Source organism: Phocoena sinus, chromosome 2 (genome assembly GCF_008692025.1).
Source record: "Phocoena sinus isolate mPhoSin1 chromosome 2, mPhoSin1.pri, whole genome shotgun sequence".
NCBI lineage: Eukaryota > Metazoa > Chordata > Mammalia > Artiodactyla > Phocoenidae > Phocoena > Phocoena sinus.
Genome location: NC_045764.1, coordinates 89,915,135 through 90,028,496, shown reverse-complemented (window position 1 = coordinate 90,028,496; position 113,362 = coordinate 89,915,135). Strand labels below are relative to the sequence as shown.

The 113,362-nt window shown below is 40.0% G+C and overlaps 2 protein-coding genes and 1 non-coding gene across 7 annotated transcripts; 1 reads left to right on the top strand and 2 right to left on the bottom strand.

Moving 5' to 3' along the window:
• The first annotated feature begins 12,455 nt into the window (after positions 1 to 12,455).
• EIF3J (eukaryotic translation initiation factor 3 subunit J) lies at positions 12,456 to 34,816 on the top strand. The gene is made up of 8 exons (XM_032622402.1): positions 12,456 to 12,602; positions 12,689 to 12,792; positions 23,503 to 23,560; positions 24,065 to 24,156; positions 27,552 to 27,666; positions 30,370 to 30,531; positions 32,639 to 32,712; positions 33,062 to 34,816. The coding sequence occupies exons 1-8, from the start codon at positions 12,566 to 12,568 to the stop codon at positions 33,191 to 33,193; spliced, it is 774 nt and encodes a 257-aa protein (XP_032478293.1). The 5' UTR covers positions 12,456 to 12,565; the 3' UTR covers positions 33,194 to 34,816.
• SPG11 (SPG11 vesicle trafficking associated, spatacsin) lies at positions 34,748 to 111,724 on the bottom strand. 5 transcript variants are annotated; one of them, XM_032622391.1, is made up of 40 exons: positions 111,225 to 111,724; positions 108,734 to 108,918; positions 107,419 to 107,643; positions 105,771 to 105,972; positions 101,168 to 101,305; positions 100,532 to 100,980; positions 98,876 to 99,021; positions 94,102 to 94,234; positions 92,106 to 92,261; positions 91,521 to 91,696; positions 89,680 to 89,856; positions 88,735 to 88,806; positions 88,044 to 88,171; positions 87,544 to 87,725; positions 86,694 to 86,907; positions 82,851 to 83,054; positions 81,410 to 81,516; positions 79,454 to 79,599; positions 78,114 to 78,275; positions 75,725 to 75,791; positions 71,697 to 71,862; positions 70,311 to 70,516; positions 69,945 to 70,053; positions 68,869 to 69,028; positions 68,221 to 68,493; positions 67,385 to 67,585; positions 66,519 to 66,626; positions 53,439 to 53,619; positions 51,068 to 51,282; positions 49,642 to 50,395; positions 44,024 to 44,163; positions 43,071 to 43,269; positions 42,512 to 42,649; positions 40,195 to 40,328; positions 39,306 to 39,413; positions 37,546 to 37,714; positions 36,991 to 37,079; positions 36,686 to 36,841; positions 35,822 to 35,973; positions 34,748 to 35,355 (listed from the first exon to the last, which is right to left on the bottom strand). In XM_032622391.1, exons 1-40 carry the CDS (start codon positions 111,452 to 111,454, stop codon positions 35,175 to 35,177), a joined length of 7,338 nt encoding a protein of 2,445 aa, XP_032478282.1. In that variant the 5' UTR covers positions 111,455 to 111,724; the 3' UTR covers positions 34,748 to 35,174. The 5 variants fall into 5 exon arrangements, 4 of the variants coding, with proteins under 4 accessions (XP_032478282.1, XP_032478283.1, XP_032478284.1 ...); XM_032622392.1 differs by having other exon boundaries at positions 53,457 to 53,619; XM_032622393.1 differs by having other exon boundaries at positions 53,457 to 53,619; positions 66,519 to 66,623.
• Positions 38,355 to 38,462, bottom strand: LOC116750036. Its single transcript, XR_004348782.1, has one exon. It is a non-coding gene; the product is annotated as a U6 spliceosomal RNA (small nuclear RNA).
• Positions 111,725 to 113,362: the final 1,638 nt, after the last annotated feature.

The window sequence follows — 113,362 nt, the reverse complement described above, 5'->3', positions numbered from 1 at the left end:
GGATACCTGATAAGACACAGCAAAAGTGACCTATATACACATTACGACTCTGAAGTACATATTATAATTGTGATATTTCCAGTGGTAAATGTCTGACTTTTAAAGACATTCTTTTAAATATTTGTATTATTGTTAGGATGTTTTAATCAGTTGTGTTTTTTAATTCCATGTAATATATGTAGCCCTAATCAGATTTATAGCACCATATTTCTCCTTGGTCTTAAAAGAGAGTTGACAACAATTTAAAAGCATAAATTGTTTTAGATTAGCTAGTATGTATATTTATTTTACCTGATGGCTTTATTGTTTCCCAAATTTTGGGGGCATTTGTTGAAAGCATTGTTAACTTCTATAAATGGCTATTTTCTTGTAACTGTCAGTTGAAAATGGATGTGTACATTGTGTTTTTATATTACTTTGGTTTTCCTGGTTTGTTTGTTTTTTGGGTTTTGGGGGGGAGATGGTTAAACATAGAATCATTTTTTTAAAAAAAGTTATCTTTGGCCAATGACTTTTTCAACTAGATATTACTTGCATTCAACCATCTAAAGAAGTTTGTTTTTTACTGTTTTGTTTAGTCAACTTGCTGAAAAACAGAGACTTCATCTCATCGGTGAAGAAAGCATTTCATTATCCCTACAAATCTTTGCAGCGAGCACAGACTTCTTCATAAGGACCAGATCTTTTCCACGTCTTGTGTCAATCACATAAAGCTGAAATGTAAAGGACACTGAAGCCTTCGTTTAATTGTCCTAACATGATGGTGTTATATACTACATCATTAGCTAGTTAAGGTTTTCTGACCTGACTTCTCTTTGTCTTCCTAGGTATTTATTTGTTATCTCTTTTAAACTTGTGTATCTAAATTAACTTAGTGTTAATAGTCACCCACCAAATAACTATGCCAAGTAACTAGGAAAGAATGTTTATTTTATTTCCCCTTATAGGGGAAGAGTGGACTGGGAACAAAAATGTATGGGCCAAAAGGCCTTAGGTTGTCATTCATTCACTTTCTTATTCCTCTCATGAGCTGTTTTTGAGTATAGTATGTTTTCAGTGCTTATGTGCTTGATTATGTCATTACTTTTCATGTCGTCCCCTGAGTTAAAAGCCTGCTAAGAACCTGTATAAAATACATTTTAAAAATTTCAGAATAAGAACCACAGAACTCAGTATCTTATATTTAAATGCTATTTAAATTATTATTGGAATCCAAGTCTCATTCACTAGGATACATTTTTATAAAATGTTTCTCTGTATCTTGAATTGAAATTACTTGCCCAGAGGCAAGAGTTCCAGGGTTATGTGTTTTGAGAAATTTTTAAAAGGGGAGATGAGAGCAACAAGTTTATACTTACTTTATGGTTTTTATATTAGTTATTAGTATTTTAAAATATATCACTGGTTCCCAAACCTGACTCTTCATTAGAATTACTCTGTGGAGCTTTTGAAATACAGATTCTTGAGGCCTGACCTCTGCCAAATTGTCTCACTGGGTCTAGAGTGGGGCCTGAGAGTTTCGTATTTTTTGAAAGCTCTCCAAGTGATTCTCATAGATTTGGGAAATCACTACTTTACTTAATGTGACAGTGGTTTGGGAGTTGAGAATAGGCAACAAAATTAAGTTTACCAGACATCTCTTTGTGGTAGAGTTTTCTTTTTTCTTGTTTTAACTGGGACCAGATTTCACAGAACTTATTCAAGATGCATGGAGGAATAATAAAGAAGATTGAGGTTACTGCTTATTATCATTCATGTCTTTCATACTTTTTAAGAGTTTGCATTTTCTAGCACTTGGAATAGTTGATCATATACACAGCTGAAGGACATATCCCTGAATGAGACCATTATATATATTAACTGTAAAATATTTCACTATTTTTTTATTTTATAAATCTTTGTAGAAATAAGCAATGAAATACTACTTTCATCTTTTGAAATGGGATTTTTCAAGGCAGTGTCCTTTTGGCATTAAGGTAGGGGGGAGTTAATATTCTCTCTGCCTTTTTCCACATGAATCAATATAAAGTCATGGACATTTAAAATATTCAATTTAATTTCTACATATTTACTATGCAGTATAGCCGTGAACAAGTAATGTAGATTTAGTTTTCTCATCTTCAAATGCCCTGATCACCCTACCTCACAGGGTTGTTGTGGGGATAAATAAAACTTTTATGGAAGCACTTTTCTTTGGTGATATTTTATCAGCCATTAGAAACAATATAATATCTAACAACTTATATTTGTATAGTGCTTTGTTTACAAGTACACAGTTTTTTCACATTGCTTTCTCTTTCGATGATCTGTAAGGAACATAGAGCATGTTACAGATACAGAAAAAACAGATAAGGAAACAAGCTCAGAGAGGGCTGTGACCCAAGACCTCACAGCTGTTCTAGGAGACTTGAATTCAAGTATCATTACCACAGGCTATTTCCCAAGGCATTGGCATTTTGTATAATCATGTTTGTACATAAATACAAAGCTTTCCCTAGTTTATAAAATGAATGTAGCCAACAAAGTGTTCTTATAAAAGAATATATTAACTCAGTGCAAAAGCTTGTGGTACAAACTAGGCCCTAGAGTTTTAACAATCCAATATTTAAACTAGAAGGAAATTCCATCTTCTAAGGGTACATCTTTATTTTACAGATGTAAAATGTGTCTAGAAAAGTGTCCTCCCAAGATCACAAAGCTGGGATTAGAATCTAGCTCTCTTAATTACCATTACTCAAAGTAATGACTTTAGGAGGAATAACATTCTTAATTTCTGGAACTACCAGAAGTGCAGAAGTTGCATAAAACCTGAATAATGAAGTGGTTAGCTTTAAAAAGTAGAGAGAAAATGGCAAGAAAGAACCAGATTATGGTGAGCTAAAATGAAATTATACTTGATGTAATGGGCTAAATAACTTGAACCAGTATAACAACAAAATAGCAAGCTGGTCCCACCCCAATCTGTGTGATGAGACTTAAATACAGTATTGTTAACTCTAGTCACCATACTATACGTTAGATCCTTGGAACATTAGATCCTCAAACCACTAGAAGTCTGTACCCTTTGACCAACATCTCTTCATTTTTCTCACCACCCCCCCCCCCAGTTCCTGGCTGGGATGAGACTTGATAACTATTTTCCCTGAGCTTGAAAGGAGTGTAATGCACACAGACTGGTTTGAGTGTCACTGCAGTAGGCCTTTAGAAATAAATGACTGGACTTGGGAATAGCTGACTTAGGAGTATGGGTAATAAAAAGGAAAGTTCAGAGTCAAAAGACCTGAAGTTCAAAAGAACTTAAGAACTCATCCACTTACTAGACAAAGGAGTTCTCTGATCCTTAATTTGTTCATCTGTAAAATGGGTGGTGAAACATGTACACAAATAACTACCAGAACTGAAATGTTAAAGCAGCTAATTTTCTTGAGGGTGTGTGAGATCTATACAGGGTGTTGGGAGATGTCTGAAGCTAGAGGGGGCAGAAATGAGCAGTAGAATCAGGTTATTGTAATACCACAGATGTCAGGGAGGTTTTTTTAAGAAAGACATGAGCAGCAAGCAGTCTGGAAAGAAAGACTGGAGAAGTGGTAATGGAGAGGTCACCTATGATTGTTAAGAACAGCGGTCCCCAACCTGTTTGGCACCAGAGACCAGTTTTGTGGAAGACGGTTTTAACACGGCCTGGTGGCGGCGGGAGGGATGGTTTCGGGATGATTCAAGCGCATTACATTTATTGTGCACTTTATTTCTATTATTATTACGTTGTAATATATAATGAAATAGTTACACAACTCACCATAATGCTGACAGGAGGCGGAGCCTAGGCGGTAATACGAGGGACGACGGGAAGTAGCTTGTAAATACAGATGAAGCTTCGCTTGCTCACCGGCTGCTCACCTCCTGCTGTGCGGCTCGGTTCCTAACAGGCCACCGACCGGTACCTGTCCGCAGCCCGGGGGTTGGGGACCCCTGGTTAAGAACATTTTGGATGAAAATAATGCTAACTGCGAAGGAAGAAATGGAGGATGAGGAAATTAAAGAGTGAGTATTAAATGGCTTGAGAAGTAAGTAGTTGGGGTAGCAGGCTCATGTAAATGACTTGCCGAGTTAGAAGTCTCTTAGTAATCAGTGAACCAAATGAACTAGAGCTTTTAGTGGCTCCCATATACTGAGCTTTAATGTTATATTTGGTGTATGACAATTGTTGAAGGTAGCTGTAAGTAGCCTTTCTGATGACAGTAAAAGTCGTTTAAAAAGTCGTTTAAAAACACTGCCTTAACTGTGCTAGGCTCTGTGGATGGCAGAAGAAAGCAAACCTGACACTGCCCTCAAGCTAACAGGCTAGCAGTGGAGACTGACATTTGCTGGGAAAAGGAACACGAACGAAAAGACTGGCTTTGAGGGCTAATAACACAATCTAATCTGAAGTCAGGCTTGGATTGGCTGAAGAAGTATAAAGTTGAGATCTGTAGAACATTTATTGAAAGAATATTAAGCCAGGCTTGGTTGGGGGAGGGGGTGAAGTTAAGCAAGGGGGTAAATAATCAGATTTGTTTTAAAAAGATCACTTTGACTGCTGAATAGGGAATAGATTGAGTGGGAGACCAGTTTGAAGAAATACAGACGTTGACTTAATTCGTTCCACACAAAGAATTTCCTTTCTCCACGATAATATGGTTAATGTATTGGGTTAATGTATTAACCCAATGTAATGTAATGTATTAATGTATTGGGTAGCATCGTAATGGACAATATGAGGTCGGAGATTGGTAAAGTTCTAGGGAAAGTATGGCTTGCCCAGCTTAATGATAGAAATGGGAAGGTACTCTAGGATTTTATGGCACCATATAAAAGTTAAGTATGGAAAAATGTATAGGAGTTGAAAGGAGACAGATGCTGTCATTTCACGTCTTGGGTAGGCTCTTTAGGGGAGGAGGGTTAAAATTGAAAAAGTCATTAGTTGTTTCTACATCAAATCATGTAAATCAAATCAGTGATTTTGGTATTTTATAAATGAGTGGTTTTTTTTGGGGGGGGGGGGTTGGCCAAGCGGGCCAGCATGTGAAATCCTAGTTCCCCAACCACGGATGGAACCTGTGCCCCCTGCACTGGAAGTGCGGAGTCTTAACCACTGGACCGCCAGGGAAGTCCCTATAAATGAGTTTTAATCTGGTTCTATTTGCAATTAAAACCGCCTCCTCAGCCTGGCCTTATTTCATCTTTAGGAGATTTTGAGTCTGGTGCTTAAGGCACTTCACTTAAAAATAAGCCATAAGCAGCCCTGCTTCTTTTCTGCTGGCATTTACTCTCCTATGGCTTTAATGATGAAGCTTCTTAAAGGCAGAGGTTTTGATGTTAATTTGTTCAACAAACACTGATCAGTCACTCTGCTCATCTGTAAGATGGGAATAGTGTTATGTGTGATTATAGGGTTTCCCTAGAGATTAGCGTGTGGATCACAGATTAGTTTTAAGGAATAATCGAAGTCTCCAGCACAGAGTTCTTGACAATTGTCTCCCAGCTTCTTTATTTCAAAAAGCAGCATGCACAATTCTGTGAATAAATTCTATTCTCAATTTCTGTTTCAAAACTTTATCAATGAAGCATACATATAGCCCACATATTTTTTGCATAGCACCTCCAACTCTCACACCCTATTTTCAATTGCATGTGGTTTAATACCGTGAAGTTAACACCCCAGAACCTAGAATAGTACTTGGTACAGGGTAGGCCGTCAATAATTATTTGTTGAATACATGATATAATGAATGAGCTCATATTTCAAAGTTTGAACTTCAATTTATAAGTCCAGAAAATTGATTCTGAATGTGCAACTCAGAATTGATGAAATTCAGAGGAATTGGTTCACACTAACTAAACTCACAAAACACTAATTTTTAGACCAAATATCAATTCCATTCATTTACCTCCTTATGAAACTAAATCACAGTCCGATGCCAGCTTGGTAAGGGTAGAACCAGAGAGAAGGTCTACTGAAAGAGAATCATAACGGCTAATATCAAGTCAACAGGATGCCCTCATCTTCATCTCTGCTAGGTATCTGCCAGAAGTCTGCAGGTCAGCTTAGCCTTTTCTCTGGGGACTGTCCAAATCTTGTTCTTTGGCCTCACCTCCCCTATATTTCACCTTCTTTCTGTTAACACTTTTTGTTTGTTTGAAGGTACATTGTCTTAGAACATCTTCAGGCAAGTAAATACAGATGACTGTACTACCACTTCAGAAATATACAAGCTTGCTTTCCTAAGTCTTCACCTTGGGATATTCGATTGAATCTGGCACCTTCTTAGCCAATTATTTACTATTTCCTAGTTCAGGTCATTGCTAAAATGCTGTGGGCTTACTAGTAATATATTAAAAAAGCAGCTTTCCTTGGGGTGCAGCTGTATTAATTTTCTTTTGAGACTACCTTTCATGAGGAGAAACAATGGCCTCATGGGCGAGTTTTTCTTTGAGGAAAAAACCAGTTTTGCCTAGAAATTTATTCATGCAGTCATTCAACAGTTAAGTGCCCACTATGTGCCAAACAGACTGAAGTATACCAGAGCTTAGCCTCTCAAGATTTCTTATCTGCAGATAAGACTACTATGATGTATTTGTTAAAAATTTTAGCTGAGGCCAATAATGGAATTTACTAGAAAGATACTGGCGTACCTCATGGCATTTAAGGAAGAGCTAGACAACTGGACCTCAAGGGAAGGCAAGAGGAAGTAAGGTCGCTTGGGAAATCATCACTTCATCAGGAGGTCTTTCCTTCAGGCTGCTGTCATCTGCCACCAACTCCCAGGCCCTGAGAGTCTTGAGTTCCAAATTCTAAAGTCCTGGGAAAGAGAATCTTTCCGTTATCACTGTATAACAATTCACCTCAAGACTTAAGAGGCTTAAGATAAGTTATCTCTCACAGATCTGTGGGCTGGCTGGGCTCAACTGGACAGCTCTTGCTTGGGGTCTTCTGTGGTTGCGATCGTAGTTGTGGATTGCAAATTCCCTGGTGGTCCAGTGGTTAGGACTCCAAGCTTCTACTGTAGGGGGCCCGGGTTTGATCCCTGGCCAGAGAACTAGGATGCCACAAGCTGCACAGCAAAAAAAAAAAAAAAAAAAGGGTAGCTGTGGATGGAATCATCTGACAGTTCAACTAGATTGAATGTCCAAGATGACTTCTTTGCTCCCATGTCTGGCATCTCTGCTGGGATAATCTGGAACAGCCAGGGGCTTGCTGAATACTTCTCTCTCCCTAAACAGGCTCTCTGTAAAGTTATCTTGAAACAGCATGGCAATCTTAGGGTAATAAGACTTCTTAAATGGTGGCTGGCTTCTACCAGAGTGAGCATTCCAAAAGGCACAGGTGGAAGCTGCAAGGCTTGTTATAGCCTACCTTGGGTGTCACTTCTGTCCTATTCTACTGGTTAAATATGAATCATAGGGCTACCCCAGACTCAAAAATTATATAAGGTCTTGGATACTATTCATTAAAGAGCCACCTTTGGAGACTAGCTACCAGATAATTTGATGGTTCCACTGGGTTATTTATATCCCACTTAGGGGCAGATTCAGATTTTATACAGCTTGAAGCATATACAGTTTGGAGGGCTTTCTTGAAGAATGGAAGGGGCCTATGCAATGAGGGGCCCTGAAGCTACAGCTTCATTAGATTCATAGATAATCTGCTTCTGACCCCCCTTCTCAAATCAGCTATGGTAAGGGAGTAGAATGGCTTGGGGAGCCCACCTACTCTTGTATACTAGGACGATTTCCAGAAAAGGAGAAATCATTGTGAGCTTTCCCCACTCCTCACCATAAGTGTCCAGTGTTCAGTTCAATATAATCTGATCATTTGAATGTTTAGAACTCAGGTCTCCTGACTTACAACAGTGAATTTTCAAAGATACTATATTGCATAGCATTTTAAAATTTGTATTAAAAAATGTAGTAGAATTGGAAGGATACAAAAATTTTTTTTAACTTACTATCCTTTATATACCTTTTTCTCCTGGCTACTTTTAAATGTTGATGTCCTTCAAGGTTTCTCATTCTATCCTATCTTCAGATGGCCTCTACTTCACTTGATTCCATCCACCCCCATCATCAGATAACTCCTAATCCTCTATCTGTGGCTCAGACCTCTCTAGTTCCAAATATATACTAGACATTTCTATTTGGATGCCTCAGAGGAATGTCAAGATCTGTGTGGCCAAAACTTAACCTATCCTCATTCCTTATTATGATGAGAAACACCATTCAGGCATCTTCAGAAACATTTACGGAGCATTTACTACATGCCAGGCACTGGGAATACAGTAGCAAAGAACACAGACAAAATACCTGTGCTCCAAACAGATATTAAATAAGGAAACAAGGTCATGAGAAATTGTGATAAATGCTATGATAAAACCAGAGCGACAAGATGAGTAACTGGGAGAGGCCCCTTGCTGGAGGGAGAACAGGGAAGAACTTTCTACAAAGGTAACACCTGAATTTTGGAGGAAGAAAAGCCAACCATGTAAAGGTGTGGAAAGAGCACTGTGGACAGAAAGAATAGCAAGCACAAAGTCCAAAAATAGGAAAAGGCTTAGTAGCCTCAGAGGGCCAGTAACAATGATGTTAATGAGACGGAATGGCATCATAAGGGGGTTGGTGGGAGGTAGGAGTCAGATGGTGCAGAGCCTTGTAGGCCATCATAAGGAGTTTCAGAATCTAAATCCAAAACAAACAAACAAACAAACAAACAAACACCAAGAAGCCACTAAAGGGATTTCAACTAGGAGGAAGGGGTGTGATGATCTAATTTACATTTTTTAAATAAACTGCCTGGTGTATAGTGAATGGACTGTGGAGAGGGAAGAGTAGAAGAAGGAAAACCAATTGAAAGCATATTATAGTAGAACAGCCTAGAGAAAGCTTGGATTAAGGTGGTAGCAAGAGACATGGATTCGAGATTAACATTGGAAGTAATTCACAGACCTTGGTGATGGACTAAATTTAAGGGGTAAGTGAGAGGAAGAAAGCAAGGATAGCTCCCAGGTTTTTGACTTGAGCACCTATAGCTGGATGTTACTTCCACTCAATCTCCAAAGGCATCATCCTCTACAGCTCCCCTCCCCTCCTCCTCCATATCCAGTCAGTCACTGTGTTAGTCAGGGTTATTCAGAGAAACAGAACCAGTAGCATGTGTATATATAGAGAGAAAGATTTATTTTAAGAAATGGCTCACAGGGAATTCCCTGGCTGTCCAGTGGTTAGGACATGGCACTTTCACTGCTGAGGGCCCGGGTTCAATCCTTGGTTGAGGAACTAAGATCCCACAAGCTGTGCAGCGCAGAGAAAGAAAGAAAGAAAGAAGGGAAGGAAGGAAGGAAGAAAGAAAAAAAAAAAGAAAGGAAAAGAAAGAAAAATTGGCTCACGTAATTGTGGGAGCTGGCAAGTCTCAAATCTGCAGGGCAGGTCAGCAGGCTGGAGACCCATGGAAGAGCTGATGCTGCAGAGTCCAAAGGCAGTCTGTAGGCAGGATCCCTTTTTCCTCAGTGTGTTTTCTTTTCTTTTCTTTTTTTAAAAAATTAATTAATTAATTATTTTTTTGGTTTTCGTTGCTGGGCGTGGGCTTCCTCTAGTTGTGGAGAGCGGGGGCTACTCTTCATTGTGGTGCACCGGCTTCTCATTGCGGTGGCTTCTCTTGTTGCGGAGCTTGGGCTCTAGGCACAGGGGCTTCAGCAGTTGTGGCACACGGCTCAGCAGCTGTGGCTCACAGGCTCAGCAGCTGTGGCTCACAGGCTCTAGAGCACAGGCTCAGTAGTTGTGGTGCATTGGGCTTAGTTGCTCTGAGGCATGTGGGATCTTCACGGCTCGAACCCGTGTCCCCTGCATTGGCAGACGGATTCCCAACCACGGTGCCACCAGGGAAGTCCCTCAGTGTGTTTTCTTTTTCTTTTTTTTTTTTTTGCGGTATGTGGGCCTCTCACTGTTGTGGCCTCTTTCGTTGCGGAGCACAGGCTCCGGACGCGCAGGCTCAGCGGCCATGGCTCACGGGCCCAGCCGCTCCTCGGCATGTGGGATCCTCCCGGACCGGGGCACGAACCTGCGTCCCCTGCATCGGCAGGCGGACTCTCAACCACTGCGCCACCAGGGAAGCCCCCCTTTTTAAAAAAAATAAAAATAATTAATTTTTAAAAATTTATTTATTTTTGGCGGTGTTGGGTCTTCGTTGCTGCGTGAGGGCTTTCTCTGGTTGCGGCGAGCGGGGGCTACTCTTCATTGCGGTGTGCGGGCTTCTCATTACGGTGGCTTCTCTTGTTGCAGAGCACGGGCTCTAGGCACGCAGGCTTCAGTAGTTGTGGCTCGGGGGCTCTAGAGCACAAGCTTAGTAGTTGTGGCACACGGGCTTAGTTGTTCCACGGCATGTGGGATCTTCCCAGACCAGGGCTCGAACCCGTGTCCCCTGCACTGGCAGGCAGATTCTTAACCACTGCGCCACCAGGGAAGCCCTCGGTGTGTTTTCTTAATGCCTTCAATTCATTGGATAAGACCCATCCACATTATGGAGGGTAATCTGTTTTACTAAAAATCTGTGTCTTAAAGGTTAATCATAAACAAAAAATACATTCACAGCAACAACTAGACTAGTGATTAACCAAAAACTGGGTACCATGGCCTAGCCAAGATGACACATAAAATTAATCATCAGAGTCACTAAATTCTGTTGATTCTGACCCTTAACTATTTATCTGATTGGTTCCTTCCTCTTTGGCCACCGCCTTGCTTTAGGATGGTGTTCTTCTCTATTAATTCATAAAATATTTACTTATGTATTAGATACTGTGCCAAATGCTGGAGATATAACTTAATAAAAGACAGATTGTGCCCTAGGGACCTTACATTCTAGTCTTTCCTTGCCTTCTGTCTTACCTCCTTCCAATCCCTCTTTATCAACGGATGGCTGTATAGCATTGCCTCTCACTCTTTAACGTACAATCATCTGAGGATCTCGTTAAAAGGCAGATTATGATTCTGGGATGGAGTCTGAGATTCTGCATTTCTGACGAGCTCCCGGGTGTTGCTGATCAGGAACAAACTTTGAGTAAGTGGGCTGTAGGATATCTTTTGGAAGACCATCTTTTATAAAATGTGTACTATTTGTAGACTCTGAAAAGGTACACAAGAAATGGGAAACATAGTTGCCACCAGAAAAAACAGAATGGCTGATCACTGTGTATACCCTTTTATAACTTGAACATTGTACCAAGTACGTGTGTTACATATTCAAAAATAAATTAAGAAAACAACAAAAACAAAATAAAAATATCTGAAACTGCACGCCTCTGAAAATCCTGCAGTGGAGCCCAATGGCCCGAAGGACAGAGTGCAGGCTAACCCATCTTAAACCCTTTATTACGATCAGTTTACCTGTTCAGGTTATCTCCAATTGCGCCATTCAGTCAGACCAGGGACCACATGCAATCTTTCTACGGGAAATGCACTGGAGCAAATTTCACTTCGTCTTTAAAACTCGTTACTGCAGTGCTTACCCTCCCGAAGCCTTTCAAGTGGCCTACCGCTCCCCGCCCGCCCCCCGCGGTTAATGTTACCCATTTACATTTAACCTCGCAATGCTTCTTTTTGTTGCAGTCATCGCACTGTGTCGAAATTTGTTTACATGTCTATTTTTGCTACTTGATTGTGCGCTCCTTTAGGGCAAGGCTAGAGTTTATGCTTAGCGCAGACCGAGTTCCGAAATTATTCTGCGAAAGAATGAATCATGTATTGGCTTCAAGGAGCTCAAAGGAAGGGAAAATCCTTGAGCACTGGGGCTGCCTTCGATTCCTTCGTGACGAACTGGAGGCAAGTGTGCCAGGAGCTGACTCTGAGCACCCTGGCTGGGAAGGCTGCCAGGAGCTCGGCCCTCTCCGCTCGCTTCTTCCCGGGAGCCCTGCGTACCCCGGCTTCCAGAGGGACCCCACCTCGCCCAGCGCAACCGCGCCCTCCAGTGATCGGGGAGGCCAATCCACCGCCCCCACAGGTGGGCGTGGAGTTCAGAGCCCGCTTCTGAGTGCGGCGTGGAGAGGTTGTGGGTTTCCTAGGTGTCAGCCAGCGGCAGCCAGAGGCGATCCGCGTGACCAGAGGAAGGGCGCATCCGACTGGTTGGGGCGCGGATGGGGTTGGCAGGGGAGGGGTGGAGAGGGCAGGCGAGAGCCCAGCGCCAGGCAAGGTACCGCCCTGCTAACTTTCCCGCACTTACATTTCCTTCCCAGGGCCCAGGATTGGGTGCCTTCCCTCAGCCCCTTCCTCTCTCCCCACCCAACTAGCCCACAGGACCTCCCCGGGGCGTGGAGTACAGGACGCTCCGCCTTGCCCGCCGCATTCCGCGCCCCCTTCCGGCCCGCGCGCACGTCGCCCCAGCCGCCGCCAGAAGGGGCGGGGCCTGGGCCCTGGCGTTCAGTCAGCCAAGGTCCCAGCGTGCCCTGCGCCGGTCAACGAGAGCAGATCCAGTGACTCACATCCGCCGCGCTAACTCTTTGCTCGCTCTCTACTTGCACACGCTTACACCCGGCTCGAGATGGCGGCGGCAGCGGCGGGGGACTCCGACTCCTGGGGTGAGGAGAAGTTCCGGGAGCAGGACCTGGGCCGGCGCTGGCCCCACACCCAGGGAGGCATTAACGTGGCTCGCTCTTTTCCGTAGACGCGGACACGTTCTCCGTGGAAGACCCGGTGCGGAAGGTGGGGGGCGGCGGCACCGCCGGCGGGGACCGCTGGGAAGGCGAGGACGAGGACGAGGACGTCAAGGTGGGTGCGGGCCGGGGCTCCGAGCAGTGTTGGAGCGGGCTGGCGGTGTCGCGGGCAGAGTTGCCCGCCGACGGGCGGGCGGACGGAGTGTGGGCCCGGGGGCGCCGCCCGGGCCTGCGGGCCGTGGGTCTAGGCTCGAGCGTAGGGCCTGGCGGTGCCCTGTTCCCCTCTTTTCGCCGGCCATATGGGCCGGAGGCGGGCAGCGTGGTCTGTTGAACTTCCCTAACGAGTCGCTGGCCCCAGCCCTAGCCTTAGCCCTAGCCCCGGCCCTTCTTTGAAGGTCTGCGCTCCGGCCTGGATCCCACCCGCCAACTGGCGACGGGAGGTGACAGCAGCTGCTGGACCGGCCCACGTGCAAACTTCGCGGTCTGGAGTTGCTCGCGGGGATGAGACTGGGAAGCTGAGAATGGAGCCCCTGGCTTATCCCATATGGAAAGTCTTGCAACCCACCTGCCCTTTCAAGCTCAGGTCTCCCCAGGGCCAATAACTCATTTATATCCCCGAAGGCCCATTTGTAGAGTTTGTTCGAGGTGTTGGATGAGTGAAATATTGTGGTTTAATTTTAGCCACCTTTTTTTTTCCCCCCACACAAACGCAACAATTTTTAGCCTCCCTTCTCCCATCCTGTGGTAAAAGGATGAACTGAGTACTGAGATAGCTAGCAGTTAGTGATGAGAAACCTGGGTAGTCCACACAGCGACCTATTATTCATTTACACACGAACGCGTAAGGAAATAGTGAAGATTTGGTGGTTGGAGAAGACGAGGGAGTCAGTGTTTTGTGTTTTTTTGGTGGTTGTTTTTCCTATGCCTTGTAGATTTGAACCTGATTTACCGTCTTCGTTTGTTTTTGAGAACTCCTGGGGGCTTCAGATGACATTATGACTACTGCATTCGTTTTTGTTTTTCAGGTAGCTACAGAAGTCTCAAGCACAGAATGTTAAGACTCTTACTAACAAACTTCTCAAAATCTTTTTATTTTTGTGAAGATAAGGTTTAGTATGAGTTGGAAAATGGTTGTTTATGGTTTCGATTCATTTGGTGAATGTTTTACTCTTCTAACTTCTACCCTTCAGCTCATGCTAACAACCCTACAAATCCTTCTGCTTGGGTTGAAAAAAAATTTAAGCTAGGTAATCACTCTGAATTTTGTGTTAATACTGCTTTTGTTACATTTTACCTGAGTCTGATGAGGTGGATGTCCAATTCATTGAACAGCCTGAGGTTCAGGGATGACGCGAGCTTTGCAAATCTTGGGTTTAATAAATGAGCAATACTATTGTGAAGATACTTAAATGTTTCATTTAAATGTTGTATAGACATGGGAATGGATTGTGTTATCAGCCTCATTGCAAGATATTAGTTACCTCCCTACATTGTAGCAGATTTTCTGTTTTGAGTCTTTAGTTCAGATTTGTCCTTTCACTTTTTCTGTGCAGAGTGGATGTAGGAGTTAAGACATCTGTTATGAAAATTGGGAATAAGTGAGAAGAAACGACTAGAGAAATCAGAAAAGAATTATCAGAAAATGAAGTTTGAATGAAGTAGTCTAGACTGATATCATGAAGAAGACTGACTGAAATTATTGTATTTAATGGTGTCAATCCTGATAAATATAATTCTGACCACTTGGAACTAATTTTGGAGATTTATAAGTTGTAAATCTTATTTACAAAAAGGTAAATCTTATGTACCCTAAAGGTCATCTCGCCTCTTTGCACTCTTTTAGTGCAGAATTTCTTTCTTTTATACAAGTAGCTTATTTCTTTTACATAAACTTTGAAGTTGATATTGGAGTAGAAAGCTGAACTTGTCCATTTTATTTCCATGTTGAAATGCTGGTTTATTTCTGTTGAGTTTCTCCAAGACTTCCAAATTAAGGTGTTCATGGAGTAGTTTGATTCCTAGTAGTTTGGAATAGACAGACCTGGATCTATATTTTTGCCTTGACATTTTCTGTTTGTGGTCATGAACCAGTTTTTTAATCCTTTTTTCTTTCTCTTCCATTTCCCAATCTTGTCATTACAGAAGCTACCTCAGAGGATTATTTTGCACTTTAAATGAGATAATATGTCAAGCATTAAGCAGAGTTGCCTGGCACTTGGTAGGCACTCAGTAAATGTTAATTCTCTCTCTCTGCAAGAGAGTATTTTTCTGGCTAATGGAAAATATCTTTAGGCTGTTTAGATCGAGTAGCTGGGGTTATTTTTGTGCCACATTTTCTTGTGCTTAAGCTCAGTAGGAGTAAGTTCTCTCCACGGTGGCTGTTTACTGTGAATTTTTTGTTTTGAACTGAATGACCATGGTTATCAAGCAAGTTTTTGCTTGCTCAGAGGTTACCAATCTAGAGTTGAAATTTGTCACCTTGAATGGTAGTGAGTACAGGTTTTCCCTGCTATCCGAAAGTAGAGCATTCCTATGAAACCTTGCCTGAGCTGAAAGAAGCAATTGCCTTAGGACACATCTTGCTAACAAATGCACAGGATGAATCCAGGTAAAGCACAGTTGCTTGCAGACACAGTTCAAAGCTATGGCAGCTTGATGCTGAGATGCTGAGTAGCTTGGTGGAGAAGGAGCTTGGCCTTGGCAGTGCCACTCTTGCTGCTTGGGTGCACGCTGCCTCTATAATGGCTCAGTGCAAAAACGAATGCTATTTTCACTTGTAATAAAAGTGAAAATCCTCTTTGGATTTCTTTCACTTAGCGAGTACAGTTATTAATGAGGGTCATTCGAAAAAGCGAAGTGGCATAAAGTGAACTTTAAAAAGTGAGGGATACCTATAATACCAAATTTCTGAATTCTAATGTTTTAGCATTTAATCCTTTTGTAAGGAGATGCTAACAAGGTTTAGTTACCATGAGATCGAATAATCATAGTCCTTAAATAATACAGTATGTGAATTTTTGAAAAGTCCTTCAAAAGTAAGGTATGTAGAAACAGTAAGTTCTTCAGTTTATGTCAGCATCTAGTGTTTAACCTTTAAGAGTATAGGTTTAATGTCATTTGTAGTGTCCTGAGAAATGAAAGGAAAACTGAGGTCCTCGTTACAGTAACTTGCTTCAGTAGTTTACTGTTTTTCAGTAGATATAGCATTTTGCTGCCCTTGACTTTTCAGATAGCTGTCTGAAAGTGGCAGTGCGTATAGGTGAAACTGTAGAATTTTTAATATTCATGGTAGGGGGGAGTCTATGCTTCTTCCCAGTGAAAAGGTAAGAACTAGGGAGTGTACTTTCCTGTCACATTAGCTTTATATTCCCTTTCTGTACTATCCTGATGTTATGTAGAGGCAGTGGGAGGAATTATTTTCTTGGCATATATCTCTGGATTCCTTCCCCATTGCTGGAATGATGTGTAGGCTATGTTGATTAAGAAGGCACAGACTTCCCTGCTGGTGCAGTGGTTAAGAGTCTGCCTGCCAGTGCAGGGGACACAGGTTCGATCCTGGTCCGGGAAGATCCCACGTGCCTTGGAGCATCTAAGCTCGTGTGCCACAACTACTGAGCCTGCGCTCTAGAGCCCACGTGCCACAACTACTGAAGCCTGTGCGCTTGGAGCCCGTGCACTGCAACAAAGAGTAGCCCCCGCTCGCCACAACTAGAGAAAAGCCCACGTGCAGCAGCGAAGACCCAACGCAGCCAAATAGATAGATAGAAAAAAAGAGAGAAAGAAGGCAGTGAGTACCTACCCACTGCACGCAGGAACAATACAACTTTTACTCCATTTTACTAGTATCCCATCATTTCAGTGAAACAGATTAGAAGCTAGATTTATTCAAAGGGTGTGGAGTTTGTTTTGAGAAAACTTCTGGCTGTGATCAATCATCTCAGACATTTGCTTCTGTAATGTTATTACAGAATTTCTTTAAAAGATCCTAGAGAGGGCTTCCTTGGTGGCGCAGTAGTTGAGAGTCCGCCTGCCGATGCAGGGGACACGGGTTCGTGCCCCGGTCCGGGAAGATCCCACATGCCGCGGAGCGGCTAGGCCCGTGAGCCATGGCCGCTGAGCCTGCGCATCCGGAGCCTGTGCTCTGCAACGGGAGAGGCCACAACAGTGAGAGGCCAGCGTACTGCAAAAACAAACAAACAAACAAAGATCCTAGAGAGCTGACTTAGTTGAAAACTGCCTGCCTCATGCCCATTCAACTGTCTGTTAGGATCCTATCCTGGTTAATAGTTTATATCTACCAGAGTAAGGACATTTTTAAGCGTTGGAAACAGTACTTCTGAAGTAGGGCATCTGTACTTCAAAGAAATTGGAGATTGCTGGGGAATTCTCAGAAGGTGGCATTTTGCTAGGAAATGGGTATCTGGAAGTGTGTGTGTGTAACTTATGAGAAGTTCTAAACATATAAAGAAGTGGAAAGAAAAGTTTAATAAACCCATGACCAGGGACTTCCCTGGTGGTCCAGTGGTAGAAAATCTGCCTTCCAATGCAGGGGATGCAGGTTCAATCCCTGGTCAGGGAACTAAGATCCTACATGCCACGGAGCAACTAAGCCTGCGTGCCGCAACTACTGAGCCCACACACCTCAACTAGAGAGCCCATGTGCTGCAAATTACAGAGCCCACCCACTCTGGAGCCTGCACGCCACAACTAGAGAGAGAACCTGCACACCACAGCTAGAGAGAAGCCTGCGTGCCACAACTAAGACCCGACACAGCCAAAAAATAAAAAATAAAGAAAAAAAATTTTTTAAAAACCATGACCAATCTTATATCTTCTGTATCCGCACTTACTGCTCTCCTCCCCCAACCAGATTATTTTGAAGAAAATACCAATTATATCATTTCAATACCCTGACAGTTTTTTTTATAAACTAGTAAGTTTTTAGTTAGGATGGTTATTTTTACAATAAGGCATCCATTACCCCTTCCCGGCCCCCCACCCAGTTCGCCATAATTAGACTCGGCTACCTTGTTTCTATCGAGTAAACTCCTCCACTTGTGCCTCTGTATTCTCCTTTGTTTTGCAATTTGAATCTCATTTTACATTTTTTGTTTTGTTTTTTCCTTTTTTAAAGAAAAACACAATAAATGACATCTTAAGAATTTAAAAGGCAAGAAAAAATACTGAAAAATATTTACCTAATATATTTGTCATGCTGGACCATTGAAAATAAATAAGCCACTTGTTTAGAGTTCAGTGTCTTGTTCTTGATCTAGCTTAGCCAGGAATTTAAAGTAGAATTGATAACAGTTCCAAATATGAGACAGGTCAGCAATAAGATGGAATTCAGCAGAGTGCTGAGCCATAGTAGGGTGTTAAAAACTTAATGAATTGACTTAAGTGAAGTAGAATTTATTGAGGCAGGTACCTTGGCTTCCAGAGACCATCATAGTTCTGAGGTGATGGAAGAATATTTGGGCTTCTTTTAAGAACTAAAGTTTCCTGGCAGGTCTAGCCATGGCAGGAGCTCACTACAGAGTTCTGAGGCTTCTCAGAGCAGGTTGGTACAGCTTACAGAACACCAGTAAATGACTCTTACTGCAAGAGATTATGCTTTATCTAAACCAAACTAAAGAAGAAAGGGGGAGGAGTATATGTTAGTTAATGGGCTATTGCTATGGGACAGAAGAAATTTACTGCTCATTTGAAGCTACTTCTATTTGATGATCTATAAATATATCTTGCTTAAGTTGGAAAACATTTTCAGCCCTAAATGTGTTCTCTCATTGCATGTGACATTCTGTAGTTGTACATTATAAAAATGACAGACTGGCCAACTACTGACTGCATTATTAGGAATAAAGAAAGCAGGGTTTAAATTTTTTATGTTATGTTTTCAGTTCTTAGTCATATTTGATTGGGAAGCAGATTTTAAACTTGAAAAGCAGCCATCTCTTTCAGAGAAATGGCTCAAATGATGCTGGGTGTGTGTCTGTAGAACATGAGTATAGATAAGTGAGTAGTTTATCAACAGCCTCTCTTCTGAGGAAGCTGGCCATTTTAGGAGAGCAGCCTGGTTAATACTTTTGGAGATAGATCGGATATTATAGTTGGAAGAGTTATTGGCTACCAATGATAATTGGGTAAAGAATTTAACTCAGTATTTATAGGTAATCTCTTGAACCAAAAACAACCATTTAGGGCTTACAAAATTATAGACTTAACTCTCTATTTTAAGTATTCATTTTAGGTGTTTCTCTTGGAACCCTTCTTACATTTTATCTGAATTTATTGTCAGTATTTACAAAGTCCTGATGTTTATGGAAAATTAGGCAGATATAGACATTCTACTTTTATACATTTACTTTTACAACTAAGGATGCAAAAACTCTTTAAGTTCTGGGGGAAAGCTACCTGGCCTTCTGCTTTTGGGATTGCATCTATTTGGAAGTATGGCCAGGCTCTTCTTGCTGATATCACTATGCTCCCTTCTTTAGGAACTTGTCCCCAGTATAGGAATAACTTCAGGGCAGTTATTACTGTTTCAAGCAGTCTGGGGTGAGGGTGCCTTTCATGGTCCTTTTATGAACTGAGGAGCAGATGTCATGGTTGTTTCCAGGACTTACTAGGAACCACTGTTTTTGCTACTGAAATCCATTCTGTGGTGGAATTCTCTGTAGCCTAGTTATGCTTGCACTGATGGGACAATGTAATGACTGTCTAGAATAAGGTTTATTCTTTGATAGGGAAACCAGGGCGGGGTAGAGGTGGAGCATAGAGTTAGTGCGAATGAGATACTGAAGGAGCAGTGATATGGGTGGGGTGATGTTTTACTGGTAAAGGGAACTGAGGCACATCAGCATTGAACAGAAATGTTACTCTGTTGTGCTGTTTCTCTATGTTGGAGTTACTGGGATGGAGCTGCTCATTTTCAGCTATACCTCTCCCTTCTTGGCCTCCTAGTACCAGAGGCTGCTAGACTCATTTGTTAAAATTAGTGGAAATCTAGCACAGGCAATTTGAGATGAATAATTGACATATTTGTAGCTGGGCATATCTTAGTATGTACTGTAACCCTTCTCTTTGATATGGGGTTCCTTGAAATTCCAGGGGACCTCATTCCAGAACTAATTGAAAGAACAAATTTTGGTGTGGAGGGACCTAGTTCCCAGACATATATTTTATACTTCAGCACTCAGGTAAGAAGTCATGTTTAATATGACGCTTTAAAGGAACTTTGGCCTGTTCAAAACAGGTTCCTTCATTATTTTTCCATTCGGATTGTAGGATAGCTATCTCTGGGCCTTAGTGTACTTATATGTAAAGTAGGGATAACACCACCTTACTTACAGAACTTTTGTGAGGGTTAACTGTTACTATATGTAAAGTCCTTTGGGGAATTCCCTGGCTGTCCAATGGTTAGGACTCCGTGCTCTTACTGCCAAGGGTCCAGGTTCAATCCCTGGCTGGGGAACTAAAATCCCACAAGCCTCTCTGTGCAGCCAAAATTTAAAAAGTAAAAATAAAACGTAAAGTACGTTGCACAGTGCTTGGTGCAAAGTAAGCCCTCAGTAAATGTTATCTATCATTATTATCATCATCACTGTTATTAGTAGGGAGTTATAAATAAACATCCCCTGGAAGTAAGCAGTTGGTCCTTTTATCTGAAGCACCATCTAAGCAGCATATCACTCACAGACCCAGCTTTCCTGTGTTCTGTGAAGATTAAAATGACAAAAAACTCCTGGTAGTAGTTAACTTCTATATTTAGTTCTCTGGTTCCTTTTGTACTATGGTGTATTGATACAAGCACTTAAGCAAACCAGCAGGGTAATATAAACATTTGCTGTCTAATTTCTAATCTAGTATCTTAGATGTTCAAACAATGACTGGCTGGTTTGCTTTCATTCTGTTTGTTAACTATGAACTAAGGGTTAAATTGCGAAGGTAAAGTTATTATAAAAATGCTTTTGTACAAAGTTCTTCCCACTGCTTGCAGACCCCATGGCAGCCTTAATCAGGACTTTTTATTTCTTTGGATTTACAAATTTTTATTAAGAATCAAGGATTGGTTAGTTTATATACCTAGGATGCTGATTCAGATTTATGACCTGTCCTGTTAAAAACCAGAAGCTTGGTGTCATAGTTATGGCACATTAGTCAGCTTCTGCCTCTTCCAGTAGCGTCAGGGCCTCCTGCTTTGCACCTGCCATGCTGTGGCTCAGCTTCCAGTGGGCGTGTCCTGGTGTGCCTGGCGGTTGTTGAGACAGTGGTCAGGCTACCTATAGATTAAAGCCTATTTAAACACAGGGCTGTGTCTTTGTCTATTAAACCTTCTAAATTCTGTGGAGCCTTTAGAAGATTGTTTGATAATTGGTTTATATTTTGCCCAGTGACTGTGACTGTAAAGACAGTATAGATCCACCTTAAAGTGCCCTGCCCAAGTTAGGGAGCGGGTTCCATGAAGCTGTTGATCAGCTCTTGACTTTTCTAATACTGGGATTAACTTTTTTTTAATTTAATTTTTAAAAATTGAAGTATAGGGCTTCCCTGGTGGCGCAGTGGTTGAGAGTCTGCCTGCCGATGCAGGGGACACGGATTCGTGCCCCGGTCCGGGAAGATCCCATATGCCGCGCAGCGGCTGGGCCCATGAGCCATGGCCGCTGAGCCTGCGCGTCCGGAGACTGTGCTCCGCAACGGGAGAGGCCACAACAGTGAGAGGCCCGCGTACCGCAAAAAAAAAAAAAAAAAAAAAAAAAAAATTGAAGTATAGTTGATTTATAGTGTTGGGCTTAAATTTTTATAAAGATTTAATTCATTAACCAGGGTTGTGTTGTATGGAATATTGCTTGAAATAATCAAGCCATTAGCTAGAATGTTGGATGCTTTTACATTTGGGGAAGTAAGAAGTATAAAGACTGCTCAGTTTTTCATTTAAAACAACTGAATTATTTAAGAGAGGCTGTTAGTTTTGGCTTGGTTGTCTTGTGTTTTAATTGTTAATGGAGAAGCTTTTTTGTGGAGTTAGACAAGTTGATATAAAAATTCATATGGAAAAACAAATGTGCAAGAATGGCCAGGAAAACAGTAAAAAACCCTGAAAACCTGCAAGGGGTGACTAGCCCCAGCTTACATACGATAAAGCCTCTAATCAAAACAGTCGGTACTGGTACGTGAAGAGACAACAGACCGGTGCGATAGAATAGAAAACAGAAATAGACTAGGTACCGAAGAAAATTTAGTATATGGTAAATCACAGGGCAAAGATGGACTTTTTTAAAAATTGAGATATAGCTGATTTACAATATTATAAATTTCAGGTGTACAACCTAGTGGTTCACAACTTTTAGAGATTATACTCCATTTATCGTTAGAAAATATTGGCAAGGTGGACTTTTCAATAGATGGTGCTGTGACAGTGGGTAACCATTTGGAAAAAGATAAAATTAGATCCATACTTCACACCATACAAAAGAAAAACCTCCAGTGGATCAGAGATCTAAATGAAAAAACAATGAAAGCATACATGTTCTAGAAGAAAATTCCTTGCTTTAAGAAAAGACTTTCTGGGCTTCCCTGGTGGTGTAGTGGTTAAGAATCCACCTGCCAATGCAGGGGACATGGGTTCGACCCCTGGTCCGGGAAGATCCCACATGCCGCAGAGCAACTAAGGCTGTGCACCACAACTACTGAGCCTGCGCTCTAGAGCCCGCGCTCTAGAGCCCGCGAGCCACAACTACTGAAGCCCGCGCGGCTAGAGCCCGTGCTCCACAACAAGACAAGCCACTGCAGTGAGGAGCCTGCATACCTCAATGTAGAGTAGCCCCCACTCGCTGCAACTAGAGAAAGCCCGTGTGCAGCAACGAAGACCTAACACAGCCAAAAATAAATTAAAAAAAAAAAGACTTTCTAATTGACTTGGAATCCAGAGGGAATAAAAGAAAAGATTAAATTTTACTGCATAAATGTGGTGGGGTACATAGCACTTAATGGGGAAAACACTAGAGGCATTTCCATTAAGAGAAGAACAAAGCAATGATGCCCATTTTCTCTGCCACTGTTCATTCACACTGTACTAGAGGTTTTGCCAGTGCAGTTAGATAAGAAAAATCAATTGTGGAGGCACACGAATTGATAAAGAAGGAATAAAGCTATCTCTTGTTTGCAGATGATATGGTAGTATACCTGGGAAAACCCTAGAAAATCAATGATGGAACTAACTTAAATGAATTTAGTAAGGTAGCAAGGTATAAAATTAACATACAAAAACCAATAGCTTGGGGCTTCCCTGGTGGCGCAGTGGTTGAGAGTCCGCCTGCTGATGCAGGGGACACGGGTTCGTGCCCCGGTCCAGGAAGATCCCACATGCCGCGGAGCGGCTGGGCCCGTGAGCCATGGACGCTGAGCCTGCGCGTCCGGAGCCGCAAAAAAAAAAAAAAAAACCAATAGCTTTTCTATACTAAAATAGTAACTGGTTAGAGGACATAAAAGGAAAAAAAAAACATATTTACAGTGGCAACAGAGATGATGAAATACTTTGGAATAAACCTAAAGAGAAATGTGCAAAACCTGTAAGAGAAACTTTAAAACACTCCTTGAAAGATACAGAGGGAGCCTTGAACAGATGGAAAGATAGCCCTTTTTCTTGGCTAGGGCAGTTCAACATTATAAGATGTCAGTTCTCCCAAAATTAATTTATAAATTTAATGCAACACCAAAAAAAAACCACAACAAACTTGTTTCTGTGGGGTTAGACAAGCTAATAATAAAGATCACGTGGAAAAGTAAACATGCAAGAATTATTAACGGAGGTCGTTTTCTTTAGGATAACTGGGATGATGATGATGATGATGAAAAAAAAGAAGAAGCAGAAGTAAAACCAGGTAAGCCATTGGGGTTCTTCCATTTTTGGTTTTATATCTTAGTAAACATCTGATGCTTATGTTAAGACAAATGAGAAAATGCCTACAAAATCAGAAATTTTGGTTATTTTTAGAAACCAAACATCCTTCCGTTACCACTTCATTCTCTTCTCCCTGTATCTCTTCTCTCTCCTCAAAACATAATCAGATTAGATACCTGCCAAATTTCTGTTTGAGTGCTTTTGTTAAAGGAGAGAGTAAAAAATAAGGCATCATAGTTGAATGATCTAAGTCCTGCCTAAAGGACTGTAGGGAAATAAGAAGGGAGATGTTTGGATCTTAGGGGTCAGATTAGAGAGGAGAAAGGAAGAGTCCCAGAACTTTCCTATTCTTATTTGCCAGGAAATCCCCATATGAAATTGGAGCTATGTGAGGTTTGGTCTCTTGAAGTATATAAGTATCATGTCTGTCTCATTCATAAACTGGAAAGTATTCAAGATAACTGATTAAAAACATTACTTTCAGAAGTAAAAATTTCAGAAAAGAAAAAAACAGCAGAGAAGATAAAAGAGAAAGAACGGCAGCAGAAGAAAAGGCAAGAAGAAATTAAAAAGAGGGTAAGTACTATTTATTTTCTAAAATACAGAATTCTCACATCAGTAGTGGTGCAGCATCTTAACAGGCAGTATTACCTAATAAATAGTACTATTTATTTTCTAAAATATAGAATTCTCACATCAGTAGTGGTGCAGTATCTTAATAGACAATATTACCTAATCATTTGAAGGGCTTTGTAAGGACTATAAATGGATACCATCAGATAAGATGATCCCAAACAAACTGAATTTGTGGTTTTTGCAAAAACCAAACCCAGAAGCTGTATGTCTTAGAATGCCTTTTTAAGTTTTCACAGACATTTTGGAACATGACTGTGTTGTGACCATAGTCAGTGATTTTTGTCATTGCCTGCAGTTCTCTCTAGCTGTGATTAGTCTTTTGTTTTTTTTGCAGTGTACATTTTGAGTGAATACAGAAAGTGTCCATTTCTCTGCCATGTGCTGTATAAATGTTTTTGTTCTTGATTATTTGGAGCAATATCAGGAATTTTGTGTTAATTTACTTGCTTTTTGAATAGAAAACACATTTACATGATTCAAAAATCAGAACGGTATTAAGAAGCACTCCCAACTCTTCACTCATTTGTCCTGTTTCTCTCCCTCTATCCCATAAGTAAATATTCGTTTATGATGTCTCCAAGGTGATTTTGTACATTTGTATACAACTGTATAGTCATATTCCTCCCAATTTTTATAGTTTTCATCTTGCTTTATTTAATATATCATGGAAATCTTGCCATAGATCATGGCAAGCTTTCTTATTTTATTTTATTTTTTTTGCTGTACGTGGGCCTCTCACTGTTGTGGCCTCTCCCGTTGTGGAGCACAGGCTCCGGATGCGTAGGCTCAGCGGCCATGGCTCACGGGCCCAGCCGCTCCGCGGCATGTGGGATCTTCCCAGACTGGGGCACGAACCCGTGTCCCCTGCATCGGCAGGCGGACTCTCAACCACTGCGCCACCAGGGAAGCCCACAGTGATTATTTTTTTTGATGCTTAAATTGTCCCAACATTGGACAGTAGGGGTCCCTCAAAGCTGTTCCTATCTTCATCCTTTTGACAGAACTCCATTAGTCTTTGAAAGGTCCCTTGTTTTTTGGCACAATAAGTAATGCCCGGGGGTTCCCTGGTGGCACAGTGGTTGAGAATCTGCCTGCCAATAATGCAGGGACACAGGTTCAAGCCCTGGTCTGGGAAGATCCCACATGCTGCAGAGCAGCTAAGCCCATGCACCACAACTACTGAGCCTGTGCTCTAGAGCCCATGAGCCACAACTACTGAAGCCCGCACACATAGAGCCCATGCTCCGCAACAAGAGAAGCCACCGCAGTGAGAGCCCGCGCACTGCAATGAAGAGTAGCTCCCGCTCACCGCAACTAGAGAAAGCCCGCGTGCAGCAACAAAGACCCAATGCAGCCAAAAATAAATAAAAATTAAAAAATAATTAAAAAAAAGTAATGCCTGGCTTATCTGGTAGACTCCCCTAGGCCTGGAATCAGCTACTAAAATTCCTTTTTAGTAGCAAATTATCATGGCCAACAATGTGTGAGAATGTCTGTTTTCCCCAAGTCAGGAACATTTTAGATGCTTTTTAATAATTTGTATATCTAAAAATACCTACATGTATGCTTTTTAATTAATTAATTTTTGGCTGCGCTGGGTCTTTGTTGCCGCACGAGGGCTTTCTCTAGTTGTGGCAAGCAGGGGCTACTCTTCATTGCAGTGTGCAAGCTTCTCATTGTGGTGGCTTCTCTTGTTGCAGAGCATGGTCTCTAGGCACGCAGGCTTCAGTAGTTGTGGCACGTGGGCTCAGTAGTTGTGGCTTGCAGGCTCTAGAGCACAGGCTCAGTAGTTGTGGCACACGGGCTTAGTTGCTCTGCAGCATGTGGGATCTTGCCGGGCCAGGGATTGAACCCATGTCTCCTGCATTGGCAGGCGGATTCTTAACCACTGCGCCACCAGGGAAGTCCCTACATGTGTGTTTATATGATCAGAACAAGCAGTGGATTCTTATAGCTCAGTCTAAGAAGTTGTATTGATTTGATCTTTCTTGGTCATTGAAGTTAGAATTATACTTATTTTGTTGTATCTTGATATTAGTCTCCAACTTAAAGAAACCTTAGTTTGCGTAAATTAATTTTATCTTAGGTCAAGTATTGAGTTAAGATATATTCAATTTTGATGCAGGAAATGATGTTCAGGTCTACTAAGGCAATTGAGATATTTCCCTTTTTCTTTCGAGAAAGTGTTCTGAGATTTCCTAACTTGGCATCATGACCTTTCTTTTTTTTTTTTTTGGCGGTATGCGGGCCTCTCCCGTTGCGGAGCACAGGCTCCAGACGCACAGGCTCAGCGGCCATGGCTCATGGGCCCAGCTGCTCTGCGGCATGTGGGATCTTCCCGGACTGGGGCACGAACCCGTGTCCACTGCGTCGGCAGGCAGACTCTCAACCACTGTGCCACCAGGGAAGCCCATGACCTTTCTTATTTCATCTTCTCCATGAGAAATAAAATGTGACCTATTTCACAAGTGGACTTCTGAATCAAACTCGTCGAACTGCACAGGCACGGATAACCATGAATGGCACAAATTCCCTTCATCTTTTTCCCACTTTGATAAATATTATCAAAGATAGCCCCTTGTAACAAATTGTAGAAAATTATATTACAGTATATAGAAAGGATATAAACTAAACTGTTAACTGTCATCTCAGAGAAGTGGAACAAAAAGATAAATAGGGGGGAAATGTTTTTCTAATTCTTTGAAAAAAATTTTTTTTCTGTCTACATTGTATTGTCATATGGATGTGCCATATACTTTATTTAACCATTCTGTTGTGGAACATTTAGGTCATCTCTAAATTTATTTGATATTATGAATAATACCCCATTTGACCTCCTTTTGGCTGAATATTTGTATGCAGCTTTGGTTTCTTAAGATGAATACCTACAAGTGGAATTATTTGATTAAAGCATATAAGAATATTTTTAAGACTTGATAAATATTACCAAGTTACCCTAGAAAGGTTGTTTCAATATACAGTCTTAGCTAAAGTATGTGAGAGTGCCATTTTCAAGTTGTCTGCAATCTCAATTCCTTAATTAAAAAAAATTACCACAAAATAAACCCAGTCTTCAAATCTGAACTCTGTCACATGACCACCTGAGTTAACCTTCTGTTACCATGGGCAGGTTGCTTACCCTCTCTGTGCCTCAGGTGTTTTTCCTGTAAAATTGGGATAAGAATATCTAAAAGAATGCCTGAAATACAGTAAACACTTTATAAGTGTTTGCTGTTATTTATATGTGTCTAGAAAAAAAATTCATACAATACAGAAATGTTCTGGGTCCATTATAATCCCAGCCCTTTTAAAACTTCATTGCTGTCTCATTTTAGTTAGAAGAACCTGAAGAACCTAAAGTGGTAACACCAGACGAACAATTAGCAGATAAACTGCGGCTAAAGAAATTACAGGAAGAGGCAGACCTCGAATTAGCGAAAGAAACTTTTGGTAAGTGGGGGTTTGATAACAGTGCAGTATTGAAGTTCCAAGTGATGAATACTATGGAAGTCTTACTAGTTAAGAAAATTCAGAAAACACCTTTTTTGAAGAAACATGATACTGGCTAATTTAGATAGTAGAAAACAGTTTTTAATCTCTTTTGTTTATATTTGAGATTTCATTACTTAAGGTAGAGTGAGATACATGTTCAGATTTTTGAATAATTTGAGTATTGTATAAAAGGTGATTAAGATAGAAAGTAATTGTGGAAGCAATCTAAGTGTCCATTGACAGATGAATGGATAAAGAAGATGTGGCACATACATACAATGGAATATTACTCAACCATAAAAAGAAACGAAATTGAATTATTTGTAGTGAGGTGGATGGACCTAGAGCCTGTCATACAGAGTGAAGTAAGTCAGAAAGAGAAAAACAAATACCATATGCTAACACATATATATGGAATCTAAAAAAAAAAAAAGGTTCTGAAGAACCTAGGGGCAGGACAGGAATAAAGACGCAGACGTAGAGAATGGACTTGAGGACACGGGAAGGGGGAAGGGTAAGATGGGATGAAGTGAGAGAGTGGCATGGACACGTATACACTACCGACTGTAAAACAGATAGCTAGTGGGAAGCAGCCGCATTGCACAGGGAGATCAGCTCGGTGCTTTGTGACCACCTAGAGGGGTGGGATAGGGAGGGTGGGAGGGAGACGCAAGAGGGAGGAGATATGGGGGTATATGTGTATGTATAGCTGATTCACTTTGTTACAGAGCAAAAACTAGCACACCATTGTGAAGCAATTATACTCCAATAAAGATTTAAAAAAAAAAAAAAAGTCATTGGACCCAAATAAAGTATACTGCTGCTTTAAATGTATGTATCAGTTGGATGAAATTTGGGTGAAATGTGAAGTCTGTAGCTTTGAGATTTAAATATTGAACTGACTGTAGGACTGTCCTGTTGTCTTAAGTCTGGATAAGATTTAGACAATAGTATGCTGGTCCTGGTGGGGCATTCAGCTTTGGTTGTGCCTTCTTGTGCTCAAGGTCCTTTCTTTCTGTACCCCTTCTTGGCCTTCACCATGCCCTATCTTTAGAGGACTTCCATTTCTGTGTGCCATGCCTGCAGCTGTGGTTTTTGTGTAAGATAAAAGATATGTTCAGGATTCTGTAAATAGATAATAAGTTCAGAGTGTTCCAGGAGGATAGTTACATGGCACAGAGGGTAATGTAAGAAACACGGTCAGAGAAATAATTAAAAGTTCTCACTTCATTTAACCAAGTTTGTTGTTGTCTCTATTGAGTGCTTTTCAGAGTAGAATGTTGTGTTGAAACAGTTAAATAACTTTTTTTTTAAAATATTTGCTTGTGCTGGGTCATAGTTGCGCCACACGGGCTCCTTAGTTGCGGCATGCAAACTCTTAGTTGCGGCATGCATGTGGGATATAGTTCCCTGACCAGGGATTGAACCCGGGCCCCCTGCATTGGGAGTGCAGAGTCTCAACCACTGTGCCACCAGGGAAGTCCTGAAACAGTTAAATAACTTTTAAATGAAACCTAGAGCCAAGAAGGATCTAGTTATTTTGATTTTTTCCTCCCCTCTCCTTCCTCCTCTTTAAAGTGGATCAAGCAGGCTGACTGTAGTGATCATTCTCCTTTTCACTGGAAGTATGACCTTATCTTTCAGTGGGTCTTTAGCAATCTCAAGAGTTGCTATGGATGCTCCACTGGTGAGTGCTTGGCATGTCTTAACCACACTCATCTCATTACAGAGAGCACTTGGCCACTATCCTGTCTTTGTAGAATGGTAAAAGCCACCCATGTGTTTATTTAAGAGGAGGGTTTATGTGGTAATCTATTTAATCTATAGATTAAAAGGCAAAAACATGTATTCATATGGTGATCATTTGGTTAATAGGATTTTAATGTTGTGTTTCTCATACTAAAATACTGGATCAATGTTATTGTTAACAACTAATTTACTTGATAATTGAGGAGTATACGGAAGCATAGTGTCTAATCGCCTAGAATCCTTTTAGGCCAGATTAATTTTTCTATTGGGATTTAACACATGGTTTGCTCTTTTTTAGCTTCTGTAGTTAGCTGGATACTTTCACAGGAACCATCTTAGTTTGCTTTGCTTTTTTCTTTCTCTCCCAACTATTCTGTGGGCTGTTCTTGGACAGATGCTTTAAGAGCATCACTTTTGTGCCAGGGACTCCTTTGGCAGTGTGGTGAAGCCTTTGGGCCCCTTCTTAATATACTGTCTTTAAATGCATAAAATACACAGGATTTTACTTACAAAGGAAACCTGTTATAATGAAATAGGTATCAAAATATTGAAATAACCTGTGATTCAGTAATTACGTACAGACCATTTGAATTCTGTCCAAGGATTTCAGTAGACTGAGGTTAAGAACCTCTGTTTTAGAATGAAATAACAGGGTTATTCAGGTATCTAATTAGTTTCTAAACTTTAAAAAAATCTTTGATATTTTGTCCCCTTTCTCCTACAGGTGTTAATAATACAGTTTATGGAATAGATGATATGAACCCATCTTCAAGGGATGACTTCACAGAGTTTGGAAAGTTACTAAAAGAAAATTACACAATGTGAAAAATCACTATATTATGCCAGTTTTTTTTAAGCCTTAGTTCGAGTAAAAAAATCTTTGATATTTTCTGTGTCCCCTTTCTCCTACAGGTGTTAATAATACAGTTTATGGAATAGATGCTATGAACCCATCTTCAAGGGATGACTTCACAGAGTTTGGAAAGTTACTAAAAGATAAAATTACACAATATGAAAAATCACTATATTATGCCAGTTTTTTGGAAGCCTTAGTTCGAGATGTGTGTATTTCATGTAAGTAATTCTAATCTCTGGCCTCTGTGAATGGATGTGTAGGGGCACATCATACTTAGGAGGATGGAGATTGACTTTTGAGGGGAGGGGTTGCTCTAATACATTTAAGATTTGCTTTTTAGCAGTTAGCTTGGGAGCGTTGTTCTGCAGATATACATTGAGTTTGAGTGCTTTTGTTTTTGTTTTTTGAGGGTGCTTTCTGAGTGTTACAGTGGCTTCCCAAAGAGACATCTGTGCTTGTTGGCACAACAGCTAATAAAACACTAGTTTCTTATTTTATCTAATTATATATTGGAGGCGGCAGCTAGCAAAGTGTCTTTTGGGGAAAATCATACAGAATTTTAGAGCTGAGTGAGATCACAGTGAGTGTCTGTTGATTTTATAAATGAGGACGCCCATGGCCAGGTGCAAGTTGCTCAGCAGAGCTGGCACCCATTCTCTGGGTCCATGGATTTGGTTTCATGCTGAGTCATATATTTCAGGGGCAGGGGATATGGGAGTGACAACCTGGGGTGGTATAGCACTAAGGTGGGAAGGACTGCTTTTGCTAGTGTCTGCTGTTATTTTTATTTTTTGCTGTACGCGGGCCTCTCACTGTTGTGGCCTCTCCCGTTGTGGAGCACAGGCTCTGGATGCGCAGGCTCAGCGGCCACGGCTCACGGGCCCAGCCGCTCCGCGGCATGTGGGATCTTCCCAGACCGGGGCACGAACCCCTGTCCCCTGCATCAGCAGGCGGACTCTTCAACCACTGCGCCACCAGGGAAGCCCTGTCTGCTGTTTTTAAGATTGAGAAAAATAAATTCTACACAATGAGTTTTTTTTTTTTTTAAATTAATTAATCTGGTTGCGTTGGGTCTTTGTTGCTGCACGCAACTAGAGCTTTCTCTAGTTGCCTCACGCGGGGGCTACTCTTCCTGCGGTGCACGGGCTTCTCATTGTGGTGGTTTCTCTTGTTGCGGAGCTCGGGCTTTAGGCGCACGGCTTCAGTCGTTGTGGCACGTGGGCTCAGTAGTTGTGGTGTACGGGCTCAGTTGCTCCACGGCATGTGGGATCTTCCCAAACCAGGGCTTGAACCTGTGTCCCCTGCATTGGCAGGCAGATTCTTAAACACTGTGCCACCAGGGAAGTCCCTACCCAATGAATTTTAAGTTAGGTTTTCTTTGGGAAATTATTACTAAGTTGAAGGTTCTGAATTTGATCAGTGATGTACCCATAGTTGGTATTTTATTTTCTGTATACTATTTTTACTGTTTTTGAAGGTGCTCTCTAACCAGACTGAACACTTTTTTGGGTAGCTAAAAACTCATGTCTGTTTCCAGCTTTATATTTTTATAAGGATGGAAGGATGTGTTGTCCACTAAATGGGCTTATTTCCTGGTGGGGCACTTAGATTTCTGAGATAACTACCACTTTCATTCTCATTCGTATGCTATAAAATGGAGACCCCAAGGGGTGGGGAGTTATCATCTGTAGTTTAAGAATTGTTACATGGGCTTCCCTGGTGGCGCAGTGGTTGAGAGTCTGCCTGCTGATGCAGGGGACACGGGTTCGTGCCCTGGTCCGGGAAGATCCCACATGCCGCGGAGTGGCTGGGCCCGTGAGCCGTGGCCGCTGAGCCTGCGTGTCTGGAGCCTGTGCTCTGCGACGGGAGAGGCCACAACAGTGAGAGGCCTGTGAACCGCAAAAAAAAAAAAAAGAATTGTCGTTACATAGTCATTCAGATACTCCTCACTGAGCATCAAGGATGTTTATTTCCATAAGTCATGGTTATTCTCTGCGTATTTAGACCGGATAAGGAAAAATGGTAGGGAGTATTGTGAGCTATAAAGACATTTCTAGTTTCTCGCTGGTGAGCAGTGTCATTATAATTAGAGTTCATTATAAATTTTTGTTGCTGAGTTTGCCATTTAACTTTAAACGGTTCTGATCTGTGAGCCTAGCCATAGGCTGAATGATTCTCCATCGTGTTATGTTAAACAGGAGAAATTAATAGCCTTTCCAAGTTACCGAAGTTAATGATGGACAAATTAGATGGAAGAATGTATATTTTGCTTTTACTTATTCTCCAAAATGCTTAAAAATTACTGGTATGCTTTTTTTTTTTTAGTGGAAATTGATGACTTGAAAAAGATTACCAATTCATTGACTGTACTTTGCAGTGAAAAACAAAAGCAAGAAAAGGTAAGAGCTAGCTACGTGGGAAATGTGTATTACACAAGGATGGGGTATAGGCATAATATTCTCAACAAGTGTAGTAGGAGCCTGAGAAGTCAAGCACTGCACTTCACCAATACCATTTATATTGGAATAGAACAGGAGTATGAGTGCCATTACCATCCTTTTGTTTACAGACATGGTCATGTTCTCCTGAATTAATAATAGAAATTTCTCTGGGTCAGGTGTGGGATCTCCCTTAGAGAACTAAGTTTTTTCTAGAAGCAGAGCTTTGTTGACTCTATGAGGGTTGCTGTACCATATAAGGTGCCCACAGTAGATAAAATCTCATGAATTATTCTCTTTTTATCTTCAGCAAAGCAAAGCCAAAAAGAAGAAGAAAGGTGTGGTTCCCGGAGGGGGATTAAAGGCTACCATGAAAGATGATCTGGCAGATTATGGTGGTTATGATGGAGGATATGTACAAGATTTTGAAGACTTCATGTGACGTTTTATCTTCTCCTGGTGTCTTCTTTCTGTTGCCCACAATCCCTTCAACATGTAGCACAACTTCCTTTCCTTTCAGTTCTGCCAAATGCTACAATCAGAAGTGCAGTATCTTTTGTGCTGGTTATTAACCCCTTGACACTTAGGTGCTAATGTGCAAATGCGGGAACTTGGATCTTGCTGCCAAGGGGTTAAAATTGGGAACCTCCATTGCTACTAAATCATAGTTTTAAAAAACAGACCTAATGTTGCTATCTGATTCCATAGCAGCAGTCACTAAATTGGAAACAAAGGTTGCAACATGACAAAAAATTGTGTAGTATTTACCAGCACCATTCAGTAATACAGCCTTAACCATACCTCCTTGAACTACTTCATAACTTGTCAAGAAAAGCAGTCTGCTGCAAGGGCATGTGGTGTGCACCTAGTATTAAAGTTGCTTTGTCTTAAAATTGAGCGTGAGGATATTAAAAATACATTGTGAAGAAGACTGCTTATCTCAGAGTGAAGATACGGCGGCTGAAAAGCACTAGTTTGATACTTAAAAATTAAATGACCAAAACCCTCCAACTTGGAAGCTGAAGAAGGTAAACCTCTCCCATTATTGCATTACCAAGTTGTGGAATCTCTTGAATGCTAGACTGTCTAGTTTCTATTTATCAGACTATTCTACTGATGGAGTGTTTCAGATGGGGGAGGGAAACTCCTTACCTATTTTATTTGTCTGATTTAAGTGTCTGAGAAACAAATCTCCTTTGTTCTCTGAGGCTGCAGTGGATCAGCTTTAACAGGGTTTTGGCATTTCCTTTCCTTTATAAAACGTGTTTAGCAAACTGCGCCACTTAACTAGTTTGGTAAATTGTTATGTTAACAATTATGACATCTGCAATGTTTTATAAAGCAACTAATTTAATAAAGTCACTATTGTGAGGACTTAAATTTTGTGTTACCTCCCAAGAGATATTTTTGGAGAGTAAAGAACAAAGCTCTTGGGACTAGAGTTCTCTGTATACTTATAAAGCTTAATAAGTGCTTGATAAGTAGATGTAGTTTTAAAACAAAAATGATGTGTGAGGTCCTTAATAGTGTCACCCTAGAGCAACAAAGGCATAGAGCTGCCTTCCTCTTCTTATTTATTTGGGGAAATTGGTTGGTTGTTTAGATACTAAGGCCTAATTAAGTACCTAGAAGAACTATTTATTTGGAGTAATTGAACTTTTAACTCAGGTTGTGGCTGTAAGCAGAGATAGGGTGCTTGTCTCTATTATGTATTTTCTTTTAAGCAATTTAACCAAATCTGTGGTTGGAGTCTGTTTTTGAAACTGCCACAGAACCAAAAGTAGGGACAGAGCAAAAAATATTTTAAATTTCTCTTACACAGGAAGTAGGATCCTCAATCAAAGCTCTGTAGACCAGTAAGTGGAAGACAGGACCATCTAAATGATTTGAGGAATTAACAGAAAGCAGTGACTACACAGCAATAATTACAGCCAATAAAGATTGTTTTAAGGCAGACAAGGGCTAAGATTTCCTTAGCAGTAATAATGACATACACTGAATTTAAAATCTATTTTATTATAGAGATCAGTTTCTAATAAATGGAAATGTATCATCTGTTCCTTAACTGTGTAAATAATATTAAATTCCTTTGAAACTGGAATCTGCAGGCACAGGCATTCTTTACTAAATATTGTATCATCTCCTAAAGTAGAAGCTATCCTGAGGAAGATGGACTTTTGATCTTAATACCAGTATCTATATAAAATGGTATAGATGAATAATTATCTTCAAATAGGAGTTTCCTTGTGAAAATTCTCCTCCTTCACCCACTATTCACAAAGGACTGGTATGGTCAGTCCTGGGGTTTTACATGGCATTTCTATAGTCTGACCACAAACATCTGTCAGTACCTCATTTCAGTGTAAGAAAACAGGCATGTCTGAATTTTTGGCAGTAACCATCCTCATGTCATCTGAATCCAGCTAACCTGCTAGCATGTCCTTTAGACAGCAACCTGTCTGAGGGTCCTTCAGAAGCACATTTACAACGTCATAAAATTTGTGTTCGTATGCCAGCTTGTAATACAAGTAGACGTCTTCACAATATGTGAGTAACTTCTTCAGATTTTTCACAACTAAGTCAGTAGGCTGATGATGTTTACATCTAGACAAAGAAACAAGAACGTACAGGTTAGGATAACTGCATCTTGAACGAGGGCTATCAGCTCTGATACTTATCACTGTCTATAGAGGAGAAGGTGCTTGAATCTGAGGAATCAATCAGACTATTAGGGACTGCTTGATAGACAATGAAATTATTTCATTAAAAATGAGCATCTTAATGCTGGCCTTAATTAGAATAATTTCAGTACTCCAAAGGGGACCTCTGATGTTTAGTGTTTTTGGCACGTCAGACAAGCTGAGTAGTTCTCCCATTTTAAGTACAGAGTACCATAAGCAAACTATTCTCATTCATCTGTTTGCATGAATTTGTTAAAAGATCGTCTTTCTGGGTATTCTTGACATCTCTTTGCCATCTCAAGCAGAAGGGTAGCCTATAGGCATGTTATATGTAGTCATAAAATTCTTACCCGTGCCTGATCTCAAAGCAGAGGCATTTTAATACTTACTTTATTGAAATTTCTTCAAATATACTGGATCTTAATAACCTTTGCTGCTTAAATTCTTCCAGGTAATTAAAGTCTCCTTTAAGAATCACTTGTTGGTATAGAATTTCAGCCCAATCAGGAACAAAGTCATAGGCCTCAGCCACAATAGAAGCCTTAAAAGGATGGAGGGGAAGGAGGACACCATTAGAGCCTACTTGATGTAAAACTGAAGACAAACTGCTCTAGAAAATGACTTCATATTCACTCTATGAGTGTACAGTATTATCATCACCAATAATGTTAGAAGACTCTACGTATCAGGGTTGGTGAAAAGTTTGCTATTTCCCCTTCCCTGACACCCCGAACACCTTCCTTCAGTGTTTTTAATCTTCCTCACAGTGGGTTAAAAGAACTGCTGATGAATATTTTTCTCACTAACTCAACTAAGGAACAGTGAAAGGGCTGATTCCCTGATAACCATCCCTCCTTGTTAAAGGGCTAGAACCAGCCTCTCAGAAGCCCTGACTTTTTATGCTAACCCAAGTGCACTGGTCTGGAAATGCTGGGGCTAAGAGATGCTCACAGGACCACTAGCAGGGATGTTCCCCTGAACCTCAACTATCTTAAGTGCAAAGATGTCTGCCTCTCTGCTGGCTTAATAGCGTGGGGAAAGGAGACAGTATGTCTCACTGTTCTCCAACCTCTGCCCAGACAATATGCTGGTAAGAAATACTACTATGGAAAGGCAGTTGGAGAGCTGGACTGTCCTGGTTCTGTCACTTGCCCTGAGGCCTTAGGTAAACCACTCAGCTTCTGGGTCCTATGACAGGGACAGCAGGAGAGAGGATGCTGGAAGCATGGGCTAGGTTTTTCTTCTTTGCTCACCTGGTAGAACCGAGGTAGGGCCACGATACAGTCCATCAGCCTGTGGCGCCCCAGGTTGATGAGCATTGTGTTCTGGCCGGTGTTCAGAAAGTGAATCTGCAGTGTTATCAACTTGGTGAGCCGGTGACAGTGCAGGGCTTGTCGCACGCAGGAGTCCTGAGGGATAAGGGTGGCAGTAGGCACAGATAAAGACTTTGTTGCCGTCATCTCCCCCGTGAACCCTCCAGCAATGGAACAAAATAAAATTATTCCTACTGCAGACACCAAGCCCCAAGTCCAGTCTGGAGTAAGACTCTCATGGTTACCTTGGCATAACTCTCTGCTGCATCCAGCATCAGAGTCAGGGCCTTCAGCAGCAGCTGCTTCAGTTGCTGCCCGTCCTTGAGGCTGTCCTCTGTAGGGGAGTAAAGGAAACTTGGGTGTGTCTGACTCCCAAGGCTGGGTACTCTCATCCCACTCAGTAGTAGGGTGGACTATAGAAACAACCCAGCTCATGTTCACAGGGAGGCAGGTATGTCTCACTCAGGTAAAGGCTATTGGGCCAAAAGTACACACACACACTGGAGTAGGATTCACTGCCCCATCTAGTTCAATTTCTCTCTGAAACAGCAAGGCAGGCTTACACGGCATCAACATACATTGGTTCTTGACAGGTGACACCCCTGGATGCACTGGCTACAAGAGGGGTAAAATGCCTTCCAATCCCCCTTCTGTCTCCTTTCTGCCCCCTGGGGCCCCACTAAATAAATGTTAGAAGCTGAGGTGGGTATTAGTCCCATGGGCTCTTGCCCGGCTTAGCCCTGAGAACCTTCCCTGGCCAGCAGCACTGCCCTGGAGGTGCTGCTGTGACCTCTGCTCACCCCAGGGCTGAGACTCAATCAATTTCAGTTGGATGCAGGCAGCTGCCTCATGGTTCTCCCCAATCTCCCGACACATGCTGAAACACAGGGCAATCATGTTGTGCTTCTCACTGTCCCCAGGGCGGCAGCCTTTGATGTAGTCCAGTAGGGCCGTCTTCAGGGTACCACTCTGCCCAGAAAAAAGCGGGGGATACCAAGGTCTCAGCCATGTATTGCAAGGTAAGCAGGACTGGCCTAGTCCTTTGATTCTGAAAGTTCCTCAGAAACTCCCAAGGAAAAGGAAAAGATAAGCAAAAATGAATACAAAAGTTTATACTATCCTGAGTATAAGGAAAAAGGCACATCTTCTCTGCTGGTGGGAGTGTAAATGGTAAGACCTGTCAGAGGCGAGAGCCCTTAAAAATGTACACACGTGCATTAGTCTAACGATTCCACTTCTAGGACTCTATCCCTAAAGAAGCAAGCAGAGGAGAGTGCTAAGATGGATGTAACAAGGATATTTAATAGCAAACAATTAGAAATATTCCAAATGTCCAGAATAAGATCTAAGAGAACACCATGTAGCCATTAAAACCGATGTTGACTTGGAAATTATTCATGCTTATTATTAACTGAGAAAAGCAGGCTATTTCCTGTCTGCACAGCATGACAGAAGTTTGATAAAAATACGTGAACATGCACGTATATGTTTGTGGGTATATGTGCAAAGAAAGGGCCTATACCAAATTGTTAGCAGTGGCTGTCTGCAGACAGTAGCTAGACACACAGGGCTTTTTTTCGTGTTCTGTTTTCCAGGTGGCTTTTTAAAAAAAAATATGGAATGCTTCACGAATTTGCGTGTCATCCTTGCACAGGGGCCATGCTAGTCTTCTTTGTATCGTTCCAATTTTTAGTATATGTGCTGCCAAAGTGAGCACCCGTTAAGCGTCTTAATGTTGAATATTCATTACTTTTGTAATCAGAAACAAAGTTATTAAAAGAATATTTAAATGCAGGAAGAAAAATGCCTCAAAAACAATTTTTAAAATCCTGAAAGTGTCCCTATGTCCAGGACTTGCTCCTTTCCTTACAACTGGACTGGTCTGTCCTGAAACTAGCCCAGCATTGAGGAGAGTTTTTCTGTTTTGTCTCTTAATCCTGCTTGGCTGGGCCCAAGTTCCCAGATGTCAAAAGTGCACCTGGGTTTTTATTTATTTGTTTGTTTATTGGCCGTGCCACGCAGCATGTGGGATCTTAATCTTAGTTCCCCGAAGCGCAGAGTCTTACACTGGACCGCCAGGGAAGTCCCATAGGTTTTTAAATCTTTAGAGGTGAAATGGGTGAAAACAATGAATCAGTCAATGAATAACTTGAAAACAGAGGCTCTGTGAGTGCATGCCTGGTGTCACATAGTATGCTGAGGACAGACAATCGCCCAGAGACCAAAGGCCTGGCAAGTCAGGCTTTTGCTTCCCAGCCTCCTTCCTGGTCGTCATCATAAATAGCTCCACAGCTTTCTAGACCCAGACCTTGGCATTCACTTCTGAATAGCTCTCGACAACACACTTTTTCATGGTCCCCTGAAAACTCTCCACTCTAAACTGGTCTGAGCTCTGTAACCTTAAGCTACTGGTTACAGTATATGTCTTAAGGAGGTCCTTAATTCCCTCCCTCTATATCCCGGGAGTCCATCCTGATTGGAATTAATCCTGAGAAAACCTGAGACTCTCAAGTGTCAGTAGTACATGTCATACTGCAGCTCAAAAATACGGTACACCTACCGGGTCCAATTTCTTCCTCATCAGCACTTCAAAGTAGTGTTTTTTATGCAGCAAATCAAATATGTATGTCATCTCATTGTACCTTCCAATGCCAGTGAGGAGACGCACCTACAAAGGGAGAGGGAAGCTTGCATCAGCATTGCTTGGAGTTCTCTGGGCCAGACCACTACCCCAACAGTTTGGTTGCTTTCAAATACCGAACTCTGGCGGGAAGAAGGGTTAGTGGCCAGGCTGCCAGGAACTCCTTTCCTCCTTGCCTGTCTCCCCTCCTTCCCATCCCATGTGCCCAACAGGGGCCTTCTCTGGAGGATTCAGAAATGCTAGTCATTGGGAAACCACTGGCTGGCTGTCCCCTCCTCTGTTGTCTCTAAACATGACTGTCAAGTGCCGAAGTGCCATCCTCCTGGGCAGGCACTCTTCCTCTTCCCACCACTCCTCATCCTCATTACAGCACCCAATGGCTTGCTCACACACTTGGGTCAGTTTCAAGCCTCGAGAATTTGGGGGGAGGTACAGGAAGCTTGAGTTGTCAGCCCATTTCAATTTTCAATTCAGATATGAGAGGCAGGTCTGAACCTTGTTTTGTGGGGGAAGTAACTGCCGTCTTAGCCCTCTAGAAAAGCTAACTGCTTGGTAAGGGGGTATGACAGTCCTGGAGCATGGCAGGGATCTTCTTTGCTTTCTGTTCCTTTGGAGCAGTCTCTGATTTGGACAGAAATCATAACCTGGAGCAGAGGGCTGAACTGCCCAGCCAGCTACCAAGTAGGTAGTGGTATCCAGATAGGTAAATCCCCTAAGACCACATCAGCTCTGAGCTGATAGTCTCCAGCCTATCTGTTCTATCAAAGGTTTCCTCAGGATGGAGGGTGAAGGTGAGGGGGTGACTTACCACCAGTCCATACTCTTCACTGGGGGCCAAGTGGTTGTCTGTGAGCAGCCGGGCGGCCTGCAGGACTCGGATGATGCCCTCCATGTGGCACGTCAGTGTGAAGCAGTGATGAGCCAGGATCAGCAGCTCTGTGGCTGGGTGGGTTGGGCACTGGTAAGACAGGACTTTCAACCCTGGCTAACCCCTGTCTAGCTTGTACCTGGCAGGAAGATCAAGGGGCCTAGTACAGCTGGGCCTGTCTGGAGAAGGCTCTCTCACCAGTCCTTTGAGATCCCTGACCTCACCAGTTCTAGCTCTGGGATGGCCCCCTGATGAAGTCAGTTCTCTCAGTGACAGCACAGGGATTAACTCTCTCCTCAGACAGTCTGCATGTAGTGACACCATTTCCCAAAGGCTCAAAAAACGAGAACAAAGAACGCTAGCTTTCTAAAGATGGAGAAACTTTCTGCAGACAAACTGACGGAGTACCTGCCAATACAAGTCCGAGGGCATTCTCTGTAGCTGAGTGGAGAGTCTTAGGCCTAGTCAAGTGCTATTTGATGCTCTGCACTTCTATAGGCTTTCTAGATTGAGATGTGACGCACACAGATTTAAAACTACTATACACAATCACTATGAGCACAATTAAAAGGCAAACTGGGAAAAATATTTGCAATGCTGGAAGGCAGAAGAGGGGTTCTCAGCCTTAATATATGCTGTGCCCTCTGGGCCTTTGCACCTGTGGGGCCCTCCCCAAACCTACTGGCTACTAATGCTTCTGGTCTTGGTTTGCACATTTCCTCCAAAAACCTTTGGGAGGAAAAAAAGGAAAGGAAGAAAAAACCTTTGGCCCCATCAGTATGCTTACTGTGAATGACACCCCTAGTCTGTGAGCTCCAGGACTGCTGCTTAACTTGTTCACCATACCCCTGTTTTTAGAGTGCCTGGCGCACAGTCAGTACTCAGTAGATGTTGCTGAACTGGACTGAGAAGAGATACAGAAGGCTATTTTATTTATTTATGTTTTGGCCATGCTGCACGGCTTGTGGGATCTTAGTGGGATCCCTGACCAGGGATCGAACCCAGGCACACAGCAGTGAAATTGCCGAGTCCTAACCACTGGACCGCCAGGGAACTCCCAAAAGGCTGTTTTAAAAATAAACCTATTCAGGGATTCCCTGGTGGCGCAGTGGTTGAGAGTCCGCCTGCTGATGCAGGGGACACGGGTTCGTGCCCCGGTCTGGGAAGATCCCACATGCCGCGGAGCGGCTGGGCCCGTGAGCCACGGCCGCTGAGCCTGCGCGTCCGGAGCCTGTGCTCCGCAAAGGGAGAGGCCAGAGCAGTGAGAGGCCCGCGTACCACAAAAAATAAAATAAAATAAACCTATTCAACCTCTTAAAATCTCACATGTTCACAAAACATCAGTAAAATGCCTTTTACGCGTCAGTCAAATTTGCAGAGTATAATGGGCTCCAGGAAATGATACTCTCACACACTGCTTAAGAGGGAGTGAAAGTGAATTTTTTTTCCTTAAGTAAATTTGGCAATATATATATAAAGCCTTAAAAATGGGCATACTACTCCTGAATCAGGAATTTGTCTTAGGGAAATAACCATGGATGTGCACACAGATTTGCCTATAAGCATGTCTATCACAGTGTTTAAAACAGCAGAAAACTGGAAGCAATCTATAGGTCCTACAATAGGGTATATACATTTTTTAATTACATATAAGAGAAATAATATGTAACGACTAAAAATTATAAAAAATTATATAGAATAGTGTCATGGAAAGATATTAATGACAGCATATTGATAATTATAAACAGTATACAAAGTATAATGCTATTTTTGAAAAATAAAAACCTATGGACTTGCATAGAAAAAAGATGAGAGGGACACATACTACTGAATGCATACAACAACACTGAAAAGCGAGCAGGCTTTGAAATCACACAGACGGTTCATATGCCAGCTCTGCCACTTAATAGTTATAAATTAATCAACTTTTCTAAAGCTTCAGTTTCCTTCTAAAATGGGGACAATAATAGCCATTTTTCAGGGTAATGTAAGAATAAAATAAGCTAAATATGCCAAATGTTAAAAGGTTACCTTTTTGTGTGATTTTAAATTTGGGGCTGTTTTGTCATATATATTTTCTCACTTTTCTTCAATGAACTTATGGCTTTCTACTAAGAACTTATAAACAATCCTGGAGGAGTAGGGATCCGGAGAAGGAACAAGGATCCAAATTGAGTTTTGAAAAGACTTAACCTCAGAAGACTTCTTAGAGACCTGCTTGGGCCCAAAACATGTAAGAAAGTGGCCAAGAACTTACTGCAAGACAAGTCCCCATGGGGAACGGAGGAAATCTTATCCAACAACTTCATGCCTACCAAGGTGCGGTCTTGACACAGAGCAGTCAGCTGAAGAAACGTCTGGCTTTCCTCTGTTGGGGTGAACGTCTGCTTATGTCCTATACAGAAAGATGTGGAGATAGGTGCTAGTTTTACCTTGAAAGAGATGAAAGGAAGACAAGAGCCCCAGGGCAGGAGGCCCACTCTGCCCAGGCCTGGGCACCAGGAGGTAATGATGAAGGTGCTCCCGGGCAGCTCTCCTTTTGCTGGGGTCAAATATCTCAGGTGAGATGCCATCTTACAGGACAGCAGGAGCTCATTAGCTCAGAGAAAGGCACAGTTACTCTAAATATAATCATAAAACAATAAACAAAAAGCAATAATAACAAAATAAATGCAATGTGTTCTCCTCTTACAAGTGCAACCTGGCAACTTGAAAGGACAGCATACAAGATATATATGAGCATAACATCAAATCCTTAATGCTGGGAACTTGAGAATGTGATCTGAAAGGCTGGGGAGGCCTGAAAGGTAGGGCACCTGTTCCCTCTGATGGGGTCAGCAGCTCCCGGGTCACCTCTTCAGCCACAAGTTCAGCCACTGTGTCTGGCTCGAGGCCCTGGGTGCTGATGAAGGCTTGAGCTCGCTTGCATCGGTCAGGCTGCTGAGAGGCCAAGATTACCCGGAGAATGGCCTCACCATCCTGGGCAGCGACATCTGTGTAGGAACAGCCCAACTCCTGAGAGGAAGGCAGAGCCAATCCCAGCCATCGTTAGGAACCAGGAGAAAGCCAGCAGAAGACAGCCTTCCCTGAAATCTGATGTGGACAGACGCCATGGTTTTCTGAGCTTAAAGATCCCTCATCCTGAGCAGAAACCTTAGAAGAAGCAAACACTGTTTTCTAGCCCTTTCTAAATTGCTTTGCCAATGAGGTGAATCCAAGCAAGAGAAAGGCTTGTCTTCAGAAAACATCAGGTGACTGATCTCTCACTGAACACTGAGCTTTTCAAATGTTATGAAACCTAAGGAAGTTGAATAAAAGGCAGAGCCCCTTCTTTATTGTTCCCGTGGCAGCGGAAACCCTCAATTTCCAAAGAAGTCTCTGAGCCTTGTTGTCCAAGGAAGGGCTTTTAGTGCTCGGCTTGCTTTCTCTCGTGCTCTCTTCCACTGCACTTAGAATCTACTCTTTTTCTCCCTCAACCAGCACAAAGCCAGAACAATTCCTGGCTGCTCTGGCTCCTGTTTTACAGTCATTACATTCCATTTAATTTTATTTTAAAACTTATTTTGGGCTCTTTCCCATATGGAAAGCTCACCACTATTCCCCAGGGATGGATTTATAGGGGCCAACATCCTGACAAGAGCTCTACTCCCAGGTCATGATTATAATCTGAAGGGCTGACCGAGGGCAATGTCCAAAATCCACCTTCACCTTCTCCCTTCCCTCCCTCTCAGAGGGAGCTCCTGTGGAGACCCAGCCCTTTGGCACGTACCTTGGCAAGTGCATAGAGACAGAGGACCTGCCGGCAATAATTCTTCCCATGGAGGCATTTGCTTGTCAGAGTTTCCAGAGTAGTCACCACTTCATCACTGGGGGGCAGTATCACAAATGACTGACTGTCCAAACTTGAAGCTGGAAGCAAATACAGGTCTGAGGGGGGGCTTTAAGGGGCTTTTAAGGTCTCTCCTCAGCCCCCTATGACTCTACCTCTCTGCTCACAGCTTCCTTCACTGCACCCTGTTGACTCCCCCTGGGTCTGGGACCACTTCTAACAGGGCTCACACCCCACTTAAACTTCTTTCATTGCCGCCTTCCAGGAAATCCCCAGCCCAGGATACTTCAAAGACGCAAAGCCACCTAATGAACACTCTAGAGATCATCACCAAAGATGCCTGCCAGACTGTCCTCCACATACACTGCCTCCCAATTTCCCCTTATGTCAAATAATCACCAGGTCTACCTGACTGTATCTCCAAAACATCTCTCCAGTCACCACCTTAGTTCCAGCCTTTATCACCCTGCATCTAAGAGGTGTTAACTGTCTCCTGCCGTCAGCCTCCCTTCTTCCCCAACTCCATCTTCCACACACTCAGCATTCTTCACATTCTAAAATGCAAATCACAAAAATCAAGGATCATCTGACAGATACCTTAAAGGCACAGTAAAATTAGAATCCATTCCTGCTTTTTTAAAAAAAGCTCTTAGCCTAAAATAAAACTTTTTTAATTTGAGAAAGGGTTTCTGTTAGTGGAAAAAAGTAGAAAAGAATATTTATATAACACTGTTTCTAATAGCAAAAACAAAATTGAAAAATTTTAAATGTGTATCAGTAAATCATTGTTAAAAAAATCATAGTACATGACCTGGGAAGGAAATCCAAAAAAGAGGGGATATATGTATACATATAGTCTATATACTGTACAGAAAAGTGAATCAGTTAACACAATAAAGCAACCATACTCCAATTTAAAAAAAATCATAGTACATTCATATAGTAGAATACCCTGCAGTTATTAAAAGAATGAGGTCAATCTATCTGTACTGACAGAGGGAAAAATGTTGCAGAACAATATAACCGTATTTTTGTAGAAAATAAATGTGTGTGTGCACACACGCACACACACGCACACATGTGCAAGCCCACACGTAGAAAATAATGTACGCCAAGCAAGTAAAAGATGTTGTTCTGGGGAATTTGGTGGGCGTGGTGTTGAACGGATAAATAACTTTCACTTTTTACTTTATGCACTTCTGTATTGTGTGATTTATTACATTGAGCATGTAATACTTTTGCTTTTAAGATATTACTCTTTTAAAAATATGCTTTAAACACAAAAATATAAAAAGCAACTCAGACCATGTTATTCCCCTGCTTAAAATCCTTCATTAGAGTTTTCAGTTCTAGGTCTCTCCCACTGACCTCAATATAAAACCTGGACACAGTGCATGCAGTGCTATATGAGGACTCTGAAGAGCAAATAGTAGCAGATGGATCGAAGATAACCTGCATTACCATTTTCTCCCCTCTAGGAATCTCCAGATTGAATGCAACGCTGCCCGAAACCCAGAACCAAGCACTACAGCTCACAAAGAGAGTGGGCTCCAGGAGACATCCTCCAGAACAGGCTCAAGGAGCGGAAATGGAACTCCCACAGCCCATTCTCTCTGGTCCTAGCTCCTAAGCAACCACTCGGCTGTGGTGGGAGGGGCTGCAGCAGCAGTTGGCAAGAGCCAAAACTCAGAGAGGGACCTTCTTTTCCGATCAGAGGTGCTCTGGTCCTAAGGGGGCAGAGTGAATCCCTGTTCCTTTTTGTATTATCCTCCTGTCAGCTGGCCCTAGATGCGGGCAGTCAGGAAAGTACATGACAGGATGGGGTAACTAAACCTCCAGCTTTGGCCAGAAGACTGAAAAGGGAAGCCTCGGGCAACCAGAAAGTACTTGGAAGAGAGATTCAGGAAAGCAACACAATAAAGTTGTTTATAAACATTAGGGCTCATTCCTAGGCTTTGCATGTATGGATCTGATCCCGACCAACATATCAAAGACTTTGAGAACTAAGTCAACAGACAGACCACTACACAGGTTGCAGACTGACCACAGGATGGCACATACAGGATGGATCTGAACAGCACCACAAAGAATTTGAAAACTGAACTGATGTTACAACCACAGCCCACAGAAAGTACATTGGAACGTGTAGTCTGAACATAGCCAGGTCAATTGCCTGCTAAAAACATATCAACATTCTTCATAGGATTTAAACAAGACGCAGCATCCCATAACACACTATTCGAAATGTCCAAGATACAACATGAAGTTATTCAGCATACAAAAATACAAGAAGATCTCAACTCATACAAGACAAAGAAAAGACAAACGATGAAACCCAGCACTAAAATGACATAAATGTTGAAATTATCTGAAAAAGACTTTAAAGCAGCTATTACAAATGTTCCAACAAGCAACTATGAACACTCTTAAAATAAACAGAAAAACAAAGTCTTAGCAAAGAAATAAATGGTATAAAGAAGAATAAAATGGAAGTTGTAGAACTGAAATTTTAAAATCACAGAAATTAAAAAAAAAATCTTAATAGCAGAATGGAAATGCCAGAGGAAAGAGTCAGTGAAACCGAAGATAGAAAAATAGAAATTATCCAATCTGAACAAAGCTTCAGGGACATGTGAAACAATAACTTTTGTTTTTGTTTCATTGGAGTCATTGGAGTCCCATAAGGAGAGGAGTAAGAGTATGGTGCTGGAAAAATATTTGAAAAAAATGATGTCTGAAAACTACCTAAACTTGATAAAGCTACATATTTAAGAAACTCAGTGAACCCCAAATAGCATAAGCCCCCCCAAATACATGTCCAGTCATGCTATAACCAAACTGCTGAAGACAAAAGACAGGAAAAAAATCTTGAAAGCAACAAGAGAAAAATGCATTATCTACAGGGGAACAGTGATTCGAATGACTGCAGATTATTCATCAAATACCACAGAAGTCGAAAGGAAGTGGCAGAACATTTTTTTTTTTTTTTTTTTTTGCGGTACGCGGGCCTCTCACTGTTGTGGCCTCTCCCGCTGCGGAGCACAGGCTCCGGATGCGCAGGCTCAGCGGCCATGGCTCACGGGCCCAGCCGTTCCGCGGCACGTGGGATCTTTCCGGATCGGAGCACGAACCTGTGTCCCTGCATCGGCAGGCGGACTCTCAACCACTGCACCACTAGGGAAGCCTGGCAGAACATTTTTAAGTGTGGAAAGAAAATAATAAATGTTCTATATCCAGCAAAAATCATCCTTCAGGAATGAAGGTGCAACAGAGACATTCTCAGATGAAGTAAAACTAAGACAATCTGTTTCCAGCAGACAACTCTGAAAGAATTACTAAAGGAAGTCCTTCACACAGAAGGAAAAAGAAACTAGAAAGAAACTTGGAACATCAGGAATGAAGGAAGAGCAACACAAATTGTAAATATCTGAGTAAATATAATAAACTACTCTCCTCTTGAGTTTGTTAAAATATATTTTTTGGTTGAAAACAAAAAAATCTAGCTTTGTTTGATGAGATTTTCAGTGTATGTAGGTGTAATATAATAAGGCAACTAAGATATAAAGGGAGAGAAGTAAAGTAACCTACATGGTGGTAAGGTTTCTACCCTTAAAATATAATTTTAAGTAGACTGTGAAAAGTTACAAATGTATAATGTAACACATAAAGCAACCAATTAAAAAAGTGATGCAAAGCTATACAGTCAAAATCACAAATTAAAATGGATGACTAAAAAATGTGCAAATAACCCAAAGGTAAGAAAAGGTTTCCTCAAAAACCACAAACTACCAAAACTCACCTGAGATGAAAAAGATAACCTGATTAGTCATATAACTATGAAATAAATTTGTAGTTAAAAATCTTCCAGGGCTTCCCTGGTGACGCAGTGGTTAAGAATCCGCCTGCCAGTGCAGGAGACATGGGTTTGAGCCCTGGTCTGGGAAGATCCCACATGCTGCGGAGCAACTAAGCCGGTGTGCCACAACTACTGAGCCTGCGCTCTAGAGCCCGCGTGCCACAACTACTGAAGCCTGTGAGCCTAGAGCCTGTGCTCTGTAACAAGAGAAGCCACCACAATGAGAAGCCTGCACATGCAATGAAGAGTAGATCCCACTCACCCCAACTACAGAAAGCCCGCGTGCAGCAACGAAGACCCAACACAGCCAAAAGTAAAAAAAAAAAAAAAAAAAAAAACAACTTCCAAAACAAAAATCTCCAGGTTTAGATGGTTTTACTGGTAAATTCTACTGAACATTTAAAGAAGAAATAACACCAATTAATTCCACATAATGTTTTCCAGAAACACATTAAGCTAGCATTACCCTGATGCAAAAACCAAAGATGGTATTAAAAAAAAAAGTACAGATCAGTATTCTTCATGAACATAAATGTAAGAATTCTCAACAAAATAGCAAGCTGATTCCAGTAATATGTCAAAAAGAATAATGCACCATAACCAAGTGAGGTTTTTCCTGGGAATACAAAAAAGCTGGTTCAATATTTTAAAAGATCAATTAATGTAATCTACTGTATTACTAGTCTAAACAAGAAAATAAAAACAAACACGATCATATCAATGGATGCAGAAAAAATTCAACATTGATCCATGATAAAAACTCTCAGCAAATAGGGAACTTCCTCAACATGACAAAGGGTGTCTTCAAAAAACCTACAGCTAATATCACACTTAATGATGAAAGACTGAATGCTTCCTCCCTAAGGTCAGTAACAAGGCAAGGATGTCCACTCTCACCACTCCTATCCAACATCATGCCGGAAGTCCTTGCTAGAGCAGTAAAGCAAGAAAAATAAATAAGGCAAATAGATTGGAAAGGAGGAAAAAGAACTGCCTCTATTCACAGATATGATTATCTCCATAGAAAATCCCAAGGAATCTGTAAGAAAACTCCTAGGATAAGTGAGTTTAGCAAGATCACAGGATTAAAGGTTAACATAAAAAATCAATTATATTTCTATATGTGATCATGTACAATTGGAAACATGATTATTTACATAGGATAAATTTCAGTGAACTAGCCACAAGTCAGATAGATTCCCTCTAACCTTGCTACTTAGCTAGTTAAAAGACCTAGGTGGGACTTCCCTGGTGGTCCAGTAGCTATGACTCTGCACTCCCAATGCAGAGGGCCCAGGTTCGATCCCTGGTCAGGGAACAAGATCCCACATGCTGCAACTAAGAGTTCACATGCCACAACTAACGATTCTGCATGCCACATCTAAAGGATCCCGCATGCTGCAACTAAAGATTCCAAATGCCCCAATTAAAGATCTCGCATGCTGTAACGAAGATCCCGCGTGCCACAACTAAGACCAACGCAGCCAAATAAATAAATAAATAGATAAATAAGTGTGATAAACTGGAGCTCTAGGTTAAAAAAAAAAAAGACATAGGTGTTCCTACTTCATTGACTAATTACCTGGTTTATGAATTACCCTTAACTTAGTGTAACTGGTGTGCCAAAAGGGACCCTTTCTTCCTGGAGAGAATGCCAACAGCACCTCACAGGACTCAGGGCAGTTTGATCTCCTTCACTTACTGCTTTGGACTTTCCTTAGAGGAACGCCAGGTCGTTCTTCTTCCTCAAGCAGCTCAGCACTCTGTAAGAGAGCATGGATGTCCGGGTGCAGGTCATCCACACTAGCTTCCCCTGAAGCCAGTGCTCTGCAATGCAACACCAAGGCAACATCTTGGTTATAGAAATGAAAATATCGGCACACTCTACTTGCTTCATGCACACAGCCATCATCCAATAGGCGCCCAATCAAAAAGTTTAGGGACTCCTGCTCCTTCCAATTCAGTTTGTTCTCACAAGTGTCTTTGGATGGAAGGCCATTAAATTCTAAGTATTTTGATGTGTTCAGAGCAGCCAACTTAGAGAATGAAAACTCACTGGCTAAGCTTTCAAAGGAAAGTTCACCACTAGTTGAAATCTGTTGAGAACATCCGGGGGCTATTTCCTCCTGCCTTCCCCTGAGGGTGTGCTGGGTGATGCGGCAGAGCCAGATCTGCTTCTCTAGCTCCTCCAGCTCCTCCAAAGGCACCAGGTCCTCCTGGGCAAGCCAGTGTCCTGCCAGAGTGAGGAGCAGATGGCGCTCCTCAATGCTGCTTGGTCCCTCTTCAGCTGGGCACTCACATGCCGTAAGAGCCTGGGCTGAGAAAAAGGAAGAAGCTGCTTTGCTTGAAATGGAATTTTTCTTAAAATTCTCATGACATTTTTTCCAGAAGTCAATTCTTGCTTGTTTCAGGGACCACTGGTCAATGTGTTTTAAGGTCTGCATTTCCTGTGTTATCTGTGAAATTGAACACAGCAATTTTTAGCCTTTCCTGGATAAAGAAATATCATAAATGCTAATGCTCCCTCGGTATACCATACTTGTTAAGACCCAAATCAAGTTAGAGAACATGGGACTTGGCTACAGATGATCCTGGATATTTTATCTGGAAAGTTAAGGTATGAAAAACAAATCTAAATTTATCTAATTGAATGAGGTTCAAGAGGAAACCACCTTATATTTAATTCTATTCAAAGTAAAATAGTTGTAGCATGTCCTGTAAGCTAACCTTATATTAAAGCAAACATTCCTCAAAAATGGGCATTCTAGGCTCATCCATTTCTGAAAGTAATGTCTGTGTCAAAAGTGAAAAAGTAGGGCTTCCCTGGTGGTGCAGTGGTTTAGAGTCCGCCTGCCGATGCAGGGGACACGGGTTCGTGCCCCGGTCCGGGAAGATCCCACATGCCGCGGAGCGGCTGCACCCGTGGGCCATGGCCGCTGAGCCTGCGCGTCCGGAGCCTGCGCTCCGCAGCGGGAGAGGCCACAACAGTGAGAGGCCCGCGTACCGCAAAAAAAAAAAAAGAAAAAGAAAAAGTATCATCACTGGTAAATGACATACCTCATTTAGTTCTCTGTTTAATGCTGGTTCACAAAGCTAAGATTTTACATAACTTAAAAGACTAATGATACCTCTTCAATAATCAGGTTGTCCACAGGTAGCTCAGCTAGTTCTGCTACCCTTCTGGCCAAAGCAAAGTATCCATCTGTCTCCAGTTTTTCTAAAATTGATCTACATTCATGCTGAAAATTCTCAAGGCTGTAGCTGGTAATAATTACATGATTAATGGCTATGGATGTATCCTTCAAAATTTGGCTAAGGACACACAGCTTCTTCACATCTGGACCTGTGCCAAAGAGAAGCAGATATAAGCATTTAATCAGTAAAATACTGCTATGGCATTTCAAGAGTAACTAAATATGAGGGGAGAATATTTATATTTAACATAATAATGTAGTTAAAGGGAAAATAAAAACCTATTTTTCTACTCTGGTTGGCTGACAGAGGAAGCCAAAGGCAGCTCCTATATAGTAAGAACTATTAAGATTAGCACATGGACTCCATCTATAAATCTGGCTTTATATACCAGGCAGAAGTTGGTGGCCTGCTATGTAGTAGCAACTCAGTTAACCTTGGGAAGATTTGGCCATTCATTCAGGTTAGTTCCATCTTTTTCCAGATTTTTCTCCTACCTTGAACAAATTTGTTTTTCTAATTGTTCACTCATTCATTCACTGCAGGCATCATGTGGATCAAGACACAGAACTTCTAGGACAGCTGAAACTGCAGGTGGTCAACAGCCAAAGCTCTACTGTGGTACACTGTCTTCAGAATGGAGCACCGCTTGCTCCTCCAGATATCTATCTAACTTAACCCAGGGAGACCCAGCTAAGCACTTCCTGATGTCCCCAGGAAAGTCTCTCTCTCTTTTTTTAATCAAAGTATAATATAAGTGACTTACAGTATTATATCAGTTTCAGGTGTACAGCATAGTGATTTGATATTTTTGAACATTACAAAATGATCACCATGATACATCTAGTTACTGTCACCATACAAAGTTATTACAATTTTATTGACTATATTCCCTATGCTGTACATTACATCCTTGTGACTTACTTATTTTATAACTGGGAGTTTGTACCTCTTAATCCCCTTCACTTATTTTGCCCATCCCCTCACCCTCCTCCTCTCTGGCAACCACCAGTTTGTTCCTGGTATCTATGAGTTTGTTTCTGTTTATTCATTCACTCTTTAGATTATACATATAAGTGAAACCAAACAAATTCTTATCCTTAGTAACATTAGGAATTCTCTGCCAATAATTTATGTGGCTGGGTTTGCTCCTACTCCCAAATATAGCATGCATAGAGCCTACGTGTGCCCTACCATGAAGGAGGGGCATGAAAAACGTTCTTTAGGAGCCTGCTCCCAATGCCGCCTGCTGAGCTGTGGTCTGATTTAGGTGGTTCCAGGGACAGTGAGACACCTTGCACAATAACCACCAGTATGAGCATGCCGGGTTTCTTTGCAGGCATGATCTAAAACATAAGTCTTTTAAAAAACCTTTCTTTTCTCCAAGCACATACACAATATGCACATACAAATATTCTACAAAAACAGAAATAATTATGTGAATAAAAGCATTATAGTAATGGTTAACAATGTAGACAATCCTTGTAATTTTTTAAGGATAGGGTTAACTCTGGCAAGAAAACAGGAAATTTATTTCTTAATTAAAGTTACTAAAGAGCAATGAAAGTATCTTATATTAAAAGGACCTACTGTTTGGCCTATGTAGTAACTGACAGTAGCTTATATACACTGCATTTTGGAAACACCCCCCTTCCCTTCTAGTCATCAGCCCCACAGCGCACAACATGGGCATGAAGCCCAGGCATTCTGCGCCTGTTGTGTGCAAATGTGAGCTTTCCAGTTGAACATCTGTGAGTTTAAATGTGATAAAATAACCCTGGTAGTGAAAAATACCAGAATCCAGCGTAAAAGAACAACATTATCACTCAACAAAAACTTGGAATTATCAAACAAGTAGAAAAGAGGGTAAGGCAATATTGGTTTCATTCAATCAGCAACAAGCTTAGAGACTGCCAATGTCTGGAGGAATGTGCAAAAAATCGACACAATTTGTCTCTTAAAACCTTCAAAATGAATTAGGCATTCCTGAAACAAGTCTGTGACCTTGAGCAACGATGACATGTTAAGGTTACTTGTCAAAGAAAACAATAATAGTGACAGGGTAGTATAGAGGTTAGCCAGGGGAAATTTGGCTATTTGCTTAGAATTAGTAGATAGTTGTATTACTTGTTTTATATCCTGTTGTGCTGTTTTAAATGCTTTAACCATGACTGAAGTTTCCTGTAACCTCTTCTTCACACCCCGTTCTGGACTGTAATGTCGTATATCCTATGCATTTTAATTTCCTGAATGCCCTTCTAAAATATTTTCAGGATTAAGTAAGCTAACGTCCTAACAGCAACTTACCTGTAAATATTGTCTTACCATCAGAGAAGAGATGCTCTCTTCCAACAAACAGCTGTAAAAGCTTCCCCAGCTCATACTGGGTCCTACACTGCTGCAGCATAAGCTTCAAAAGAAAATACACATGCTCCTTCAGCCATGGGGCAGGAATGATAGCGTGGACCCTTGTGGCAGCCGTTTCAAGCTATGAAAAAAAAGGGTAAGGAAAGTGGTTTCTCAGGAACAGCAAATCAAAACCTCTGAACTTGGGAATGTCTAAGAAAGCCAAGGTACCATCAAAGGCATCTCCTATCACAAAGGAGGATGCTTATTCAGGTCCTTTTCAAACAGCGGTAATTTGTATTGCAGCTCAGAGGAGTAGCAAAAATAAGCCCTCTCTGGCAGCTTTGTAGTTTGTCTCCTTGTGGGACATCCTGTTGTAGAGAGCTGTGTGTCTGAAAGTCAAAAATGGGAAAGAGACCTAAAGACTGAATGGAGTGAAGCAATGCAAATACTGCCAAGTTAGTGACTGCCAGAGTAACAGTCCTGTGAGTGGCTGTGAAATTAACCAGACATGTTTCACTTAGCAGCTTCTTTAGAGAGGGGTCTAGTCCTGCCCTGAGTCCAGAAGATTTGAAATTCACATATGAAGACCTCTTAAAAAGACTTGCTTGGGCTTCCCTGGTGGCGCAGTGGTTGAGAGTCCGCCTGCCGATGCAGGGGACACGGGTTCGTGCCCCGGTCCAGGAAGATCCCACATGCTGCAGAGCGGCTGGGCCCATGAGCCATGGCCGCTGAGCCTGCGCATCTGGAGTCTGTGCTCCGCAACGGGAGAGGCCACAGCAGTGAGAGGCCCGCATAATGCAAAAAAAACAAAAAAAAACAAAAAGACTTGCTTAACATTGCTGAGCTGGTTCTATTAGTTTGCTTATAGTTTATACTATCATTAGAGAAGGATCTCAATTAGTAAGCCTGAACTTTTGTCATTTCAATCACATGCTAAAAATATTAATAGGAAAGATGACCCCAAGAAGCAGCCGCATTAAGCTTGAATCAGAGCATTAGTTCTTTTTCTAAAAAAATTATTTAATTAATTTATTTTTGGCTGCCTTGAGTCTTCGTTGCTACACGCAGGCTTTCTCTAGTTGTGGCGAGTGGGGGCTACTCTTCATTGTGGTGCATGGGCTTCTCATTGCGGTGGCTTCTCTTATTGTGGAGCATGGGCTCTAGACTGCAAGCTCAGTAGTTGTGGCGCACGGCATGTGGGATCTTCCTGGACCAGGGCTCGAACCCGGTCCCCTGCATTGGCAGGTAGATTCCTAACCACTGTGCCACCAGGGAAGCCCTCAGAACATTAGTTCTTAGTCTTTATTTACTTGTTTCCCTACCTCTGTTGCTCTAAGAAGAGGGTCTATGTCAGACAGACAATGGAACTGGTTAAAGTAAAAAATATATGGAAGTAAAGAGCTCAGGTAACAATGGAGCAGCTGCACTGCCCCTTGGTTGGGGACTGGAGCAGGGGCAGACAAGCAAGAATAAGAAGAGACCTGGAAGGACCTAAATGTAAAATGCAAAACTATAAAACTCCTAGGAGATAACATGGGAGGAAACTTAGGTGACCTTGCGTATGGTGATGCCTTTTTTAGATAAAATACCAAAGGAAGAATTCATGAAGGAAATAACTGATAAGCTGGACTTCATTAAAAATAAAAACTGCCCTACAAAAGACAATGTCAAGAGAATCAGATGACAAGCCACAGACTGGGAGAAAATATTTGCAAAACATACATCTGATAAAGGACTGTTATCCAAAATAAACAAAGAACTCTTAAAACTAAACAATAAGACGATGAACAGCACTATTAAAAAAATAGGCTGAAGAGCTTAATAGATACCTGACCAAAGAACATATACAGATGACAAATAAGCATATGAGAAGAAGATCCATACCATATGTCATCAGGGAAATGCAAATGAAAACAATGACATATCACAACATACCTATTAGAATGGCCAAAATCTGGAAGTCTGACAACACCAAAGGTTAGCAAGGATATGGAGACACAGGAACTCTCATTCACTGCTGGTGGGAATGCAAAACAGTACAGCCATTTTGGCAGACAGTTTGGTGGTCTCTTCCAAAACTAACATACTCTCACCATATGATTGAGTACTCCTTGGTATTGATATTTACCCAAATGAGTTGAAAACTTACGTCCACAGAAAAACCTGCACACGGATGTCTAGAGCAGCTTTATTCATAATTGCCAAAACTTGGAAGCAACCAAGATGTCCTGCAGTAGCTGAATGGATAAATAGACTGGTATATCCAGACAATGTAGTATTATTCAGCACTAAAAAGAAATGAGCTATCAAGCTATGAAAAAGACATGAAAGAAACTTAAATGCAGGGTGTGGAGTCAAGATGGTGGAGTAGGAGGATGTAGAGTTCATGTCTCCTCAAATCTAGGGCACCAACCAGGCGCTGGTGAGGGACCTTGGACACCTAAGGGGATGGGAGGAATCCCTGTGTAACCAGGGTCTTGGTTCCCAGGCCAGGGGTCAGGCCTGAGCTCCTGTGGTGGGAGTGCTGAGTCCAAACCACTGGACTAACAGAGAACCTCAGACCACAGGGAATATTAATCAGTGTGAGCTCTCCCATTGGTCCTCATCTCAGCACCAGACCCGGCTCCACCCAATTGCCTGAAAACTCCAGTGCTGGATGCCTCAGGCCAAACAACCAGCAAGACAGGAACACGGCCCCACCTATCAGAAAAAATGAGATGACAAAAAAATATGGTACAGACGAAGAAGCAAGGTAAAAACCTATATGACCAAATAAATGAAAAGGAAATCGGCAACCTACCTGAAAAAGAATTCAGAGTATTGACAGTAAAGATGACCCCAAATCTCGTAAACAGAATGGAGGCACAGATTGAAAAAATACAAGAAATGTTTAACAAGGACCTAGAAGAACTAAAGAACAAACAAACAAGTGATGAACAACACAATAACCGAAATGAAAAATACACTAGAAGGAATCAATAACAGAACAACTGAAGGAGAAGAACAAATAAGTGAGCTGGAAGATAGAATGGTAGAAATAACAGCCAAGGAGAAGAATAAAGAAAAAAGAATGAAAAGAAATAAGGACAGTCTCAGAGACCTCTGGGACATTAAATGCACCAACATTTGAATTACAGGGGTCCCAGAAGAAGAAGAGAAAGAGAAAGGGTCTGAGAAAACATTTGAAGAGATTATAGTTGAAAAATCCCCTAACATGGGAAAGGAAATAGTCAATCAAGTCCAGGAAGCACAGAGAGTCCCATACAGGATAAATCCGAGGAGAAACATGCCGAGACACACATTAATCAAACTAACAAAAAATAAATTCAAAGAAAAAATATTAAAAGCAACAGGGGAAAAGCAACAAATAACCTACAACGGAATCCCCATAAGGTTAACAGCTAATTTTTCAGCAGAAACTCTGCAGGCCAGAAGGGAGTGGCAGGATATTTAAAGTGATGAAAGGGAAAAACCTACAACCAAGATTACTCTACCCAGCAAGGATCTCATTCAGATTCAACAGAGAAATCAAAAACTTTACAGACAAGCAAAAGCTAAGAGAATTCAGCTCCACCAAACCACCTTTACAACAAATGCTAAAGGAACTTCTCTAGGTGGGAAACACAAGAGAAAAAAAGACCCACAAAAACAAACCCAAAACAATTAAGAAAACAGTAACAGGAACATACACATTGATAATTACCTTGAATGTAAATGGATTAAATGCTCCAACCAAAAGACACAAACTGGCTGAATGGATACAAACACAAGACCCATATATATGCTGTCTACAAGAGATCACTTCAGACCTAGAGACACATACAGACTGAATGTGAGGGGATGGAAAAAGATATTCAATGCAAATGGAAATCAAAAAAAAGCTGGAGTAGCAATGCTCATATCAGATAAAATAGACTTTAAAATAAAGACTGTTACAAGAAACAAGGAAGGTCACTACATAATGATCAAGGGACCAATCCAAGAAGAAGATATAACAATTATAAATAGTTATGCACCCAACATAGGAGCACCTCAATACATAAAGCAAATGCTAACAACCATAAAAGGGGAAATCCACAGTAACACAATAATAGTGGGGGACTTTAACATTCCACATACACCAATGGAGAGATCATCCAGATAGAAAATAAATAAGGATACACAGCTTTAAATGACACCGTAGACCAGATAGACTTAATTGATATTTATAGGACATTCCACTAGAAAGTGGAAGAATACACTTTCTCCTCAAGAGCACACGGAACATTTTCCAGGATAGAGCACATCTTGGGTCACAAATCAAGCCTCAGTAAATTTAAGAAAGTTGAAATCGTATCAAGCATCTTTTTCAACCACAACACTACAAGATTAGAAATCAATTATAGGCAGGACTTCCCTGATGGTCCAGCGGTTAATAATCTGCCTTCCAGTGCAGCGGACGCAAGTTCAATCCCTGGTCAGGGAACTAAGATCCCATATGCCACAGGGCAACTAAGCCAGTGCACCACAACTACTAAGCCCACGTGCTCTAGAGCCCCTGTGCCACAACTAGAGACCCCACATGTCACAACTACTGAGCCCATATGCTCTGGATCCTGCACACCACAACTAGAAAGGCTGTGTGCTCTGGAGCCGGCGCAACACAACTAGAGAGCCCGTGCACCACAATTACTGGGCCTGCGTGCTCTGGAGCCCATGTGCCACAACTAGAGAGCCTGCACACCACAACTAGAGAGCCCACACACTGCAATAAAGAGCCCGCACGCTGCACCTAAGACCCGACGCAGCCAAATACATAAATATTTTTAAAAAAGAAATCAATTACAGGAAAAAAAACTATAAAAAACACAAACACATGGAGGCTAAACAATACACTACTAAATACCCAAGAGATCACTGAAGAAATCAAAGAGGAAATAAAAAAATACATAGAAACAAATGACAATGAAAACACAACAACCCAAAACCTATTGGATGCAGCAAAAGCAGTTCTAAAAGGGAAGTTTATAGCAATTCAATCTCACCTCAAGAAACAAGAAAAATCTCAAATAAACAATCTAACCTTACATTTAAAGCAACTGCAGAAAGAAGAACAAAAAAACCCCTAGAGTTAGTAGAAGGAAAGAAATCATAAAGATCAGAGCAGAAACAAATGCAATAGAAACAAAGAAAACAATAGCAAAGATCAATAAAACTAAAAGTTGGTTCTTTGAGAAGATAAACAAAATTGATAAACCTTAAGCCAGACTCATCAAGAAAAAAAGGGAGGGACTTCCCTGGTGGTGCAGTGGTTAAGACTCCATGTTCCCAATGCAGGGGGCCCGGCTTCGATCCCTGGTCAGGGAACTAGATCCCACATGCATGCTGCAACCAAGAGTTTGCATGCGACAACTAAGGAGCCGGTGAGCTGCAACTAAGGAGCCCATGAGCTGCAACCATGGAGCTGGTGAGCCATAACTAAGGAGCCCTCAAGCAGCAACTAAGGAGCCCACATGCTACAACTAAGGAGCCCACCAGCTGCAACTAAGACCCAGTGCAACCAAATAAATAAATATTTTTAAAAAAGAGAGAGGATTCAAATCAGTAAAATTAGAAATGAAAAACGGAGAAATTACAACTGACACTGCAGAAGTACAAAGGATCATAAGAGACTACTTACTACAAGCAACTATATGCCAATAAAATAGACAACCTGGAAGAAATGGACAAATTCTTCCAAGACTGAACCAGGAAGAAATAGAAACTATGAACAGACCAATCACAAGTAATGAAATTGAAACTGTGATTAAAACTCTTCCAACAAACAAAAGTCCAGGACCAGATGGCTTCACAGATGAATTCTATCAAACATTTAGAGAAGAGCTAACACCCATCCTTCTCAAACTCTTCCAAAAAACTGCAGAGGAAGGAACACTCCCAAACTCATCTATGAGGCCACCATCACCCTGTTACCAAAACCAGACAAAGATACTACAAAAAAAGAAAATTACAGACCAATATCACTGATGAATACAAATGCAAAAACCCTCAACAAAATACTAGCAAACAGAATCCAACAACACATTAAAAGGATCATACACCATGATCAAGTGGGATTTATCCCAGGGATGCAAGGATTCTTTAATATACGTAAATCAATCAATGTGATAAACCATACCAACAGCTTGAAGAATAAAAACCATATGATCAACTCAGTAGATGCAGAAAAAGCTTTTGACAAAATTCAACACCCATTTATGATAAAAACTCTCCAGAAAGTTGGCATAGAGGGAACTTACCTCAACATAATAAAGGCCATATATGACAAACCCACAGCAAACATCATTCTCAATGGTGAAAAACTGAAAGCCTTTCCTCTAAGATCAGGAACAACACAAGGATGTCCACTCTCACCACTATTATACAACATAGTTTTGGAAGTCCTAGCCATGGCAATCACAGAAGAAAAAGAAATACAAATTGGAAAAGAAGTAAAACTGTCACTGTTTGCAGATGACATGATACTATACATGGAGAATCCTAAAGATGCCACCAGAAAACTACTAGAGCTAATCAATGAATTTGGTAAAGTTGCAGGATACAAAATTAATGCATGGAAATCTCTTGCATTCCTATATGCTAATGATGAAAATATCTGAAAGAGAAATTAAGGAAACACTCCCATTTACCACTGCAACAAAAAGAATAAAATACCTAGGAATAATGCTATCTAGGGAGACAAAAGATCTGTATGCGGAAAACTATAAGACACTGATGAAAGAAATTAAAGATGATACAAACAGATGGAGAGATATACCATGTTCTTGGATTGGAAGAATCAATATTGTGAAAATGACTATACTACCCAAAGCAATCTACAGATTCAATGCAATCCCTATCAAATTACCAATGGCATTTTTTACGGAACTAGAACAAAAATCTTAAAATTTGTATGGAGACACAAAAGACCCCTAATAGCCAAAGTGGTCTTGAGGGAAAATAACGGAGCTGGAGAAATCAGGCTCCCTGACTTCAGACTATACTACAAAACTATAGTAATCAAGACACTATGATACTGGCACAAAAACAGAAATATAGATCAATGGTACAGGATAGAAAGCCTAGAGATAAACCCACGTACCTATGGTCACCTAATCTATGACAAAGGAGGCAAGAATATACAGTGGAGAAAAGACAGTTTCTTCAATAAGTGGTACTGGGAAAACTGGACAGCTACATGTAGAAGAATGAAATTAGAACACTACCTAACATCATACACAAAAATAAACTCAAAATGGATTAAAGGCCTAAATGTAATACTGGACATTATAAAACTCTTAGAGGATAACATAGAAAAACACTCTTTGGCATAAATCACAGCAAGATCTTTTTTGATTCACCTCCTAGAGAAATGGAAATAAAAACAAAAATAAACAAATGGGACCTAATGAAACTTAAAAGCTTCTGCACAGCAAAGGAAACCATAAACAAGACGAAAAGACAACCCTCAAAATGGGAGAAAATATTTGCAAATGAAGCAACTGACAAAGGATTAATCTCCAAAATATACACACAGCTCATGCAGCTCAATATCAAAACAACAAACCCAATCAAAAAATGGGCAGAAAAAAAAAAAAAGTGGGCAGAAGACCTAAACAGACATTTCTTCAGAGAACACATACAGATGGCCAAGAGGCATATGAAAAGATGCTCAACATCACTAATTATTAGAGAAATGCAAATCAAAACTACAATGAGGTATCACCTCCCAATCAGAATGGCCATCATCAAAAAATCTACAAACAATAAATGCTGGAGATGGTGTGGAGAAAAGGGAACCCTCCTGCACTGCTGGTGGGAATGTAAATTGATACAGCCACTATGGAGAACAGTATGCAGTTTCCTTAAAAGACTGAAATTAGAACTACCATTTTTTAGCAATAAAGTGTTTTTTTTTTTTTTTTTTTAAAGTGTTTTTAAATTAAGGTATGTATATATATATTTTTAGACATAATACTATTGCACCCTTAACAGATTACAGTATAGTGTAAACATAACTTTTATATGCACTGGGAAACCAAAAAGTCCATGTGACTCACTTTATTGCGATATTCACTTTAGTGCAGTTGTCTGGAACTGAACCTGCAATATCTCAAAGGTATGCCGGTACTCTGCTTACAATAATGGACAGAATAACCTGACAGGAGACAAGTAAGGAAATAGAGGACTTCACACAATAAACCAACTAGATCTAACAGACATACGTACACATAACACTCTACCCAACAACAATAAAAAACACATTCTTCTCGAGTTCACATGGCATATTTTCCAGGATAGAATATATGTTAACTCCAATTAAGTCTCATAGATTTTAAAAGACAGATATCATATGAAGTATCTTCTCTGACTACAATGAGATGATGTTAGAAGACAATAACAAGAGGAAAACTGGAAAACTGACAAAATTGTGGAAATTAAACAACACATTTTTAAAGAAGACTCAAATTACTAAATCAGAAATGAAAGTGGGGACATTACTACCTATTCTACAGAAATCAAAAGGATTATGAGAGTACTATGAACAACCGTATGCCAAAAAGTTGGATGATCTAGATGAAATGGACAGATCCCTTGAAACACAAAACCTACCAAGACTAAAACACAAAGAAATAGATATCTGGATAGACCAAATCTCCTAGTAAGGAGATTTAATCAGTAGTCAAAAATCTCCCAACCAAAAAAGCAAAACAAAACCAAAACCAATTCCTAACAAAGAAAAGCCATGGACCTGATGGGTTTACTGATGAATTCTACCAAACACTTAAAGAACGAATACCAATCTTTCTCAAACTTTTCCAAACAACTGGAGAGGAGAGAACACTTCCCTACTTATTCTATGAAACCAGCATAATCTTGATACCAAAGACAGATAAAGACACTACAAGAAAACTACAGACCAATATCCCTTATGAATGCTGATGCAAAAATCCTCAACACAAGACTCACAATCTGAATTCAGCAGCATATTAAAAGGATTATATACCATAACCAAATGGGATTTATTCCTGGAATGCAAGAATGGTTCAACATACAAAATTCAATGTATATCACAGTTTTCTTCAACAGAATGAAGAAAAAAAAACCCCACATGATCATCTTAATTGATGCAGAAAAAGTATGTGACAAAATTAAACACCACCGCATGATAAAAAAAACACTCAACAAACTAGGAATAGACGGAAACTACCTCCACATGATAAAAGCCTTATGTGAAAAACCCACAACAAACATCATACTCAATGGTGCAAGACTGAGAGCATTCCTCTAAGATCAGGAACAAGGCAAAGATGCCTGCTTTCACCACTTCTATTCAACACAGTTCTGTAGGTTCTAGCCAGAGTGTTTAGGCAAGAAAAGGAAATAAAATGCATCCAAGTTGGAAAGGAAGAAATAAAATGATCTCTGTTTGCAGGTATGATCTTATATAGAAAACCCTAAAGATTCCACCATAAAACTTAAGGGTAAACGAATTGAGCAAAGTAGCAGGATACAAAGTCAACACACAAAAATCAGTTGCATTGCTATACACAAACAATGAGCAATCTGAAAAGGAAATTATAAAATGTTTCCATTTCCAATAGCATCAAAAAGAATAGGACTTCCCTGGAGGTACAGCGTTTAAGACTCTGTGCTTCCACTGCAGGGGATGGGCGTTCAATCCCTGGTCAGGGAGCTAGGATGCCACATGGTGCAGCCAAAAAAAAAAAAAAAAAAAAAGAATAAAGTACTTAGGAATTAACTTAACCAATGAGGTAAAAGACTTGTACAATGAAAACTACAAAACACCGCTGAAAGAAACTAAAGACATAAGTAAATGGAAACACATTCCATGTTTATGAATTGGAAGTCTTACTATAGTTAAAATCTCATTACTATCCCAAAAATCTACAAATTCAATGCAATCCCTATCAAAATCCCCCTGACATTTTGTTTTTACAGAAAATCCCAAAATCATATGGAATCTCAAGGGACCCCGGATAGCCAAAACAATCTTGAAAAAAACTAAAAAAACTAGAGGATTCACTCTTCCTGATTTCAAAACTTACTACAAAGCTACTACAGTAATCAAAATAGCCAATGAAGACAGACATATAGACCAATGGCTAAGAAAAGAAAGCCCAGAAATAAACCCTCATATACATGGTCAAATGATATTTGACAAGGGTGCCAAGACCATTCAATAAGGAAAGAACAGTCTTTTCAACAAATGGTGCTGGGAAAACTGGATATCCACATGCAAAAAAATGAAGTTGGACCCTTACCTAACAACCTACACAAAAATTAACTCAAAATGGACCAAGGACCTAAATATGTAAGACCTAAAACAATATAACTCTTAGAAGAAAACACAGGACAAGAGCTTCACAACACTGGATTTGGCAATAATTTCTTGGCTAGGATACCACAGGCACAGGTAGCAAAAAAAAAAAATATGCAAATTGGACTTCATGAAAATTTAAACAATTTTGTGCATCAAAGGACACCATCAACAGAGTAAAAAGGCAACCCACAGAATGGGAGGAAATATTTACAAATCATATGTATGACATGGGATTAATATCCAGAATATATAGAGAATTCCTAAAATTCAACAACCAAAAAAACAGCAACTCAATTCAAAAATGGGCAAAGGACTTGAATAGACATTTCTCCAAAGAAGATATACAAATGGCCAATAAGCACATGAAAAGATGCTCAACATCACTAATCATTAGGGAAATGCAAATCAAAAATACAATGAGATACCATCTCACACCCATTAGGATGACTACTATCAAAAATCCAGAAAACAGGGCTTCCCTGGTGGCGCAGTGGTTGAGAGTCCGCCTGCCAATGCAGGGGACACGCGTTCATGCCCCGGTCCAGGAATACCCCACATGCTGCAGAGCGGCTGGGCCCGTGAGCCATGGCCACTGAGCCTGCACCTCCAGAGCCTGTACTCCGCAATAGGAGAGGCCACAACAGTGAGAGGCCCGCGTACGGCAAAAAAACAAAAAAAAAAAAACAGAAAACAAGTGCTGAAGAGGATGTGGAAAATTGGAAGCCTGTGTACTGTTAGTGGGAATAGTATAGCTGCTAGGGAAACAGTATGGCAGTTCCTCAAAATATCAGAAATAGAATTACCATGTCATCCAGCAATTTCACTTCTAGGTAGATACCCAAACAAATTGAAAGCAAGGTCTATATATATTCGTACACAACGTTCATGCAGTATTATTTGCAAAAGCTAAAAAATAGAAGCAACCCAAATGTCCACTGATGCATGAATGGATAGGCAAAATGTGATATATAAATACAATGGAATATTATTCAGCACTAAAAAGGGAGGAAATTCTGACACATGTTACAACATGGACGAATCTTGAGGACATTAATGTTAAGTGAAATAAACCAGTCACAAGAAGAAAAATACTGTATAATTCCACTTCTGTGAGGTACTTAGTCAAAATCATAAAGACAGAAAGTAGAATGGTGATTGACAGGGGCTAGTGGGAGGGGAGAGTGGAGAATTACTGTTTAATGGCTACAGAATTTCAACTTTACAAGATGAAAAGAGAGTTATGGAAAAAAGAAAAGAAAAGAGAGCTATGGGGATGGATGGTGGTGCTGATGGCTGCACAACAATGTGAATGTAGTTAATGCCACTGAACTATGTACTTAAAAATGGTTAAGATGGTATAGGGCTTCCCTGATGGTGCAGTGATTAAGAATCTGCCTGCCAATGCAAGGGAAAATGGGTTTGAGCCCTTGCCCGGGAAGATCCCACATGCCACAGAGCAACTAAGCCCGTGCGCCGCAACTACTGAGCCTGCGCTCTAGAGCCCACGAACCACAACTACTGAGCCCACATGCCACAATTTCTGAAGCCCGTGAGCCTAGAGCCTGTGCTCCGCAACAAGAGAAGCCACCGCAATGAGAAGCCCGTGCACTGCAAGGAAGAGTAGCCCCCACTCGCCGCAACAAGAGAAAGTCCGTGTGCAGCAACGAATACCCAACGCAGCCAAAAATAAATAAATTAAATAAATTAAAATGAAAAAAAAGATGCCTGTTTCTTTAAGAAAAAAATGTTAAGATGGTAAATGTTAAGTGTATTTTATCACAATTTTTAAAAATAATTTAAAAACAAAGATACTGTATGGCTCTAGCCATGGAGAGTGACAGATGAAGGAAATGAATGTCCCTATTTTCTGTGATTTAGGAACTTCAGGCATATTTGAATAACTGATTCAGTGTTTTCGAATAATAAAACTTTAAAATCTTCATTACAGTTAAGACGAATGTGATTGAGAGGAAAATCATATACACAGGTTCCACTGTGATGTATTTGTTGGGTAAAATCAGTATATGGTTTTGTCTCATTTATCATAAAGCTTTTTTGGGATAGAGAGGGCAAAAGTGCTGAAACCCCAAGCAGGACTAAGGCATATTTTCCTTTTTTACAGCTTCCTCTTTCTTCCATAGGGTTAATTAGCTCCACATGTAAATAGGTCTGAAACAAGCATCAGAATAGGTAAAGCCTGAAACTGACCATAAGGCTCAGCATCATTTGGACAGAGACCACAAGGAGTGTTGATGGAAAAAACCATTATTTTCTGTCACAGTGAATAAAGCAGTATTGAACACCCTTCACTCTCAATGCTCTTGGAGTTATTGTGGATTGGCAAAACATGGCCCATGTACCACCACACTCCTCTGTAGCATCCACAGTGGATACCATTATTCCCTTTCCCACTGAGCTTGGCTGCGGCATCAGGATACTGATCATTAGCACATTGAATGAAACCTCTCTGTCATCCATGGCAACTGATGTGCTGTAAGCAAGGTCCCTGCAACTCCTGTCCTGCCTCTCCATCTCTGGAACAATACAAATGATTCAGTTTGCATTGTGCCACGTAACAGCTATTCAACTGCTGCCACATCCTGACTACGAGCAGACAAGAGGCCACTTTAGCCAGTTTCAGATCGGCAAGAAACAGCACTATAATTCCAACTTACAGTTTCAAGGCTCTTCTGGAACTCCAGAAGTTTAGCTTCGGCTTCCTCGTAATTCTTGAAGAACATACACAGTTCATACATCTCCATCATGAATAGTAATGGGGACTCCTTTGAGGAAGGGTTTGAATGAAGTTAAAAATCCTGAAACTTAATCAATACTACATTCTCAATGAGTAATGCCAATATAGGAGAGGTTAAAGTAAAAAACAAAACTATTAATAACAGCTTTGTAGTAGAATGAAACCATATATATTAAAAAGAAAGGAAATTAAATTTATATTTCCTTTTGGAAAAAAGATACTCAGGCCAGGTACACCTGCTCAACAGTCCATACTCCAGTCTATACTTGGTCCACTACACATGAGCAGAAGATATTCCATTAGACGCTGCTAAGACACCTCTACATACACTCCTGGGTAATGGGCTCCACTGATCTGTTAACCTACTGCTTGTTTGTGGCATTAATCCATACATTTCCATCACTTTGGTGGGAGCTTTTTGGTCAGAGGATAGGAGTTTTAGAATTAGACATTATGGATCTGAACCATAAGTAAACCACTTACTAAAGTACTCTGAGACCCTGGGCATGTTACTTAAGTTCTGTGAGCCTTGGTATATCACTCTGTAAAATGAGGATAATATCACTTCATAACATTCTTCTAAAATATTACTTTATATAGGATTATTATTAGAATCGACTAAAATATTTATATATAAAGCACTGTGCTAAATAAATGATAGTTCTAATATCGTTATCTGTTGTTGGCTTAAAAAAAAATCCCAGAGATAGGAATAATTTTAAAAGCCAACGGGGGATATTCTGAAGTAACCCTTTTAAACTGAGGAAAGAAATGAACTAACACTACCTTAAAGAAAAGCTGGAAACCTCTGATGAGAGTTTTGCTCTTCTGCCGTGTTAATAATGTCCTCCAGATGACTGAGAGGTCCTCAAGGTCCCAGGTATGGCCCTCCATTGAGTCCTGAATGTGTCCCATTGCTTCAGCTGCAACACTGTGCTCCACGGAAGTGATGATCCAAACACAGAGGCAAGGAATAGCACTGGCGTCCTGCCAGTGGATAAGAACTTTTCAAAGTAAGATAATGACTGCACATGGACTACTTGACTGCAGAAGCTTCCAGCAATGCTACAACTACAGATGGATATTTCCTGTTTAGAACAAGTCACCTCACTAAATTGGTTAAAATGACTTGAAAATCCTTCAAACATGAAACAAACTCTAATGAACAACCAAGGGACTGTTATATAAACTGTCCTGCAGAGTATAGTAGGTCAAAAGGCCAAGAAACCAGGGGATATATGTGAAGGTCAGCAAAGTACTAAGTATAAGAAAACAAGACTGTCCTCAACAGAACTGCTGATCAAGGGACTGTTCGGAGCATCCCTCTTCCCTGCTCAAGACACAGACGTGGTCGGTCCACCAAAGCATCCTTCTCTATGACTGCCAACCGGAAGCCAAGGCTCTGATCACTTAAGTTACTGAACATTAAGGCACAAGGAAATGCACTAGATGGCCTGAAGCCTAAGCTGGGGAAGCACAAAAAGTGGCAGTGACCTTGGAAGCACATGCTAGGGCCTCACTGTCATCACCTCACATTCTCCCTGATTATCAGCCTTCCCTGTCTCTTCCCACTTTTTCTACTGCCCTCTGAGTCCCTAATGTAGGCTTCTCAAGATTCTCACCTGGACACATGAGGCCAGGACACTAAGGATTGGGGCCTGTTGTTTCACTGCTTCTGCCAGGAGCCAGCACCAGGAGTTTGGCACCTCTGAGCACTGAAGCAGAATTTCAAAGAAATCAGTCATCTCTACTTTGTTTCTTTGCAGTTCCTGCGGGGACTTGTTGCAGACTTGATCACTGTCCATTCTAGAGTTGGACACTGAGGGCAAGTTCTCAAAAGCCAGTCTTAAGTGGTCTTGAAGAACAGGGCTGAAATACTGGAGAAGAGATTTCACCTAGAAAACATATTAGATGATTGATGATCAAAAAAGACAACCAACTTCCAATTTCAGCTGGAGCTGAAAATGTTGGAGCAAAGCATAGGCAAAATTGTTCTTTCTCACCCTGAACTGCGTCAGAGGTGACCATACAATTTTACATAGTTGTTGTGTTTGAGTAAGTTTCCATATTCAATCTGGAGTCACAAAAACTCTTCCTTCAGCTCTTTAGTAGTAATGACTAGTCCTCTGAAGCCAACCCACTGAAATCTTAGTAAAAATAATAGTATCATAGCAAACAAAAGCCTATGTATACACAACAGAAAGAACACTGTCTTCTGAGAACTGTTCCAATTTCTATTCTTGAAAAACTGGCAACAATCGGTTGCTTACCTCCTCTGGGTGGTAATTATGGAGTTGGCTGTGAATAATAAACTGTAACCAATCATTTGCTTTGGCACACTCTCTAAGGTAAGATGTGCTCAGTTTCAGATTGTGGAGCCTGCAGAATTGTACCACTAATGCCCACTGGCTGCTGGATTCACTGGATAACCTATAATTGGGAGTGGGGGTGGGGGGTAAGAGGAAAAAACTCGTTAAAATGTAGCTTTAAAGTGGAAACTTAGTAAAAAATAAACTACAGTATATTCTCTAAAAAGCGTTTCAACAAATACCAAATACTTATTAGACTGCTTTGGGAAAAAAAGGACTCTTTCACCCATAATGTACAATAACTTTCTTAGCATACTGGCAAAATTCATTCCTTTTTTATCAACCAAGTATCTATCAAACCAGCTATGTACCATCTTTAGGAGAATTGAGAAAAATAGTCACTCAAGAAATTGTCTGAGTGCTTAATTCTCTTGCATGATTCACTTTAGAGTATCAGAGCCCTGATATGTGCCTGGGCTTCCTTGCTAAGGGGAGGGTACCTGCTGAGAAGGAAACTGCTGAGAACAGTCAGTGACAGGAGGTACACGAGAATGGTGCATTCCCAGGGTCGGGGTAGCAGGTCAGCCCCAGTGGAGAATAGCACAGAGGAAAGATGACATAAATGTATAAGGAGAGGGGCTTTTGTGGACAGACGGTCACCTCACCTTCCATATATTATATGGACATATATTAGCAAGAAAAAAATCAAGGACATCACTTAGAGTCATATTTTGTGACATCTATCCTGCTCCTTCTGAAATGATTTCAACATGTAACACTTAAGAGACTTCTCAGACCAGCAGCACAGTAGAGGAGACAAAGCTCTTCTCCACCTCTTGGAAACTCTATCTGTAAAGAGGGAATCATTATCTTCACCCTTCTTTTACTGATGGCAAGATGCAATTGAAATCTGTTATGTGCTTGATGAGTAAGAAGATAAGGTCTGGTGAAAACATGTGTTGGAAGAAAGACTAAGCAAACACAGATTGGAACAATAAAGCTTGCTAGAAAAGAGGCTGGGATCGCAACTCACGAACCTTTTTATTTCCTGCTGCTGAATGCTGTCCCATATACCTTCCTCTAAGAGAACAAGCAATTCTTCTATGGTTGACTTTTCACCCATAGCCAGTTTAGATAGTTTTTCAGCTATAAGAAATATAAACAACAAAATATGATCAAGAGAAAAGGTCAGGAACTGGGCAGTTCTGTTTGAAGAGTGTGGCCCAGAGACATTTCAGAAACCCATTAAAGGGCCCAATAAAGTGAGATGAAGTGCAAAAATTCTGCAGAAAAAGGATGAAACAGGAGATAACTGTTTCCTCCCCAACCACTCACAATTCAATGCCTTAGACCTATTTGTCCCTTGTCCTCTCAACAAAACAAATGACATAAAGGTGCTGTACCTAGAGACTCTCTGATAAGGTTGTACTGAGCATCTTCATTTCTACACGTGTAGCTCAAAATTATATTGGCCACTTTCATATCAACTCTGAGCTTGAGGCTGTCGAGGCCAAGCAGTTCTAAGAAACAAACACAGGCAGCTCCTATTGAAGGTATGTGGAAGGAGGAGAGCCCTAAAACATAGGCTTCATTGCCTACTTGCTGGATTCTGAAAAAGAAAGGAATCAAAATCACATGAGCACGTGAAAATTTTTTCTCACCAGGAAAAGCAGATTGAATTACATCAGTGATACCTGGAGCATCAGATGCATGCGATTTTTGACTTCCTCCCCCTTCCCTTTTTCACCCCTTATATACATCCATTTAGGTTCTTGGTAGCTTTTAGTCTCCTTCTGGCTCCATAGCCCCCTATTCCCTTATATTTTACCTTCTCCTAAAATGCCTACTCATAGTCCAAATTATTTTTGCTTCCAACTTTATTCAGGGAACGTGGAATAGAACTTATGAAAGACTACCAACTTATGATCTTATTAATTGTATGTACACAAACTACCAAGAAAATTAATGCCACCTAAAATTTGACATCATAAAGCACATACATTTTAAACGACTCATATATGTACTTTTACATGAATAGAAAAATTTTGAGGAAAGATGCACAAGAAATTAACCATGTTTATATACCATGTAGAATGAAGATGAGAGAATGAGGGACTTTTTTCTTTCATTTTTCAACCTTCTGACCTACTTAAATATTTTAACATAAAGATGCATTATTTTGTTAACTATAAAACAATAAATAAAATAAATCTGTATTTAGCTGCTGATTATATCAAATACTCCTCCCAATTCTGTGCTTTATAAAAGTGAATTATAAAAGACCAAGATCTTAAATACAGAATTCACATCTCACTATAGAATTCCCTCTTTATAATAATTGCTAACATTTGGCAAGCTCCTGGATCATTATTTAAAAACATGGTTTTCAGATATATTTATTATCTTATTTAAAATATATTTTAATCTTTTTTTCCTATTAACAAAAGTAAGGGAATTCCCTGGCGGTCCAGTGGTTAGGACTCCATGCTTCCACTGCAGGGGACATGGCTTCAATCCCTGGTGGGGGAGCTAAGATCCCGCAAGCTGCATGGCGTGGGCCAAAATACAAACAAACAAACAAAAAACACAAAAGTAAGACAAGCTAAATGCCAGAAACCTGGGATATACAGAAAAGCACAAATGAAAAAATACATATATATATATAATTCCCCAGTCAAAACTGACTGTGGTATGTTTCCAATAGGTTTTTTATATGCATTTATATGCATGTGTAAAAGTACACAGATATGCCTTTTAGTAAGAGTACAAATTATGTTTTAAATACTTACAGCTGCTTGGGGGTCTTGCTCTTGGTTAATTCCTGAACCAGAAAAGTACCAAACGCAAACGATGGTCGTCCATGATGTAAATAATAAGCAAAATTCAGACGTTCTACTATAGCATATTTATTAACCAGGTCAGGGCTAGAGAAATGTGGGAGCTGACTCGCTGCATCTGGGGGGAAAGTGAAGCAGTATTAATCCTCTGCACCTCACCATGATTAATTTCAGATCTGCATGTGGAAAACTTTACTCTGCAATGGTAAAAGAAAACTGGTTGCTGTAATCATTTTGTACCACTGTGAATCACTTTGAACCACCAAGATGTAGTAATTTTATTTTAATGTGTGGAGGTAGCCCTCATTTTATACAAAAATGTGTACCTGAGAAGCTGCATAAAAACTTATAAACAGGGGCTTCCCTGGTGGCGCAGTGGTTGAGAGTCCGCCTGCCGATGCAGGGGACACGGGTTCGTGCCCCGGTCCGGGAAGATCCCACATGCCGCGGAGCGGCTGGGCCCGTGAGCCATGGCCGCTGAGCCTGTGCCTCCAGAGCCTGTGCTCCACAACGGGAAAGGCCACAACAGTGAGAGGCCCGCGTACCACAAAAAAAAAAAACAAACAAAAAAAACTTATAAACTATGCTTTCCCCCTACTGAACTTACTTGTTATTTTAGATGCTTTAATTTTGTATCTGATGATCCATTAAGTTCACAGTGGCAATAACCCTTTAACTACAAAATCTCTGCTAATGATTTGCAAGTGTAGCTTTTTAATTCATTCATGCAGCTCATATTTATATGAATCCTCTATTCACCAAGGCCAACTCACTGTACCTTCCTCCAACAAATACTTTGAGAAGAACATCCTCTTCTCCATATTAATACCCTCCTAATAAATTTTTGTTATCGCTACCCGTACTTTCTGATGTTGGATTCATAGAGCACCTTATTATCTACATCATGATACCAACTTTCCAAGACCAGCAGAGTAGTCAAAGTTCCTCTGTGTCCACGAAAACAGCAGAAAAAATTTCTTTTTATCTTTTTAGAAAAATACGAAGTCAAAGGATATTTGGATGTGAAAAGTTGGTATGAAACAAAGTTAGGGCTTGATAGGAACAGTTAACTGCTTCTTAACTGCTTACTACCTATTTAAAAAACGAGACACTGTTAACAGTGCATCTGCTCTTATTTTCAAAGTTCAAAGCTTATTTCTGAAATAAAGTTGTATCCCTCCCATGGAATTCCAAGGGCTTTTTATATTGTGACTTAGCTCTTATTAAAAAAATGGGACTTGAAGACTTTAGAGGAGTCTGTCATCTTACAAAGCTATTACTTAAAAGTATACCTCCTTTGAGATTAAAAAACTGTCACACGCCTTATCTGTATTCTTTGTAAGATCAGAGTGACTCTGGTAACTTACAATTACATATAAAACCATTCATTCATTCAATATTTGCTGAGTTCATATAAAGCTGAATGAACAAACTTGAGTTTTTATTCAAATAAGACCCTGAATTTTTAGTGGTTTGGTGGCTAGTATGGAGATTTTGTATAAGAGAAAATTCTACCTGAAGAGAAATTTTTCTCTGGCCTGCTGCAGAAGCCAAATCACCACGCAGTTGCCTTGTGGCCACTTTCAGTGGTAAAACCATATGATAAAAGAAGTCAACATTCTAATTAAATACAACTCTCCAATTTAAAAAATCCGTATTATGTCTTCATGATAATTGTTTCATTTAATTTGTGCTTTATTTCCTCAAATATGCTTTAAACTTCTAAAAATCAGGCAGGGAACATGCCTTCAGCTTCCTCTGTGTACCCAGTAGAGTGTTCCATCTCCACCAGGGCCTCAGGACTCTGGCTGATGGAGTTGGAGGCATTAGAACAGTACAGGGGATTCTCTCTACTCTCCGGTAACCTCACTGAGATTAGAATGAGTATTTTCACTTGAAAATGCAATAAGCACTACTTTATCCTGCACTGAACAAATATCGATTGAATATCTATTATAGGCCCGGCACTGCACTAGGCACTAGGTAAATTCAATATATTGAAATTTGAACTTATAAAACTGACACATTAGAAAATACACTTTTACATAAGTCAATAAATATTTACAGGGTATATATTACAAGGTATATATTATGTGAAAAGTACTAATTTGAAGCCTCCTTTAGAGTAATGTAGGCAGAGGCACCACAGGTAATATGATATTAAAGGCTAATTCAAAATGAATAAGTAAAAAAGAAATAGAAAAAGCAGAGTTTAAGAACAACACACAAAAAAAAAAATCAGGGGAAGTTTTATGGTCTAGAGAGGATGGCAGTGTGTGCGCATCTGGTGCTTACCACGTCTCAGGAACTGCAACAGCTTTTTAAATGCCTTGTCTCCTTTCATTCTCATGTAACATGTGAGGTGGACGCTGTCACTTACCTTATTTTATAGAAAACTGAAGAGAAGTTAAATCAGTTGCCCAAGGTCACACAGCTATTACATGGTAGAGCCAGGATTTGTCTAATGCCAACACCTATGCTCTTAACCTTTATAATACTATAGTGCAAGTTAACAAGGATTTTTGGAAAGGGGGAAATTTAAGCAGAAGGTCTATATTACATTCCCCAGCAAGTAAAGCACTAGTGACCTCATACAATGACTTTTAACTCACAGTATGTTTTCAATTCAGCTTCCTAGAAAATGTTTTCCATCAAAACTACCATGAGGTATCACCTTACTATGGTCAGAATGGCCATCATAAAAAGTCTAAAAATAATAAATGCTGGAGAGGGTGTGGAGAAAAAGGAACCCTTCTACACTGTTGGGGAGAATGTAAATTAGTACAGCCACTATGGAAAACAGTATGGACATTCCTTAAAAAACTAAAAATAGAGCTACCATATGATCCAGCAATCCCATTCCTAGGCATATATCCAGAGAAAGCCATAATTTTAAAAGATACATGCACCCCAATGGTCACTGCAGCACTATTTACAATAGCCAGGACATGGAAGCAACCTAAATGTCCATCAACAAAGGAATGGATAAAGAAGATATGGTACATATATATATAACGGAATATTACTCAGCCATAAAGAAGAACGAAATAATGCCATTTGCAGCAACATGGATGGACCCAGAGATTGTCATACTGAGTGAAGTAAGTCAGACAAAGACAAATATCCTATGATATTGCTTATATGTAGAATCTTAAAAAAAAGGTATAAATGAACTTATCTACAAGACAGAAATAGAGTTACAGATGTAGATTTTTTCTGTATAATCAGATTTTTTCTGTATAATCAGATTTTTTCTGTATAATTTTCTGTATAATCAGAAAAGATACAAGCACCCCAAAGTTCACTGCATCACTATTTACAATAGCCAAGACATGGAAGCAACCTAGATGTTCATCAGCAGATAAATGAATAAAGAAAATGTGACATATATATATATATATATAGCCATAAAAAAATGAAATAATGCCATCTGCAGCAACAGGGATAGACCTAGAGATTATCATACTAAGTGAAATAAGTCAGACAAAGACAAATATCATGATATAGCTTATATATGGAATCTAAATAAATGATACAAATGAACTTATTTACAAAACAGAAAGAGACTCACAGACACAAAACAAACTTATGGTTATCAAAGGGGAAAGGGTGGGGAGGGATAAGTTAGGAGGTTGGGATTAACATATACACACTATTATATATAAAACGGATAACCAGCAATGACCTACTGTATAGCACAGGGCACTATATTCAATATTTTGTAATAATCTATAAGGGAAAAGAATCAGAGAAAGAATATATATACAACTGAATCACTGTGCTGTACACCTGAAACTAACATAATACTGTAAATCAACGATATTTCAATTTAAAAAAAAGAAAAAAAAATGTTTTCCAGTGGAATGTGCCTTTATTTTTAAAATAGAAAGCAGGGGGGAAACTAGGTTGGCTTTACAAAAATGAACTTCTGTCAACACTGCTGAAATGCTCTAAAGCAAGAAGAATCCATAATGACTTACCTCCTATAGTCAGTGTGTTGGCAGACTGCCAGCCAAACAATCTGCTAGGATCAAAGGGCAATAATGACTGAAAAAGGGGAAAAGTCAAATCAGAGTTAAAAGTTAATTGATTCTAAAGTGAAGTAAACAAAATCATATGAAAGAGCTTCACAGGCAGTTCAGCCCTTCTTCAGGGCAATTAAAAACTTTTATCCTTCTAGACATAAATTCTTTGAACACAGAGCATATGAGACATTTTTCTACATTAATAAAAATAGAACTGGCTATGTTCCTTTTAAAGACTCTCCACACTTCAAACTATGTCTGCAAAGTATACCCTCTTTTGATAGAACCAGCATCAATTATAATGTGAAAATGGCTTTAGAAGTCCTTTGGAATCAAAAGGCAAGAGGACTGAGAGGCTAGAAAATGTTACCACTGTAAATACAACAAGGTGTGCTGAGGCAGGTCAGGAAAGAGTGAGACAACTAGATCAAGGGTTAAAGGAATGTGATGAACAAATCATCACTAACAACAGCAAAGAAAAAACAGCCAACTAAGATCAGGTCAGTCAGAAAAGGTTTGAGAGCAAGGAGCGCTGGCTGTTTTGAAATCTGTAGGCCAAAGGTTTAGCAAAGACAGTAAATAGATGGTGGGAGGGATATAGGAGACAACAGAACTCTTAGGCCAAGATCTGGATGGCTAAGAAATGAGCAGCTTTAATTTTATTTATGTATGCATGTATGTATGTATGTATGTATTTACTTATTAATTCTTAGTTCCCAGACCAGGGATTGAACCTGGGCCATGGCAGTGAAAGTGCCAAGTCCTAACCACTGGACTGCCATGGAATTCCAAAGCAGCTTTAATTTTAAATTAAGGGAGAATCTTGTGGTCTATTAAGGAAGGAATACTCTTCCTAAAATAACAGGACTAACTAACTGCATCAGTCAACCTGAAAACAGAACAAAGAACAACCTGAAACCTCTTATGTTTTAGGCTGATTGAATCCACTTTAGGTAGTAAAACTATGTTTTTATATAATCTACTTATATCTAGTTTATATACCAATGTTACTCAAAGTGCTGATCTGCAATGAGATAAGAAGCTTGTGATAAATATAAATCTAGCTTACTGCTTCCTTCTTTGAGAAAGTCTTGCTACATAAAATCAAAACAAAACAAACGAACCAAAAAAAAAAAAAACCTACCCTGCTGACACATACAAGCAACAAGCAGTTCATGGACTGGCACCTGCCTGGGGACTACATTTTTAAGTAGCACCAGTGTGTACCCTAAAAAATTTCACATTAGAGTAAGAGAGGTTTTGTACCTTCATAGGACTATAGAGTTTAGATTGAACTGAAGACACTATAGGAATACTTGTACCCAGGAAAAAAAGCAAAAGCCTTTTGAAATGAGAAATGAGCAAAAGAGTGTCCTTAATTGAGGATCCCAGGATAGGTTTCAGGGAATCTGTGAATTCCTCTGAAATATAAGCAAAATTATGTGCAACTTTTCTGGGTAGAGGGTTCATAGCTCTCTCACATTTTTTAAAAAATTTATTGTTTTTGGCTGTGGCACATGGGCTCTCTAGCTGTGGCACGTGGGCTTCTCTCTACTTGAGGCGCACGGGCTCTGTAGTTGCGTCACGCAGGCTTAGCTGACCGTGCGGCATGTGGGATCTTAGTTCCCTGACCAGGGATCAAACCTGCACCTCCTGTACTGGAAGGCAGATTCTTAACCACTGGACCACCAGGGGGAAGTCTCTCACATTCACATTCTTAAAGAGGTCTTTGTCCTGAAGGTGACTTAAATAAATAAACAGCCCTATTCACTGAGAAGAGACAGAAATTATCAGTGGTAGAATGAAGCAGCTTTCAATGAAAGTAGCAGACAAGTGTGCTGGCCAACTATCTGTCTGCTCTCAGATCCATTTCTACCTTTCCCATGTTCTGCCCTGAACTGCAGAGAACTGCATTTCCCAAACTCACTTGCCCTCTGGCTACCAGATAGGTATAGCCATGAGAGACAACATGGGAGATTAAAGGTGCCAAGAGGGGAGAAACCAAGATATTTTCCCCTTCTTTATTTTCTAGGGCATCTCTTGCATGGTTCCAGCCCTACCCTCTCGTCCCAGCTCCCAGTAGGTAGCCCGGTTGTGATTTTAGCTCCCAGAGAGGTTACAGCTGTTGGGTTCAGACAACACCACTTTCTTGCAGCCTTAGGGGGTGCTGGCTGCTTCCTTCTTTGTTAATTTTTGGGTTGTCTCATCATCACACGTTTGGTTTCTCCATTTTGCTATCATTCTGTGTAAGTAATTCCCTATATTAAATGTCCTCCATTTGGAAGACCCAGAGTGGTTCCTGTTTTCCTGGCTGAACGCTGACTGATACTCCTAAATACTGTACCTGAATCAGGTGGTAGAGTGTAATATCTGGTGGCAGGACACTAGGGGCAGTGTACTGTGGGAAGAGAGCAGTTTTAAGCTTGGGGTAAGGAGTTAATGCCATCTTCAGTAGCTGGGGATCTACTTTCTTCACACAGTTCTCATTTTCTTCATTCTGAACAACCTAAATAAAAAGATAACATGGTATAGAATAATGTTTTTCTCTTCTTCAAATTTAAGTCCTTTTTTCATAAGTAGCCTGTGAAACAAGGTTAGCTTGATATAATAGGTGGTAGTGAAAACAGCACTAGACAAGGAGTCAGTAGCCAATCGTTCTAGTTCTGGTTCTAAGACAAACTAGCTGTATGACCTTGGTCTAGATATTTAATATCAGGCAGGCTTCAGTTTCCTCATCTACAGAATTAGAAAGTTCAGCTAGATCAGTGGTTTTCAAACTGCATAAGGAAAAGCTGTTTGAAAAAAGGCTCTACTGCAATATTTAAAAATTTCAGATATTAAATAGTAAATATTTTACAAGAAAAAAACCTAATAGACTAGATGACTCTTAGGTCCTTTCCTCTCAGGTCTCAAGTTATTCTGACTGATTTCTGACAGGTGATCAAAAACAGGAAGAATAAATAACCATGAAGTTAAGGTATACTGCAACAATCTAAAAGAGGTGGTATTAAATTAAGCTAGCATCAGTAACAAACTTTTGCAGATTAGATGTTTAACAGCATTCTTAAGTTCCCTCTAACCAGCCACACTATACTTTCAAAAAAGCAAGAGACGGGCAACTTTTCACTGGATTCCTCAAAAGAGTTTTTAAGGGTAGCTAAAAATTATGATTTCCTTTTTAACTCTCAAAGAGGTCAAATAACAGAGAATAATTCCCAAGTCACAGATTTAAAGTATACTTACTCCAAGGAGCAATTAGATCTTGATTCTATCCTGAAAACAAACCTGGAGTATTAGAGAACAAATAAACAGGAAAAAAATCACTATACAACATTCAGTTGCCCCTTGGTATCCACAGGTGATTGGTTCCAAGACCCCCACAGATGCCAAAATCTGAGGATGTTCAAGTCCCTCATGTAAAATACTGTAGTACAGTCAGCCCTCCATATCTGTGGATGCAGAACCCCCAAATATGGAGGGCTGACTACAGCAGTCTCCTTTCAACTTAAGAGGATACGATATAAAGTTTAAAAATTCACCCTTGTTTTATGCTCTTTAATCTAATGAAATACTTGTAAGTGGTTATATTTTAATATCAACTGAGACCTAGAAAATCTACCGATATTTCTGCTAAATTTAAAATCAGTCCTATTTTGCCATAACAGGTAAAAGTGCTGTCCATACCTGGCTGACGCCCCCAGGGGCATACATTGTGGTAGCAAGGGCCAGGAGGGTATGTCCTTCCAATAGCATACTGCTTACACTGGCCTGGTTGCTGGGAATCAGTATCTGAGCATTTGCAAGGCTAGCCTGGAAGATCAGTTTGGGATCTGAAAATAAGAGAGTACATTTTTCTCCTTGAGAGAGAGAAATACTAAACTAAGGATTACATAATTCTGAGAAAGAAACTTAATTTTTAACTCTATCCACAGTAAGAAGGATTTTCTAAGTTTAAGAGCAATGGGAAAACGTCACAAAGGAAAAAAAAGAAAGATTTGTCCACATAAAAATAAAAACTTCCATTCAAACAAAGAAAATTGAAAGGTAGTAATAACAAGGGCAAAAATCAACAACAGATGACAACCTAACAATTAATGCCTTCAACAAAGAGCTCATATCAATACAAAAGCCCAAAATACTGACTGTAACAGATAAATGGACAAAAGAAATAACCATTTTACAAACAAGGAAATATAAATGTCTGACACATAAAAATACATAATTCATTAGCAATAAAGAAATGCAAATTAAAATAGTAATTAGATGCCATATATCACCTATCAAATCAGCAATGATTTTTAAACATATTCATTCTCAAGCACAGAGCTGGTCAGTGTGCACAGAAGCTGGGACTTACAGAAAAGAATGGTGTAACCCTCCTGGAAAGCAATCTAGCCTTATATCAAGAACCTTAAAAAAAAGAACCTTCAAAATGCACATAATCCCAGACCCAGGAATTTTATATCCAGGAACCTATCTGTACTAAGGAAATAATCTGAAACAAGCACAAAAATTTTATGTTCAAATATACTCAAGATTATTATTTATAATAGGAAAAATTGAAAACAGCCTTAATGTCAAAAAATGAGAGGATAGTAAATTAAATACGAGTATTTCTATACAATGAAATATTATGTAGACATAAAATGGTCATTGTCTCTAAGAACATAGGAAAATTCTTATGTTATAATTACTATATGAAAAAACACAATATACAAATACATAGATGTTTCTGGTTATATCCGTAGCACTTACAGACTGTCACAGGTAGGGGATAAATAAATATTTGTTGGATGAATGAAATACAATATTGACTAGGTTTAAAGAAAGTATAGAGAAAATAACTAGAACAAAATATATTAAAACATATCAAGAGTTCCCTATGGATAGTATCTTCCTCTTCACTTAAGCTATCTACCTATTGAGGTGTTATCTTGGTAGTTGTCTGTGGCTTCCTATTTTTTTAATTATTATTTTTTAACAATGAAACATGTTACTTTATGATCACCAGAAAAATAAAACAAAACCAAAAACCCCTCAACCCACATTATGAAAAAAGTTATTCATTAGGAAAGAAATCAGGCATTACATAAAAGTGGCTGTTGACACTCCTTGCGTATGTTGTGGCTTGGCCTGTCCCCTTTCCTGAACCTCTAGAATAACACCCACTAAGCCCTCAGGGGTCACAGGGTTTTTCTACCTGATTATAACCAGAGCAAGGCTCTCCATCATTGGCTCCACTAGAGAAGACACAACAATCCCACATATACTATGGATTTATTTTCACTCCAATTGGAGTTCCTTACTGAAAGATTCAGGGCAGCCATTTGGAAGACAGACCACCTCCTCATGGAAACAGGGTGTCAGTCTACCAAAGAGCAGGAACCTGTGATGAACTGGTAGGGTAAGAGATAGCCAACATAACCACACATGCTATCTGCTCCAAGTCTGGTTTTCTTCACTGTCAAGAGGCTAACATTTTTGGTCTTTTGCTTTTTAAATAAAGCTTGAGTCTAGATTATGGTCAAATATTTGTCTACAGCTAGACAGTTTATTCAAAGAGTTCACAATTTAAATTCCATTCAACGACCAGTTATTTATCCAAAGCAAGTTTTATTATTTAATACAATACACCCATACCTGTTAAATTACTGGAAACTTGTCGACACTGAACTAAAAATTCAAACCAAGGGTGAGCTTCATGTAATTCTTTTTTTTCCAAAAAGGGACAATTTGGAGGACTAAGTCTGTATATAAAACAAACAAACAAAAAAACTATCTGATTAACATAGAGGATAAGACAGACAATTACAACCATGTTTGCTCAGGTGATAACTAGCATAAAAAGAAAAAGAACTTTGTAATTAAAAAGTAAATATAACACAATATAATCCCAGTCTTGTGTTGTGTTTTACATATGCCTTATGATCTGGAAATAGAGAATTTTAGAGACAGGGATAATATCACTTACAATGTATTTCCTACTGTGATGAAATTTTACCAACTCTGTATAAGATTACCACCAGATATCTTTGCACTTGAAGATACGCTGTATTGGTTTTTGTTTTTTTTTTAACAACAAAAGCTCTTTAGCTTTTTCAAACTTAAGAGGTTTTTGAAAACCTTTACGTAACTACAAGAGAAGCTGGGACTAAGCAGTTAAGGCTCATAACAGGTCCTCTAAAAATACAGCTTTTAAACTTTCACTTGCCAGTAGCTTTGAGGAAAACATTTCTGTGTTCAAAGTAAGTCTTAATGATATGAACAAGAAATACACCCTTTGCTTGACTTCCTAGTCTTTACTACACAAAATAAAATAAAAATGTTCTCCTTAGCACGTGAATGTGGGTTCTGGAATCAAACATAAGTATAATTAAATCTAGCTTTACCAATTACTAGCTGTACGCCTTAAATAGGGCACTTAGTCTCTCTCAAAGCTTCAGTTTCCTCATCTGTGAAATGGAGGAGTAAGTAACCACCTCACAGGGTTTTCTGAAGATTAAATGAGATAATGCATGTAAAGTACTAAGCCTAGTGTCAAGAACACTGTAAGCACTCATATGTTAGAGACTACTACTATTTTTATTATTACTGACCCAATAGCAATTAACACTGGCCACAGATAACGATACTGCAGGTTGATCTTAGATATCAATATATATTGATATCTGTCTATCTAAAATATAAGCTTTAGAGCATTTCTAAGATACCTTGCAGTGGCGTTGAATTCAAAGTTTTTAACATTTGCTTGGTAATGAAAATATCAAAGAAGTCCAAGTTAACCTTTAGAATCCTCCCTCTTTTAAACTTGTAAAGCATTTCTTTCTAATTTCTAGTTATTTAAAAGGTTAACAGAGATGTTACAGAATTAACATCACCAAAAAACACATAATAAGCATTTAGTTGAATGCAGTATTGAACTAAAAGATGTACCAAATGTTAGAGTGGGAGGAACTACTTCAAAAAGATCAGTATTCCTCACAAGAATGCTTAATATTTTCCTAAAAGTCACATTCAGAAGTAGTACAGAGAGAGGGAACATGAAGGCCTGCTCAAGGACAAGTTAATTCTTAGTACTCACTTGTAATAGTCAAGAAAGACATAAAGAAGATACTGCAGACTGTGTTCCAAACAATAGAGAATGAAGTGACAATGGAAATCCCAACCATCTTTGGACCTATAGTTTTGAACAGGGAGGGTATCTTGCATCACACCCCCAATACGATTCAGTCTTTTGAGAAAGAGTTCAAAGTCTTCTAGTTCAGATGTAAGAAAAATTCCATTCCTATTGGGCAGGTTTAAATAAAAGATGGCAAGTTAAAAAGTTGCTATATTCAGAGCAGACCAAATCATTTCCATTGTTAAGTAGTCTCAACTAGTTAAAAGTATTTACAAATTAATACTGCCAATTCTTACCCCATAAATATGTTCAGACACACATATTTTGCTAGTTTCCAATAAAGGTTTCTGCACCACTGTAGTATTTTAATGTAGTAATGACAGTCTCGAGTTATATTAAATATTTCAAAAACCTAAACTAAGCCACCTCGATTACTTTGTTTTTACTGAAACTGTACAATCCAGCGTGGCAACAGTGGTTAAATCTTGAAGCTAGATGCTTTACACACTGAGGAATTCACCAAAATATCCAAACAAAATCATTAAGAAATTAAAGCAGAATAATTTAAATAGACCAACCATTAAAGAATAGAAATTTGCATTTAAATTTTTTTATAAGTTTACTGTTAAATACATCATACATACCATTAAAGGAGTATAGAGAACATATTATGTGGAGTTTAGAGAAACACTGCATAGCCACCACCCAGATTACAGAACACTGTACCTAGAAGTCCTCTGTGTATTCCTCCCCCTTTACATGCGCTTTGCCCTCAGAGGTGACCACTATCCTTACTTTCATGATAACTATTCCCTTACTTTTATTCACCCATATAGTTTTACCACCCATGTGTGTAACCCCAAATAATATAAGGTTTGGTTTTGCCTATTTCAAACTTTATATAAGAAGGGAACATCTTAGATATATTGTTGTCTTGTTTCTTCTACTCAACATTGTGTGATTTATCCATGTTGAAACATTGTGTGATTTATCCATGTTGATACCCATGGCTATAGTTTTTTAGTTTTCATTGTTATATAGTGTTCCACTATATGATTATACTACATTTTACTTATCTGCTCTAACTTTGATGGCCATTGTTCCTAGATTTTTGGTAAAATAAATTTCCATTTCCATGATTACAAATAAGGAAGAGCATCTCACATGTTTATTGGCCATTTGTGCTTCCTCTTTTGTGAAATGTCTATGTGTGCTGGTATCTTTCCCCTCCAGATCCAAGTTCTACTCTCCTGCTCTGCATCCCTGGAGGCTCACCTGTATGGGTTGCTCTAGAAGACTCCTGTGCCCTCAGGTTTCTGTTTTGGTTTCGTCTCCTATGGGAGACTCCCATTGGGAGATAAGAATTAAAGAAAAAGGGAGGATGGGGATACCTGGGCCCTCTCTGTGTGAGGTGACAGCAGGTTGGCTAACATTCTCCACTAAGAGACACAACTCCTGCCAGGCAGCTCCCTTGGTCTCAGTAACTGCTGTCTTCCTTTGCCCTGCCAGGCCTTTTAGAAAGCACACCCTACTCCCAAGGTCATGAAGATATTCTTCCCTACCGTCTAAAAGCATTATAATTTTTACATTTTACATTTAGGTTTTAAAATCTACCTGGAATTGATTTTATGCATGATATAAGGCAGAGGGTCCAATTTCATTTCCCCCATATAGCTATTTAGTTATCCCAACCCCATTTGTTGAAAAGACTATTCTTTCCTCCAAAAAGACTGTTCTGCAGTGCCACCTCTGTCATATATAAGGTGAGCATACATATATGTCTGTTTCAGGGCTTCCCCAGTGGCACAGTGATTAAGAATCTGCCTGCCAATGCAGGGTACATGGGTTCGATCCCTGGTCTGGGAAGATCCCACATGCCATGTGGTGCCATGCACCACAACTACTGAGCCTACGCTCTAGAGCCCATGAGCCACACAACTACTGAGCCCACATGCCACAATTACTGAAGCTCGCATGCCTAGAGCCTGTGCTCCGCAACAAGAAAAGCCACTGCAATGAGAAGCCTGCACACTGTAATGAAGAGTAGTCCCTGCTCACTGCAACTAGAGAAAGCCCGTGCGCAGCAACGAAGACCCAATGCAGCCAAAAATAAATCAATAAAAATAGTTTTTTAAAAAAAGTCTGTTTCTATGCTCACTCTTCTGTCTTAATTGCTATAGCTTTAGAGTAAGTTTTAATATCTGGTAGGGCAAGTTCTTCTTTTTCAGGGTTGTTCTTGACCCTCTGAATTTCCATATAAATATTTATAATCAGCTTGTCAAATCCATTGCTGGGATTTTCATTGAGATTGCACTATGTCTAAAGATCAACTTGGGAAGAATTGATAGCAGGCTTGTCTTGTTCCAAATCTAAAGAGAATGCTTGTGATGTTTCACCATTAAGTATAATATTAGTTGGAAGATTTTTTGTTAACATCTCTTTAAAGTTAAGGAAGTTTGCAGCTATTCCTAGTTTGCTAATAGGTTTTATTATAAATAGATGTTGAATTTTATCAAATGCTTTTCTGTATCTATCAGGGTGGTATGAATTTTTCCCTTTAATCTGTTAATACAGATCTCACTAATTCATTATTGTCATAATTCATGTTAAAACACATACATATTATCTTTATAAACAATCAAGTATTAAGCAAAATATCTGATAAGCATACAAGTTATACAAAAGTCTACTTTTAGCAAACAAGAAGAAAAGGATTTAGTGCAATGAAAAGAACAGTGACTAGAAAGTCAGGGGTAAAATGATTGAAGCCTGTAAGTAACTGGGTTAGGCAAAGCTCTTAACTTCTTTAGATCTCCCTCTCCACATCTTTAAGTTGGGTAGGACAGTACAGTTATACTTCCCCAATAAGTATAAACCTAAAAGAATACATGGGAAATAATTTTAAGAAACTTAAAAATTAACAAATATGTTAAGTCTCATTATTTTGACAGCTTAGGGAGATAGGTTGAGCTCTATGAAATTGCTGATATTCAACCATTTTTCACCTCTACAAATGGCAAGTTCACATGATTCAAGCTAACAATTATTTTTAGAAATGAATTAAAAGTTTAAAGTCTTGGGCTTCCCTGGTGGCGCAGTGGCTGAGAATCTGCCTGCCGATGCAGGGGACACGGGTTCGAGCCATGGTCCGGGAAGATCCCACACGCTGTGGAGCAACTGGGCCCGTGAGCCACAACTACCGAGCCTGCGCGTCTGGAGCCTGCGCTCCGCAACGAGAGAGGCCGTGATAGTGAGAGGCCCGCGCACCGCGATGAAGAGTGGCCCCCGCTTGCCGCAACTAGAGAGAGCCCTCGCAAAGAAACGAAGACCCAACACAGCCAAAAATAAATAAATTAATAAATTTAAAAAAAAAGTTTAAAGTCTTCAGTTATCACTTCAAGTGATACTTCCCCTGTTTTCTTAATTGAGCTGTCCTCTTTAGTTCAAGGCCATACATGGCGTACGGGTGCAGTGATAGTACTGAGAAGAGTGGGAAACATTATAGGATACTAAGGTATCCTCATCGCAAGCTCTTGTCACTTGGTCCTTGTATCCCCATAGATAGCTTACCATTTCTACCCCAAAGCATATACAGTGTTTTGGGAAGAATCTTCATGTAGAATTTGAGAGCCTATTCACTACCTAATGTGATTTTAAAACCTCAATATACAATAATGCCCTTTCAATTTTAAAATATCAATATTATGAAACAATGTTGCATTGGATTTATGGCATTTCAGAGGAAAAGTTGCATCACTGTATTTTATTGTTCTTCCTTTTACACATCCCCACAGTTTACAGTACCTGGCCAGTGTATCTAAAATTTCATTCCTCATGTAGTTGTTGCAGCGAGTATTCTGATCAACAACGTCAACGGTCAGAGGGGGCCATTTGTTCTGCTGAAGTGAGGCATAACTATTCCGGGTCTGAAATTCTCCAATCCACAAGGTAATGCTGAACCAATCATGGCGAGCTGTGAGGTATCTCCAGAGGGCTTCGGGAGAATATGATTTGTATTCTACATTAAGAACAAAATACATTTTAAAATAGCAATGAATGATGATTATTGACACAAAGCTCAACACTAATTGAGTAAATATGATGATCTGGACAAATATCTATATAATATAACAGATGAATTATTCAGGCCCTCTGCTTCTTTTACTATTTTCCTCTTTTGTGGTGTTGCTCATTTTATAATCGATATATTAGCCCTCTTTTCCCTTTTCTTTTAATATAAATAAGAACTCTGGCTGTAATAATAAACACGAATTTGACATCCTATGAATTACCACTGTTTGCCAGTGTTAGTTATTCCCCAGAGCCCTGGTATGATACAGATCCTCAGTTTAAATAGGAAGAAACCAAAGACTATTTGGAAAAACAAAGAATGTCACTCTGAGGCTGGGAAGAGAACTCTTAGCCTTGAAATCTCAATTCACTGAACCACATGACTTTTCTCTTTCACTATCACATTATAAATCCCTTACAAAAACCTCAAGGGCTCAATGTAATGACTTGCATTTTAAAGTAACTGAATATATTTCTTCCCCAAAAGGAATTCTAAAATGAGGACACACCAAAATATTCAAATACCAATGCCTTATTTAATCCTCATTCACTATGCTCAGATTTTAGGCTCTTTCACACTTGCCTTCTGGACTTATCCTGGGGAGAAGGATGGATTCTTGTGTTAGTTGATTCCACCACTGAGCCCAAGTTAACACAATTCTGTGATCTTGCTTGTTAAGTTTATCTGTATCTTTATGATCATATTTCAGGAATGAATCCAAAACAGACTTGTGCTTGAAAAAATCTTGTTCCTTTATCCAATACCTAAAAGAGTGATATGAAATTTTTTTTAATTTTGGAGGAAAAAGCATCATTCCTTTTTCTCTGTTCAAGAAGTTCTACTCTTTTGGGGAACACAAAATTCAATACTCTTAATTTTGTATTTATTATCTTAAAAATATATATGATTATGCACATATTGAAATGACAGGGAATTCCTAAGTCTCTTCTAGATGATACAAGTTTTATCTTCATAAGGAATGTAAGCTCAGTTCCACATAAGAAGTCCATACTAACAGTTATAAGCTAAGCCTTGTCTACAATATTCTTCCCATGTTATGAAAAGGGGGCTAATGAGACTACCTGGGAAAAGACTGGATCTGCATATTTTCTTGGAAATGTCCTGAATAAAACTTCTCAACTTGATGCACGAAGTCTATAGTTCTTTTTTCTTTTTCAGAAAAATAATTTTTTTCTTTTAAAATTTCAACCTTGAATAGAAAGTAATTTTTAAAAAGTAATTAAAGCAGTGACCTCACAAAAATCAAAAACATTTGCAAAACAAATGTCATGATTTTAAATATTTAAGAATTGTGTTTTGTAGATAGCTAGTGGGAAGCAGCCGCATGGCACAGGGATATTAGCTTGGTGCTTTGTGACAGCCTGGAGGGGTGGGATAGGGAGAGTGGGAGGGAGGGAGACGCAAGAGGGAAGACATATGGGAACATATGTATATGTATAACTGATTCACTTTGCTATAAAGCAGAAACTAACACACCATTGTAAAGCAATTATACCCCAATAAAGATGTTAAAAAAAATTAAAAATAAAAAAAAAATTTAAAAAAAAAAGAATTGTGTTTTGAATTTTTGAGGCAATGTATGTATTCGCACAAATTTTCCTTTACCACAAATGCAAAATGATCATTTAAAAAGACAAAAGAGTTGTCATACTTTTACTTACTGGGTATTAGTTGAATATTAAAATAATTCGTTTTGAAGTTTCACCAACATTTACTAGAAAATGTAAACTACTTGGTCTCACCTTTACCTACCAAAAAGTCCCGTATGTTTTTATCAGTTGTATAGAAGCATATCTTGAGCAACTGGTCTTTTACATTAAAGCCCTGAAGTAAACATAGAAAATCAAGAAAACTTACATTTTGTAATGGAGCTATTTTGAACATAAATATATGTTAAATACAGAAGTACTCTATTATAGACATATGCCTTGTTAGAATTCCACAACTTTTCAGCTCTTGTAAACATTCATTTTCTACATTTATCATGCATATTTACTGCCTAACCCTAAAGTCCTTAAGGCACTTTGTTTGCCAGAAGAAAGGCAGCACACAGAACAATTTAGGGTAATGCCAGGCTACCATAGTACCAAAACTACAGCTATCTGTTATGATGATTCACTTGAAGACAAAAGTCTGTGTAAATAACAACCTTTACATAGTTTCACTCCTCTGAACTTCCAGAAAGTTACTGTGGGCAAGACCTCAACCACGCAGATGAGGCCCAGATCTCAGCTTTGTCCAGGAACCCCACCTCTAGGACATTCCCTTCTCAAATGAAGTAAAACCATGGAACACAAGGTAAAGGTAAAAGCCATTGGAAAGTTCAAATGGAGATATAAGAGGTCACACAGACAATAAAGAATGTCCCCCAACAAATAATGAGGTCCTGTGCATGCTCTGACATGTGTGAAACCTTTCATGAGAAATACTGTCTCCTTCTAACCAAAGTACCAAATCTAACAGAGAACAAATGATGGAAATTCCAATCAAAAATTTCTTCAAGAAAGTTCTTAGTACCAAAGAATGTTTCCCAGTATTACTGTCATAATTTCCTAGTAAAAGTTACACAAATTTCTTAGTTTGTGACACATCTATGAATACAAATCAATTTTTATATCAACCAGAAATTATATTAAATACATAAGAGAACTTCTCTTACATTAGAGACTTTATGATCAAACAGATTATGCCACTTACCATATTCTTCAAAAGCTCAGAGGCTTCCTTTATATTATTCTTTTTCAAATTGTCAAAGACCAAATCTAGGCCTATTCTAATCAACTCCTCGAGTCTTTGAGCAGAATGACTATTAATCCTGAAGAAAGTTTGTGCCTCTGGTATTTTGTTGTTTAAAATGGCATTGGCAATAACTTCCTAGGAAAGAAGGAAGGAAGAAAAATATTTGCTTTTTGAGTTCCTTTTTATTACCTTATTATGATTATCAACATGGGACTTATACATTTACTGAGTACCTCAATAAGGGACCTTTACTGAAAACCTTCTACTAGATTTGGGGCTTTGCACAGGGGACATGAATTGACCAAAAGATGGACTCTGCTCTCTAGGAGGTTTTAGACTAGTATAAGAAATGCAAATAAAGCACTGATTATAGTACTGTATGATAAGGGTGATGATATAGGTATCCCAGGGTTCCAGAGAGGAGGGTCCAGGAAAGGAACATCTAAATAAGAGAGATGAAAAAAAAAAAAAGGTTTCCTAGTAGAGATGACTGATAAAGTAAAAGTTTTAAAGACAAGTATGTGTTACATACGTTTATTGAAAAAAGAACATGCGTTCCAAAAAGAGAGAATATTATATGCAGAGGCATAAAGGCAAGAAACAGTATCAAGCATTCAGAGAACTCCAAATTACTTAATATAACTGGAGAAAAAGCTGAAGAGAGTAGCAGGCGAGACTTGAAAGAAAAGCAAAGGCTCCGTCATAAAGGGCATTGTGTGTGTGAGATGGATTTTATCCTGAAACTTATGCAGAGCCACTGAAGGATCTTAAAAGCAAGGGTGATATAATCATATATATATTTTAGGAAGATATACATATTTTAAAAAGAACATGCATTCATATGCATGTTTTTGGAGACAGCGTCCACTGCTTTCATCAAAGTGGACTGTAACCTCCCCCAAAATTAGAAATCAATGATTATGAGTAAAAAGAGCAGAAGACCATGGATGAAGCCATGGAGCACATTAAAAGAGGGGAAAACAGGAAATGAATGAAACCTGCAAAGGAGACGGGAAGAGGGAAGCCCTAAAGAGTGGAAAGAAAATCAAGTAGTTTTTGGCTAGAGAATGATTAAGAGACAGAAAATGCAGTCACAGCAGGTACTTCCCTACCCTTCCACCCCAAGAAGAGCAGTCTTGTGAACCTGGCAGCATCTCAGCCTTATCAACTTTCAAACCCTATCAATTCTGATCCTCTGGGTTAAGCTATTCTGGCCTTTGTCTTTCCAATGCCAACACTCTCCAAGAGGCTAGAGGAATTCTTCCAGTCCCTAGTCAGAAAAAAGAATCAGAGTTTGGCTGTATTAACTTATACTATACAAAGAAAGGCAAGTTGATAAATACAGGAAACTTAATTTACAAAATATCTTAACTAGAATCTGAGATAAGACTCGAATATACTTCTAAGCAATAATGTCATAAAATTTTCCTAAGATAGAATCAACAGCAGCAATTTGATTTATTCAAGGGTCAGGCAGAATGCATAAGTCCAAAGTGCCAGGCCCTAGGCACTGAAGGAGTGACAGTTCACAATGAGTTTGGGGTCAGGTGTTTGTCCCTGGATCCAAATGGGCAGATCTGGCATAAAGAGGGAGCCTATCTGTGTTCTGAATTAAATAAATGAAACTTGTAGACATAAACTTAAAGTTGTGCCCAGAGATCCAAAAATCTATAAAACCTAAAACGCTTGCCAAAGATTCTGAATCACAAGTGTTCAGATTCTAAATTCTGTTTCTTCTATCATTTTCTCAGATCCTCTAAGTCTGGCAAATAAAAGAAGTGATAATTACTCATACTTACCTCAGTGCTGAGCTTCTCCCATATATTGCTCTCCTTTACTTTGGGGACATTTTCATTTACATCATATTCATCTATAGCATCTGTTAGCTTCCAAGGAAACTTTATCATGAAGGTTCGAAGTTCATTAATGTAGCTGGTCAAAATGTTCACTCCTTTCTGTAGATGTTCATCTAGCTCTATGGAAAACACCAATGTGCCAATTTCATATACATAAATGTGTGTGTGTGTGTGTGTGTGCGTGTGCACAGACAGAATAAACTCTGAGCTATTATAAAGAAGTTTACAAAATGGCAAAATTCAAACTCAGCGTTTTCATGTCAAACAAAAAATCTCTGAGCCTTCTCCTATTTACAAGTACGTCCATGTTTTAATATAACCCTTTTCACCCTCTTCACAATGATTAGTTCTTTCTGCCAAATTTCCCAGTGTTAAAACCCAATTCACTCACTCAGTTACACACTGACTTTACCCAACCTAAGCAAATGGCACTCCCCGGCTTACGCTCTCTCACGCAATAGGACCACTTATATCTCTGTCCTGACATAAGAATGGGCTAATTATCCCCTTCTTTGCTGCTGTTCTTACCTTCATTGTGAATAAAAAGCTCCTTTATTTGTTTGTTAAGGAAAGACAGTGTAAGATTAAGCAACTGTTCCGAAAAGTGTTTGCTCTGGGTTTCAGAATCATTTTCTCTAATTGCTGAGCAAAGTAAATCCAATGCTGGTGTCAGCTCTTCCACATCTGAGGAAAAACCAAAGAAAGGAACGTGAAGAACACCAGGATACTCCCAGTAAAATTAACCTATCCAGAAATACCATGCTGCAATATCTTAAAACATAAGACAAAGACAAATGTCTTATTCTCGAAAAGCTCACAAAACTTTCATGAAGTCTCATTACTTGCAAACTTTAGCTACTCTACTTACTACTAGTCATCACTTACCGGTACTACGAGTAACTACGATTTTGCTGACCAACTACTATATTTTAAATACTGTACTTGGTGTTTTATAAATGCTATCTCATTTTTTCCATTTAACAACCTGAGAGGTAGGTGTTATAGCCCCCTTTCCACAGATGAGGAAACTGAGGTTTAGCGAGGATAAATAACTTGTCCAAGCTAATTTGAAAGTATAGACAAAATTTGAATTTTAGCCTGTCTGATTCCAAAACCATTCTCTTAAACACACAGGTGAAAGCAAGGCCCCTGAATCCTCTGTTTGCCAGCTTCAAATAAATAAAATGATTCCTGTTTATCTTAGCATTGGCCCCACCTCTAGAATTGTACCTGTGTGAGAATGATGGGAAACATGGATTTTACCCTGAGAAACCAGGTAAAGTTAGTCCTATGCTTCTTGTTTCCAGATCCATCCCCACTCTTCAAGGAAAAGCAGTGCAGCTGAGAGTGGAGTAAGGAGTAATCACCAACCACCCAACAGCAGAAGTGAGTAATGACCATATAATCATTGATGGAGTCCCCCTCAACACCACAAACCAGGCCTTTCTCTATAAATTCAAGCAGACTTAAAAAAACAATGGAGCATAAAAAAGTTAGCAATTCAAGAGGGAGGAGACCAAACTCTGCATGCAAAACAAAAGAGAATGTTTTTAAAAAATAAAATTTCTAATCCACATTGTCAGTAAGGACTAACGTTAAATTGATAGAAAAAGTAGGTTGTCATTTTCTCCACTTAAGAGTACAAATTGGTGAAACTTTTCTGGAGGGTAATTTATAAAAAAATTTAAGAATGTAAATTGTGTGTCTCTTTGACCTGTGAATTCCACATCTAGAAATTAATCCCAATAATTGTACATATGTGAAATTACATAAACACACAGCATTTATAGCACATTGCCAATAATAGTAAAAATTAGAATCAACCTAATGTGTAATAGGAGTTTGGTTGGGTAAATTATGGTACAGCCCATACAATGAAATTCTATGCCATCATAAATAATAGGTATATCTATCATTATCAAGAAAGATGTCTGTAACATATTATCAAGTGAAAAAAAAAAAAGCAGATTATAAAACTTTATGTACAAGGGAAAACACACTTTATTACCCTGTCCTCTAAAGAGAGGATTTGCATGACTACCTGGTCCAAGAAGAAAAGCAGAGCTCCCGTTTATTAAAAATGAAAGTCAAAGTCTTGAAAAGAAGTGTTGCTAATGTAGCAAAAAAGCAGAAGAGTCAGGCTGAAAAGTCTTATAACAAGTCCCAGTCCCCAACTCGGCCAGCTGCACTGCCACTATACATCAATATCTCAGACAACTGCAAAAGCTGGAAATTTTTGCAAATGAAGTTTATTCTCTTTTGAATAAAATGCTCTTGAATTTGAAAGATCATCTCTTCTTTGCATACCAAAGATACAAAGCACAGTACAGGATATGAATAATCAACGCATATGATAAGAACATTTATAGATTCTCACAACTATCTCAAGATTCCAGAAAGTAAATAAAATGTTATGACTGACTCCTGGCAAATAAATAAGTCATCAGAAAACACAACAATAATTTGAAAGTGATTAAAAAGGAAAAATGATAAATACAAATGTAGAAGTCTCTACACTACTTACGTTTTAAATATAAATGGGATGGAAAGTGATCAAACTGATCAGGTACAGAAGATTTTGAGGATGGACTCAAAAGATTTTCCTTGCTCTTCAAAAAGAAATCTACTGTGTCCAGCTGACGATTTTCTATTCCTGCCTGAGGTGGGAGAAAATCAGAAAAAAATTACAATAGGAAAAAAAATTGGGATACAGATTTTTTAAACTTTACAACTTAATGTACTTACACAAAGAGACACAGACTATCTTTTTTTTTTTTTAAGATTTATGTTTATTTATTTATTTATTTTTGGCTGCATCAGGTCTTTAGTTGCAGCACGCGGGATCTTCATTGAGGCATGCAGAATCTTTCATCGCGGCGCACAGGCTCTTTGTTGCAGCGCACCGCCTTCTCTCTAGTTGGGGCGTGCGGGTTTTCTCTCTCTAGTTGTGGTGCGCAGGCTCCAGGGCGCGTGGGCTCTGTAGCTGTGGTGTGCAGGTTCCAGAGCACGTGGGCTCTGTAGTTTGTGGCACACAGGCTCTCTAGTTGAGGCGCGTGAGCTCAGTAGTTGTGGCGTGCGGGCTTAGTTGCCCCGCAGCATGTGGGATCTTAGTTCCCTGACCAGGGATCAAATCCGCGTCCTCTGCATTGGAAGGCAGGTTCTTTACCACTGGACCACCAGGGAAGTCCCCACAAGACTATCTTTATCTTGCAAGAGTACGTGAGTTCTAGTGAGGATTCTGACAATGACCGTATGACTTGGGGCAAGTCTCTGTAACCTTTCTGAACTTCAGTTCTGCTTTAGTTCTACCATTCTGTAATTCTAACACCATTCAGAGCTAGGTACTCAGGGATCACCCTCACAGTTATCGTCTATTTTAATTAAAATGTTAAAGCAGTATGATAAAAAGTTAAACTGAAAAAGCAGGCTAAATACAGACTCCCATTTCTAAAGTAGGCATCTGAGGAAAGTTTTCTATAAAGAACACGTAAAAATCACAGATTTAAAAATATATATACAGTTGACCCTTGAACAACTCAGGAGTTAGGGACGCTGACCCTCCCGTGCAGTGAAAAACCCATGTATAACTCTACAGTCATCACTCTGAATCAGAGGTTCCACACCCATGTATTCAACCAACCCTGGATTGTGCAGTACTGTAGTACTCACTATTGAAAAAAAGTCATCATACAAGCGGACCTGCGCAGCTCAAACCCATGTTGTTCAAGGGTCAATTACGTGTGTGTATTTATAAGATATACCTTTAAATGCTCAGTTGAACTGGAAAGAAAGAGAAAAATCCTCAGAGAGTACAAGCAAATCCCTGATGACCTAAATAAAGCAGGGGCTGAAAAACAGGGCCCACCAACCAAATTCAACTCCTGTCTGTCTTTGTAAATGAAGTTTTATGGGAACATCCGTTCATTTACCTATTGTCAATGGCTATAATGGCATATCTGAGTATTTGTAACAGAAATCTTCCTGGAAAGCCTGAAATATTTATTCTCTGGTCCTTGACAGAAAAAGCTTCCCATGCCTAGCCTAAAGCACTGTGCCTAAGAATCACCTGGAGAGCTTGTTAAAATGTGGATTGCTGAGCCCATTCCCCAGAGATTCTGATTCCCTAAGTCTGGGTTGGGGCCTGAGAATTTACATTTCTAATAAATCTGCTGGAGATGGTGATGCTGCTGGTCTGGGGACCACACTGAGAATCAATGGGCTGAAGTTCTGGGTGCTAGGCCAGGCAGGCTAGGTGAGAGGTATTGGTGAAAGTTATGTGTAAAGGAAGAAAAGAGAGGATAAACCTAGGGTCTATGCACAGTGACAATCTCCAAAAGAGGATGAACTAGAAAAATTACTCCACCAGAGGGAGACCATAAACAAACCACGCCTTTGCACTAGGTAGTGAAAGGAAAAACTATACTATGTATGGTTAAATAAGAATATTATTGCTCTTAGGAGATATATGGTAAAGTACTTAGAATGAAAAGTTACAAAGTTTGCAACTTTCAAATAGTTCAGCAAAAATAAGAAGTACACATACAGTTAAAACACGTGGCAAAATGTTAACAGTCGGTAAATGGGAAAGAGGTAAATGGATGCTCATTTTATTATTTTTATAATTTTTCTATAAATTTGAAAATTTTCAAAATAACACATTTAAAAATAATGACCAAATAGTAATTCTGGAAATTAAAAAAATAAAAATTGAAACTAGATACTCAGTGGATGTATTTAATACCAGATTAGATATAGCTGAAAAGAGAAGTAATGAGCTGAAAGAGTGATATAAAGGAATTATCCAAAGACATGAGTTAAGAGAGGTTAAGAGAAACTGAGGAAAGTATGAAAATTCTAACTACTTCTGACTGAAGTACCATTGTGACAACTGGAAAACGCACATTCAATTTTCACACACATGGAACATTTATGAAACTGAGTACTTACTAGGCTATACCTGAGTCTCAACAAATTCACTCGTTTGTATGTGGGGGGAGACTAAGGCCAAAACAATGCTGTAATACCACATCATCCTAATTAAACTCACTACACGGACACACTATGTATAAAGACAGAGGCTTTACAGTCACACTGCCTGGGTTCAAACCCTGGTGCTACTGCTTAGTGTCCAAGTATATCTGTATTAGAATTCACAACCTCTCTGTGTTCCCTCACCTATAAAATGGAAATAATAAACAATATTTATCTATAGATAAGAAAATTAATGAGCTAGCATCTGACTATTAACATTAATATTTAGGAAAAATAACTATAGGAAATAACCTAAGAGTAAACACTACTCCTTCTGAATAATAGATTTGTAAGAGACTAATTTTCTTTTTTCTCCTATTCTCAAATTTTCTACAATAAATATTTTGTAGTATATAAAGGTAAGTTTTTCAACAAATGGTGCTGGACTATTGAATATCCACATGCAAAAGAATGAGGTTGGGTCCCTTCCACTGACCATACATAAAAATTAATCAAAATGCATAAAAGACCTAAACGTAAGAGCTAAAACTATAAAACTCTTATAAGAGTAAATCTTCATGACCTCAGAATAGGCACTCATTTCTTAGATATGACACCAAAAGCCCAAGTGACCAAAAAAAAAAAAAACCCCAAAAACAAAAAAAAAGGTAAACTAACTTCATCAAAATTAAAAACTTTTGTGTTTCAAAGGACACCATCAAGAAGGTGAAAAGACAACCCACACACAGAACAGGAGAAAATATTTACAAATCATATATCTCATAAAGGTCTAGAATATAGAAAGAACTCTCAGAATTCAAAAATAAAAACAAATAACTCAAATACAAAATGAACAAAGGATTTAAGTAGACATTTCTCCAAAGAGATACACACATGGCCAATAAACATTTGAAAACATGTTCAACACATTAGTCATTAGGAAATGCAAGTCAAAACCACAATGAGATACCACTTCACTTTGACTTCAGAGCTAGTAGGATGGCTATGATAATAAAAAATTGGACAATAACAAGTTTTGGTGAGAATGGAGAGCTACAGGAACTTCCATACATTGCTGGTGGGAATGTAAAATAGTGTAACCACTGTGAAACTGTGAAAACAGTTTGGTGGTTCTTCAGAAAGTTAAATGACTTCATAATTCCACTGCCAGGTGTATACCCAAGAGAAATAAACACACATGACGACACAAAAACTAGTACACCACCTTTCATAGCAGGATAATCCCTAACAGCCAAAAAGGAAAAACCAACTAAATGTCCATCGACTGATGAATGGATAAAAAACATCTGCTTTATCCACATAATGGAATGTTATTCAGCCATAAAAATGAATGAAGTACTGACACATGCTACATGGATGAGCCTTGAAAACATGCCAAATGAAAGCCAGTCATGAAAGGCCACATTTTTTATAATTCCATTTATATGAAATCGTCAGAATAGGCAAATCCAGAGACAGAAACAAGATTAAGTGTTTGGAAATTAGGGTTTGTGAGGAATTGGGAGTGACTGCCAATGGGTATGCTGTTTCTCTTTGGGGTGATGAAAATGTTATGGAATTAGACAGGATGGTTGTATAACTCTGAATATACTAAAACCCACTGAATTGTACATTAGATAGGTGAATTTTATGGTATGTAAACTATATCTCAATATAGTTGCCACTAAAAAAAGTCTGGTACATAACATTATTAACTTCCAGTTTTCGACCTTGCTGGGCTGTGTGGTACAGTAGAAAGTGCCCTGATTTTGATTCTAGACCCTGCCTTATTAGTATGGCTATGGGCCACTCACTCAACCCTTTTGAGCCTTACGTTTTTCATCTGTAAAATGAAATGAATAAAAACTACCCAACCCGTCCCATGTGGTTATTTTAACACAATTTAGAGAATGCATAAAAAAGACTGTTTGTGAACTATAAAATGTTACATAAATTCAGGTATGTCACTACCACAGCTGGATTAGAGGATTAGGGGCTACAGAGTAGGAATAAGAGATCACTCCTGCTCGAGCTTTCCATAGCTTGTTTCCACTTCATTTATTCTCATCAGCTTATTGTTGCCTCCAACTCTTGTAACTTTTTTTTCTTAAATAGTGTTTATTATAGTCTTTTATCTTTTAAAGCCAAAAAGGGTAAACTGCTAAGCAAAATTAGGGTAACAAAACAGCCAAAACTAAGCAAATGGATGGGTAGAGGCTACAGATCCTTTGCCGCTAGGTTAAATGAATCTCCGAAATTGTTAGTCAAGTAACGGTAGATGACAGAAAATAACCAAGCAAAGTTCTACAGACATTTAATTCTGTTACCTCTAGCGCATGTATGGGGATGGAGCACCTCCCCCAACCATTGAGATGGCAAAGAGAGTCCACAGTGCTGGCACTTCCATGGATCATTAGCCTATTTAAAAATTCCTCTTGAGTCAAACCAAACAAAATCAGAGACAGTCCATCTTCTAGAAGAAAAACAAGTTAGCTTTAATAAATTATTAGGAGTTAGGTTTCAGGATTATGACAGGAATTTCTAATTACTCAATACTTCAGCACTGTAATTACAAACAGGTTTACTGGGTACTAGTAACTAATGCCCTTAGGTAATAAATTCATCATAGTTTTTCGAAGAATGTTATTTTTTAAAACAGTAACTGCAAGACAAATGCTCATAAGGACAATGCATCCTATGAAATGACACTGAATCTCTCTTTTCTACATTGTACTACATGGCACAATCAATACCTGAAACCTTTAACTATTTACTGAGATGTCACATTTCTGGTTTACTAAAATAAAACAATAGCATGCTCTTGACACAAAGAAATACATGATTACCAAAACTGAGATAATGAAGAAGAAACACACGGTTAGTTCAATGAGAACACTCAGTAGTTTTACAGGAGGTTATGGCATAAATGCTGAATCAATGTATATCTGACACACCAAACCCAAATGCCTACGGGACCAAACAGGTGGGGAGAAGAAGTGCAAGAAAACCTAACCTGAAAGAAACTAACCCATCTAAGAGCACTGAAATTTGGCTCCAATCCATAAACTACTATGAGAGATGAGGGGCAGTGTGGCAGAGCTTTTAATTTTTCAGTAACAACTGAAATTCCAGATTTCGTGTGAAACCCTCTAATTTTACATGTTTATAATAAATAGAATCTTTTTTAAAATGCCTAGGTAGAGCTTCCCTGGTAGCGCAGTGGTTGAGAGTCCACCTGCCAATGCAGGGGACGCGGGTTTGTGCCCCGGTCCAGGAAGATCCCACATGCCACGGAGCAGCTGGGCCCGTGAGCCATGGCCGCTGAGCCTGCGCGTCCGGAGCCTGTGCTCCGCAACAGGAGAGGCCACAACAGTGAGAGGCCCACGTATCGCAAAAAAAAAAAAAAAAGCCTAGGTAGTGTAGGCCAAACAAAATGAATCTGAGTTCATGCATGGCCCATGAGCTAACAGCTTGCATCCTTTGCCTGTACAGACTGAAGTCTCATGAATGACTCGCTGGGTTAAAACCAACCTTTCTTACTCTTAAACTCTTCCTGACTCAGTCCTAGCATTTAGCTGAGCAGAAATAACCTTAATTAAAAATCAAACACGTGGGCTTCTCTGGTGGTGCAGTGGTTGAGAGTCCGCCTGCCGATGCAGGGGACACGGGTTCGTGCCCCGGTCTGGGAAGATCCCACATGCCGCGGAGCGGCTGGGCCCGTGAGCCATGGCTGCTGAGCCTGCGCGTTCGGAGCCTGTGCTCCACAACGGGAGAGGCCACAACAGTGAGAGGCCCGTGTACCACAAAAAAAAAAAAAAAAAAAAAATCAAACACATGAGACATTACTGAAAGCAACACCAAATTTTCTCCATCAAAGCCTAGGCTTAGAGGAGTAGGCACCACCACCACCCAGGCAGCAGAAGTAAAATAGATAAGAGAGCACCTCTCAGCATGGATTTCAACCTGATACAAGACATTCTCACCTGTCAAAACAAGGCACAGTTGCTGGTCTCCACCACTGTCTACAGGAATACACTTCTTGCCCAGCGAAACACACTGCATGCTCTGGGTCTCCAAATCCCACAGGACAATGGTACAGCCCGTCCTTTCAACTGCCCAAGTAAACAGCGCAGTGAAGCCTGTCACAGACATACATGTAAGCTCAAGGGGTTCCTCCTGTTCACTGATGTGTATTCTTTTCCATGATCTTCCTGAATCACTGGTCTTGGCAGGACCTTTCTGTGGAAAACTATACTGGCTGCACATTACATCCTGTGGAGTGAAGGCCCAGTTTGGCACACTGGTACTGTGGTTACCAGATTCAGGGGGCTCCAAATGCAAAATATCCTGGAACCACGGAGCACAACAGGTACCTTCCAGCTTGGAGTTCTTTATTGTTTCATTCAGTGATGACAGCTGGGCTTTCCAAGACCTGGAAGATAGGGCAGAACTTACATCTGTGACAGTGAAAGGCACAAAGTAAAGCAGTAAACCAAGCAAAGATGCACTTAGGAAAATAAAAGTGTCTACCTCTGTAAAGACTTTTAGTGAAAAGGTACAGTGTCAGCATGACAAAAAATGGAAATAATAAAGTAAATCCAAAAAGGAGGTTTCTGTACCGATCAACTTGGAAGGAAAACTTGGTCAGTTTCATGTTGTAGTCAGAATTAACAGGATCATCTTCATCTATCCCCTTAGGGCCTTCAATAGGAATGTCTTCTAGTGTTCTTTCACATAGTAGGTGTCCTGGGTATTGCCTATGTTTTAAAAACAATAGTCATGGTAAAAAAAACTGATGATCAAACAAAATCTGTGTTATTATTGCTCCTGTTAAAAATGGAAGGGCGGTGGGGGTGGGGGTGGGGGAACTTCCCTGGTGGTCCAGTGGTTAAGAATCCACCTTCCAATGCAGGGGATGCAGGTTTGATCCTTGGTCAGGGAACTAAGATCCCACATATTGCGGGGTGACTATGCCCGCACGCCACAACTAGAGAGCCTGCGTGCTGCAACTACAGAGCCCATGCGCTCTGGAGCCTGAGCGCCACAACTACAGAGCCTATGTGCGCTGGAGCCTGTGCGTCACAACTAGAGAGAAGCCTGCACGCTGCAACTAAGACCCAAACGCAGCCAAAAATAAAATATATATTTTTTTAAAAATGGAAGGGGGTATGGGATGGAGGTGTTACAGAGTAGAAAGAGTATAGACGATAAGTTTCCCTGACCCAGACTCCTTACCTCCATTGCTTAAGGCAGATTGATAAAGTCAACCTTAAAAGTCTGACCCACCTGTAACTATGTGTGAAGATAGATGTCAACTAGATTGATTGTGGTGATCATTTCACAATATACCCATATATATGTTGTGTATATGAAACTAATATAATGTTTATGTCAATTAAAAAAAATTTGACCCTTAAGGGAAGTTAGCTTTATGTAGAGATAAAAGCATGGATTATCTGCTACATTGTAGATGTTGTGCTAAACACTTTACCTAAACTAAGGTATTGGAGCCTTTCAACAACCCTATGAGGTAAATAGAAGCCAGTTTTGTAGATACAGAAAGTAAGGCTCAAACAGTGGAGCTGAATGTGAACCAGGTGAATGTGACCGTAAGCCCAGGTTTTTAATCACTCACCATACCACCACCACCACAAATTAAGACTTGGGCTGAGACCCGGGGAATACATAAAAGCTAGGAAAGCAAAGTATGAGTGCAGGTGTGGATGGAGAGTGTATGTGGAAAGAGGGCTGTCACGTTGCAGAAGCACAAAGAAGGCTACGGTGGTTAAAGCATAGTGAATGAGAAGCAAGGTGGTGTGAGATGAGGCTGGAGAGCTTGGCAGGAGCCAGATGGGGTCAGGTTTTATGGGCTACTAAGGATTCTTAGCTTCTATCTTGGGGTGAGGGGGGCGCGGGAAGAAGCTAAATAAGGGTTTTATGCAGAGAAGCCATATGATCAGACACAGAAGAGTAGCTGTGGGGAGAATGGGATGCATGTAAACTCCCTGAACACTTAAATTATTAACCCTTTCAACAATTTGAAGGTAACAGCTTGATATACATTTGTCAAGGAGATGGTGTTAGAGAAGTCAGGGTGACAGTGAGAAAACATGATCCATGGAGAAGGTAGTTCCCGCACCAACAAAAGATACATACCCTGCCCCAGATGTTCATACCTAGCTATACTCTGATAAGACATGCATTGTAACACCACCACTCTGGCTACTCCGTAGATGATGGATTTGAGGGGGGAAGAACAGATATGGGGAGACCAATTACGAGGCTGGTAAGCTAGTTCAGGTAAGCGATGATAGCAGAATAGATCACAGTGATGACAGAGGAGTTAAGACAACTGGGCAGATTCAAGACACACTCAGGAGCTAGAATGGCTAGGACCTGGTGATTAGCTGGATGTGGATCTAATACTTAAAAGAGGCTAAAGATCTAGAAAAGAGAGGAAACAGAAAATGGTCCCTGAGAAGGAGGGAAAGAATGGGGTCCAGAGTACACACAGAAGGACTGGCCTTCATAGGAGGAGGGAATCTCTCCATTGTAACAGGACGGAAGATGGAGAAGACGAGTGCAGGAAAGTGGGTTTGCAATTTAATGTGAGAAACTGAAGGAGTTCCCATTAGATGGGTTCTACTTCCTTTATAAAGTTGGAGGTAAAGTCATCTAAGAACAGTTGGGGGTAAAGAGATGAATAAAGGTTTGAGGAAAATGGAGGTTTAAAACGTTGTAAAGAATGGACTCATGGGCTTCCCTGGTGGCGCAGTGGTTGAGAGTCCGCCTGCCGATGCTGGGGACACGGGTTCATGCCCCGGTCCGGGAAGATCCCACATGCCACGGAGCGGCTGGGCCCGTGAGCCATGGCCGCTGAGCCTGCGCGTCCGGAGCCTGTGCTCCGCAACGGGAGAGGCCACAACGGTGAGAGGCCCACGTACCGCAAAAAAAAAAAAAAGAAGAATGGACTCATGAAAAGTCATTGTAAAATTTCCAGGCAACGTGAGAGACCACAGAAGACAGTGAATGTGAACTTATAGTGGTATCAATTTTCCTCTGTGGTTTTCTCACAAGTGCTCAGTTGCTTGAGTGCAGGGAACGAGAAGAGAGAACAAAAAAAAAAAAAGATTTGTCAGATCAAGTGCTACCACAGGGCAGGAGCAAGAGTTTAGGGCTCATTCAAGAAAGTGACTGAAATGACAGGTCACGGAATCTATGCTGTAAAGGGAGGGCAGTGAAGACAGAGGGGGCTCCTGTCTTCACTTGGGAAGTCAGCATATTAGAAATTCCAATGAGGTCAGATGAGAGAAGTGGGGGTACTTGAGTAAGCAAGCTGTACAATCTGGCAAGTCGTGCTCAGAGTGGGATGTGTAGAAGAGTGATTTGTGGGAGGAGCTGTTTCATATAATGACAAAGCCCAGGGTATGACTATGGGAATGGACAGCTAAGGTAAACTGGAAGGAAAAGTCATTGACAGTGAATTGAATGAACAAACCATGAGGAGCTTACATGGAGCTTACAAACTCTGTAGGAAACACAAAAAATTAGAGAAATAATACAAGACTATACACAATTAAGTGCTAAACTGTAGTTCAAAGCAAAAGTGCTACAGAAGTCCAAAGGAGAGAAAAATTATAAAATGAGTAGAAATTTACAAGTGGAAGGGATTTTAGTAAGGAATGACTTCATTAAAGAGGTGGATCTCAAAGCATGAATAGGACTTGATAAAATGAAAAGGGGTGGCTGACTTTTTGTATGGCAGGAAAGAACAACTAGGGTCAGGAGGCAGGGATGGTAAAAAAAAAAAAAACACTGTTAGGTTTCAGAGTACACTTAGAAAATAAACATGCAGTCAACTTCCTCAAGAAATTATACTAATTAAAGAGCACTCATGTAAATAACTAACAAATAGCGATCACTCATTTAGTTGGACAGGACAGATCCCTAAATTGACTATAGGGAACAGAACAGCAGCTCTTCACTGGCTGATGTTACAGTGGCTGAGTTCAATGAAATTTGTTCAAAGGGATGTGCCTGGTGCCCACTTCAGTGTTCTTCTCTTGGGGTGCTGCCAAAACATCTGGAGGAACAGAACCCTACACTCAAGGATCAGAGTAGCTGAGTGGGCGTTCCTTCCCCCCTCACCTGTCAAATTATTTTCCAAGGAAGTTGATTAGAAGGTTAACTCTACACGTACAGGATATATTTTAGTCAGTGAAAATGGCCTACTGATACACAAGCACACAGTCTGAAAATGTGATAATCATCCCTGCTCAAAGATTAAAAAAAAAAAAGTATTAAAAGGCCATTGAAAACAAATGAAAAACTCACAGTAGTAAGAAGTTCTGGCTGATATGTGAAGATGAAATTAACCCTTTTTTGTAATCCAGACAATGAGCAATAAACCCATCAAAGTGCATTCCCAATTACTCAAGGATATGTTTATTTCATTCATATTAAGTTAGGACCAAAAATCCTAACAGTTTGAAATGTCCCTTAATACTGAAAGTCATAAATGTGGATTACCCTACTTGCAAGTTTCAATAAACAGGGTGGTGTGTGTGTGTGTGTGTGTGTGTGTGTGTGTGTGTGTGTATGCACATTCACATACACACATATTCCTTTCAAACATTATAAAATAGAAGCAATTAGAATTTCTAAATCAAAAAGCTACGCAAAGAAATACTCAATTTTCACTAATATATTTAGGAAGTGTGTGGGCCCTCAAAAGGAAGCACCTGAGGAAATCCTAAAATGGAGAAAGCACAGTTAATACATCTTGTCAAAGTCCTTAAATGAAAAGTGATCCCCTAGGCAGCCAGGACCCTAACCCACGTAAGACACAATTCTAACACAGGGTAAATCCCATTTTTCTTCTACTCTAGTATTGAGAAGTGAGTAGATAATGTATAACAGCTAAGGGCTTTTAAAATTGTGCTTGGTTACTTTTCATTTATGATCATATAAGCCATATATAATAATAATAAACATAAATCAAAATCAAACTTGGATATGTATCCAGAAATAAAAAGGTAGCCAGTGGTCACTTGTACATACTTTTATATAGTAACAAGCTCACTAGGTAGTAGCTAGAACGTGATCAAGCAAATAGAAGGAAAAAACTGGTTAAAAGAATAAACAGAAGCTAACAAGTACATTTTTAACCTCTTATGGCTCTAATTATTTACCTGAAATCAGAGAAGGAAGTAATCTACATACCTGAAATACAAATTTAAGTTAAGAGCAATTGCAGTGTTGGAGGAGCTGACAATCACTACAACATCTAGGTCTTGAGACACTTTCAATGAAGTAAAGGAAGAACTCTTGGCTGGCTCTTGTTGCTGCTCATTATACATATCTTCTTGAGGAAGTGCCAAATCCACATGAGCTACATGTCTACCATCCACAGTGTCAAAAATGTCTTCGAGTTAGAGTTAAAGAAAACGTCAGTCTTAAGTATGCCTAACCATTTAAAACACAGGACGAAATAAGAGTTATAGACTTCACTGCTCCAACCTTGTAGGAATAATAATAGAAGGAAGACGGACACTAAAAATCCCATCATATTAACCAGGTGACTATGAAGTCGGGGAACCAATAAACAACCTGATAGAGAGTTCACTCAACAATACTTGTTGAATCTCCACTCTGTGCCAGGCCCTGAGACAGCAATAATATTTTCCACTAGTGTTCTACAACAGTGCTGTCCAAAAGAAACAACGCGAGGCACATTTGTCACTGTAAATTTTCTAGCAGCCTTATTAAAAAAGTAAAAAGAAACCAGTGAACCTAATTTTAAGAACGCGTCATTTAACCTAGTATATCCAAAATATCATCTCTATATGTAATCAATATTAAAAAATTGAGATATTTTACATCTTTTTCACATAAGTGTTCAACCCTAGTTATTTTATACTTATAGCACATCTCAATTTGGACAATTAAATTTTCACTGGAAATATCTGGTCTGTATTTAGACTTCAAAAATTTATATTTAAGACCTTGGAACAGCCAGAGTTGTTCCAAACATACTCAAGAGTTCTCCAATAACTCAATCAAGTATCAGACTTTAAATCTAAAGTAATTAAATACAATTAAGAATTCAGTTCCTCAGTCACACTAGCCAAAAAATTTCAAGTGTTCCACAGCCACGTATGCCTACCGCCTACCACGTCGGACAGCTCAGTTCTGTAACCTGGCAGCAAAAATGAGGTTAATCCAATATTCTATAACAATTTTTACAAAATAAATTTTAACACAGGCTATGATACATGTAAAATAGAAAAATTACTTCTTTAATGCAGAAATGAAAGTTCCAAAAACACATAACGGGTCGTTCTTCAAATAATCTTCAAAATAATTTTGCTGGTGACCTATGAATCTGCTAAAGACAGAAAATCTGTGATAGTTTTCCAAAAACAAATTTCAAACAGTTATGCAAACCATTTGATTCCCTAATATGATGGAATCATCAGAGACGATAAGAGATAGGTTATATTCACACATGAAAATGTGTGTATCATATCATAAGCAGTCATCTAAATCTCTCCTGGAACAAGCACAAAGTAGATATTTAATAAGTATATTTTAAATAAATGGGTAATGCAGAACATACACAATTTTAAAACAACATAAATAAGTTGGACAAGATGATTATGATTTATAAACTGAAAAATATTTGAATGGAATATAAAGCAATGTAGTTTGAGTATTTTAAGTTCATGAAGATCTTTTTCCCTGAAAGTTTTACTGAAAAATTAATCTTGCTACCTACAGCCCAGTCCCTAAAACTAAAAGCCTATAAAAAGGCTCATTTTTCCAGGTATTCTCCTCCCCCACACATCAACATCTTTACCAACAAGGATACAGATCCAGCCTAAACGACTCAAAACAAAAAGAATTCCTCTGCAGAGCTGTGTGTCAATAATCCTGTCCACTGCCTGTGCAGGCAAGGATAATGTGAAACAGCTGAGTACCCTAATCTCAGCATCTCTTTCAGGAAATATAATGTGCAGGATGATATATTCATTGATGAACAATAATGATGTGTTACTGTGAAATGACAGAATTCTCAAAGATAATAAGGAAATACCTATAAAACAAAAGGATATTACGTCAAACTCACTGGTCACAATTTTACAACTGGTAAATTTGATTCTGTTAACACAAACAGGTAAAACAAAAAAGAATCAGCATTTAACTTAGTCCAACTCTAGACAATTATTGGTCAAACTCACCTAAGCAAGTGGAAGGTAAGTAAGGAACTGAATAAAGATGGCCTACAATGTCTCTGTGCCTTCTGTTTACAGCCAGAGTGTGACAACACACCAGAAGATGATCAAAAAAGCCTACTTACCCATGAGACCAAATAAGAACAATCACAGACTCTTTTTTTAAAAGGAAAAGAAGGGGGCTTCCCTGGTGGCGCAGTGGTTGGGAGTCCGCCTGCCGATGCAGGGGACATGGGTTCGTGTCCCGGTCCGGGAAGATCCCACATGCCGCGGCAGCGGCTGGGCCCGTGAGCCATGGCCGCTGAGCCTGCGCGTCCGGAGCCTGTGCTCCACAACGGGAGAGGCCACAGCAGTGAGAGGCCCGCATATCGCAAAAAAAAAAAAAAAAAAAAAAAAAGGAAAAGAAGGAACCTTATAATCAGGGTAGCGAGAATGCAACTGCCTTAAAAATAGAAGCCTGAGTGCTTTGATTTCTGCTCCCTGCAGCCCTCAGGATGGGACATAGCCAACAGGTCTGTAACCAGTCTAGATCAGCACATTATCCAATAGAAATATAATGTCAGTCACAAAAGTGAGCCACACATGTAATTTTAAATTTTCTAGTAGCTGCACTGAAAAAAGAAAACAGGTGAAACTAATTTTATTATATATTATTTACCTCGTATTCAAAATATCATTATCAACATGTAATACAAAAACTATTAGTGAGGTATTTTACTTTTTTAGTACCAAGTCTTCAAATCTGGAATGTATCAACATTTGACATTTAAAGGACATATTAATTGATACTAAGCACATTAAGGGCTTAATAGCCTCATGTGGCTAGTGCCTACTGTACTGGACAAATATCCCTCCCTGACTTCACCTCTATAAGGACTTTTCCTGAAATACATAAAATTACATAGTATACACAAATTCAAACATGCTAAAAGACCACCTGCAAATACTTACTGATAATTTGATCTTCAATGAGCTTTTGCAATGTCTCCTCAGTATAGCTATATGAAATGGTTGCATCACATCTTCCATCTTCCAAATTAAATTCACAGATGAGCAGTGCATTATCTTCACTAAGAGCAAGCAGTCTGGGCTTGTCTGTTGGTGTCCCACTGTTATGAGAGTCCTCCCATACAAACCTAAGGAAAAAGTTTAGACTATTTATTATATTCTATATCCACAATAATACTTACCCACAATGGTGAAGGTAGGACAGAAGAAGTAGAGAACAACTCTTTGGTTCACCTAATAGCATTACTTCTATATACAACCTAAGGGAATGTAAACTGCTCTAGAACTTCCAGTCCCTTCAGGGCAACACAAGAATATAGGAGTCATGTGTGAAAAGGGGGCAAAGATCAAGAAATGGTGGCTGCTTTTTTCCTTCATCCTAAATCTGGACTGATGGTGTGTTTAAAGGAACTGTCATGATCAAGGATATGTTTCAACAACCAAATATGTCTATTATTTATAAGAGGTGGTCTTCACAATTAACAAAATACGTTTTGCTAACATAAGTGCTTTGAATAACTTTAAAAAAAGAAAGTGATTATTTGCATTTATAGACTTTGAAGACTCTAAACTGGCATATTATACAATAGCTCTGTCCAACGAAACCTTCCATGAGATGCAAGTATTCTACACATCTGCAAAGTCCAATACAGTAGCCAACAACCTCATGTGGCTACTGAGCACCTGAAATGTGGGTAGTGCAACTGAGGAACTAAATTTTCAATTTAAGTGCAGTTATAGAATATTTAAAGCAGTGTAAAGTCAACATACCAACATGACTAACAAGGATGGAAAGAGGCTAATAATGCTACAGCTTCAAATTAAATAATAAAATTAAGTTACATTAAAAGAGAAAAAAGAGAGCCCCAATGCTGAAAACAATGCAATGGAATGAGATGAGGTTACCATGCTGATAGTTTCATCTTTTAAAAAAAGCTTTTTTTCTATAGAAGTAGTAAGTTTTATATTTAACAACAGTGGACTTGGTGCTACTATGTTATTATTAGAAAAAAACACTGACATTTTATATTTCTGTCTTTATACCTAGAATGATGTTTCATAAACAGCCAATTCCTGACTGTTCACACTGAAATCTGATGTCAAATATGAAAAAGGTTAAACAAATTAAGATATATTTAAAAGGCTGAATACTGTGAAACCAGTAACATCATTAGTACATGGGACTATACTGCCACGTGGAAAGAGAATTTTCAGTGAACATAATATAGAATGTACAGTGATTTCAACAACATACAAAGGACCATACATACTTTGAGAAAAGGAGGAAGCAAATTCTGTACACTATAAACTTGTCCTTATTTTTACCTTACGAATTATTTTAACTGAATTCAACTAAAAAAACTAAAAAGTAGCCCTTCTTGATCCTCCCCCACTAATTTCATGCTATAGCTTACAAAAGCCCCCATTATTTTATGTCTGTTCTGCTTATCTTCTGTGAGGTTCTCTCTCTGCCTCCTTCCTTTCCTTATATGGCTGTGTTCATAGGTACTTAATACTGTTGAATCAACTAACTTATGGTAAGGAGGGATTCCTTTTCCTAGCGACTAGAGATCAGGAATAAAGAAGACAAACATAAAACAGGTTAAAACATTCAGTGATTGAACAAACGAATCTCTACTGTGAGGCACTTTTATAGGACCTGGATATTCCACAACTCCTCTGTGGCTACTCAAAATCGTTAACATTTCTAAAATGTTTTGTTATTAAAGAGTCCAAAGCGTCGGAAGGCACTCTCAAACTTAATGATGTAAACTGTAAGAGTTACATATGTGGAAAGTAATATATGATTGAAATTGTTTCTTTTCTGTCTTCCCAACCATACAACCTCACATGTAAGAACTGTCTTATTACACCTTTTAGGCACTGCTCCTAGGTAACGAACAGAAAGCGCATAAGTATTTGTTGAGTGAATACACGAGTAAGTGCGTAGAAAACGCAGGCTCTGTCCTTGAAGGGGGGTGGAGGGGAGGGGAAGCCCAAATGTGAAGGAAACAGCTATCTGTATCAGAGATAAGGAAAAGGTAACAGGATGATTCAAATGAGAGATGATGCCCCTCAGCTGGCATCTTTAACAGATTTAACTGAAGAAAATGGGCGTGGGGCACGGCAAAGTGACGATTAATCAACCTGTGTTAAATGAATTTAAAAAGCGTCCAAACTGGGATTCATTACAGGTTCTCCACGTCCGGAGAGGATCTGGATACTGTCTCCACCCACCCGGAAAGGGAAATGGGTGCAGGGACGCGACAAACCGAGGAAAATGTTCCGAGAAGGAACCGGGCCTGCCTCTGAGGCGTTGCCCTCCACCGTCATCCCTCTCCCGCCACCTCCAAGGTAGGAGGGGAGCAGAGGCGCCAGCCAAGCTAAGGCTGCAGACTCCCTCCACAAGGCCAGGCCCGGCCACAGCACTTACTGCCGAAAAGGGCCTTCCAGGCGGCAGCCGCCCCCGCCCCGGCCGCCGGGCGCCAAGGGAAGCACGTGAAGGCTGCCCGCAGCCGTCAGGCTCCCCAGAACCTCCTGCTCCCTGTGCAACTGCGCCCGGGATCCCAGACGCCCTGTTGCCTCGGCGGGGACCGGCACCAACAACACGGGTAGAACCCGCTCCACGGCTTCAGCGCTTCCAGCCCCCTTGTCTGCAGCCATCCCGCTCGCACCGGTCCTTCCGGTCCCTACGGCCCGCTGTGTCCTGCGCGGGCGCAGTGTAGCCGACCCGCTGTCAGCCTCGTGACTCCCGCGGGGAGATATACGCTGACGTAGTCTGCCCGGTTAAGTTCTCCGCACCACCCACTCCAGCAAAGCCACAGCTGCCTTTGTTTCTAGCCCACGGTTTGCTGAGAGTTGAGGGCCTCCATTAGCGGCTTAAGGTGGCTGTAGCAGCTGTTCTCACTCTGTAGCATTACCCTTTGCTTTCTTACCCTTGCTGCCTCCTATCTATTGGAGGCCTGTGCCTGCCACTCTTCGCTTTTCTTATTGGGCTGTTATTTTTGCTTACAGGCCCTGAGTGGTGCAACGTCCTTGGTATTTGACCGATCCATGATGAGGGAGCTGACTTGATGCTGACATCAAATAATATCCATTGTAACAGCCAGGGGAACAGGGTGGGTGGAAGTGGTAGAGTTCCTGTTCCCTACTACTCTTTCCTCTGGGAGGTATAATCCAAGATCGGCCAGCAGAGGGGGCGAGAAGAGGTGGGGAGTAGGCATTTTGGAATGGTCTCCTGAAGGACAGCAGTGCCTTTCTTAACACATACTTTTCCACAATCAGATGGCGTCACACAGCTATCAAAGGTCACCTCCTTTGTCTGTGCTTTGATTCCCATCCTCCTCCTGTTGTAGGACTTTGTAAACTTTCTTCGCCTTCATTACTCTCCACCCTTCCCCGCCCCGGCCACTTTATGGCAGTGCTTTCATTATCATGCAGGCATGCTGTAATATCACTCTTTAAAAGAAAATCGTTCCTTAACCTACAGAGACTACTACCTACTGTCCAATTGCTCTGATACCCTTTCAGAAGATTCCAAATTGACTCTTTCTGTAGTCAGTGCCTCCCTCCTCTGTCACATCTCCTCATTCCACACTCTTTTTTAAAAAATAAGTTTAACTTTTGGCTGCATGGGTCTTTGTTACTGTGCGTGGGCTTTCTTTAGTTGCGGTGAGCCGGGTCTTCTCACTGCAGTGGCTTCTCTTGCTGCGGAGCACCGGCTCTAGGCGTGTGGGCTTCAGTAGTTGTGGCACGTGGGCTCAGTAGCTGTGGCTTGCAGGCTCTAGAACACAGGCTCAGTAGTTGTGGCCCATGGGCTTAGCTGCTCTGCTGCGTGTGGGATCTTCCTGGACCAGAGCTCGAACCCGTGTCCCCCTAGCCTTGGCAGGTGGATTCTTAACCACTGCGCCACCAGGGAAGCCCACACACTCCTTTCTTAAAGTACTTTCTTTTCAACTTTGGTAGCACCACTTCCGTAATTTTCAACCTATTTTTTTCAGATAACTCCTCCTCAGTCCCCTATGTTGGCTTTTCTTCCTACATCATCTCTTCCTCACTCCTAACTTGTAATACATCTGTGTGCTGATACTCCCACTTTTGTGTCTTTATCCCTGACCTTTTCCTTCACCTCCAGACTGCTCTTCACCTACTTGATATATCTACTTGGATTTCTAACAGGACATATTAAAGTGTCTAAAATGTTGATTATAACCCTTCGCAATGCATTTTTCCTCGTGTGTTCCCCACGTTAGTCTAGGGCACCCACCATTCACTCTGCCTGGGAGTCATCCTGGATTCTTCACCACCACCCTTATGCAGCCCATCAGCAATGTCTGTCAACTCTTACTTCCAAAACCTTTTCCAAACTTCTCTTTCTCTCCCTAAAGCTCTTCAATTCTTGCCCCAGCTTTGGAAAAAGAACTTCTGAACATTTTTTTCTCTGCTTTCTATCCTGTTGCCCTAACAATCAGCAGTCAGAGTGATCTTCTCAAAACAAAATCACGTTATGTCACTTCCCTGTTTAAAATTCTGACTTCCCAGCAGTTAAAAATCCAGACTTTAAAAAATAAC

Bases quoted from the DNA above. Each gene is read 5' to 3' on its own strand.
- EIF3J (XM_032622402.1), top strand. From the start codon at position 12,566: ATGGCGGCGGCAGCGGCGGGGGACTCCGACTCCTGGG. The intron at 23,561-24,064 runs GTAAGCCATTGG...CATTACTTTCAG, and splicing joins AGAAGCAGAAGTAAAACCAG to AAGTAAAAATTTCAGAAAAG. The intron at 30,532-32,638 runs GTAAGTAATTCT...TTTTTTTTTTAG, and splicing joins TCGAGATGTGTGTATTTCAT to TGGAAATTGATGACTTGAAA.
- SPG11 (XM_032622391.1), bottom strand. From the start codon at position 111,454: ATGGCTGCAGACAAGGGGGCTGGAAGCGCTGAAGCCGTGGAGCGGGTT. The intron at 83,055-86,693 runs GTACTGTAAACT...CCTGCCCAATAG, and splicing joins ATTTTAGATACACTGGCCAG to GAATGGAATTTTTCTTACAT. The intron at 79,600-81,409 runs GTATGGGTGTAT...TCTTATTTTCAG, and splicing joins AGTTTCCAGTAATTTAACAG to ATCCCAAACTGATCTTCCAG.